The following is a 114,983-nucleotide window of genomic DNA, read 5'->3' on the forward strand; positions in this document are numbered from 1 at the left end:
GCGGTCGAAACAGAAGGCTTTTTATCACAGGAAAAGAAATCAGCCCTCGACAACTTAACCAGCAGAAAAAGATTTTTTTGAAAAAATCCCTAAGCCCCGGGGTCACAATTTCTTCAAAAATCTGACTTTCGGCCATTCACTCAAAAATGGTGCCAACCGGTTTCAAATGCTCCTCTGAGAGGTTTGGCGGTCGAAACAGAAGGCTTTTTATCACAGGAAAAGAAATCAGCCCTTGACAACTTAACCGGCAGAAAAAGATTTTTTTTAAAAAATCCCTAAGCCCCGGGGTCACAATTTCTTCAAAAATCTGACTTTCGCCCATTCACTCAAAAAGGGTGCCAAACGGTTGCAAATGCTCCCCTGAGAGGTTTGGCGGTCGAAACAGAAGGCTTTTTATCACAGGAAAAGAAATAAGCCCTTGACAACTTAAACGGCAGAGAAAGATTTTTTTAAAAAAATCCCTAAGCCCCGGGGTCACAATTTCTTAAAAAATCTGACTTTCGGCCATTCACTCAAAAATGGTGCCAACGGTTGGAAATGCTCCCCTGAGAGGTTTGGCGGTCGAAACAGAAGGCTTTTTATCACAGGAAAAGAAATCAGCCCTCGACAACTTAACCGGTATAAATTATTTTTTTTTTGAAAAAATCCCTAAGCCCCGGGGCCACAATTTCATAATAAATCTGACTTTCGGCCATTCACTCAAAAATGGTGCCAAACGGTTGCAAATGCTCCCCTGATAGGTTTGGCGGTCGAAACAGAAGGCTTTTTATCACAGGAAAAGAAATCAGCCCTCGACAAGTTAACCGGCAGAAAACGATTTTTTCGAAAAAATCCCTAAGCCCCCAGGGTCACAATTTCATCAAAAATCTGACTTTCGGCCATTGACTCAAAAATGGTGCCAAACGGTTGCAAATGCTCCCCCGAGAGGTTTGGCGGTCGAAACAGAAGGCTTTTTATCACAGGAAAAGAAATCAGCCCTCGACAACTTAACCGGCAGAAAAAGATTTTTTTTGAAAAAATCCCTAAGCCCCGGGTTCACAATTTCATCAGAAATCTGACTTTCGGCCATTCACTCAAAAATGGTGCCAAACGGTTTCAAATGCTCCCCTGAGAGGTTTGGCGGTCGAAACAGAAGGCTTTTTATCACAGGAAAAGAAAGCAGCCCTCGACAACTTAACCGGCAGAAAAAGATTTTTTTGAAAAAACCCCTAAGCCCCGGGGTCACAATTTCATCAAAAATCTGACTTTCGGCCATTCACTCAAAAATCGTGCCAAACGGTTGCAAATGATCCCCTGAGAAGTTTGGCGGTCGAAACAGAAGGCTTTTTATCACAGGAAAAGAAATCAGCCCTCGACAACTTAACCGGCAGAAAAAGGTTTTTTTAAAAAACCCCTAAGCCCCGGGGCCACAATTTCATAAAAAATCTGACTTTCGGCCATTCAATCAAAGATGGTGCCAAACGGTTGCAAATGCTCCCCTGAGAGGTTTGGCGGTCGAAATAGAAGGCTTTTTATCACAGGAAAAGAAATCAGCCCTCGACAACTTAAAACTTTTGAAAAAATCCGTAAGCCCCGGGGTCACAATTTCATCAAAAACCTGACTTTCGGCCATTCACTCAAAAATGGTGCCAAACGGTTGCAAATGCTCCCCTGAGAGGTTTGGCGGTCGAAACAGAAGGCTTTTTATCACAGGAAAAGAAATAAGCCCTTGACAACTTAACCGGCAGAGAAAGATTTTTTTAAAAAAATCCCTAAGCCCCGGGGTCACAATTTCTTAAAAAATCTGACTTTCAGCCATTCACTCAAAAATGGTGCCAACGGTTGGAAATGCTCCCCTGAGAGGTTTGGCGGTCGAAACAGAAGGCTTTTTATCACAGGAAAAGAAATCAGCCCTCGACAACTTAACCGGTATAAATTATTGTTTTTTGAAAAAATCCCTAAGCCCCGGGGCCACAATTTCATCAGAAATCTGACTTTCGGCCATTCACTCAAAAATGGTGCCAAACGGTTGCAAATGCTCCCCTGATAGGTTTGGCGGTCGAAACAGAAGGCTTTTTATCACAGGAAAAGAAATCAGCCCTCGACAAGTTAACCGGCAGAAAACGATTTTTTTGAAAAAATCCCTAAGCCCCCAGGGTCACAATTTCATCAAAAATCTGACTTTCGGCCATTGACTCAAAAATGGTGCCAAACGGTTTCAAATGCTCCCCCGAGAGGTTTGGCGGTCGAAACAGAAGGCTTTTTATCACAGGAAAAGAAATCAGCCCTCGACAACTTAACCGGAAGAAAAAGATTTTTTTTGAAAAAATCCCTAAGCCCCGTGGTCACAATTTCATCAGAAATCTGACTTTCGGCCATTCACTGAAAAATGGTGCCAAACGGTTGCAAATGCTCCCCTGAGAGGTTTGGCGGTCGAAACAGAAGGCTTTTTATCACAGGAAAAGAAATCAGCCCTCGACAACTTAACCGGCAGAAAAATATTTTTTTGAAAAAATCCCTAAGCCCCGGGGTCACAATTTCATCAAAAATCTGGCTTTCGCCCATTCACTCAAAAAGGGTGCCAAACGGTTGCAAATGCTCCCCTGAGAGGTTTGGCGGTCGAAACAGAAGGCTTTTTATCACAGGAAAAGAAATCAGCCCTCGACAACTTAACCAGCAGAAAAAGATTTTTTTGAAAAAATCCCTAAGCCCCGGGGTCACAATTTCTTCAAAAATCTGACTTTCGGCCATTCACTCAAAAATGGTGCCAACCGGTTTCAAATGCTCCTCTGAGAGGTTTGGCGGTCGAAACAGAAGGCTTTTTATCACAGGAAAAGAAATCAGCCCTTGACAACTTAACCGGCAGAAAAAGATTTTTTTAAAAAAATCCCTAAGCCCCGGGGTCACAATTTCTTCAAAAATCTGACTTTCGGCCATTCACTCAAAAATGGTGCCAACGGTTGGAAATGCTCCCCTGAGAGGTTTGGCGGTCGAAACAGAAGGCTTTTTATCACAGGAAAAGAAATCAGCCCTCGACAACTTAACCGGTATAAATTATTATTTTTTTGAAAAAATCCCTAAGCCCCGGGGCCACAATTTCATAATAAATCTGACTTTCGGCCATTCACTCAAAAATGGTGCCAAACGGTTGCAAATGCTCCCCTGATAGGTTTGGCGGTCGAAACAGAAGGCTTTTTATCACAGGAAAAGAAATCAGCCCTCGACAAGTTAACCGGCAGAAAACGATTTTTTCGAAAAAATCCCTAAGCCCCCAGGGTCACAATTTCATCAAAAATCTGACTTTCGGCCATTGACTCAAAAATGGTGCCAAACGGTTGCAAATGCTCCCCCGAGAGGTTTGGCGGTCGAAACAGAAGGCTTTTTATCACAGGAAAAGAAATCAGCCCTCGACAAGTTAACCGGCAGAAAACGATTTTTTCGAAAAAATCCCTAAGCCCCCAGGGTCACAATTTCATCAAAAATCTGACTTTCGGCCATTCACTCAAAAATGGTGCCAAACGGTTGCAAATGCTCCCCTGAGAGGTTTGGCGGTCGAAACAGAAGGCTTTTTATCACAGGAAAAGAAATCAGCCCTTGACAACTTAACCGGCAGAGAAAGATTTTTTTAAAAAAAACCCTAAGCCCCGGGGTCACAAATTCATCAAAAATCTGACTTTCGGCCATTCACTCAAAAATGGTGCCAAACGGTTTCAAATGCTCCCCTGAGAGGTTTGGCGGTCGAAACAGAAGGCTTTTTATCTCAGGAAAAGAAATCAGCCCTCGAAAACCTAACAGGCAGAAAAAGATTTTTTTGAAAAAATCCCTAAGCCCCGGGGTCACAATTTCTTCAAAAATCTGACTTTCGGCCATTCACTCAAAAATGGTGCCAAACGGTTGCAAATGCTCCCCTGAGAGGTTTGGCGTTCGAAACAGAAGGCTTTTTATCACAGGAAAAGAAATCAGCCCTCACAACTTAACCGGCAAAAAAGATTTTTTTGAAAAAATCCCTAAGCCCCGGGGTCACAATTTCATCAAAAATCTGACTTTCGGTCATTCACTCAAAAATGGTGCCAAACGGTTGCAAATGCTCCCCTGAGAGGTTTGGCGGTCAAAACAGAAGGCTTTTTATCACAGGAAAAGAAATCAGCCCTCAACAACTTAACCGGCAGAAAAAGATTTTTTTGAAAAAATCCCTAAGCCCCGGGGTCACAATTTCATCAGAAATCTGACTTTCGGTCATTCACTCAAAAATGGTGCCAAACGGTTGCAAATGCTCCCCTGAGAGGTTTGGCGTTCGAAACAGAAGGCTTTTTATCACAGGAAAAGAAATCAGCCCTCGAAAACTTAACTGGCAGAAAAAGATTTTTTTGAAAAAATCCCTAAGCCCCGGGGTCACAATTTCTTCAAAAATATGACTTTTGGCCATTCACTCAAAAATGGTGCCAAACGGTTGCAAATGCTCCCCTGAGAGGTTTGGCGTTCGAAACAGAAGGCTTTTTATCACAGCAAAAGAAATCATCCCTCACAACTTAACCGGCAGAAAAAGATTTTTTTGAAAAAATCCCTAAGCCCCGGGGTCACAATTTCATCAGAAATCTGACTTTCGGCCATTCACTCAAAAATGGTGCCAAACGGTTGCAAATGCTCCCCTGAGAGGTTTGGCGGTCGAAAGAGAAGGCTTTTTATCACAGGAAAAGAAATCAGCCCTCGACAACTTAACCGGCAGAAAAAGATTTTTTTGAAAATATCCCTAAGCCCCGGGGTCACAATTTGATCAAAAATCTGACTTTCGACCATTCACTCAAAAATGGTGCCTACTGAAGAAAGTAGGAAAAACCACTGAGCCGGTAAGATATAATCTAAGTCAAATCCCTTATTTTGACTACTGGCTCCTCACACAGCTTCTGACTCACTACAGTGTGTTGCCCATCGCTCAGTTCTGACTAAAGGATTTTATGCAGCCACTGCTGGCGGGGACATTTTGGGACCCAAAATATCCAACCCCACTAAATTCTGGTGTACTTTTTAACATAATAGTGTAAACAGGGATCAACATACAAACACTGAGAAGCCATTGCCCCTGCCCCACTACTTTATATGGAAACAACTGGAAAAAACTCTGTGATTGATGCTAGCAACATGGCGCCTTTTTGTACAACCAACACTTCTGAGGTCATTCTTACTACTGCTTTACTACTGCTTTACTACTGTTTTACTACTGCTTTACTACCGTTTTACTACGACTTTACTACTCCTTTACTACCATTTTACTACGACTGTACTACTACTTTACTACCACTTTACTACGACTTTACTACTACTTTACTACGACTTTACTACGACTTTACTACGACTTTACTACCACTTTACTACTACTTTACTACTACTTTGCTACCATTTTACTACTAACTAACTACTGCTTTACTACCATTTTACTATCATTTTACTACTACTATTTTTCTACAATTTTACTACAACTTTACTGCTACTTTAAAACTATTTTACTACTATTCCACCACTTTACTATTGACCATTTTACTACCGCTTTACTACTACTTTACTACTATCCTACTGCTGTTTCACTACTGCCTTACTACCATTTTGCTACTATTTTACTACTGCGTTACTACTACTTTACTGCTATTTTATTACTATTCCACCACTTTACTATTGTTTTACCATTACTTAACTGCTTCTTCACTTCTGGTTTACTATTGCTTTACTACCACTTTACTTCCACTTTACTACTGCTACTTTACTACTTATACTACTTTACTATTTATACCCCTATTTATACAGTAGACCTTCCTGAACAATGGCATGCCTGTCTATAGTAACAAATAGTATTGTGACTATTTTATTAATAGTATATACTGTCCTTCATCCGTAGACAACTTAAAAATGCAAGGTAGAAAACACACAATACACAATAAAAACAATAACAAGAACAAACCAATAAGCCTCCTCCCTCAACCTCTCCTTTGGCTTGTCCTTCACTCATGACTTCTCTCTTGTTCCTTGATCTTAACTTCCCCACTTTTGCAAACCTTCCAGTTGTCCCTAATTTTCCCGGGACAGTCCCAGATTTATTGCAGCTGTCCTGGTTTCTGATGTTATCCTGCTTTTCCTTAGGACGTCCCTATGTTCATGGGAGAAATGTTGGATGGTATGGAGTTATACATAGAACAGAATGATAGAATGATCTCGATACGAATCCAAGGCAGACCTTTTAACATCACAGTAATCCAAGTTTATGCACCAACTACTGGTGCTGAAGAAACTGAAATTGACCAATTCTATGAAGACTAACGGGAGGCGGGTGGCGCTGTGGGTAAAAGCCTCAGCACCTAGGACTTGCCGATCGAAAGGTCGGCGGTTCGAATCCCTGCGGCGGGGTGCGCTCCTGTTGTTCGGTCCCAGCGCCTGCCAACCTAGCAGTTCGAAAGCACCTTCGGGTGCAAGTAGATAAATAGGGACCGCTTACTAGCGGGAAGGTAAACGGCGTTTCCGTGTGCAGCTCTGGCTCGCCAGATGCAGCTTTGTCACTCTGGCCACGTGACCCGGAAGTGTCTCCGGACAGCGCTGGCGCCCGGCCTCTAGAGTGAGATGGGCGCACAACCCTAGAGTCTGTCAAGACTGGCCCGTACGGGCAGGGGTACCTTTACCTTTTTATGAAGACTAACAACACCTTATAGAAGTAACACCAAAGAAGGATGTTCTTCTCATTATAGGGGATTGGAATGCTAAAGTAGGGAGGCAAGAGATAAAAGGAACAACTGGCAAATTTGGCCTTGGAGATCAAAACGAAGCAGGGCAAAGGCTAATAGAGTTCTGTCAAGAGAACAAGCTGGTCATCACAAACACGCTTTTCCAACAACACAAGAGACGACTCTACACATGGACATCACCAGATGGGCAGCATCGAAATCAGATTGATTATATTCTCTGCAGCCAAAGATGGAGAAGCTCTATACAGTCAGCAAAAACAAGACCTGGAACTGACTGTGGCTCAGATCATCAGCTTCTTATAGCAAAATTCAAGCTTAAACTGAAGAAAGTAGGGAAAACCACTGGGCCGGTAAGATATAATCTAAGTCAAATCCCTTATGAATACACAGTGGAAGTGACGAACAGGTTTAAGGATTTAGATTTGGTGGACAGAGCGCCTGACGAACTATGGATGGAGGCTCGTAACATTGTACAGGAGGCAACAACGAAAACCATCCCAATGAAAAGGAAATGCAAGAAAGCAAAGTGGCTGTCCAACGAGGCCTTACAAATAGCGGAGGAGAGAAGGCAAGCAAAATGCGAGGGAGATAGTGAAAGATACAGGAAATTGAATGCAGATTTCCAAAGAATAGCAAGGAGAGACAAGAAGGCCTTCTTAAACGAGCAATGCAAACAATAGAGGAAAACAACAGAATGGGAAGAACCAGAGATCAGTTCAAGAAAATTGGAGATATGAAAGGAACATTTCGTACAAAGATTACCATAATAAAGGACAAAAGTGGTAAGGACCTAACAGAAGCAGAAGACATCAAGAAGAGGTGGCAAGAATACACAGAGGAATTATACCAGAAAGATATGGATGTCTGGTACACCCCAGGTAGTGTGGTTGCTGACCTTGAGCCAGACACCCTGGAAAGTGAAGTCAAATGGGCCTTAGAAAGCACTGCAAATAACAAGGCCAGTGGAAGTGATGGTATTCCAGCTGAACTATTTAAAATTTTAAAAGATGATGCTGTTAAGGTGCTACACTCAATATGCCAGCAAATTTGGAAAACTCAGCAGTGGCCAGAAGATTGGAGAAGATCAGTCTACATCCCAATCCCAAAGAAGGGCAGTGCCAAAGAATGCTCCAACTACCGCACAATTGCACTCATCTCACACGCTAGCAAGGTTATGCTTAAAATTCTACAAGGAAGGCTCAAGCAGTATGTGGATCGAGAACTCCCAGAAGTGCAAGCTGCATTTCGAAGGGGCAGAGGAACCAGAGACCAAATTGCAAACATGCGCTAGATTATGGAGAAAGCTAGAGAGTTCCAGAAAAACATCCACTTCTGATTCATTGACTATGCAAAAGCCTTTGACTGTGTCGACCACAGCAAACTATGGCAAGTTCTTAAAGAAATGGGAGTGCCTGATCACCTCATCTGTCTCCTGAGAAATCTCTATGTGGGACAAGAAGCTACAGTTAGAACTGGATATGGAACAACTGATTGGTTCAAAATTGGAAAAGGAGTACGACAAGGCTGTATTTTGTCTCCCTGCTTATTTAATTTATATGCAGAATGCATCATGCGAAAGGCTGGGCTGGATGAATCCCAAGCTGGAATTAAGGTTGCCGGAAGAAATATCAACAACCTCAGATATGCAGATGACACAACCTTGATGGCAGAAAGTGAGGAGGAATTAAAGAACCTTTTAATGAGGGTGAAAGAGGAGAGCGCAAAATATGGTCTGAAGCTCAACATCAAAAAAAAGAAGATCATGGCCACTGGTCCCATCACCTCCTGGCAAATAGAAGGGGAAGAAATGGAGGCAGTGAGAGATTTTACTTTCTTGGGCTCCATGATCACTGCAGATGGTGACAGCAGCCACGAAATCAAAAGACGCCTGCTTCTTGGGAGAAGGGCAATGACAGGCCTAGACAGCATCTTGAGAAGTAGAGACGTCACCTTGCCAACAAAGGTCCGCATAGTTAAAGCCATGGTTTTCCCAGTAGTGATGTATGGAAGTGAGAGCCGGACCATAAAGAAGGCTGATCGCCGAAGAATTGATGCTTTTGAATTATGGTGCTGGAGGAGACTCTTGAGAGTCCCATGGACTGCAAGAAGATCAAACGTATCCATTCTTAAGGAAATCAGCCCTGAGTGCTCACTGGAAGGACAGATCCTGAAGCTGAGGCTCCTGTACTTTGGCCACCTCATGAGAAGAGAAGACTCCCTGGAGAAGACACTGATGCTGGGAAAGATGGAGGGCACAAGGAGAAGGGGGCGACAGAGGACGAGATGGTTGGATAGTGTGAGTTTGACCAGCATGAGTTTGACCAAACTGCGGGAGGTAGTGGAGGACAGAGGTGCCTGGCGAGCTCTGGTCCATGGGGTCAAGAAGAGTCGGACACGACTAAACGACTAAACAACAACAACATAGGGAAGTTTTTTAATGTTTACTGTTTTATTACCTTTTAATATGTTTTGGAAGCCGCCCAGAGTGGCTAGAGCAAGCCACGCAGATGGATGCGGTATAAATACAGTGGTACCTCGGGTTACAGATGCTTCAGGTTACAGACTCCGCTAACATAGAAATAGTGCTTCAGGTTAAGAAATTTGCTTCAGGATGAGAACAGAAATCGTGATTCGGCGGCACGGCGACAGCAGGAGGCCCCATTAGCTAAAGTGGTGCTTCAGGTTAAGAACAGTTTCAGTTTAAGAACGGACCTCCGGAATGAATTAAGTAATTAACCTGAGGTACCACTGTAGTAGAATTGTGGTTACAGAACAGGGCACCCCTATTTTCATCGGAGAAATGTTGGAGGGTATGCTTTTGTCCTCACCTCAGTTTTGACTATGGGCTCCTCACACAGCTCCTGACTCACAACAGTGTGTTGCCCATCGCTCAGTTCTGACTAAAGGATTTTATGCAGCCACTGCTGGCGGGGACATTTAGGGACCCAAAATATCCAACCCCACTAAATTCTGGTGTACTTTTTAACATAATAGTGTAAACAGGGATCAACATACAAACACTGAGAAGCCATTCCCCCCGCCCCACTACTTTATATGGAAACAACTGGATAAACCTCTGTGATTGAGGCTACCAACATGGCGCCTTTTTGTACAACCAACACTTCTGAGGTCATTCTTACTACTGCTTTACTACAGTTTTACTACTACTTTACTACTACTTTACTACTACTTTACTACTACTTTACTACTGCTTTACTACTACTTTACTACTGCTTTACTACCGCTTTACTACTACTTTACTACCATTTTACTACTACTTTACTACCATTTTACTACTACTTTACTGCCATTTTACTACTGCTTTACTACTACTTCACTACTGTTTTACTATCATTTTACTACTACTTTACTACAATTTTAGTACTACTTTACTACTACTTTAAAGCTATTTTACTACTATTCCACCACTCAAAAATGGTGCCAAACGGATGCAAATGCTCCCCTGAGAGGTTTGCTGGTCAAAACAGAAGGCTTTTTATCACAGGAAAAGAAATCAGCCCTCGACAACTTGACTTGCAGAATGTTGTTGTTCTTTGAAAAAATCCCTAAGCCCCGGGGTCACAATTTCATCAAAAATCTGACTTTCGGCCATTCACTCAAAAATGGTGCCAAACGGTTGCAAATGCTCCCCTGAGAGGTTTGGCGTTCGAAAAAGAAGGCTTTTTATCACAGGAAAAGAAATCTGCCCTCGACAACTTAACCGGCTGATTTTTTTTAAAAAAAAAAATCCCTAAGGCCCGGGGTCACAATTTCATCAAAAATCTGACTTTCGGCCATTCACTCAAAAATGGTGCCAAACGGTTTCAAATGCTCCCCTGAGAGGTTTGGCGGTCGAAACAGAAGGCTTTTTATCACAGGAAAAGAAATCAGCCCTCGACAACTTAACCGGCAGAAAAAGATTTTTTTGAAAAAATCCCAAACCCCCGGGTCACAATTTCATCAAAAATATAACTTTTGGCCATTCACTCAAAAATGGTGCCAAACGGTTGCAAATGCCCCCCTGAGAGGTTTGGCGGTCGAAACAGAAGGCTTTTTATCACAGCAAAAGAAATCAGCCCTCGACAACCTAACCGGCAGAAAAAGATTTTTTTGAAAAAATCCCTAAGCCCTGGGGTCACAATTTCATCAAAAATCTGACTTTCGGCCATTCACTCAAAAATCGTGCCAAACGGTTGCAAATGCTCCCCTGAGAGGTTTGGCGGTCGAAACAGAAGGCTTTTTATCACAGGAAAAGAACTCAGCCCTCGACAACTTAACCGGCAGAAAAAGGTTTTTTTGAAAAAATCCCTAAGCCCAGGGGTCACAATTTCATCAAAAATCTGACTTTCGGCCATTCACTCAAAAATGGTGCCAAACGGTTTCAAATGCTCCCCTGAGAGGTTTGGCGGTCGAAATAGAAGGCTTTTTATCACAGGAAAAGAAATCAGCCCTCGACAACTTAACCGGCAGAAAAAGATTTTTTTTGAAAAAATCCCTAAGCCCCGGGTTCACAATTTCATCAGAAATCTGACTTTCGGCCATTCACTCAAAAATGGTGCCAAACGGTTTCAAATGCTCCCCTGAGAGGTTTGGCGGTCGAAACAGAAGGCTTTTTATCACAGGAAAAGAAAGCAGCCCTCGACAACTTAACCGGCAGAAAAAGATTTTTTTGAAAAAACCCCTAAGCCCCGGGGTCACAATTTCATCAAAAATCTGACTTTCGGCCATTCACTCAAAAATCGTGCCAAACGGTTGCAAATGATCCCCTGAGAAGTTTGGCGGTCGAAACAGAAGGCTTTTTATCACAGGAAAAGAAATCAGCCCTCGACAACTTAACCGGCAGAAAAAGGTTTTTTTAAAAAACCCCTAAGCCCCGGGGCCACAATTTCATAAAAAATCTGACTTTCGGCCATTCACTCAAAAATGGTGCCAAACGGTTTCAAATGCTCCCCTGATAGGTTTGGCGGTCGAAACAGAAGGCTTTTTATCACAGGAAAAGAAATCAGCCCTCACAACTTAACCGGGAGAAAAAGATTTTTTTAAAAAAAATCCCTAAGGCCAGGGGTCACAATTTCTTCAATAATCTGACTTTTGGCCATTCACTCAAAAATGGTGCCAAACGGTTGCAAATGCTCCCCTCAGAGGTTTGGCGGTCGAAACAGAAGGCTTTTTATCACAGGAAAAGAAATCAGCCCTTGACAACTTAACCGGCAGAAAAAGATTTTTTTGAAAAAATCCCTAAGCCCCCGGGGTCACAATTTCATCAAAAATTTGACTTTTGGCCATTCACTCAAAAATGGTGCCAAACGGTTGCAAATGCTCCCCTGAGAGGTTTGGCGATCGAAACAGAAGGCTTTTTATCACAGGAAAAGAAATCAGCCCTCGACAACTTAAAACTTTTGAAAAAATCCCTAAGCCCCGGGGTCACAATTTCATCAAAAACCTGACTTTCGGCCATTCACTCAAAAATGTTGCCAAACGGTTTCAAATGCTCCCCTGAGAGGTTTGGCGGTCGAAACAGAAGGCTTTTTATCACAGGAAAAGAAATCAGCCCTTGACAACTTAACCGGCAGAAAAATATTTTTTAAAAAAAATCCCTAAGCCATTACCTCATAAAGGGATGTGGGTGGCGCTGTGGTCTAAAGCACTGAGCCTCTTGGGCTTGCTGATCAGAAAGTCGGCGGTTTGAATCCCCACAACAGGGTGAGCTCCTGTTGTTCAGTCCCAGCTCCTGCCAAACTAGCAGTTCGAAAGCACGCCAGTGCAAGTAGATACATAGGTACTGCTGCGGCGGGAAGGTAAACGGTGTTTCCGTGCGCTCTGGCTTACGTCACAGTGTCCCGTTGCACCAGAAGCGGTTTAGTCATGCTAGCTACATGACTCGGAAAGCTGCCTGTGGACAAACACTGGCTCCCTCAACCTGAAAGCGAGATAACCACTGCAACCCAATGCAGTGGTACCTCAGGTTAAGTACTTCATTAATTCCGGAGGTCCGTACTTAACTTGAAACTGTTATTAACCTGAAGCACCACTTTAGCTAATGGGGCCTCCTGCTGCTGCCGTGCCGCCAGAGCACAATTTCTGTTCTCATCCTGAAGCAAAGTTCTTAACCTGAAGCACTATTTCTGGGTTAGCGGAGTCTGTAACCTGAAGTGTGTGTAACCTGAGGTACCACTGTAGTCTCCTTTGACTGGACTTAACCGTCCAGGAGTCCTTTACCTCAAAAAGAAGCTGGCCTGGCTATTCCAGTAATTGAATTCTTGCCGGATCCAGAAATTAGCAGGGGACTCAGTACAGTGGTACCTCGGGTTAAGAACGTAATTCATTCTGGAGGTCCGTTCTTAACCTGAAACTGTTCTTAACCTGAAGCACCACTTTAGCTAATGGGGCCTCCCACTGCCGCCGCGCCGCTGATGCGCGATTTCTGTTCTCATCCTGAAGCAAAGTTCTTAACCCGAGATACTATTTCTGGGTTAGCGGAGTCTGTAACCGGAAGCGTCTGTAACCCGAGGTACCACTGTACAGCCTAAATGCCCCCCCACCTCGCCCACCAAACTCACAATATTTCACCCCACATTTTGTCAGGGCCCATGTATCTTGCTGCTTGGAGGAAAGCAATGTTCACCTCACAGCTAGTGCTTCTATTGTTCTGAGGATGTTGCGTTGAACAACATGGCTTGTCTCACAGACAGCTATTGAATGGCATCCAAGTCCTTACTAATCATGACTGACACAAGTCTCATGTGAGCAGGAGAGGAGGGAGGCCAAGTGGCAAACTTGAGTCCAGCTAGTGAAGAGACACGTGTGTCTTCCTCTCCTGATGCAACAAGTTCCCTTCCATGCCGATTTCCCAGAACCAGGAGAGGCATGAAGAGGGCGGTGGAGAAGTAGCTTCACACAGGTGTAGTCTCAGATTGCTTGGGGATAAACCCTGGAGAGTAGGGGACTTAAGGCAGCTGTGGGGAGGCCTTCACTCTCAGCAATTGCTTCATGGGGGCAAGACCTACAAGGGATGAGTGGTAGTGCTCATTGGGCCTGACACTCCTGTGCAGATCCTGTTTTTGCTAATAAAGACTTAACTCCAACTTGCTGGTGTGATTTAGTGCTGGCTAGCTCCTGTCAGCTGGTTTGCATAAGCCAGCTCAGGGATTCCTTGTGTGGCACAGCTTTGAAGCCTGTATTTTCCCTTCCTATCCCAAGTATCAGCTAGATGTTGACATTCAGGGCCTTCTTGGCAGTGGTGCCCTCCCTGTGGGGAGGCCCTCCCACCAGATGTCAAAGAGAACAACAACTACTAGACTTTTAGAAGATATCTGAAGGCAGCCCTGTTTAGGGAAGCTTTTAATGTTTGATGTATTATAGTATTTTCATATATTTTTTTGGAAGCCGCCCAGAGTGGCTGGGGAAGCCCAGCCAGATGGGCGGGGTATAAATAAATAAATAAACAAATAGATTAATAATAATAATAATAATAATAATAATAATAATAATAATAATAATAATAATGGGTTTAGGGTATGTCTTCCACCCCCTCCCCAATTTATTACAATACCATCCTATATTATAATTCCCTTGGTTTTGATATCTAAGTTGTAACTACATCCCTTAAATCTGCAATTAATGGGCTAACATTGCGGGTGATACCCAGCAAAATAGTTATTTGGGTTTCTTGTAGTGCCATGGAATTACCTTCCCTCTCCTTTCCTGCTCCCTCACCCTAAATCTGTTATTCGTTCTCTCCAGCCTTCCAGAGCAGATTTTTGTGTGTGGGGACACTATGGGAAGAGTGGAGGGAGGTGAAATTCTGATTCACGAATGGAACTAAGAGTACTTTGTTGGATACTGTCCTGGATCTGCATTCAGTTTAACCTGCAACACGGAAAATATGTTGCCTTGGCAACAGAAGGGATACTGTTGGGTGCTTAAAATAAATTGCCCATGCATGCAGGGCTAACCCAAGGCATTTTGGTATCTGAGGAATAATATCCACAAGAAGTCCCTCCCCAGTTAAAATAGATGACCATTTGCCATCTTCTAATGCACCTGTTGGGACGCGGGTGGCGCTGTGGGTAAAAGCCTCAGTGCCTAGGGTTTGCCGATCGAAAGGTCGGCGGTTCGAATCCCCGCAGTGGGGTGCGCTCCCGTCGCTCGGTCCCAGCGCCTGCCAACCTAGCAGTTCGAAAGCACCCCCGGGTGACCGCTTACTGGTGGGAAGGTAAACGGCGTTTCCGTGTGCTGCGCTGGCTCGCCAGATGCAGCTTGTCACGCTGGCCACGTGACCCGGAAGTGTCTCCGGACAGCGCTGGCCCCCGGCCTCTTGAGTGAGATGGGCGCACAACCCTAGAGTCTGTCAAGACTGGACCGTACGGGCAGGGGTACCTTTACCTTTTACCTTTAATGCACCTGTTAGCTTGGGAACCTAATAGTAAGGTCAGCCCTTGTATATAAGTATACACCGAGTATACACAAAAGTATACACCAAGAAGTGCTTCAGACATAATAGTTAGTGTTATGTGAACAGATGTAGATGGACCCTTATGCTCACAAACTCCTATTCCTTTCCATGGAACAATCCTTTCTTTCCATTTGAGGCAAATTATTCTTCAACATTCAGATGAACTTGGCGCTGTGGGTTAAACCACAGAGCCTAGGACTTGCTGATCAGAAGGTCGGCGGTTCGAATCCCCACGGCGGGGTGAGCTCCCATTGCTCGGTCCCAACTCCTGCCAACCTAGCAGTTCGAAAGCACGTCAAAGTGCAAGTAGATAAATAGGTACCGCTCCAGCGGGAAGGTAAACGGCGTTTCCGTGCGCTGCTCTGGTTCGCCAGAAGCGGCTTAGTCATGCTGGCCACATGACCCGGAAGCTGTACGCCGGCTCCCTCAGCCAATAAAGAGATGAGCGCCGCAACCCCAGAGTCGGCCACAACTGGACCTAATGGTCAGGGGTCCCTTTACCTTTAATTATCAGTCCCGGTTTCAGGTTTGAACAAAGGAAGAAGCAAAATGCTGCCTCCAAGGGCAACAGGAAGTGCACAAGTCCAAGGCTCAAGTACATTAATGCGAAACCACAGGTTTGGAGTTATCTCCTCAAGAAAACAATCAAACTGCTCTTAAGTCTTGGGTCTCATACACTTCCTGTTGCCCTTGGAGGCAGCAACTCACTTCTTCCTAGCAAGAGTGAATTGATTTGTGGTTGGAATAGTCTGGTCTAGCAATTTTGGTAATATATTCTTGTTATTGACATCTAGCTTGGGCTGAACTTTATTAAATGTATATACCACCCTCCAGCCATATTAAATTTCTATGCCACCCTTCATTTATAGGTCAAAACCAGCACTTTGAATGGGGAAACTAATTGGCAGCCAGTGTGGCCAAGCCAGGATTGACATTATAGGCTCAAACCATCTTGCCCTGGTGAGCAATCTGGCCGCTGAATTCTGCACCAGCTGAAGTTTCTGAGCCATTTTCAGAGGCAGCCCCACATGTAACATGTTGCAGCAATCTCACCTAGAGGTTTTGTTGTTGTTGTTTAGTCGTGTCCGACTCTTCGTGACCCCATGGACCAGAGCACGCCAGGCACTTCTGTCTTCCACTGCCTCCCGCAGTTTAGTCAAACTCATGCTGGTAGCTTCGAGAACACTATCCAACCATCTCGTCCTCTGTCGTCCCCTTCCCCTTTCCCAACTTCAGGGTCTTTTCCAGGGAGTCTTCTCTTCTCATGAGGTGGCCAAAGTATTGGAGCCTCAGCTTCACAATCTGTCCTTCCAGTGAGCACTCAGGGCTGATTTCCTTGAGAATGGAGAGATTTGATCTTCATGCAGTCCATGGGACTCTCCAGAGTCTCCTCCAGCACCATAATTCAAAAGCATCAATTCTTCGGCGATCAGCCTTCTTTATGGTCCAACTTTCACTTCCATACATCACTACTGGGAAAACCATAGCTTTTACTATACGGACCTTTGTTGGCAAGGTGATGTCTCTGCTTTTTAAGATGCTGTCTAGGTTTGTCATTGCTTTTCTCCCAAGAAGCAGGCGTCTTTTAATTTCGTGGCTGCTAGAGGTTACTAGAGCGTAAGACAATAGGGGTGCAGCTGGGCCACCAACTGAAGCTGATGGAAGGCATTCCTTACCACCGAGGCCACCTGAACCTCAAACAACAGCAATGGATCCAGGATCCCCAAGCTGTGTACAGCCTCCTCCAGAGGGATGTGTAACGCCATCAAGAGCAGGCCACTTCCCACTCATCCAGTCTAGGGAACCACCCGCTAACCATGAATTGGACTTCACTTTATTGGCTCTCGTGGGACACGGGTGGCGCTGTGGGTAAAAGCCTCAGCGCCTAGGGCTTGCCGATCAAAAGGTCGGCGGTTCGAATCCTAGCAGTTCGAAAGCACCCCCGGGTGCAAGTAGATAAATAGGGACCGCTTACCAGCGGGAAGGTAAACGGCGTTTCCGTGTGCTGCGCTGGCTCACCAGATGCAGCTTTGTCACGCTGGCCACGTGACCCGGAAGTGTCTTCAGACAGCGCTGGCCCCCGGCCTCTTGATTGAGATGGGCGCACAACCCTAGAGTCTGTCAAGACTGGCCCGTACGGGCAGGGGTACCTTTACCTTTACTTATTGGCTCTCATCCAGTCCATTATTGAGGCAAGGCAGCCGTCCAGCACATCTACTGCCACACCTGAATATATAAAGTAGAGCTGTGTGTCATCAGCATATTGCTGACAACACATTCCAAAACTCCGGATGACTTCAGCCTTTCACCCAAGTGTCAGGCAACCTCTTGGCCATTGTCTTCCTCAGCATCACAATTTGGGCAGCACTTAATTGACTTTTTCTAGCTCTGCATTTTATTTTCTCTGGTCACTTGCTGTGCTAGTGAACTAGGTAAAGGTAAAGAGATCCCTGACCATTAGGTCCAGTCGTGGCCGACTCTGGGGTTGCGGCGCTCATCTCGCTTTACTGGCCGAGGGAGCCGGCGTACAGCTTCCGGGTCATGTGGCCAGCAGGACTAAGTTGCTTCTGGCGAACCAGAGCAGCGCACGGAAACGCTGCTTACCTTCCCGCCGGAGCGGTACCTATTTATCTACTTGCACTTTGACGTGCTTTCGAACTGCTAGGTTGGCAGGAGCAGGGACCGAGCAACGGGAGCTCACCCCGTCGCGGAGATTCAAACCGCAACCTTCTGATCAGCAAGCCCTAGGGTCTGTGGTTTAACCCACAGCGCCACCCGCGTCCCTGTGCCAGTGAACTAGGGGACCTTATTTCCCCCCACCCATGAAGTAAGGGATTTATTGAATCCATATTGACTTGATGTTGTGCAGATATGTTGACAGAGAAGGAAGCGAACCCTTTGGAGAAAGAGAATTGCCTCTAATCCTTTGCTCGTTGTTTGGAAAGCATTACCACTTTCAGTTTTCTTGACTGTCTCATTATCTTGGCCCAGGTGACTGTTCCAACTTCGCTAACATTTAGGGTGCATATTTGCCGAGTCTCCTCCCGTCATCTCGCAGATTGAATTAATTGGTTTTGAAATCAATTTCAGTATTTTCTCTCTTTAAATATTGTGTGTGGCAAATATTGTGTGTACAGAATATATCAGTTAGGTCCTCTGTATCTTTAAGAAGACTGTATGGGATTGAAATTTTGCTCCATTACCTCCTCTTCTTTATGGATATCCTAATGGTGGTACCTTAGGTTACATACATTTCAAGTTACATACGCTTCAGGTTACAGACTCCGCTAACCCAGAAATAATACCTCGGGTTAAGAACTTTGCTTCAGGATGAGAACAGAAATTGTGCTCCGGCGGCAACAGCAGGAGGCCCCATCAGCTAAAGTGGTGCTTCAGATTAAGAACAGTTTCTGGTTAAGAACGGACCTCCAAAACGATTTAAGTTCTTAACCCAAGGTACCACTGTATTTGATCCAGAGAGAAGAAGTTTGAAAAGTGCACTACAATTATAGGAAAAGCTAAACATCTTTTTCACCCATCTATTAGAAGCATAATGCCCTGGTGAGTAACCATTTCTACTACATTCCAGTCTAATTAACAAATCTGCCCCCGTTATCCACAGTTGCTTACCTCATCCAAGAATGGAAGATGCTATAAAATACAATAGGCCGAGACATTTTTGGGTATAGAAAGACAGAATGCTTTACTTACCCTCCTGTCAAATATACATGTAAGTAATTATGGCAATATTCACATTATCTGCCCATTTCCATTTCTCATTATCAGGCCCAAACTTCAAATTCTGAAATATGACGTATTTCTGTCAATTAAATCTGAATGGCTCCATAAACAAATGAGGAATCTGAGCCAATTACTTTCCTCGAAATCCACACAGGGGAGTGCATATGACTATTTAAAACTTGATTGATCATAATAGGCCTATTAATTTCAATAACGTTTTGGGAAAAACCCAAGGGGTCCTGAACAAGCTATAAAACTCTGACCTATTTTTAAAAAGCTTTTTATACATTTATTGTATATACAAAAAAGATGTTTTATTATATAGTACTACTACATGATGTTTTTAAATAGCACACAACTATACCTTCACTATCATTGCCTGCTTACATTACAGAAACATATTGCATTTGCCATGGGAAAACCTAGTGCCCAAGTCTCTAGATTTCTTTAGGAGAGCTCTTTTTTGTGCTTCATCAAAGCGATGGACCTGGAGATCTTGGTCACGGTCAAATGGTCGCCTCTCCTGCGGCTTCTTCTCCTCGGAAGCTTTGCTCTTCAGCTTTTTCTGATGCAAATCCATAAGAGATTCAGATCTCTGAGAGTCCTTGATAAGAAGAAGAAAAAACAACTCAGCTGGAAACTATTACAATAATTATCCAGGCTGAAGAAAAGTAGAGATAAAAATGGAGACCTTTTAACAAAGGGCTGCAATCCTACACTCGCTCACCTAGGAGGATGTCCCTGTGAACTGAGGCTTACTTCTGAGTAGACATGTATAGGACACCACTGCACTTATAAATTTTTAAAAGTAGAACCAAAGGAAATAAGTACCAAGAATCCAAATGAACGTCAGGTTAATCCTTCCTTTGCCATTTCTCCATTCCAATTTCAAGAAGTTTAAAGAAGTTATATTTCTACAAGCGGTTTGATAAGGATTTCTAACAAACCTCTAAGGGCCACACAAGGATAAAAGATCATTGAGGGTCCTTCTCTACCTATTTATAAATGGCATTTCTATGCCACCTCATAATCAAAGTTGCATTAGATATATTCCCATTGAAAGAAACATCACTAAAGAGAAAAAGGAAGAGGGGAAACGTGAAATGATACATACATTGTATGAAGACAACTGCTCAACCAGTCTTTTGTCTTTCTCGGACAGGAGAACTTCTGCATCATCCTTACTGATGGACTTTTTCGCATCTGGCGCTTCCTGACAAATAAACAACTGGTTAGCAGGCACCAAAGGCTATCTATACTTAAATCGATCTGTCTGGAGCACAAATCTGCTTCTTAATGCAAGGAAATTACCAGCCGTGCTTTTCAGGCATGTTCACTGTATAAGTGCAGAGCACCCAATCTAGATTAACAGGTTGGAATACTTCTCCCATTTGAAACTCTCAGAATGCTGCAAGCCCCAGCTCTCTCGTTTCAGAATAAGGGAGCGCCAAGGTTCCATTTTCTATTCATACTTCAGGAGGCAAGAAGCCTTGCTCATCAGAGGGCCGCTGGCATTTTCCTTATCTCTGATGTTGCTTTTTCTGTTACGCTTGTTTACCCCACACCCTTTCACGTAATGCTATACTGGAGTGTCATCTAGAGTGCAAATGCTCACACTGCAATTCTCCCTAGTCCATCAATCCTCCCCGCTCCTTCTGCAATCCTGGAAAGGCTGCTGCGTTTCTGGCTCACCACCGGGCTTATTTAGCCCAGACAAATGACTCTTGTTCAGCCTCTGTCCCTCCACCTTTCCTCCATTCCGCTCTCTCCAGCCTCTGTAGCTTAAAGAACAGCTATGAGTGTGGCAATGTCAAGACAGCCGGATGCTAGTGTTCCGTGCCACTTCCAGACCAACTTTGTTTACATCTGGTCAGGCTGTCGAAGAAGCAGAGTGGACACACCACATTGGACTCCCCACACAGCACTGAGAACAGAGCACAGGACTCTCGGGGGCCTGTTCTGTGAGAGCAGCCATGTTACAGTTCCATCTCGTAGCAAATGTGACCCAAGCCGAGGACTTATTTCACAACAGCTACCGTGGTACCGTGGGTAAGGCAAGCGGGGCAAAACATGTTGTTGTTTAGTCGTTTAGTCGTGTCTGACTCTTCGTGACCCCCTGGACCAGAGCACACCAGGCACTTCTGTCTTCCACTGCCTCCCGCAGTTTGGTCAAACTCATGCTGGTAACTTCGAGAACACTGTCCAACCATCTCGTCCTCTGTCATCCCTTTCTCCTTGTGCCCTCCATCTTTCCCAACATCTCCATTTCTTCCCCTTCTACTTGCCAGGAGGTGATGGGACCAGTGGTCATGATCTTCGTTTTTTGATGTTGAGCTTCAAACCACATTTTGTGCTCTCCTCTTTCACCCTCAATAAAAGGTTCCTTAATTCCTCCTCACTTTCTGCCATCAAGGTTGTGTCGTCTGCATATCTGAGGTTGTTGATATTTCTTCCAGCAATCTTAATTCCGGCTAGGGATTCATCCAGCTCAGCCTTTCGCAGGGGCAAAACTGGATGTGTCTAAAAGCAAGACAAAATCCTTCTACTGCAACCCAGCTGCTTTCCCTGTCCCTCAAAAGTCCCTTGCTTGGCTTTCCCCCTGTACTGAAGCTGCAACGCTAATAGCAGCTGCCACCTCGGCAATGCTGGCAAGACCAGCATCCTAGGCCCTGAGCCTAATTAAATGTTCTGCTTTACGAAGCAGAATGGTTCCGAAGCAATATGCACATGCAGCTCCTCCAACTGCGCAGCTGTCTCTTTGTGACTAAAGATGCCCTCGCACAAGCAAAGAGTCCCATGTGTACACCAGAGTGGTGTGTATATAGGAGGGCATGTGGGCAAACGAAGGCTTACCTGGGCTTTCTTTTCTCTGTCGGCTGGGGTATCAGTCCAAATGGATCTATCTCCCGATTTGTCATCAGCTCTTCTTTTGAATGTCCGTGGACCGAGTCCAAAGCTTTTGAGTTCTGGTGGTAGATCCGTCATCCAAGATTCCCTTTTAGCTTGTTTGGGTCCATCCTTTAAACAGTAGACCAACAAAATTAGAAGCACGCCTAAAGGTGACAAGGCTTAAAAATAAAACAATCAGGAATGAAACTCACATCTTTACCGAGAAGTTTATCTTTCATTCTCTGAGCTCGACATTCAATCTCTCTAGTTGTGCTGGATTCTACTGGTCCTTTGGCAGGCATTGGGCCAATCAAGTCTTCCTCCTCTTCGCTGCTATCCGTAGTCTTTATTACAACATGAAATACAAACAAATTCCATCAACCCTGTATTTCTCAAAATAAACATACTTATTTTGTATCTTGTTCGTCTACTTAATACATTCCTTACATCTCTCACTTAACATGGTTTTCCCCTAAGGCCAATGTAACTCTCTTTACCAGAAACCAAGATGTGGCAAAATGATGAATTAGTCTAAGTGGCTCAATTTGCGTATTTGTTTAAAAACCAAATGTATGGATTTTAGCCAAATCTTCGTTATTATTATTGTGATGAAAAGTGTTGCACAAGTGAAAGGAATAAAGAACATACCAGTAGACAAAGCTGTTTACAAGGTATGAGGGAATTTTAGGCAGCTGCTGTGGAAAACACAATATCTGCTTTGAATTGTGGAGAAGACACAGTTTCCTTTCTGCAATCGTAAGGAACAGAAACTTTATCTTTAAACATTTGAAGCCATGCGTCTCCTGACTCCCCAGTCATCCCTGGGTCTACAGCAGGGGTGCCCAAACCTTTTTCAAAGAGGGTGTGATTTGAAGAAATGAACATGTGTGAGGGCCGACGGAGGTTGTTGAGCTTTTTTTTACAATTTTACACCAAAGTTGTGGAGCATTTTTTAGGGTTGAAGTTGCTGAGCTTTTACAATGGTTTTTCCACAGGTACCATTAGTTACACAGTGCATTCTGCAAGGACAGGTTAAAGACACATTTCCTTGTTGCTACCCTCCAGGGTCACAGAGCACTACTCAGCAGAAACACCAATCCTATTGGACCAGGGTGTTTGAATCTTGCTGTTTATTTTCTTAAACAGTTTTATATTTTCACTGGGAAGCTGAACATTCTCACTGCCTACTCATAGACTAGAAGTATCACCTTATTTTTCGCTCTATAAGAAGCGCACCAGACCATAAGACGCACCTAGTTTTTGGAGGAGGAAAACAAGAAAAAAAATATATTCTGAATCCCAGAAGCCAGAACAAGAGGGATAGCTGCGCAGCGAAAGCAGCCATCCCTCTTGCTGTTCTGGCTTCTGGGATAGCTGGGTAGCCTGCATTTGCTCCATAACACACACACACATTTCCCCTTTTTAGGAGGGAAAAAGTGAGTCTTATAGAGCAAAAAAGACGGTATATTGTAGTGGAAAGGCGAAGATTAGCCAGTTTTAGAGCCACAGTGCTCTGGTTTATTTTGTTGTATTTTGCCTGCTTTCCCCGTAACTTTTATTTCTAATATGGTTTCATAATTTGACCACAGGTGTGTGCGCGCGCACTTGCCAACCTCGGGATTCCAGAATTTCCATGTGCCTAGACAGTTCTTGGAGTTCTTGCTACTCAAAGTTTAGGTTCTGAATGGTAAGAGATTGACATGTTCTTCTGAGATCTGGGAGGGATTTGGGGAGCGAAGGCTGCCTTTGCACTCTGGGTAACACAGGGTGTGTTCCTGAGCTTCACCCTTTACTTGGGTGGGAAGGAAAAGCCCACATCAGTCATGAGCCAGGGGGGAGCAGTGCTCTATTGCAGTGTTCCCCAACCTTGGGCCTCCAGCTGTTTTTGGACTACAATTCCCATCATCCTTGACCACTGGTCTTGCTAGCGAGGGATGATGGGAGTTGTAGTCCAAAAACAGCTGGAGGCCCAAGGTTGGGGAACACTGCTCTATTGCAGTCTGTGCTGCAAAGTAAGTAAGGGAAAGGAATAACATCCATTTTCTTCTTTATAAGGCCATGATATAATCTGAATGGAACTCGAGACAACTATCTTTCTTACCATATATTTTCATCTGCCAGATATTTTCGTTTCCAGGAAATTTTACATTTAAGAGAATGAAGAACCTGTGGCATCTTAAAGCTTGTGAAACTTCTATTTGACCTGCTCCTTTGTGTTTCAAATTTTGTGTATACAACTTTACTCAACAACCAAGGCATTTGCAAATCAAAGTGTTACAGAGTTAACATATATGTAACCTTGTCAGCCCCTTCATGGATCACTGCCTTGCCGTGGCGAAGGGGCTTGAAGAACTCAAAGAAGCTATGAACTATGCCGAGCAGGGCACACAAGATGAACAGGTCATAGTGGAGAGTTTTGACCAAACGTGATCCACCTGGAGGAGGAACCGGCAAGCCACTCCAGTATCCTTGCCAAGAAAACTCCATGGACAAAGACAACAGGCATATAAAAGTTATGACGCTGGAAGATGAGCCCCTCAGGTCGGAAGGCGTCCAACATGCTACTGGGGAAGAGCGGAGGGCAAGTACAAGTAGATCCAGAGCTGATGAAGCGGCTGGGCCAAAGCCGAAAGGACGCTCAGTTGCGGATATGCCTGGAAGCGAAAGGAAAGTCCAATGCTGTAAAGAAAAATATTGCATAGGAACCTGGAATGTAAGAACCATGAACCTGGGTAAGTTGGAGGTGGTCAAAAATGAGATGGCAAGAATAAATATTGACATCCTGGGCATCAGTGAACTAAAATGGACGGGAATGGGCGAATTCAGTTCGGATGACCATCACATCTACTACTGTGGGCAAGAAACCCGTAAAAGAAATGGAGTGGCCCTCATAGTCAACAAAAGAGTGGCGAAAGCTGTACTGGGATGCAATCTCAAAAATGATAGAATGATCTCGATACGAATCCAAGGCAGACCTTTTAACATCACAGTAATCCAAGTTTATGCCCCAACTGCTGGTGCTGAAGAAACTGAAATTGACCAGTTCTATGAAGACTTACAACACCTTATAGAAGTGACACCAAAGAAGGATGTTCTTCTCATTATAGGGGACTGGAATGCTAAAGTAGGGAATCAAGAGATAAAAGGAACAACTGGCAAGTTTGGCCTTGGAGATCAAAACGAAGCAGGGCAAAGGCTAATAGAGTTCTGTCAAGAGAACAAGCTGGTCATCACAAACACGCTTTTCCAACAACACAAGAGACGACTCTACACATGGACATCACCAGATGGGCAGCATCGAAATCAGATTGATTATATTCTCTGCAGCCAAAGATGGAGAAGCTCTATACAGTCAGCAAAAACAAGACCTGGAGCTGACTGTGGCTCAGATCATCAGCTTCTTATAGCAAAATTCAAGCTTAAACTGAAGAAAGTAGGAAAAACCACTGGGCCGGTAAGATACAATCTAAGTCAAATCCCTTATGAATACACAGTGGAAGTGACGAACAGGTTTAAGGATTTAGATTTGGTGGACAGAGTGCCTGAAGAACTATGGATGGAGGCTCGTAACATTGTACAGGAGGCAGCAACGAAAACCATCCCAATGAAAAGGAAATGCAAGAAAGCAAAGTGGCTGTCCAACGAGGCCTTACAAATAGCGGAGGAGAGAAGGCAAGCAAAATGTGAGGGAGATAGTGAAAGATACAGGAAATTGAATGCAGATTTCCAAAGAACAGCAAGGAGAGACAAGAAGGCCTTCTTAAATGAGCAATGCAAACAAATAGAGGAAAACAACAGAATGGGAAGAACCAGAGATCTGTTCAAGAAAATTGGAGATATGAAAGGAACATTTCGTACAAAGATTACCATAATAAAAGACAAAAGTGGTAAGGACCTAACAGAAGCAGAAGACATCAAGAAGAGGTGGCAAGAATACACAGAGGAACTATACCAGAAAGAAATGGATGCCTCGTACACCCCAGGTAGTATGGTTGCTGACCTTGAGCCAGACATCCTGGAAAGTGAAGTCAAATGGGCCTTAGAAAGCACTGCAAATAACAAGGCCAGTGGAAGTGATGGTATTCCAGCTGAACTATTTAAAATTTTAAAAGATGATGCTGTTAAGGTGCTACACTCAATATGCCAGCAAATTTGGAAAACTCAGCAGTGGCCAGAAGATTGGAGAAGATCAGTCTACATCCCAATCCCAAAGAAGGGCAGTGCCAAAGAATGCTCCAACTACCGCACAATTGCACTCATTTCACACGCTAGCAAGGTTATGCTTAAAATTCTACAAGGAAGGCTCAAGCAGTATGTGGATCGAGAACTCCCAGAAGTGCAAGCTGGATTTAGAAGAGGCAGAGGAACCAGAGACCAAATTGCAAACATGCGCTGGATTATGGAGAAAGCTAGAGAGTTCCAGAAAGACATCTACTTCTGCTTCATTGACTATGCAAAAGCCTTTGACTGTGTCGACCACAGCAAACTATGGCAAGTTCTTAAAGAAATGGGAGTGCCTGATCACCTCATCTGTCTCCTGAGAAATCTCTATGTGGGACAAGAAGCTACAGTTAGAACTGGATATGGAACAACTGATTGGTTCAAAATTGGGAAAGGAGTACGACAAGGCTGTATTTTGTCTCCCTGCTTATTTAATTTATATGCAGAATACATCATGCGAAAGGCTGGGCTGGATGAATCCCAAGATGGAATTAAGATTGCCGGAAGAAATATCAACAACCTCAGATATGCAGATGACACAACCTTGATGGCAGAAAGTGAGGAGGAATTAAAGAACCTTTTAATGAGGGTGAAAGAGGAGAGCGCAAAATATGGTCTGAAGCTCAATATCAAAAAAACGAAGATCATGGCCACTGGTCCCATCACCTCCTGGCAAATAGAAGGGGAAGAAATGGAGGCAGTGAGAGATTTTACTTTCTTGGGCTCCATGATCACTGCAGATGGTGACAGCAGCCACGAAATTAAAAGACGCCTGCTTCTTGGGAGAAGGGCAATGACAGGCCTAGACAGCATCTTGAGAAGTAGAGATGTCACCTTGCCAACAAAGGTCCGTATAGTTAAAGCCATGGTCTTCCCAGTAGTGATGTATGGAAGTGAGAGCTGGACCATAAAGAAGGCTGATCGCCGAAGAATTGATGCTTTTGAATTATGGTGCTGGAGAAGACTCTTGAGAGTCCCATGGACGGCAAGAAGATCAAATGCATCCATTCTTAAGGAAATCAGACCTGAGTGCTCACTGGAAGGACAGATCGTGAAGCTGAGGCTCCAGTACTTTGGCCACCTCATGAGAAGAGAAGACTCCCTGGAGAAGACACTGATGCTGGGAAAGATGGAGGGCACAAGGAGAAGGGGGCGACAGAGGACGAGATGGTTGGATAGTGTTTTCGAGGTTACCAGCATGAGTTTGACCAAACTGCGGGAGGTAGTGGAGGACAGAGGTGCCTGGCGTGCTCTGGTCCATGGGGTCACGAAGAGTCGGACACGACTAAACGACTAAACAACAACAACAACAAACCTTGTCAGATGAATAAATGTGGGTTAGGTTTTGAGTGTGTACGTATAGGCGTGTGTGTGTGTGTGTGTGTCTGTGTGTGCATTGTTCCAAACATGCTCCACAAATAAAAAGCAGGATCTGTTGTTTCAGGATTATTGTTTCTACACACCTGGGTTGCATAATATATGTTTTCTTCAGCAGCTTCTGATGGTTTCTTAAAGCCAGGTGGTAAGGCAGGACCTATAACAGGCCTCATGAAGAGGAAAAAAATCATTTTACATTTCAATTTAAAGTCAGAGAAATAATGAAAGTTGCTACAATGTACAAAAGTACACTTAATAATGGCCCTAAAAACATTTTCTCTTCTGATTTTGGAGTTATTAACAAGGAGCTTGTGGTGGCAAGTGCTACTCACTCAGAGCCTTTACTATTCCAAATTCCTCCCATCCATTTGATACAACTGTTCTCTGCAATTCTGAAAGCAATCTATAAACATTTGAAAGGCTATAATGACGAGAGTAACTTGAGAGTAATTTGTACCCTGTTGTTCCAGAGAGCAGGACTCAAACCAATGGGTTCAAATAGCTAAAGGGGGGGGGGAGATTTCAAGTAAACCATAGGAAAAACCCAATAGCACAAGATATTCAACAATGGAACAAACTACTTTCGAAGGTGGTGGTCCCTTCTTTGCAGAAAGTTTGAAAGAGGAGGCTGGACGGCCACCTTTCAGGGAGGGTGTAGCCATGAAATTTCTGCATCACCAAGTTGGATGAGATTACCTTTGAAGACCTTTCCAATGGCAAGTCTGTTTCCGGACAAGCCATTTCCTGGAGTAACCAACCTCAAGTCTGTTTTCAACACTTTAGTTGCTGATTGGGGTGTTGTTGTTTTTTTACATACAGTGGTGCCTCACAAGACGAAATTAATCCGTTCCACGAGTCTCTTCGTCTTGCGGTTTTTTCGTCTTGCGAAGCATGGCTATTAACGGCTTAGCGGCTTTAAGAAAAAGGAAACAAACTCGCAAGACGTTTCGTCTTGCGAAGCAAGCCCATAGGGAAATTCGTCTTGCGGATCGACTCAAAAAACGGAAAACCCTTTCGTCTAGCGAGTTTTTCATCTTGCGAGGCATTCGTCTTGCGGGGCACCACTGTACAGAAATACAGAGGTCATAAAGCGTTCTGCTAACTCTTTCAGACACTGTGGATTCTTGGGGGGATATTTACCTTTCTGGGGATTCATCTGGTTTTTTAAAGCCAGGAGGAAGAGCAGGTCCAAAGAATCCATCATCGTCATCTTCCTGATAGCGTCTGTGTTTTCTGCAAATAGAATGAAAGCACTTAATTACTAAAATGTGAACAGCAATTACCTACACTTTGAAAAGAAAAGCCTGCATTTTCTTTCAAGAACTGCATCTCATATCCTGTATGTGTCGTCTAGGTCCATGGTAACAGCATTGGAAAGCTATTAGTTCAGAGCAACTTTGATAATATAAATGGCTCGCCTATATAGTAAGCCATATTCCCAACTGAGCAGCAGAGTCAACTATTATATACATCAGTGTAAAGGTATGTGGTCTAAACCACTGAGCCTCTTGGGCTTGTTGATCAGAAGGTCGGCGGTTTGAATCTGTGCAACAGGGTGAGCTCCTGTTGCTCGGTCCCAGCTCCTGCCAACCTAGTAGTTTGAAAGCACACTAGTGCAAGTAGATAAATAGGTACAGCTACGACGGAAAGGTAAACAGTGTTTCCATGTGCTCTGGTTTATGTCAGTGTCCCATTGAGCCAGAAGCAGTTTAGTCATGTTGGCCACATGACTCGGAAAGCTATCTGTGGACAAACGCTGGCTCCCTCAGCTTTAAAGAGAGATGAGCGCCGCACCCCATAGTCGCCTTTGACTGGACTTAATTGTCCAGGGGTCCTTTACCTTTTACATCAGTGTGCATGAATTCAACAAACTTTGGCAGTCCAGCATAAATGCAAAGACAAATTGCCAGCCACCTCCCTAGCTGAGGGGAGTCTGGAAATGACTGGGAAAGCAACAAGATGCCTCTCTGAGACTCTCTTTAACCTTCTCTAGAGGTGGGGGTTCTTACCAGATTTAAAAATTCATTTGCCAATGGTGAGCATATCCATGATGTCCTGCATATCCATATTAATTTTAAAACTTATATGCTTCAATCAGTATATACATTTTTCTGTGCCTTAACAAAACTTTTTTCAATTTTAATACTACCGTATTTTTCGCTCTATAAGACGTACTTTCCCCCTCCAAAAATTAAGGGGAAATGTGTGTGCGTCCTATGGAGTGAATGTAGGCTCCTTGGCTTCAGCGATAGCAACGCGAAGCCTCCAAAGTGCAGAGGGAGCGCTCCCTCCGCAGGCTTCGCGTTGCTTTCGCTGAAGCCTGGAGAGCGAGAGGGGTCGGTGCGCACCGACCCCTCTCGCTCTCCAGGCTTCAGGGATAGCCGCCTGAAGCCTTTGGAGCGCTGTGGGAACTCGTGCTGTGCTCCGAAGGCTTCAGGTTCCTTTTGCTGAAGCCAGGACGGCAAGACTCTCCTGGCTTCAGCGAAAGGAACCCAAAGCCTTTGGAGCGCAGTGCGAGTTCCCGCTGCGCTCCGAAGGCTTCAGGCGGCTTTGGAGCGCAGCGGGAACTCGCGCTGTGCTCTAAAGGCTTCGGGTTTCTTTTGCTCAAGCCGGGAGAGCAAGACTCTCCTGGCTTCAGGAGAGAGGGAGAGATGCGCAGCGCCGCTTCAGCGAAACGGGCTCTGTTTCTCCTGCTGCTTCGCTGAAGGGGCACTGAGCAGAGAGGGGGATAATTTTTCCCCCTTGTTCTCCCCCTCTAAAACAAGTGCGTCCTATGGTCGGGTGCGTCTTATAGAGCGAAAAATACAGTAAATAAAATCATTTATGTAACAGACCATCATGGCTGCGAGACCTGCTCTATGCTTTGCAAGCCTTTTTCCACCTGGCCTGGGAGGACAGGACAGGGCAGGGCAGGGCCCTGACTGACTCCAACTACAAAAGCTGAGGCTGCTGAAAAGACCAGACCACCTTGGCTGTCAGTGCAGACCCTGGTCATCAAGCCTGAGCTCCTACAGCCGCTGCTCACCATGAACCACCATTGGCAGGATTGGTCCTCAACAGTATCAGATATGTTTATGATTTTTTATTAATAATATTATTAAATTGCTAATTATGCTGTTTTAAATTTGCATTTCATACTTGACTTCCTTTAGTATTTTTTAAAAAAATGTTTAAGATAACTTTTTTCTGTTACTTTGCTGTGTTAAATGTGCATTCTGTAGTTGACCTTCTTTGTAATGTTTTATTTTGAAACCTTTAAGATGATATTTTAGTTTCCTGTTAATTATGTTGCTTTGAATATATATATTTGACTTTCTTCAGTAATGTTTTATTCTGAATTGTTTTACTTTATGATTTATTGTAGCCTTAATGCCTTAGATAGGGATGCGGGTGGCGCTGTGGGTAAAAGCCTCAGCGCCTAGGGCTTGCCGATCGAAAGGTTGGCGGTTCGAATCCCCGCGGCGGGGTGCGCTCCTGTTGCTCGGTCCCAGCGCCTGCCAACCTAGCAGTTCGAAAGCACCTCTGAGTGCAAGTAGATAAATAGGGACAGCTTACTAGCGGGAAAGTAAACGGCGTTTCCGTATGCGGCTCTGGCTCGCCAGATGCAGCTTGTCACGCTGGCCACGTGACCCGGAAGTGTCTCCGGACAGCGCTGGCCCTTGGCCTCCTGAGTGAGATGGGTGCACAACCCTAGAGTCTGGCAAGACTGGCCCGTACGGGCAGGGGTACCTTTACCTTTAATGCCTTAGATTGTGACCAGCCCCCAAAGGTTCTCTTATTTAACTATCATACCATGAAGAAGCTGTAGGAAATCTAACTTTTTTTGAGAAGAACAGTTTTAAACAAAACAAGTAAATCCTCCATAGCGTTTGCCTGCCAAAGGTTCAGAAGTTGAAAAAAGAAGTCGCGACATACTGTTACCACCTAATACAGAGCTTTCCAAACTGTGTGTTGCGACACATTTGTGTGTCAGCTGCAATGTGTAGGTGTGTTACACGAACGCTCCCCGCGCTCCTCCTGGGACTGGAAAGGGGCTGGTTTAATCGCCGGTTTGCTAGTAAAACTGAATTACTGTGTTGTGAAATGATGCATGTTTGAAAAGCGTGTCACAAACATGAAAAAGTTTGGAAAGCTCTGATCTAATGCCGTGATTGCATGATGGTTGTATGTCTGTCCAATGATTGCGACATGTTAAATGATTGTGTTAATGTTCACTCGAGCCCCAAAATGCTGGGAAATTACAGCTCTTAATGGCCCTGGTTCAATACAAGGCAATTTCCTATGTTCACACTAATGCACTAACCTGGGCGTTGGACTTGAATCTTTGTCATCTTCAGAATCCCATACTGTTCCTCCAGGTGCGTTAGGAGAAGTGCATTTTTTGTCACAACCATGTATTTCGGAACTACTATAGTAGTCTGGTGGCAACGCTGGCCCTACAACTAAACAGTTAACAGTTTCTCATTTACATTTAGACTAAACTATCCAAATAATATATTTTACAGCTAACAATTGTTTTGAAATACATCACTGATACAAAACTGAATGTCTAGGCAGAATCTAGATAACCATCTCAAATATTGTGGTGATTAAATTTCATAACACAGTTGAACAGGATAAGCATTTTCAATTACAGTGGTGCCTCGCAAGACGAAAATAATCCGTTCCGCGAGTCTCTTCGTCTTGCAGTTTTTCCGTCTTGCGAAGCAAGCCCATTAGCGGCTTAGCGCTATTAGCGGGCTTAGCGGATCAGCTGATAAGCGGCTTAGCGGATCAGCTGTTAAGCGGCTTAGCGGATCAGCTGTTAAGCGGCTTAGCGGATCAGCTGATAAGCGGCTTAGCGATCAGCTGTTAAGCGGCTTAGCGGATCGGCTGATAAGCGGCTTAGCGATCAGCTGTTAAGCGGCTTAGCGGATCAGCTGTTAAGCGGCTTAGCGGATCGGCTGATAAGCGGCTTAGTGGATCAGCTGTTAAGCGGCTTAGCGATCAGCTGTTAAGAGGCTTAGCAATCAGCTGTTAAGCGGCTTAGCGGATCAGCTGATAAGCGGCTTAGCAGATCAGCTGTTGAGCGGCTTAGCGGATCAGCTGATAAGTGGCTTAGCGGCTTGGGGAAAGGGGGGGGGGGAACCCATGCAGGAACTCGCAAGACATTTTCGTCTTGCGAAGCAAGCCCATAGGAAATTCGTTTTGCGAAGCACCTCCAAAACGGAAAACCCTTTCGTCTAGCGGGTTTTCTGTCTAGCGAGGCATTCGTCTTGCGGGGCACCACTGTAAATAATGGCTCAACAGCAGATCAGGTTGTGCTGCTCATGAGGCAACAGTTAGACGGGGGTATATTTATTCAAAAGTCCTCATTTCTTTTTTTTTTTTTATTTAAAAGAGAACTATAGTGCTTATAAGTCAAAATCAAAAATTGGGAGCAACTACATAAAGCAACGTGCTCACAAAAGACTTGAGGTAACCAGGAAACGACTGAAAACACTTAATTGCTCTGCAGTTGGGAAAGGAAACATACCTGATAAATTATTAGTCCTACAATTAAGAAACACATAAATAGCATAGCTACACAGTTAAAGGTGTAACAGAAAATAGTAACAGCTGCCAATATCTTTTGTGATTCCTACAACTTTTACACTTCTGACAGTCCAGCAAAAAATAAGATCAAAGGAAATCCTCATTTAACTATGGAGAACATGGAAAACCTTCAAAACCCAACAAGCATTATTAACTGAAAAAGTGTAAGACTCCGGCTATTAATGTTTTATTATAGTAAACAATTAAGCATCAAGTAATAATTTGCTAAGCAATGCAAAAATGCATCTTCTTCAAAACCTGGGCTTACAGATTGAAAATAAGAACAGCTAAAAAAAATTGGGGGTAGGGCAACAACTATTAACAAATCATTAAGCATTGATAGAATTATTATAGTAGTTTTGCACTTAGTAACTGCATTCGTGATTCTTGGGTTCTTTTAACCTGTAAGCTGCCTTGAACCCTGTCAGGAAAAAAGGCGGTGTTTATATCTATATATACTCACATACACACACACATATGTATATATACACACATACAATAATATATATATTCTATATATTTATATTCCACAACATATATATTCTATATACTTATATATACATTACACACACACACACACACACACACACACACACACACATATATATATATACACACACAATAATATTTATATATTCTTATATATACAAGATACAATAATATACAGTATTCTTATCCAGGTGGTTTGAGACGCCTCGTCCAAGCTAGCCTTCCCCGCGTCTCAAACCTCGCAAGAGCCGAAATCCCCTCCTGCCCGGGACCCCGACCCCTTCCTCACCCGGCCCGAAGTCCTCGCAGGGCTCCGCTCGGTCGGGTTCCGCCGGCAGCGAGGGCCCCGCGGCTCCTCGCGACGCCATGGCAGCACCCGGAAGTGCCTCTTGTTTAGCCGGGCCTCCCTCGCTGCTCCCTTCCGCCCGGGCTTCTCCGCCCCTCAGGGCCTTCCGCAGCCCACTTCCGGCGCTCGCGGACAGAGTGGGCGGGTCTTCCTCCTCCTCCTTCGCCGGCTATTGGCCGCGGTCGCGAGGTGACGTAGTTTCCGGTGCGCCGCGCAGTTTCCTCCATGCTGCGCGCCGTTGGAGTTGCTGAGGCGATGGATGCGTCCGTGTGGCGGGTGCCGCCGCCGCCGCCGCCGCCTTTTCCTGACTGGGCCTCGCAAGGCCACTGGCTTCCTTCCCCTCCTCCTCCTCCTCCAGGGCCGTGGCCTCCTCCTTGGTCCCAGCCGCCAGGTGCGTCGCCCTTCGGCCGGCCTCGCACGTGCGGAACTCGCCGCCTCGGGACGGCCTTGCTCCGCTCGGGGCCTTCTTGCGCCTGGCTTCGGGGAGGTGGGCCTTGCTAGTGGCGGCGCCCGAGGCCTCAAGGCTTCCCCGCCCGCCTCGTGGAAACTCCGCAGCCTAGCTCTGGATCAGCCAGGATTGCGGAGCGACGGAGCCCGAGTACAGTAGTACCTCGGGTTACATACGCTTCAGGTTACAGACTCCGCTAACCCAGAAATAGTGCTTCAGGTTAAGAACTTTGCTTCAGGATGAGAACAGAAATTGTGCCACGGCGGCGCGGCGGAAGCAGGAGGCCCCATTAGCTAAAGTGGTGCTTCAGGTTAAGAACAGTTTCAGGTTAAGTACGGACCTCCGGAATGAATTAAGTACTTAACCTGAGGTACCACTGTATTTTGTTGTTGTTTAGTCGTTTATTCGTGTCCGACTCTTCGTGACCCCATGGACCAGAGCACACCAGGCTTTGCTGTCTTCCACTGCCTCCCACAGTTTGGTCAAACTCATGTTCGTAGCTTTGAGAACACTGTCCCACCATCTCGTCCTCTTTCGTCCCCTTCTCCTTGCGCCCTCCATCTTTCCCAACATCAGGGTCTTTTCCAGGGAGTCTTCTCTTCTCATGAGGTGGCCAAAGTACTGGAGCCTCAGCTTCAGGATCTGTCCTTCCAGTGAGCACTCAGGGCTGATTTCCTTCAGAATGGAGAGGTTTGATCTTCTTGCAGTCCATGGGACTCTCAAGAGTCTCCTCCAGCACCATAATTCAAAAGCATCAATTCTTCGGCGATCAGCCTTCTTGATGGTCCAGCTCTCACTTCCATACATCACTACTGGGAAAACCATGACTTTTAACCATGACTTTTAACTATACGGACCTTTGTTGGCAAGGTGATTTCTCTGCTTTTTAAGATGCTGTCTAGCTTTGTCATTGCTTTCCTACCAAGAAGTAGGCGTCTTTTAATTTCATGACTGCTGTCACCATCTGCGGTGATCATGGAGACCAAGAAAGCAAAATCTCTCACTGCCTCCATTTCTTCCCCTTCTGTTTGCCAGGAGGTGATGGGACCAGTGGCCATGATCTTCGTTTTTTTGATGTTGAGCTTCAGACCATATTTTGCGCTCTCCTCTTTCACCCTCATTAAAAGGTTCTTTAATACCTCCTCACTTTCTGCCATCAAGCCCGAGTATAGAGCCGTAATATTCATCAGATTCATTTCGTCCTTGGCAAATAGGAGATGGGTGGGTTGGTGTGTGTCCTTCCCCCAGGGCCAGAATTAGGTTTGATGAGGCCCTAAGCTACTGGAGGTAACAGGGTTTTTTATATGTACAGCTGTGCTTTATCAACAACAAATTGTCTCTGGTTTTTTTGTTGAATTTATGGACCTAATAGGTATCTAACGCCATTTGCACATGTTGCCATGCCGCCAGTCCATGCAGAATGTAGGCACCCTGTATATAGAAATGAGCAAACTAGTGATATTTTAGGGAGCAGGCTAGCAGGCGGGGCCCATTACTTACATCATAGGAGCCTACACAACACAAAACACTGTTGCTGTATGTAGGTTTTATTTTATTTGTTTTTTATCTTATATTTTGGAAATGTACATCCATTTTTTCCCTTTAAATTTTTTTGTGCCCCCAAGAGAGTGGGGCCCTAAGCTATAGATTGTTTAGCTTATATGTAAAAAGGCACTGCCCTCCCCGCCACTTCTTCCTTCATCACCCCCCGCCCCTAATTTCAGAAGTGAAGAACTGAAAGAGTGTGTTTAAGCAAAGAGAGTGAGAGAGAAAGGCTGGCAGGCATGGCTGGTGTGGGAAGGGAATCGAGGAGGAGTTGGGGGTGTTGCTTTGCTGATGTTGTTTTTTGACACCTATATTTTCAAGTTTTCTTGGTTCCATTTGTGGGTATTCCATTCTTGTTTATGTAATGAGCATTGGAAGGCTGCTTTGGAAACGTCTGGGACCTCCTCTCTCCCATCCCCCCCCCATTATTTAGGAGGAACTGCTCCTAGAATTATATTTCTACTGCCCCTCCCTCCCTCTTCTCACAGCCCCTCTTCCAAATAATCTACTTTTCCATCTCCATTCCAATGCAGAATAAAACCATTTCATTGAAACATTTAAATTAGCATCCACGTATAAAAAGCACAGTAAAGCCAAGCGCACTGGACAGGAGTTAGGAATTAAAACAGCAATTTAAAATCCACAGGGCTGCTTTTCATTTTCTAATCTGATTGTACAGTTGACAACTATTTTGCGGGGGTTCAGTTCCTGGCCCCCACATGTTGGCGGAGCGCATATAAGTGCAACCCACTCTGTTATGCAGTTTTCATTATATTTTTGGTTACCTGTGCGCACATGCATGATCACATGTCTTTTGAATGCTTATTAATCAGTCATTGCCTGTTTAAATTCTTCATACCTCATGTTCCAGTTAAATGAAACTCACCACATTGTTATACCACATTGTTTCTGCCAGTGATGACCCCATGTTTCCTTTGGGGTGCCAGATGCTGGTGTGGGAAGTAATCATGGGGCCTGGTTTCAGATCCATGTGATCAGACTTTTCATATATTAGCACTGGAGCATAAAGCGCAAGCATGCCAAATTAGCTTGCTAGTTTTATCACTTGGTCATAGCAGAAGAATAAAGGTAAAGGGACCCCTGACCATTAGGTCCAGTCGTGGCCGATTCTGGGGTTGCGGCGCTCATCTCGCTTTATAGGCCGAGGGAGCCGGCGTACAGCTTCCGGGTCATGTGGCCAGCATGACTAAGCTGCTTCTGGTGAACCAGAGCAGCACACGGAAACACTGTTTTCCTTCCCGCTGGAGCGGTACCTATTTATCTACTTGCACCTGGGGGTGCTTTCGAACTGCTAGGTTGGCAGGAGCAGGGACCGAGCAACGGGAGCTCACCCTGTTGCGGGGATTCAAACCGCCGACCTTCTGATCGGCAAGTCCTAGCTCTGTGGTTTAACCCACAGCGCCACCCGCGTCCCTTGAGCAGAAGAGTAACATTCAGGAAATGGCCTGGGATAGAAGAGTTCCCTAGGAAGAGGGATTGTTCACTCTGAGAACCGTAGCTCTCTGAGGGGCATGGGGAGTCTCCTAACAACTCTCAGGCCCTTTAAGAAACTATCGTCTCCAAGATTCTTTGGGGGAAGCCATGATTGTTTTTAAAGTGGTAGGATCCTGCTCTAAATGGGTAATGCAGATGGGATCCTAGTCTTGCAGTTTTAACTATTTAGTTGTGTTTATATGTAATTTTGCTTCATATACAAATTGCAGTGTCCTAATGGCTGATGCAAGTAAATATCAGTAACTATTTTGATTTTTAATTAAAGGCAGAAATTTCCATTTTGATAGAGAATGGCAAATGGAGCAAGCTGGAATGCCACGTGCTGGATCCTGTCAGGGCAGGAATGGCAGACAGAAGGTATTTAATTGTAAATTAGAGTTGATAAATTCTGATGTCAACCTTTAGACATATTTATTATTTCATATATTTATTATTTATTAAGTTTATATAGCACTCTTCATCCGAAGATCACAGGGCAGCTTAGAGCAGTGTTTCCCAACCTTGGGCCTCCAGCTGTTTTTGGACTACAATTCCCATCATCCCTTGCCACTGGTCTTGCTAGTCAGGGATGATGGGAGTTGTAGTTCAAAAACAGCTGGAGGCCCAAGGTTGGGAAACACTGGCTTAGAGCATAAAAATACAAAATGAAAACCCAAATTACTTAATATAATAACAAAAGTAAACAAGAAAAACAATAAACCCTGCTCCCACAAACACATTTCAAAGGCTGTAGATTGCTTAATCAGCCAGAGGCCTGATCAGAGAGGATATGTAATGATGGCACAAGGTGAGCCTCCCTGGGAGGAGCATTCCATAAATGGGGAGCTACCGCAGAAAAGGCCTGTTCTTGTGTTGCCACCCTCTGGACCTCTTGTGGAGGGGCCACATGAAGAAGGGCTTCAGATGATGATTGTGTGGTGCAGGTCACTTCGTATGAGGAGAGGAGGTCCTGAGCCATATGAGACTTTGTAGGTAAAAACCAACACTTTGAACGAGGCCCAGAAACTTAATAGGCAGCCTGTGTAGTTGGGCCACGATTGGTTTTAACATGTTTGGACCACCTAGGCCTAGTGAGCAACCTGACCGCTAAATTCTGCACCACCTGAAGTTTCCAGACCGTCTTCAGAGGCAGCCCTTCGTTTGACGTGTCGTTGTATTCTAACCTAGAGGTTACCAGAGCATAGAAAACAGAAGTTAGATGTATTCAGACATGACAATAAATCATGGCTTATTAGAGGAACGAACTAGTTGCATCAGACCTTGGGCTCTTCCATCCCTTCTCTTCCTTTGGCATAACAATAAGGAGATTGCAATAAAAAATGGAAGTGAAAACTAAATTATAAAACAAATTATAGAAGTATAAAACAGCACAAAGTTACAACCATAAACAAATGTGAAAACAATTAAAAACTTCCATATATAAAAAGCAATCCTAATTCTGTTTTTAAAAATCACATTGATCAATAGATAAAATAGTTCCATTATAAATGCAGAACAGAAAATTCAAATGGAAAATGTAAGCTGAGCTTTTTAAAAATTTAAATAATATCAAACAGCTCCACAATAAACATCCACTGCATGATTGCGTATGTCCTGCTGCAAAACCTAGTGGTATATGTGGCAAACTTGCTTGCCACATAAAACACAAGTCAGTACTATTCAGTCCACAGCTAACCTGAAATTTGAATCTGGGACATTTAATGCTCCATTCTTTCAGTCACGTCACCGTCATTCTTTTAGCTATAAAAGTTAAAATGCTGTGAAACACAATACTTCATCCCAATTGTAAGCATTGTTCTGCAGTGGTTCCAGTCCTACTTGGACGATCATTTCCAGAGGGTAATGTTTGGGTCATGTTGTTCAGCCCATGGGCCTTTCAATGTGGGGTTCCTTGTGGTTCAGTCTTATCCCCCACAATGCTTAACATCTACATGAAAACATTGAGTGGGGGTCATCCAGAGTTTTGGAGCATGTTGTCAGCAAAACGTTGAAGACACACAGCTCTAGTTCCTCTAATGATAAGCCATGATTTATTGTCATGTCTGAATGTAGTGTCTGTGAGATTAAATGCAGTTTTTAGGTAGGCTCTGCAAATTGACTGACTAGCAATTGGATCTGGCAGATTTAGCACCTGCATCTGATACAATATTTTGCATAAGTGGAATGGCTCCTGACAATTACTGTGTTGGTCAGGATAAATATAATTGTAAGTGATTATAGTTAATGTTTCCCTGCTCTGTTTGCAGAATAGGAAGCGAAAAGAACCCGTTTATACTCATTATTGTGATACATGTGATCGTGGCTTTAAAAACAAGGAGAAATATGAAGAACATGTCTCTCAGCACAGGCAGGTATGTTTTAATCGTTGGGTAGATATTTATCTCTTTTGGTTGGCAATTAATTAATAGCATGATTTCTTGAGTTCATTAGTTACCTAGCTTAGCGCTTCTTCAGTTATGCTGTCATGGGATCATGGAATGCTGAATGGATTGTCTCATGCAGCTAGGATTGTCTCTCATCCAACTGCATGCAATGTCAAAATTTCCTAGGTGTAAATCATTCAAGTTGTATAGGGCTGGGAATACCCCTCTCTGTAACCGTGGAAAGTGAAGACAATGCTAAACTAGTCAGTGGCCTGGCTCAATATAAAGCTGCTGTCTGTGTTCCTGAAAGGGTTTAAAGGTGGAAGGAACTTTCAGGTTTCTCTGAAATATACTAAAATTATTCTAATACTCAGTTGCTAGTTATATGGTTGCAAGGTATCATTTGAAAATCTAGAGGGAACACTAGGGTTCTGTTTAACGAAAATAGTCAGAACTCAGAATAAATGTCTTCCTCTGTGTTGCATAGCCTTAATCAGGTCTAGGGTAAAGCAGCTGTGTTCCTTTCAGGGGCAATAAAGGCCTTTGGTGAAATAAGAAGCAATAGGCCAGTCACATCACCAGCTAAGGAAGCAGATAAGGTAAAGGCAGAGGAAGAAAAATAAAAGTGAGAAGAGAACAAAAAGCAGGAGGCATGCTAATTAGGCATGCAAACACAACCCAGTTCTAAAAGTGGTTGCTACTTTTCTTTCTTTCAGTGTACAGAAGATGGCTGCACTTTTAGTGCACATGAAAAATTGGTCCAGATTCACTGGAAAAATGTAGGTATTTCCCTAGTTCAGCTTGAAATCTGATTTTAAATGAATTGTAGAATTGTTGAACTGCAAGGAAAAGGAAACTATTCTTTTCCGCTTTGAACTATAAAATCAATGCTGCTTTGTTAAATTAGACTGTTTTGGTGAGGAGGAGGCCCTTTATGCCAATTGCAATGATCCGCCCATCTACAATTTTCACTCTGTTTAGCCCTTGGATCAGCTGGTTGGTCTTGTTTGTTCTTAGTAATGCTGTTTTTCAGGGGTTGTGCTGAATTTGGGTTTGAATTTGGGTTTATTTTCGTCACTGTTCGTCCCCTTTTTTCTGTTTAGTCTTTCACTAAAAACATAGTTTTTAAAAGACTATAAACACCCGTAATTCACAATGTTTCCCCCCCCCTTCCTCTTCCGCAGATGCATTCTCCTGGTGCCAAACAAATCAAGTTAGATACTCCGGATGAAATTGCTAAATGGAGGGAGGATAGAAGAAAGTGAGTAGATGTTTAATTTGTGTTGCTCCAGATGAGACTGAAAATGATTCCCCTCCAAAAAAAATCTTACAACTTTCTCTTATTCCTCCCTTTCACCTTCTTTGTCATGGCTGCTGCTGAGCACTGCTCTGTTCTTCCATCTTAGTTTAGAACGTATTATTGACTCCATCTATTTGATAGTGAGCTATAACATTTAGTATGTGGAGAAAGCTCTGCAAGGCATAACAGAGCTGTGTTCCTTCCTCTCTTGGCTTGGTTGTGCAGGCACCTTTCGAGGTTAGGAATGGGAGGCCTGTGCCCACTCCTGTACTGCTGTCTACCTTTCCCAAATTTCTTGACTTCCTCAAGGGGCTCTCTTATAACCCATGTGAATCCCTCCACACACATTTGCTATGTTTACAGTAGGACTGACTCAGGCTCTCTATATATTTTATTTCATAGCACAGATCCTGGTATGCCCCATGGAGGACCTTAAGGTCCATATGTAGCAACACCCTAGAGGTCCCGGCCCCTAAGGAAGTTAGATTAGCCTCAACCAGAGCCAGGGCCTTCTCAACACTGGCCCCGGCCTGGTGGAACACTCTGTCTCATGAGACCAGGGCCCTGGGGGATCTGATTTCTTTCCGCAGGGCCTGTAAGACAGAGTTGTTCCGCCTTGCCTTTGGCTTAGAATCAGTTTGATTCCCTCCCCCTCTTTCTTTTTCCTTTCTCCTCCTATGAAGAGATTGCACCCTAATGTTTTAATGTTGTAGTTTAATCTTTTAAATTGTATTTTAATCAACTTGTTTTTATTATTGGTTGTTAGCCGCCCTGAGCCCGGTCTTGGCTGGGGAGGGCAGGGTATAAATAAAAATTTATTATTATTATTATTATTATTATTATTATTATTATTATTATTATTATCCCAAAGTGATGTAGAATAATAAATTAAAAATTGTAGGAGCAAGGCTGGGAGTAAGCTGTTTGTTACATCTATTTATTTGATCAGAGGATAATTTCCCAAAGGAAATAAAATATTTAAATATTAACTAATTAATTGAGGGAGGAACTGCATGGGCGTGCATGGGGGGGGGGGGACAGCTCCCACCTGAAAGCGAATGGTTATTGAAATGCCTGGTTGTCGCAGAGAGAGACAAATAAAGTGACTTGAAGGTGAGGCAGTAGCCAAATGTGATCAGTATTAAAAGTAGTGCTTTTTTTTAGTGTTCTTGGGAATCTGAATGTATCAAGGGCATCGATGGAGATCCTACCTGGTGAACCCACAGTGAGAGCTATTCCATTTCTGCCACGCAAAAACTTGCTAGTAATGTGGCTTGCGTGCTCGTTTTTTGTGGAAACTCTTCGGGTATTAAAACAACGCCATCTTCATTGCCAAGTTCCCCACAATTCACACATCATGAATAGTTTTCAGGAGTTTTGAGAACTCTATAGTCTCTTAACTAAGAGGCAACCAATCTGTGCAGCTCAGATAACCAGAAAAATGTAGGGAGCACCAACTGAATTGGCTGTTATAACTTCCGGTAGCAAAGGCTGCAAGAAATGTGTGAATGGGTCACTTGGGGATCAAAGGGAGCAACCTCTTCCATTTACTCATTATTGCAATCAGATTTCTATGGAGATACACTACAGTGAAAAATAGTTTGGGGGAAACTCTTGGGTTCAGAAACCCAACAAGCCAGATGATAAGCTATGCAGAAGCAACCTATCCATACTATATCAGTTTAGGGTCAGAAAATTTGTGCTGAAATCAGCACACGGGTGGCACATACCCTGTTGCAAAGGTACTACATAATGATGAAATGCCACAAAAATGCTAAAGGGAAACTTTTTTTATGGTGTCCTGGTGTGCATTAATTCTGGCTGGATTTGCGTGGAATTATTTCAGAAGCGAGGGATTGTACCAGAATATTGCTGTCCGTTGTGGATCCTAAACAAATTCCTCCAGAGGAAAATTAGCTTCAAGGATGCTAGCAATAGCCTGTGGCTAAGCACAGGAAAGCAAGGTTGGGCTACTCCACACAGGACTGTGAAATATAGTGTGCCATAGGCATATAACTAGGAGGCTAACAACAGAAGATAGTGTCAAAAATATTTGGTATTCCTGTATATCTTTCATATGTTACAGGTCTCTGCAGGCAGAGCAGGTGCTGTGATTCTCCAGCAGTTTGACTTTCCCTTTTTAGCCAGCGGGGTATAAATACTGTATTTTTCGCCCTATAGGATGCACATTTTCCCCTCCAAAAATGAAGGGGAAATGTGTGTGTGTCCTATGGGGCGAATGCAGGCTTTCGCTGAAGCCTGGAGAGCGAGAGGGGTCGGTGCGCACCGACCCCTCTCGCTCTCCAGGCTTCAGGAAGCTCTGCGCAACCCTCGGGAGACCGGCTCCGAGGGTTGCGCAGAGCTGCCTGCAGTCCCGGGCTCAGCGCAGCTCTGCACGGCCATCGGGAGCGGGGCGCGAAGTCCCGCCCGGCTCCCGATGGCTGCGCAGAGCTGCCTGCAGTCCCGGGCTCAGCGCACTTCTCCCCATCGCCAGCCCCACAAGCTCGGGGGACAGCGGGGAGGCGGAGTGCGCCTTCCCGCTGTTCCCCGACCTGGTTCTTCCAGCCCAGCACCTGGGGGGGAAATAATTTTTTCCCCTTTATTTCCCCCCCCCCCCAAAAAAAAACTAGGTGCGTCCTATGGGCTGGTGCATCCTATGGGGCGCAAAATACGGTAATAAAATTATTTTTATTATTATTACTTTGAGGCGCACTCCTTTGTCTTTTGAGATAGATGGGTACTGACAACCAAATTAAGGTGTGCAAGTGAATGGACCGGCAGTTATACCTAGAAATATTTGCTATATCGCATGTGATGAATGTGGTTTCCTACAAAGGGTTGAAAACAAGGAATGTCATTGTTATTTATTGTAAAAAGAATTGCAGTAAAATTATATGTAAAATAACTACAGAACAACTTATGATGCAGGTGCTACAAAACCACGCTTTGGCCACAGGCAGGGAGACAACCCCGCCCCAGGCCCTACAACGGTTGAAAACAGCAGCTAGCCAGCCCCAGCTTTCTCCAGGCAGGAGAATGGGGTGCCTGTGGCAGTAATAGCATATCTGTTGTGTGCTGGGCTATTACGGATGTCAGGGCCTGGAGGAGTCACACTCCCATTCTTCTGTTCCCTAGTTGATGGCCTAGGCTAGGAACACACCAGCCTTTAGCCATGGAAGGCAAGTGATTTGCCTGCCAGCCCACAGTGTTGGAAGCACTGGATCTTCCCAGCCCCCAATTCTTGCTAGGAATGTTTCGATTAAGGCTTGCGAAACCAGTGCCATAGATGTATTAATAAGACTTCATATGTACGCTGCTCTAGAAATTTTCCTACTTTGGCAAATATTGAAAAGAAGAAAGCATTGGAGGTGGAAAAGGAGCAAAGAGGAGGAGTACTGAAAACACTTCAGTTTGGGTAAGAGTGTGTGTGTGTGTGTGTGTGTGTGTGTGTGTTGTTGGTACCATCAAAGATGGACTCTTTCTCTTTCCTTATCATTTATTAAAGATTAATTCATTTTCTCTAATATGTTCAGAACAGGGTAGATGAGATTTCCAGAAAGTCTGCACCCAGGAATTAGTCCAGTCCCAGCCTGGTACATATCTAATTATATTGAGCACTTTCAATCCATTCTCTGGTCTAGATGTGTGCAGTGACCAAGCTTGCCTAAGTGTGGGATTGGCCATCGCCACCGGCATTTGTGCAATTGCTAAGTTTATACCAGCAGACCTCTAAAATTAGGCTTCTATTGGTTTTATCACAAGGCATAGCAGCTTATCTTTCCTTCCCTCCTCGTTCCTCGGCAGTTGTTAGTGGCAGCTCCCACATGCATGTCACTCCATCCTTCTCACATGGTTCTTCTGCAAATACAACCTTCACGTTTCAGGCACTTGCTTAGCCCTTCTGACACACATTTCAATTTTCATTCTACAACCTCTCTGACAGTATGGTAAAGGTAAAGGTGACCCCTGACCATTAGGTCCAGTCGTGGCTGACTCTGGGGTTGCGGCGCTCCTCTCGCTTTATTGGCCGAGGGAGCCGGCGTACAGCTTCCGGGTCATGTGGCCAGCATGACTAAGCTGCTTCTGGCGAACCAGAGCAGCGCATGGAAACGCCGTTTACCTTCCCGCCGGAGCGGTACCTATTTATCTACTTGCACTTTGACATGCTTTTGAACTGCTAGGTTGGCAAGAGCAGGGACCGAGCAACGGGAGCTCACCCCGTCGCGGGGATTCGAACCGCCGACCTCCTGATCGGCAAGTCCTAAGCTCTGTGGTTTAACCCACAGCGCCACTCACGTCCCCAGTATGGTAGCCATCTTCAAATACCTGAAGGGCCGTCCCATGGAAGATGGAGCAAGCTTGTTTTCTGCTGCTCTAGAGCATGGGTAGGCAAACTAAGGTCCGGGGGCCAGATCCGGCCCAATCGCCTTCTAAATCTGGCCCAAGGACGGGCCAGGAATCAGCGTTTTTTTACATGAGTAGAATGTACACTTTTATTTAAAATGCATCTCTGGGTTATTTGTGGGGCATAGGAATTCGTTCATTTTTTCTTTTTCAAAATATAGTCCGCCCGTCCGCCCCCGCAAGGTCTGAGGGACAGTGGACCGGCCCACAGCTGAAAAAGGTTGCTGACCCCCTGCTCTAGAGAGTGGGAACTGAACCAATAGATCCAAATTGCAAGAAAGAGATCCACGGATGAAGGGTGGTGCACAAATTAAATAAATAAGAAAAGGAGATTTCGCCTAAATTTTAGGAAGAATCGTCTGACAGTAAGAGCTGTTTGACAGTGGAATGGATTTTCTCAGAAGCTGTTGGGCTTTCCTTCCTTGGAGGTTTTTTTACACAGGATGGATAGTCGTCTGTGAGGGATTCTTTAGTTGTGATTCCTGCTGTATGAGCTTTGAGATCCTTTCCAACTCTGCAATTCCATAACAGCAAGGCACTTGGTCCAGATTGTAAACAAGACGGGGGAAAGCTACCCTGATTCTCTCGATACCCAACACAGTGTTTCCCAAACTTTTGATACCTAGGTAATGCTGAGGCATAAATGAACGATTTGGGAATCAGCCGCGTATAAGAATATATGCGGGGAGCAGCATCTGTGTCATGGCTGAGACAGGAAATGACCTGGAACAAACATTTATGCATTTTTCTCTTCCAGCAAGATGAAAGGAATGTGGAAACCTCCTCAAGCTGTGGCTTCTCGACAACGAGGAAAAGAAAGAAGGCAGACAAATGGCTGCTGGAACAAATCTAATCATCCCTTGAAGGCTCCCGCTGCAGCTGTGACCGATCCAAATAACCGTGGGACCGAGAAGGAATTTGGAAAAGAGCTTTCTGGAGAAGCAGATACCTCCATGAGAGATGTAGATCCCCTTAGCATTCTGGCCAGAAACGATCCTGGTGAGGCCTTCCCCTGAGTTTGGTTTCTTCACGTACAGTGGTGCCTCGCAAGACGAAAAGAATCCGTTCTGCGAGTCTCTTCGTCTTGCGGTTTTTTCGTCTTGCGAAGCAAGCCCATTAGCGGCTTAGCGCTATTAGCGGCTTAGCGGGCTTAGCGGATCAGCGGCTTAGCGATCAGCTGTTTAGCGGCTTAGCAGATCAGCTGATAAGCGGCTTAGCGGATCAGCTGATAAGCGGCTTAGCGGCTTGGGGAAAGGGGGAGGGGGAGGAAAAAAACCCTGCAGGAACTCGCAAGACATTTTCGTCTTGCGAAGCAAGCCCATAGGAAATTCGTTTTGCGAAGCACCTCCAAAACGGAAAACCCTTTCGTCTAGCGGGTTTTCCGTCTTGCGAGGCATTCGTCTTGCGGGGCACCACTGTAATTAAATGTTCAACAGAAAGCAGTAAGAGAACTGCCCTTAGACAAATGTAGGCGAGAGGGTTGTGGAGGTAGAAGTGACTCCACGCCCCCCCCCCAAAAAAAAACCCCCTGCCAAGTGAATAACTTGTTTTTGTTGAGGGACTTCGCTAAGCAGAAGTCAAGCCCAGTTTCCCTCAGCCAGCATAAGGCCCCTGCTGCTCTCCTCAGGGTTGGAATTGGTCAAATTAGTGAGTTGGCCCTGGTGCTACTGATGATCATGGAGAGATAAATAAGGTTTATTTACATACCCCCCTTTTTGCAATAACTATATTCAGTGGGTTTACCCAATCCACTGGTTCCCCAAAACTGCTCCGAGCAGGATTCTGGAGCAGTTGCCACCACTTGTGAAGTTTTAGGGTTGATATTTGCCTCCTTCAACTTGCCAGATACCTGGCCACTAGCCAGGAGGATCATGAAGAGGTTTTTAGTAAGTTCTGTTTTATCTGCTCCTCTAAAGCACACAGGAAGAAGAGGGGGCCATGCAGGCCCATAAAGGAGGCTAGACTGGTTCATCTCTGACTCTGGATGCAGAAAAGGCCTAACTTTGGCAGAGACCACTAGAGGGTGGCTTCATGGGCCGGATTGGGGCCTCAGATTTGCATCTGGTTGCTCATTGCAAACCACTTTTCTTGTTGGCTTTTCTGTCTCTAGTACTGAGCTTAAAGCTGAAGTATTTGGGGCCATAGCCCATTCTGATAAGTCTTCCTTCAGGTAAATACTCCAAGTTCTCTAGAGCAGTGTTCCCCAACCTTGGGCCTCCAGCTGTTTTTGGACTACAATTCCCATCATCCTTGACCACTGGTCTTGCTAGCGAGGGATGATGGGAGTTGTAGTCCAAAAACAGCTGGAGGCCCAAGGTTGGGGAACACTGCTCTAGAGGATTCCACTTCCAGAGAGCTTCTCATCTGTTTACACAGATACCACCCACAGGGGTAAAAGGAATCTCTTTTGGTGCTGTGTAATTGTTCAAATATTTTTGTCTCACAATTGAAGAAGAGTATTTCACCATTTAGGTACTCTTTATCAGAGTGTGATTTATTGCTGGGGGAAACTAGGTATATATGAGGTGCTGACAGCACCCAAGTTTGCTCATCCCCAGCACTACTGAAAACTTCTGCAGCCAAAACTATGCAGAGCATTACAGTCGCTCATCTGCTTGCATTGAATAAATGTCTTTAATTTGCATGTTTAATTTAGAATTGGCTGTATCAAGTTTTTCAGAACCCTTTATTGTTGTAGTGCGGATGGGTACACATCTGTGAATAGGGCAGAAAGTTTCTGTGGTGGGTGTGAGGGAGTAGCTATACGGGGCACAGAGGGTCAGTTCGGTGAAGCCTGGTGCTGGTTGTAGGCCCTGCTGACAGATAATGATGCGGTTTTTCTGCCTCCTTCCAGATTCAGATAAAGAGGGGTGCACTGAAAAAAATGCAGGTTTGGCGATGACTGTTGTTCCAAAGCAGGTGACCTCGGCTCTGAGCTCACTAGTAGCCAAATATGGCAGCATGTCAGAAAGTGAGAGTGAACAAGAAGGTAAGCTGTTTAATTTAAGATAAGCTGAACTATGTATATACAGTTAGCAGTAAAGGTGCAGTTATGGAATATGTGGCTCGTTAGTGATGCCCTGCTATTTATAGGGCTGGTAGGTGACTAAATGAACAGCGGCTATTGCATTAAGGCTCTAAATCAGGGTTTCCCAAACTTGGGTCTCCAGCTGATTTTGGACCACAACTCCCATCATCCCTAGCTAGCAGGGCCAGTGGTCGAGGATTATGGGGCTTGTATTCCAAAAGCAGCTGGAGAGCCAAGTTTAGGAAACCCTTTTCTAAATCATAATTGTGTTTTGGTTTAAGACATACTATTTGTGCACAGTGCCCTTAACATTCAATATCATTTCTTAAGTAATTTCAGTTTGAATCTGTCTTGTGCAGTAATCAGTTGCCTGACCCAATCAGTGTTTTCATCACTATTTACTTTACCGCTTGTTTTTAAAAAATAGAACCAATCAAGACCGCAGCAGAAGTATTTCATGAAAACAAGACATCTCTCAGAAGTGTCCCTCCATCTTCAAGCGTCTCCCAGAGCTTTAAAGACACAGGCCATAAAGAAGCTTCTAATTATGTAGACACAGCATCGGGGAGGCCGGATTCACATGCAGTACATTCCAGGAGTATGAACAGACAGAGGAAATCATTTTCTGAATTACCACGCCGTCATCCAACTCTGCTGGAAATGGTAAACTGCCCTTCCAGTATTTTCTACTTAGTAAATAGAATATTGTGTGTTTGTGATTGTAGGCTGGTGCTGTAAGAGGTTAGGTAGCTTGGTCAGGTCCTGCAGGCTTAGTCAAGGCAAAATAAAGTGCGGCTTGATCACCTGCTATGTTTGTTCCAAAACAGTGACAAAGAAATGAATGAAGATCTTCTCTTCTGCTGGCAGTGCCAAAGAAGCTTCCCAATATCTTCTATCCAGCATATCCTAAATCCATCTAAACTTAATATGTGAGAAAAATGGGCTTGCCATTAAATGAGAAGTGCAGTTAGGCTATCTCAAGAGATGGAATAAGACAACTGAATTAATACTGGAGGAAGAAGCAGACAGGTCACTGGGTTAGTCTATTGCATCAAAAACAAAGAGTCCTGTAACCCTTTAAAGACAAATAAATAAAAAACATCAGTTTGTTATAATGTTTCCGGAAATACTGCTTTAAGCATAGATTTGTAGGGTCCTTGGATGTGAGGACATGGGTACATAGTGTATTACTTCCTATTGTGTTCTCTGTCAGTTGCAGCCATGTATCCATGGTGAGTTCCGTACTAATTCTGGCCACACAGTTTATCCCCTTCAGTTAAGCGTTAACTGACCCAAACTATCTCCACTTGACAGTGAGAAAACAAAGGTCTGAGTTGGTAACTGTCAGATGCAATAGTAGTTGGTGAATGTTCTTTCATTGTGAAATTATCTTTTTTTAATTTAAGATTTTATTGACTTACACAAAAAAAAGGGCAATTAGGGGATATATATTAAAGAATATCTGTTTTGTCACATTATAGCACTCAATTACTATTAACAGTTGAATGAGATCAATATTTTTTTTTCTCTAAATCAGTTATGAGGTCCACATTTCATTCATTGGTACCGGCAAAGAACTTTGCAAATCATTTGCAGTAACATCAGAGATAAATTCCTGGTGTAGGAATGTTCTGGGTTATGTGTTATTTTTTCAGTGCTCCAGATTCCAGGTATTCTTGTACCTAAAAGGAAATTGTAAATCATAATTGCAGCATCTTTTGAATGGCAGTCTCAATAATCCTAGCCATCTCCTAATATACCTCAGTCCAAAATTTTTGAACAAATGGACACTCCCGCCATAAATGGATGTACGTCACCCTGGCACCAAATCTGTGCCAGCAATTGAATGCCAACCCTGAAGTCATGTGAGATAATTGTACCAGTGTTGCCTGTGTAATATCTTCACATAGGTAAACACCAGTTTGTATGGTTTAGATAGAAGACCGTAAGTTTTTCCATTAATTTCACTCGTGTCAATACCTATATCACGCTCCCATAGAGTTTTAAGGCCTGCAAGAACTCAATTATATCATTGTGGTATTACCTGAATTCTGGTTTCTGTATTTCAGGAAGGTTCAGCAGTTGGCTTCAATATTAAAAAGTTATATACTAGTTAAGCACGCTAAACCAAAAAAGAAAACACTGAAGCTGAAAGCATCTCTCTCCTTTTCGGTACACTCTGTGTCCAATGCTTGAGCACCGCACCTCTTTTTCTGTGAGGAGGGTTGCCTTCTCACTGTTTTTTCAGCTCAGTGTTTTTCTTTGGTTTCTTCTCAGTGTTTTTATTGGTTTGTACAGGGTGGGGTGTATTCTGAGCATTGGCAGTTTTTATTCTATGTATTTATTGCGTCTATATTTCACGTTTTCCTCCAAGAAGCTCAAAGGGTGCACATGGTTATCCAATTCCCTGATTTATTCTCACACCATCCTGCGAGGTAGATTAGGCTAAGAGATGGTGACTGACCCAGGGGCACCCAGTGAGCTTCATGGCTGGGTGGGGATTAGAACTCTGGTCTGCCAGGTCATAATCCAGCACTCTAACCACTACATCGGGGTAGGCAACCTAAGGCCCAGGGGCCAGATGCGGCCCAAAGGCCTTTTCAGTCCGGCCCGCGGACGGTCTGGGAATCAGCGTGTTTTTACATGAGTAGAATGTGTCCTTTTATTTACAATGCATCTCTGGGTTATTTGTGGGGCCTGCCTGGTGTTTTTACATAATTCGAACATGTGCTTTTATTTAAAATGCATCTCTGGGTTATTTGTGGGGCATAGGAATTTGTTCATTATTTTTTTTCAAAATATAGTCCGGCCCACCACATGTTCTGAGGGACGGTGGACTGGCCCACAGCTGAAAAAGGTTTCTGACCCCTGGACTACACCAGACCTCATTATTACATGGTGCCCATCACATTTCCTTAGCTTTCATGTGTACCTCTGAGTGGGATGCAGGTGGCGCTGTGGTCTAAACCACTGAGCTCCTTGGCCTTGCCGGTCAGAAGGTCGGAGGTTCGAATCCCCACAATTGGGTGAGCTCCCGTTGCTCTGTCCTAGCAGTTCAAAAGCATACCAGTTCAAGTAGATAAATAGGTAACGCTGTGGTGGGAAGGTAAACAGCGTTTAGTCCTGCTGGCCACATGACCCGGAAAGTTGTCTGTGGACAAATGCCAGCTCCCTTGGCCTGAAAGCGAGATGAACGCCACAACCCCATAGGTTTGGGGGGGCCCTCACATATCCTAAAATAGAAAGATGCCTTCTATGCCTGAGATGGTTCGGTTGGTAGAGCATAAGACTCTTAAGCTCAAGGTCATGGGTTCAAGCACATTGCGAAAAGATTCCTGCATTGCAGGGGGTTTGACTAGATGACCCCTGTGGTCCCTTCCAGCTCCGCAATTATATCCATTTTTATAAGTTTACTTTGTGTTGCTTTGGGCTAAAGAAAACCAGCTATAGGGCCTGTTTCAGTGTCTGGAAACTGCCTAAAGTGGGTGCAGAAGTGAGAATATTTGCCACGTTAGTCATTCCCCAGTTTCCGTTTCGGCCTTTCAGTGGCTGCATAGCAAATAAATATTTTCAATAAATACATGTCCCTCATCATGGGGTGACTTCCTTAGAAGGATGCTATCTTACTGGGATGGTTCTTGAGCTCCAAAAGTCATGCCATGGTTCTCCTTTCACGGGCATTAGTTTTATAATATTTTCGCCAGCAGGCAGATTATTTCTCTAGTTCATCACAGTTTCATAGTTGAGTCTCAAGTCCCACAATAAATTGGGGGGGGGGGCATCCGATCAGAGTGATTAACCCATAGTTCCAATTTTTATAAAAATGTCTGAGGTATATATTTCTGCCTGGTTTTTAGCAGAGACAAAAACCAAATATATATTGGAAACCCATTTGCTGATTACTCCATAATTGTATCGCTGTGTAAGCAGTTCTGTTTGCATAAAATGTTTGTAGGAATATGCCTCATTCTGTCTTTCTCCTTCTAGCTATTAGCAAAGGACATACGGCATGAAAGGAATGTGATTCTGCAGTGCATTCGCTATATTCTCCAAAATGATATCTTTGGACTCTACTCACAGACTCATTCAAGAGCATGCATGGAGACTGGGCAGACTTCTCAAGATACGAAAGGCAGGCAAACTGAATCTAACAGCTCTCATAGTTTTGACAAGAAATTAGCAGAGCAGAATGAATTACTTGTAGGTCAAAGTAAGGAGGCATCTGTATCCTGCACAGCACAATCATATGCTGTTGATGAGGAGATTTGGGAAACCACAGAAATACACTGTAAAGAAAACGAACTTGATAGCTCTGCATAACAAGACCTATTTTAGGATTCTTTCTGAAAGTCAGCAAATTATATAGGAGCTCAAAATATTTTGACAGAACTAAATGTAAACCCTACATCGACATCCATCCTGTTACTATTTTGATCTTGTAGATTTTTTCCCCTTGAGGGTTTTATTTTTATGCCTGAGGAGTTTAAATGGACATTAACCACATTAAATCAATATTCATGTGATTTCTATTATAGACATGACAGCAACATTCATTGTTGTTGCCCTATGGTCTCAGGCACTTTTCTCCTTCCCCAAAGTGTAACAGCCGTGGAGACAGATTGTGGGAAGGGAAGGCGGGAAGAGGGTTTGGCTTTCCTCCCCTCTGTGCTCTTTCGATGTTAATATTAGACATGCCCCCATCTCATCCTCCCATTTTATACATGAATGTGATACTCATGAAATGTGGCTGCCACTATTGTGCCCAATGTGGCCCCTAGAGTATCTTAATTTCTGAAGTATCAGAAAGATGGAACATTAAAAATTAGCCTTGCAAATATTTATCCAATCTTAACACTAGTTTTGTTGTCTTGAGCAGCAGGCTGAAGGAGACGTTATCTCCCTACCTGCCTCTGACCAATTTGGATTGTTTTATTTTTATTACGGTTGTCCCCAGCAATGTGGTACAATTTGAAAAAGCTTTATATTTTTAATTATTAGTGGAGCAATATGCACCAAGTTGCTTGGATTAAAAGTATGTTTTTTACAAAAAATATGTACTGTATTCCTTCCCACGCTCCCACTTTTGTCCTACAAATGTAATACATTAACTCTTAATAAACGGTTGGTGCAGAAATTGATCACTTGGTATTGAAAAAGCAGACACTTTATTTTGGATTTTAAATAATACATTGAAATTGTGTGCAATTGCAGTGACTCACTGTCTATTTGTCCTAGTTTGATTTGGAAATTTGGTTTTCAGTCCGGTTAAGGCAGTCCATGATACAGTAGAGGGGTTGGGTTGGCATAGTGAAAAACGCTGGATTTTTTTTGACATGTGAATTAATGTGGAAGAAAGGTGTACTCTCAAAAAGAAGTGGAAGTCATTCTCCACTGCACTGCAAAATTAGTCTAAAAGTAGCAGGAATAAACTTAGAAATTGTGCACATTTCCACTGCATTTCTTTAAAATCTTTATCCAGATGGTTCATTGTCAGCAGTGCTACAGGAACCAAGAGGATCAAAAATTAAGAAGACTAGCAGGCCAAAGGTCTGCTGAAATAAAATGACTAGCCCACAAACATGCATTTCTCATCCATACACACTCATGGGTGCCAAAAAGATTTTCTGGCCCCAGCACACTGTTTATGAATTTGACCTCCTGACACACACAGAAAAGATCTGTATAAAAGTTACATATGTTTTGTGTCATATGCATATTTGTGTCCAGGTGGGAATGGAGGGTGCAAAAATAAATCAGGGACGACACATGTAATAAAATGTCTGCAGACAATGTGAACCAGTGAAGTTTTTTGCATAATTGAATTTACATACTAGAAAAGGCTTAACCTGTTGAATTTCTACCATATAGCTGTTAAAGGGACAAGAACCCAGTTTTTCCCCAAAACCAACACTAAGCCAAAGCCTAGGCTAATGTCCTGTGTATCCACTTACCTGGGAGTAAGCCCTATTAAATACAAAGAAATGTATGAGTTGACATGTATACCATGGTACTAAACAGTACAATGAATTTTAAACGAGTTGCTGTAGGTCCTGCACAGATTTGCTTAAGCCTCTTGGAAAGTTTTCACAATTTGCATTTAGCATCCACCCACATTTATTGTGGAATAGTGTTTGAAGAAAATAACTGATCTCAAATGAACCCACCACAAGAAAACTGCATCCTGGTTGCTGGGGGAAAGGGGACATCTACAGAGAAGATTAGGTCTGCAACAGGAAATGTGCATTAAAGGAGAAAGGGAAACACCAGCTCTTTAGGACCCCAGGGCTTCCAGTGGTTTGGAATTCAAGAACTCACATCTGTCACAGTTACGACTTCATTCAATGGCTGGTGGGAGCAGCCAGGCTGGTTCATTTCACAGAAATCACTTGGAAGGCTACCTGCACATTTTGCTTCATAATGTTCTTCCTAGAAGAGCTCAAGACTTTAAAGGATTTTTTAACGAAATCTCAAGTCTGGGACCCTGCCTGGTGATAGAGTTCTTCCTATTATGTTTCACATCATGGTTGGAGTCACAGTGCTGTACTCATTGATTTCCAGCTATATAAAGGATAATAAGGCTAGGTGCAAAATTGTTCCCACACCCACCTATTGTGCCAGGGTCAAGCTTGTTTCAGCCAAGCAGAATTCGCAATTAAGATGCAATCCGAAAATCTGCTTTGGTTAAACCAGGAAGTTTTCTTCTTGTGGCCATGTCAGAGGGGATGGAAAGCACACTAGTCCAAGAACCTGGCTCATCCATCGTTTAAAGCATTATATCCTCACTAGGGTTGGCCTAACCCGAAGTCATGAGTTTCCACACCCAGAGTTTCTTGACAAACCATGTGAGTTTATGGCCACTGGTCCCATCACCACCTGGCAAATAGAAGGGGAAGAAATGGAGGCAGCGAGAGATTTTACTTTCTTGGGCTCCATGATCACTGCAGATGGTGAGAGCAGCCACGAAATTAAAAGACGCCTGCTTCTTGGGAGAAAAGCAATGACCAACCTAGACAGCATCTTAAAAAGCAGAGACATCACCTTGCCAACAAAGGTCCGTATAGTTAAAGCCATGGTTTTCCCAGTAGTGATGTATGGAAGTGAGAGCTGGACCATAAAGAAGGCTGATTGCCGAAGAATTGATGCTTTTGAATGATGGTGCTGGAGGAGACTCTTGAGAGTCCCATGGACTGCAAGAAGATCAAACCTATCCATTCTGAAGGAAATCAGCCCTGAGTGCTCACTGGAAGGACAGATCCTGAAGCTGAGGCTCCAGTACTTTGGCCACCTCATGAGAAGAGAAGACTCCCTGGAAAAGACCCTGATGCTGGGAAAGATGGAGGGCACAAGGAGAAGGGGACGACAGAGGACGAGATGGCTGGACAGTGTTCTCGAATCTACCAGCCTGAGTTTGGCCAAACTGCGGGAGGCAGTGGAAGACAGGAGTGCCTGCCATGCTCTGGTCCAGGGGGTCACGAAGAGTCGGACACGACTAAACGACAACAACAAGGGTTGGCCTACCCTGAAGTCATGAGTTTCCACACCCAGAGTTTCTTGACAAACCATGTGAGTTTATGTTAGCACGTGAGTTTATGTTGGTGCAGAGAAAATGGAGAATCTCTGAAGCTGGAATGGCCAGGCATGCAGTTAATAGGTCTTTTTTCACAGCTGCTGAGTACAGTCACTGATCCTGCCAGTTTCCCCCTCACCTTTGATGGCATTTGGTGAGCTTTGTATGCTAGGCTGCTACAGGGTGGTCTCTTGGTCTAATTGCACTCGCTAAGCTCTTGTGTTCATGGACACTTAAAAACATAGCAGGAGTAATTATCATCAAAGCAGCAAAAACTCAGATTATGAGCCAAAGCCAACAAATCTTTGATTTCCTCAAACTCAGCCTTTTAAGTAGGGTAAGTGTGTAAAAAAAACAGATTAGCTGCGAATGTTTCTGTACTGAGACACTTTGGCTTCTCTGCAAGATCTCTGTTACATTTGTCTGCTTCGCTGCTTTTCTGTGGAATGAGAGGACAAATCTGTGGGTTCAGGAAAATAGGTATAAAATATAGAAAGATTTCCTGAATGCCAAGATCCAAGTTTGGGGCAAGTACTCTTGGATGAGAAAACCCCGGCAGGGGTTTTAAATCACAAAACATGCAGCAAATTTAAGTGTGGAAATGTAGGGTGTTAGACCTTTAAGGCATGGCCTTGTGAGATATGACCACCCTTTTCCCCCCAGCATGGGAAAAGGACACCAATTTGGTATGTTGGCAGGTGCCATTTTACAAACACTTCAGAAATCAGGTTCATATGCTCTTCCATACGTCCGTCAGATGTATAACTTGGCTTAATCAGGTAGGTAGCCGTGTTGGCCTGTTGCAGTCAAAATAAATATAAAAACTAAAAAAAAATTGTGTGCACATGCACACAAAAGCTTAAACCCAGAACAAACTTAGTTGGTCTCTAAGGTGCTACTGGAAATTTTTTTTTTAAATTATTTATTTTGGCTTAGTCAGAAAGTGGCAAAAATTCCCAGATTATTAGTACATGCTACTTCTTCCTGTTTGGGTTTAATGTGGCATAGTATGCAAAAACCAACCGGGGGAATTTTTATTTCAAGCATGGAAATATGCAGAAGAACAGAACTTCACTTGCAGAAGGTATAGAGGTAAGGCAGATTTTAAAGGTGCAGGCGCTGTACTGGGGTGGAGATTCTGTCAGTCTCCTGGGAGTGTTTTCAGGCTGTGTTCCGTCTGGCGAAGCGCTTGGCATATTCGGCCCGAATGAACGTGCAGACTGAATGTGGTGCTTTATAATTACTAGGGCACTTCTGCTCGTTTTCTATGGGGAGAGGGTCACCCCCACCAAGAACTGCGAGTCAGGCACTCCGGGAAGGGGCGTGGGGGCGTTTTCCGAGTCCACGCGCCGCCCGAAAGCCCGCCTTGGTCTTGACACGCGTCTGAACCTCCCCGTTCCGACGGTCAGCCAGACCCAAGGGGCGAAGCAGCCGCCGCTCCGAACCGCCTGGCGAGAAGGGCGCCCCTCGTGAGGGAAAACGCGCCGGTCGCCAAGCGGGGAGGAGGGGCGGCAGGCGGCCGCCTGAGGAGAAAACTGCGGAGCGCCAAGCCGACGCCCCCGCCATCTTGTCGGGCCGAGCTGGCGGCCTCCGTCTTGCGGGTCGGCCGCCAGAGCCGTAACTCCCCGGCTCTTCTCCCTCACTCCCTCCCGCCCTGCCGGCGAGCCCTTTATGTCTGCGCGCTGCCTGCGGTTGCGCCTGCGCCGCCGCCAGCGCCATCTTTCTCCCCCCCCCCTCCATCTCCCCTCCCTTGGACAGAGCCAGAGAGGGAAGCCGGAGGAGGAGGAGGAGGCGGAGGAGGGAGGAGAGCGAGCGCGCGGCGGCGGCGGCGGCGTCTCGCCCGCGAAGCTTCCCGGCTCCTTCCGCGGAGGGAGAGGCGTCGGAGGAGCGCGAGAGGGGCGGCTGCTGCTGCTGCCCGGGCTGCGTCAGCTTCCCCGCCCCCCCGCCTCGCCATCCTGGATGGGGAAGCGCCCGGCGCCCGAGACGGCCCCGCCGGGACTGCGCGCACGAGCCTCGCCGGCTGCTGCCGCTGCTTCGTCGTCGGCGAACCCTGCTCCGTTTCCCCGGGAGGATTGGCGAGGCCGGGAGCCGCGGGGGCTTTCTGATCTAGTCGGGGGCGGCGAAGGGGCCGGGGCCTGAGTGTCCCATTGCCCGGCTGGAGAAGCCGGCAGGCAGCGCCTCTTGTGTGTGTGTCTGCCTGCCTCTCTCCCTTTCTGTCTGGGCTCAGCTGCCAGGTGCGCCTGCTCCGCCTGCGCGCTCCCTTCCCCTCCTCGCTCTCCGTCCGGGGCTCCTTAAAATAGTGCTCGTTCAATGCACCAGCCTGACTCAGCGGCAGACACCAGCGTCGGGAAGATGGCGCACCCGGCGATGCTTCCTCGGAGGGGCAGCAGCAGCGGCGGCGGAGCAGGAGGAGGAGGAGGCAGCAGCAGCAGCGTCGCGGTGCCGGCCTTGTGTCCGGCAGGCATCGGCGTCGGAGGCAGCAGCAGCAGCGGCGGCTTGGAAGATTACCCGCCGCCCTTGCTGGTTCAGCCGCCGCCGCCGCCTCCCTCCTCCTCCGCAGCGCCTTCGTCTTCTTCTCCCGGGCTGCCTCCTCCGCAGAGCCTGACCCTCCTCTCGACGCCGCAGCCCCTCGGCCAGGCAGGGGCCCAGATGAAGAAGAAAAGCGGCTTCCAGATCACCAGCGTCACCCCCGCCCAGATCTCGGCCAGCCTCAGCTCCAACAACAGCATCGCCGAGGACACCGAGAGCTACGACGACCTGGACGAGTCGCACACCGAGGACTTGTCCTCTTCCGAGATCCTGGACGTCTCCTTGTCCAGGGCCACGGACTTGGGGGAGCCGGAGCGGAGCTCCTCGGAAGAGACTCTGAACAACTTCCAGGAGGCCGAGAGCCCCGGCGCTGTCTCCCCCAACCAGCCTCGCCTTCTGCAGCAGCAGCAGCAGCACCCCTCTTTGCCACATCCCTCCCAGCATCAGAGTGTGGCCATCAATGGCAGCATGCACCCTTCTCAGGGACATCATTATCACCACCACCACCATGGACATCACCATGCGCCACACTCCGGGATGGTCGGCCCAGCGGCTCCCGGAGGACCGCCGTTCAGCCCTTCGTTTAGAAAACTGTCTACCGCTGCAAGCTCTGATAGCGTTGTGGCAGCTGCCGTGCCGGTTTCTGCTGCATCATCTGCTGGTATGCCTGTGGCCGCTCTTGTGTCTCATTTCCACGCTGCTGGTACACCTGGGGTCACTTCAGCCGGCGGAGCTCCGACCAGCACTTTAAGCAGCGAGACTAGTGGTAGCTCCAGTGGGGTGAGCAGCATGCCTGGTCCCGTTAATGTGAATCTAAGTAACTTCACAAGTACTGGTAGCATAACTAGTGGCAGTGTTAATGTGGCGGTCTCGAGTGGGCTTGGCAATGGCACGAGTACTTCCTCTAGCGCTGGGAATTCCAGTGCAGGAGGAGTTGCTGCTGCTGCAGCAGGAACATATAGTCAACTACAGCCTGCAGCCAGCACCTCGAGGTTTAGAGTTGTGAAACTGGATTCTAGTTCAGAACCTTTCAAGAAGGGTAGATGGACATGCACAGAGTTCTACGACAAAGAGAACCTCGTGCCAGTTGCCGAAGGAGTAGCTGTAAATAAAGCGTTAGACACTCTCAAACAAAATTCACTTGACGTGACTTCTGAAAGGGAGAGCACCAGTGGGAGCTCAGTTAGTAGCAACGTAAGCACACTGAGTCACTATACTGAAAGTGTGGGAAGTGGGGAGATGGGAGCACCAGCGGTGGCACAACCGCCGCCATTTCAAGCAGCAGGTTCTCAGCAGTTGGATTTTGGCGGCACCGGCCCTCAACCTGCTCCAGCACCCAGCATACCCCAGAGTGTTTCTCAGTCACAGCTTGCACAGCCACAGCTTCATCCTCAAGATGTAAATTATCCTCCTCAAAAGCAAGGGGTCCAGCCTCCTGCATCAGCTGTCCCTCCTCCAGTAAATATAGTAGGTGGCCATCAACAGCCTGCCATGGCACAGCAGCTGCCATACACCCAATCGACGCAGCCTGTGCCACCTGTTCCGGTTGTGCCACAACTGCACCAATTGCCGTATGGGCAAGGACAGGCACAGCATCCACCACAACAGCAGCAGCAGCAGCAGGTACCTCTGCAGATGGCCCCAGGGCATGTTAAACCAGTGAATCAGAATTCTGTCACAGGGCCTATGCCAGATTACGTACAACAGCAGCAGATGCTTCAGACTCCAGCTTCTATGCAGCCAGCACCTACAATGGTAGGAACGGCTATGCCTGCGCCTGTTGCTCAGGCACCAAGTATGCAGCCTTCCGTACAAGCACACCTGGCAGTAGCATCCTCTCAGCCTGCTGCACATGCTCAGACAGCAATGCTGACCTCCGGAGCTGGTGCTCAAACAGTGAATGTTGGACAACAAGGAAGTGTGCCTCCCATGGTGCAGCAGCCAGCAGTTGCAAATCCAATTGCTCCTTCGGTGGTGGCACAGAGCGCTCCTCCTCCATCTTCCCATGTGGTGCCCCCTGTTCCATCAGCCGTCGTTCATCCCGGGTTGCAAGGTAGCACATCAAGCCTTCCTCAGCCCTTGGTTATTGTTCCACAGAGTACTTTGTTACCAGTGCAAGCGGCAGAATCCCTTGTTCCAGGAATGGCTGGTCAACAATTGCCTGCTGTTAGTCCTGTACCTTCTGCCAGCGCTGCTTCTGTCCCAGGCCAGTCTGCTGCAAACGTGTTGCCCACACCTATGAGTTTGCCTCCTTCAAAGAACATAGCACAATCGTCATCAGGTGCGCAAAATGGGAACTTGGTCCAAAATGTGTCTACTAGCATCAATTTGCCCGCAGTCCAAAATGTGCCACAACAGGTACCACCGCTGAACTCTGCCCAGTTTTCTGCCCAGTCTCTTGTTCAGTCAATTACAACCCGAAGTGAAGATTCCAAGCGCTCTACAGAACCCACCTTGGTTGGCCTGCCCCAAACCACCAGTGGAGAAAGTGGCGCTGGAGCATCATCAGCCATGTCAGATGGAGGCAGCAGCATGGCCACCTCTCTTTTCCCCCTGAAGGCACTTCCGCTGACGGTGCAACTTGTTGATGGTGAGGATGAGAGGTAAGATCACGCCAAGTAAAAATGTTGTGATTGCTTATTGTAAACTGCACTGACCTTATTGACCCATTCCCAACCAGATACGGGCTTTGTAAAGAGCTTTAGTAACGGATGTTAGCACAAACTGCGTTTGTTCATTCTGGTGCTTTGGTTAGTTACCTTGTGCTATGAATCCTTAGCAGTAGTGCCAAAAGGACGAACATGGGAGACTTGAGGCAGGGAAAGTAACTTCAGGCTAGGAAGTCTCCCAGAATCGTAGTTCATCGTCATTGTCACTTTGTGGGAGTTAGGGTCTCTTTATTGTCTCTTTAGGCTACTTCATCTGGAAAGTGCATTGATTTCAAGAACACAAGGGAAATATAATCATTAGCATAAACAGCAAGATTTGGATCCAAGCTAAGGCTACTGCAATCTCTTAACTTACATTTAGATAAGCCTGAATTCATTCAAAGAAGCTGTCGAAGCATTTAATTTCCAAATGCTTCCACTTACAAGTTTTCTTATTTTTTTGGTTCAGAATCGCTTCCGGTTTCTCCTGTGTATGGAACGAGATATTGCAGGTGTTCATCACAACCCAGACACTTCCAGTGATTGGGGGGGGCAGGGGACAGAAGGGGTTGGGGGATGAACTGAGAGGAAAGTTACTTCATGAATTATGTCCTAATACTTGAAGGTATTCTTTTCCATTATGCTCCCTGCTTCTGTTTTTGTAACTTCAATATATATATTTTAAGGTGGTGCTCATTGCTTTTCTTTTACAGAGAAACCAGTTGCTACATAAGGTTTGAAACGTTTTGAAAGTGATGTTGTGCTTGACATACAAATGGTGCGGTGCTGGTGTCACTCTCTGTTGGAGCAATCTTGCTATTGCATTACATGTTTCATTAATCATTTGGCTTCAATAGATGATTCTAGACTTCTTCTTTACAGCCGTCATGGTGGTAGTTAAAAACTACCAGTGATGAAAAGCTGTCAGTACAACCAGGTTCATGGTATTGGCAAAGGGTTTTTCAGGTGGTAGGTCGTGAGTCCCCAACCTTTCTGGGCCCAGGGGCACATTTGGAAGTCTAAGAAGCTGTCTTGAGCACCACATAGTGAAAGCTGGTGATGCTCCAAAACAGGTAAAACACACAGCCAAAGAAAAGGCAAAACACCTCCTTCAAACAGACTTAAGCTGACAAAACGCGCAGTTTCAAAAATAAAACATCTAGTGTAAAAGATCTACCAGTTGCTGCACTGTCTCCCAAGTTCGCTAGACAATAGTGCGCTGGGAGGGTGGGTGGGTGGGATCTCTTTTGCTTCTCTAAAGTGTTTCAGAGGGGGTCATGCAAGGCCTCCAGCTGCCCCCCAACCTCGTCCTCTCCAGTGTTGAATGTATTTTGGATCAGAGGAAGGTGTGGGGAAAGAGGGTGAAGTAACTGGAGGCCTGCGCTGTGCCCGGTGCAGCCCAGGGGGCATGGAGGGATGCGCCACTGAGGAATCCAGGAATATGATGTCTCTTGTAAATTCAAATCTTCTGCCCTTTCAGGTGTGTTCTCAAAGTACTCAGTTGGAACCAAACAGGTCCATAGGCTCTGTAGAGCTTTCAGCGCATCTCATCTCTCTGTATGGCATCTGGTTCTGAGCTTGCTGTGTCAGAGATATAAAAATATGGCTGGGTTGATCCATTATTTCTTACAGTTTTACCTAGTCCTCTTTTAAGGAGTTCAGAGCAAACTTGTATGTACACATCCTTACCCCAGTGTTCGAAATTCCCTGGTCGCTAGTCGCTTTCTGCGGCTCAGGCTCGCCCCCTTGTCACCAATTTTAGATTACCTGTTGTGAGGTTTGTGACCGAAATCTCCTCTGCAGGCAGCATCCCTGACTGAAGTGTTGCCTTTCAGCCTGCTCCCTGGGAAGTTTTTGATAACCTTTCCATTGTACGATTTGCAAAAGTAAGCAAACAAGCTGTGAAAAAGCTCTCTAATGGGCCAAGGAGATTGGCTGATTTTCACCCCTCCCCTTAGAACAGCTAACTTTGCAGGTAGAAACTCAAAACAGTCTTTCAGTGTTAGGCATGTTGTGGTTTGCAAGTTTTACTTGTGGGGCTTCTGATTTCCTGCGCTGGCTGGTTATTTAAGGGTTTCAAATGGTGATCTTGCTTCTCAAACGTGAAATGGGTCTAGCAGTAAAGATATGCCTCTTTTCTTGCTTTGCCTTTCATTTCTTCTCATAATAATATTTTTTCTGGCTTGAATAATGGTTTGCCCCCTTTATTTAGATTCTGCTGCATCATTCCCCCCTCCCCTAGGAATACAGGATGAGCATGGAGGTGGGGAGAGAAGACTGGAAATTATGACAAAAAGAGAGTTTTTGCAGTAGGGGGTGCCCTCCCTGTGTACCTGCCCATTCCGAAGTTTGTATCTGATGGTGTATTTGGTATGGAGGGAGGAGTGTAAGTAGAATAACTATTCTTATGTCTTGAAATAGATAAGAAAACCATTCTAGACTAGAGCCAGGGCTTTTTCGGTTGTGGCTCCGATCTGGTGGAACGCTCTGTCACAAGAGACTAGGGCCCTGTGGGACTTGACATCTTTCCGCAGGGCCTGCAAGACAGAGCTGTTCCACCAGGCCTTTGGCCAGGGCACAGCCTGACTCCCTCCTTTGGCAATCTTCACAGAACTTTAGCCTAATGGTTGCCATCAATTTGAGTTGAATTAATTTTAATGAAATGATTTTAGAATGTTGTATTATTTTATTGTTGTTAGCTGCCCTGAGCCCGGCTTTGGCTGGGGAGGGCGGGATATAAATAAAATTTATTATTATTATTATTCTGGTCTAGTTCTTGGTTCTGGTCTTGCCCATTTGTGACAGCGAGTGAGATTTACCGGAAGCGTGTTTGCTTTTTGAAACCAAGTCCTCAACGTGAGACTGAACATCTTTCTAGCCTTTCCTGGAGATGAGTTAGCAAAGTCTGCTGATGACACCAGGTTGTGCGGGGTAGTTGTTTTTAACTAAAAGAGGCTGTGAGGTGCTCCAAAAGGATATCTCCAAACTGGATGAATGAGCATTAAAATGATAAACTAGGCTGTGTTAAAGTAGCTCAGTCTTTGATTACCACCCATTTTCCTATCTTGGACTTTAACTCCCTCCTTGCATCATTTATTCTCCTATCGCCAGTTTGGGCACTGCTTTCTTCTTGGGTGGAGATAAAGGCAAAGTAGGCACTGACCAGTTCCACTTTTCTGTCACTCAACAGCATTTCTTCATCTTCTTAATGCAGAGAGCCTACTACTAGTTTGTCATAGAATCATAGAATCATAGAGTTGGAAGAGACCACAAGGGCCATCGAGTCCAACCCCCTGCCAAGCAGGAAACACCATCAGAGCACTCCTGACATATGGTTGTCAAGCCTCTGCTTAAAGACCTCCAAAGAAGGAGACTCCACCACACTCCTTGGCAGCAAATTCCACTGTCCAACAGCTCTTACTGTCAGGAAGTTCTTCCTAATGTTTAGGTGGAATCTTCTTTCTTGTAGTTTGGATCCATTGCTCCGTGTCCGCTTCTCTGGAGCTGCAGAAAACAACCTTTCTCCCTCCTCTATATGACATCCTTTTATATATTTGAACATGGCTATCATATCACCCCTTAACCTCCTCTTCTCCAGGCTAAACATGCCCAGCTCCCTTAGCCGTTCCTCATAAGGCATCGTTTCCAGGCCTTTGACCATTTTGGTTGCCCTCCTCTTGACACGTTCCAGTTTGTCAGTGTCCTTCTTGAACTGTGGTGCCCAGAACTGGACACAGTACTCCAGGTGAGGTCTGACCAGAGCAGAATACAGTGGCACTATTACTTCCCTTGATCTAGATGCTACATTCCTATTGATGCAGCCCAGAATTGCATTGCCTTTTTTAGCTGCCGCATCACACTGTTGGCTCATGTCAAGTTTGTGGTCAACCAAGACTCCTAGATCCTTTTCACATGTACTGCTAAGCCAGGTGTCCCCCATCTTGTATTTGTGCCTCTCATTTTTTTTGCCCAAGTGCAATACTTTACATTTCTCCCTGTTAAAGCTCATCTTGTTTGTTTTGGCCCAGTTCTCTAATCTGTCAAGGTCGTTTTGAAGTGTGATCCTGTCCTCTGGGGTGTTAGCCACCCCTCCCAGTTTGGTGTCATCTGCAAATTTGATCAGGATGCCCTTGAGTCCATCATCCAAGTCGTTGATAAAGATGTTGAATAAGACTGGGCCCAAGACAGAACCCTGTGGCACCCCACTAGTCACTCTTCTCCAGGATGAAGAGGAACCATTGATGAGCACCCTTTGGGTTCGGTCAGCCAGCCAGTTTTTGTCCTTCCTCTTGCTTTGAGCATAGCCCCCCCCCCTTTTTATTATTTTAAACATCTTTTGCAAGCCTGAGCTCATTTTTGAGATTTAGCCTGCCTGACCTTCTCCCTGCAGATGTTGGCCACTCATTTACCCTCTTCTTTCGCGATTTGCCCCTTCCATTTCTTATACAAGCCCCTTTTAAATCTCAGCTCATTCGTAGTAAGCTCCTTATATGCAGCCGCACTGGTTTCTTTTGATGACTCCCACTTTTCTTTCTGGTTGGAATTGTTTGAAATTGTCCCTTCAGTATCTCACCTTTAAAAAAACTCCCATCCATCTTGGACTCCCTTCTCTTTTGAGTATTTCTGACCATGGGGTTTCACCCAGTGGTTTCTTATATTTTTTGAAATCAGCTTTCTTGAAGTCCATAGTGTGCATTCCAGCTTCCCCCTTCCTCTGTACAGTGGTGCCTCGCAAGACGAAATTAATTCATTTCACGAGTTTTGTCGTCTTGCGATTTTTTTCGTCTTGCGAAGCACGGTGTCGGGAAAGTTTTGGAAAAGCTTCAAAAATCACCAAAGTCTTCAAAAACCTCAAAAAAGGCTACCACACCGCGTTCTATGAGTTGCTCCTCGAAGTCAAGTCGCAACTGTATTAACGGTGTTAAGAAAAAGGAAACAAACTTGCAAGACGTTTCCGTCTTGCCAAGCAAGCCCATAGGGAAAATCGTCTTGCGAAGCAGCTCAAAAAACAAAAAACCCTTTCGTCTAGCGAGTTTTTTGTCTTGCGAGGCATTCGCCTTGCGAGGTACCACTGTATAATGAATCCCAAGAGAACATGGCCAAAATGTTTTGTGTATATTGCTGAGAGTTATGAATTTTCACATGTTTGTTGATTGTTGTTGTTGTATATTTCTAGCTTGGTTTCCCCCTGGCGCTCAAGGTTGTGAACATTGCCTTTACCTTTCTCCTTTTCTGCTCACAATACCCCTGCGAGGTAGTTCAGCTACCAAAGATATGAATGGAATATTTTTTGCTTGCTATTTAGTTGGCAAACTTTTCGCTTGTTTCTTCGATTTGGTATTTTGCTATAAACAGCAAGGCTATGAGATGTTGCAGTGAGAGCAAGGAGGCTGCTTCTCCAATGTAAATTGGGGGTGTAAAGAGCTCCCCAAGGATCAGCACTGGGACTTGTGCTTTTTAACTTGTTCACAAATGATCTAGAGTTAGGAGTGAGTAGTGAAGTGGCCAGGTTTGGTGGTTATACTAAATCGTTCTGGGTTGAAGAGCTCTGAAAGGACCTCCCCAAACTGAGTGAATGGGTGGTAAAATGGCAACGGCAATTTAATGAAAACAAGTGAAAAGTGATGCATATTGGGGGTAATGTCACATTATATGCTCATGGGGTCTGAACTGGCAGTGACTGACCAGAAGTGAGGCCTTGGGGTTGTAGTGGATAGCTCAATGAAGCTGAATGAAGATGTTGACCCAGTGTGCAAAAGCTGTGAAAAAGGCAAATTTCATGCTCAGGATTGTTAGTAAAGGAATTGACAATAAAATGCAAATACAGTGATACCTTGGTTTAAGAACAGCTTAGTTTATGAACAACTTGGATTAAGAACGCTGCAAACCTGGAAGTAGTGTTTTGGTTTGTGAACTTTGCCTTGGAAGCAGAACATGTTTCGCTTCCTGCTGAGTGGGTTCCGTTTGTAAATTGAGTCCCACGCTGCTATGAGAAAGCACGCCTCGGTTTAAGAATGCTTTGGTTTAAGAACGGACTTCTGGAATGGATTAAGTTTGTAAACCAAGGTACCCCTGTACCGTAATGCCATCTTTCAAATCTATGGTGCCATTGCCTTTGGAATACTGTATATAGTTCTCACCTCAAAAAGGAGCTGGAAAAGGTTCAGAAAACAACATCCTGAATGATCAAGGCTCTCTGAGGAAAGGTTGTGGCATTTGGGACTTTTTAGTCCAGGGAAAAGACAAGTAAGAGGCGCCATGGTAGAAGTACTTAAATTATGCATGGCATGGAGAAGGTGGCTAGAAAAAATGTTGTTCTTCCTCTCTTGTAACTCTAGAACTCACTGACATTCAGTGAAGGTTCATGTTGGGATATCCAGGATAGATAAAAAGAAAGGATATCTTTACACCGTGCACAGTTAAACTATGGAGGTAGTGGTGAACCACAACTTGGGTGTCTTTTAAAGAGCATTGGGTAAATCATGGAGGATAAGGCTAGCTATGTTCTTCCTCCACGGTTGGAGAATGTTGCTTCCGAAAACCAGTCGCTGGTGGCGCAAGTGCTTTCAGTCCTCCATCTGCAAAAGACTTGACTTGCCTTAACAGGGTTTATGCAAGGGTTATAACAAGTATGTGTCGCACTCTGAGCATTTTGAAGTGCTTTATCAACTAAGGAGGAGGAGGAATTGCAGCAGTGAGACTCCTCTGTGCCAGGTACTGAAACGAGCTATTTGAATACGCAGCTATATTAAAACTAAAAAATGGTCTGTTGGAGTGAAGTGAAGCAGACAGATGGAAGGAACCTCATTAAACCACCTATGGAATTTGCTGCCACAAATTTTAGATTATTATTTTTTTTACAGCTACTTATACCCTGCCTTTCTGGAAACCATTCCAGTGCATTTTACCATTAAAAAAAAATCAATAAAATATAACAATTTATTTAAATGATATATAGGAATTCCCAGAGACCAGTTGGTGGTAGATGACCCTGCTGAGAAGGGGACAATCCTAGCTAGCTAGAGCAGGCTGTGTGGTGCTGCTTGCCTTCCTGCTTTTCTCTCCTGGCATCAAGATGTGTCTGCAGTTAGGGTGGCTTGAAAGGGATTTTAAAAAGTCCATTAAGTGTAGCTCTATCAACAGCTGTTGGTTATACAGGTATCTCTCCTCTTACATGGGGGTTATGTTCCTGATCATTGCACATATCAACAAAATCATGTAAAGCCAGAATGCCCCCTGGAAATGTGTAAAAAGAACCAGAAAACCATTACAAAAATCACTGTGCTTAATGGTGAGAGACAAATGCGGCTCCAAATCTTCTGCGTAGTCTTCTTTCTTCATTCCCTTGCTGGATGCTGCTGCAGATGATATAAGGAGGGTGTGGGGTTGACTGGTAGCCAGAAGAATGCTTGGCTGTGGTTCAGATCCAGAGGTGGGTTTCCTCGGCACATCTGGTGCTCCTGGTTTCTTTGTGAGGAACATTATGATTGACAGCTGCTGCTGTTGTCTCTTGAACTCATCAAACATTTCCTTGTATGTTCTCAAGAGTGTCTGTAATCCCATGGATGATTGTGAAGCTTCGTTCCATGGAGGGGTCAAACTCTGCAATCAAATCATTTGTGTGCTTTATGACTCCATCTCTTCCACTTCTTCCTGGATGAGGTCAGCAAAGCCATCACCACCCATTTGCCTGGCCGTCTGCACAATGTCCTCTACCTCTGTGGCAATGCTTGGAAATCCCTTGAAATTGGGCATACATTCCTCCCACAAGTTCTGCCGGTATGCATCCACTGTTTTAGCCTTGGTTGCTTCCACTGCTTGTTTGATGTAGGTGATGCGACGTGCAATGTTAAAAGAATTCCAGTATGCGGTGAGGTCAAGATCCAGATCAGCATCCATCACTGTGATCACTGTCTGCTTCCCAGAGCCACCTGGCTGGCCACGCTGCGAAAAGGGATGCTGCACTGCGTTAGGGCTGCTTTTCTGTTTTTGTGAAATGACGGCTACCAATGCCAAGTATTGATAAAACAAGAGCCATTGTGATTTTGATGTCGTCGGTGTTATAGTCTGGTGTGGGGATTTCTTTACAGCCCGAGGGCCACTTTTTATCGTTGGTAACTTTCCAGGGATTGCAACGCAGTGGTGGATATACAGTGGTGCCTGGCAAGACGAAATCAATTCGTTCCGCGAGTTTTGTCGTCTTGCGATTTTTTTCGTCTTGCGAAGCACGGTGTCGGGAAAGTTTAGGAAAAGCTTCAAAAATCACCAAAGTCTTCAAAAACCTCAAAAAAGGCTACCACACCGCGTTCTATGAGTTGCTCCTCGAAGTCAAGTCGCAACTGTATTAACGGTGTTAAGAAAAAGGAAACAAACTTGCAAGACGTTTCCGTCTTGCGAAGCAAGCCCATAGGGAAAATCGTCTTGCGAAGCAGCTCAAAAAACCCTTTCGTCTAGCGAGTTTTTTGTCTTGCAAGGCATTCGTCTTGCGAGGTACCACTGTATCCAAAGTGGACAGAACAAGAGATGTGACTTAAATCTTTACAGAGGAGACTACATACATTCCAGTTATGGAAATATCAAGGGTTTATATCCGGATAGGCATCCTTTTAAGATGACTGCAAAGCATTTGAGTGGAGCAGTTTGAAGAAGCAGGGCCTATTCACACCAGTAATTTAAATCATGCTACACTCCAGATGACTGTCTACAATGAAGATATACCAGGTTTACTGGAAGATCTTTCCTGAGTGGTGCGAATCTCAATGGACTTAAGTTTCTGCAATCTTGCTTAGAGCAGGGTCTGAAGCCTAACACAAGCAGCAGCTATTTCATCAATTTTGGCCAACTGCGACTGCAGCCTTCTGTCTGCTCATCTGCTGCGGAAAAGGTCCCTGTGTGAAGCAAGGTTGCGGCCCACACCGGTTGTTCACCACTTCCGTACATGGGACCTGCATAAAATCCTGATTGCTGTTCAAAAGCCACTGATTGAGTCGCTGCACAAAACATCCTTAAGGCTCATATCTCCCGAAGTCCATTTTATAGTGTCTGTAACCACAGCCAACCTAGCAGTTCGAAAGCACGTCAAGTGCAAGTAGATAAATAGGTACCACTCCGGCGGGAAGGTAAACGGCATTTCCGTTTGCTGCGCTGGTTCGCCAGAAGCGTCTTAGTCATGCTGGCCACATGACCTGGAAGCTGTACGCTGGCTCCCTTGGCCAGTAAAGCAAGATGAGCGCCTCAACCCCAGAGTCGGCCATGACTGGACCTAATGGTCAGGGGTCCTTTTACCTTTACCTTAACCACAGCCAGGCTAGTTTCTGATTTCAGTGCTTTCCGTGGCACGCAATCTATGCATTTTTTTACTCCGACTGAGTGGTCATAAGGACTGGTCCTTCCATGTTAATTGTCACATATAATTGCAGTCAGGGTCCTGCCCTGGTTGGGATTAGCTGTTGTCCAGCCCAAGTCAAACTCCCACTTCATGAGATTGTACGGTTGGCACCTACCTGAAATGTAGATCTGTGCGAGTTGTGAGTTGGCCTGTTGGGGACGTATTCTGTTAACCAGCTGCGACAAAGTATTAAGTGTTGACTGCGATCCCTACCTCATTTATGCAATTTTAAGTCCCACCTCAAGGCAAATTTTTAATGCTACAGTTTCACTTTGGGAAGGCGAGTTTTGTTTTCTTCTCCCTATTGTTTCTTTATTCATAATTGTCTGAGTTTTAGTGCCTGATTTCTGCTTGATGAGTGTGTAGACAGAGGAATGCTGGGATCACTGCCTCCTTCCCATGGTCTCTTCCCTGCCTTCACTCTACCATTGGGTCTTTCTTTTTCGAAAACTTTTTTTTATTAGTTTTCACAATATTATAAACAAACGGACAAACACATAAGACAAACAAACATAAATCATAGACTTATTGAAAATTACAGTTATTAACTTTAAGTGACTTCCTCGCTTCCCCTTGGTTGAATTTCATTGCATGTCCTTTTAACGGTTTTCCAATTCCCAATTCTTATAAAATTTAACTTAGACATTAACATCCTTAAATCTTTACCTTATGGAATTAAACATATTAATTCATCACTTAACATAAATAAAATCCTAAGCCAATTAAGTATCTGCAAGCTGTTTTCAGTTAATTTGACTTAACAAATTTAGCTAGATAATCATTAAATTTAATCCACTCTTCCTGATACTCCTCCTCCTTCTGGTCGCGGAATCTTCTGGTTAGGTTGGCTAGCTCCGAAAAATCCATCATCTTCATCTGCCATTCTTCTATCGTTGGTGATTCTTGGGTTTTCCACTTTTTAGCTAACAAAATACGGGCAGCAGTTGTGGCATACAAAAATAATTTAACATCTTTCTTTCTACCATTGGGTCTTGAGGCCCATCCCAGCAGGCTCACTCACACTACACAGATCTGCATTTCAGGAAGGTGTTAACCATACTTTTCTTGCTATTGTTCCCCAAATTTCTGTTGACATTTTGGTGATCATAATGCTAGAATCTTTACTGTTTCTGCTTTGCCATTTGGAAAATATTCCTTAAAATTAACCACAAAATGGGAATTGGGTTATTATCAGTTTATTTAAAGTAAACTAAAGGAATCTTGGGGGGGGGGGGGATCTGCTGGCAAAGTAGTAACAATTACCGTATTTTTCGCTCTATAAGACGCACCAGACCACAAGACGCACCTAGTTTTTGGAGGAGGAAAACAAAAAAAAAATATTCTGAATCTCAGAAGCCAGAACAGCAAGAGGGATCGCTGCGCAGTGAAAGCAGCAATCCCTCTTGCTGTTCTGGCTTCTGTGATAGCTGCGCAGCCTGCATTCGCTCCATAAGACACACACACATTTCCCCTTACTTTTTAGGAGGGAAAAAGTGAGTCTTATAGAGCAAAAGATACAGTACTTTGTAAATATCAACAGCCTTGAAATTGTCGCATATAACAAAATGCGTGGACTATGTAAGCAAACTGGATCTCTTTATTCGTAGAAAGGCATCAATAATAGATTTGTAGCTCAAACATCCTGTTTGTGTTCATGAGAAAGGAGTTACTGCTACATGTTAAAGTTTACAAGCAGCAAGTATGACTTTCTTTAAAATAAAAACAGATCAGTCTTAAACCGGGTCACGTGGCCAGCGTGACAAAGCTGCATCTGGCGAGCCAGAGCCGCACACGGAAACGCCGTTTACCTTCCCGCTAGTAAGCGGTCCCTATTTATCTACTTGCACTTTTGAGCATGCTTTTGAACTGCTAGGTTGGCACGCGCTGGGACCGAACAACAGGAGCGCACCCCGCCGCAGGTATTCGAACTGCCGACCTTTCCATCAGCAAGCCCTAGGCGCTGAGGCTTTTACCCACAGCGCCACCCGCATCCCATTATATAAAATAGGTTGATATAAAATAATCCATTTCTCCCATTTGCCTGCATTCTTATTGCATTGAGGCTGATTTCCTTGGCTGGTGCCACTTCTTTTTAACCTTGTTTTCAACCACAGTGTGCGCTGCTTCGGTTATATAGATCTTAATGTATTCTGTAAATATAGCATGTTTGAGTTTTACATCTACTTGACTTTTATCTTTTGTTTCTGGGATACTGTGAGAGCCAAAACCACGACATACACATAAAAATGGATTTATGTTTCTACTGCATTTTTCTTTTGTAGTTGTTTCTTCTAATTTGCTAAACTCTCTTAACTTCTGACTGGAGAAATGAGTGGAGAAATGAAACTTCTTCAGAAGCAACAGACAACACTTTCCCCTGACTTTAGAGACTGCCATGAAGGATGCATTCCATAACTTGAATGCAAAGCGGAACACAGCCGTACATCCTTACAGGTGTGTGTGTATCAAACTGTGCTTAAGTTTGAGAACAAACACTGGCTTCATGTTGTTAACAGAAAGCAAACTATAACCGTGTCGATTATTTAATCTGGAACTTAATGGCAGGCAAGTGTCTGGAAAAAACCCAGTGGGAATATTGCGATACTTCAACAGTATAGTAGATATTTGAAAAAAATGAACAGAGAAGTTCATGGATTATGGTGCACCTTCTCCTTTGCAGATGGCTAATAATAATAATAATAATAATAATAATAATAATTTATTATTTATACGCAGCCCATCTGGCTGGGTTTCCCCAGCCACTCTGGGCGGCTTCTATCTAGAGATTAAAAATACTGTATTTTTCCGTCTATAAGACGCCTCCATGTATAAGACCCCCTTATTTTTAGCGACTCAATTTTAAGAAAATGAGGGGAGATGGCCCAAAGTTGTTGAGCTTCTACCCCCCCCCCCCCACACAATGCAGCTGTGGGCAGGAAACACTCCGTGTATTGGACGACCCCTGTTTTTTGAAATAATTTTTGAGTCAAAAAACTTCGTCTAATACATGGAAAATTATGGCATATTAAAACATCACTCATTAAAAACTTCCCTAAACAGGGCTGCCTTCAGATGTCTTTTAGACTTTGAAGTGCAGGGCCAGTATATTGGTACCTCTCAGGTGGGTGCCATTGCCATTCTAAAAGAAAGAGGTGAGTTCATGGTGAGTTCCGGCAGCACCTTTTCCCAGAAAAACAGCACCGGTGACATCAAACCTGGTGAACTTGTTAGTAAAAGAAAAACGTACTTCGTATGTAACACTGGCACTGCTAGAATTGAAAGAGGGAGTGGATATTGATAACTCTTGCCTTTCGGAGTGTGAGGAGTGCTCTCATTCCCTCTGCGCATTCCCTCCCACCAGTGTGGCTTATGGGGTGGGGAATAATCAATGGCAAAACTAATATTTAACTTTATTTCATGTAAGAAGAAATGGTAGTGGCGACTGCCCCTTTTAGTAGCCATGAAATGTACCTTGTAACAATTGACTGACTTTTCCAATACATAGAAATAGCTTTTTGGTTGGGGAACTATTTTGAGTGTCGTAATACTCCCACTCCTGTTCATTGTAAGCTCATAGAAAACATGAAGAAAGAAAAATCCTAGTTTGCTTCCCCCCCCCCCATTTTTTTTCTTTTTTCTTTTTGTTATTTGTATTTTGGGATTTTCAAACTGAGGATTTTGTGTTTTAGTACACATATTCTGAAGAGAAATATTGCTTTCTGATAAAAACTACAGATTTCTGCCTGCTTATTTTTATTTATTTTAAAAAAAATCAGGTAACTGAAACTGGTAAAATTAGAAACTCAGCAACTGTAACCGTACTGGAAATTTTAGTTCAAAAGAAACTGCAACATCTAGAATAATCATGATGGATATTTAATAATGAATGTAACCTTTTGTACTGTGATCCAAGTAAATTTGTGAAATGCTTTGGTCAAGGGAAGGCTAGGAGAAGCCACAATTGTCTCTTCAAATAGGCCAGTGATCTCTGTTCATTACAGGCTTTATTCATCGTACAAGGTAAAGTTATGTTGTGTCTGCTGGTTCAAGGAAAATATATAGGTATAAAAGGAGAATTCCTGGATGCTAAGATGCAAGTTTAAAATATGCAGCAAAGCAAAGCATGGAAAATAGGCTGTTAGACCTTTAAAATATGTCTTTCCAAGTGAGTTCCAAATAGTCCCCTCTTCCCTCAGCATAGGAAAAACCAACATGTTAATAAGTTAAAAATGGATTACCAACACTCTCCAAAGGTAAGGTTCACGTGCTTTTCAATACATCAGGGAGAAAAGTTGCATAGATTGTAAAACTTGGTTTAGGAAGTGGTAAAGTTCTGAGATTATTGGTATAGGAACACAATAATGACTTGTGAGGGCCATGTTGCTCCAGTTTAGCTTAGCTCCAGCTTAATCACATGCCGAGTTCATCCGGTAGACTGAAGGGGAACAAAGGCTTGATGACCTAGTCCCTCCCAAGGTGAGCTGAACTTGGCAGGACAGCTTACTCTATGGTCTTAACCCCTTCTGGCATCAATTAGACTTAAGCATGTTGGTTATATGAAGCTGGTTATCCCACAGTAACGTCTGACGTGCATGAACAAATAACTAGCTCTACAAAACTAAAGTTGACAGACTTTCCTGTTTAATATCCTAGCATATAACCCTTCCACTTAAGGGACCCTTGATACTGCTTTTTCCAAAGGATACATGGGAAGTAACTGACCTTGTACAGCTAACTTTAATTGCAGATGATAGTGAATTGTGTGCTTGCTGAGTCTTCTAGACAATGAGCACCACATATCTGTTTTCCTTTTGAGTTCTGTGATTGTCCCCCTCCCCCAATTTTACTTCATGATTTTGAATTTTAGATCAGGCATTGGTGGCAGGCATATCTGAACCGGTTGTTTAATTTTGATTAGTGTCGCTGGTGGGAATTTATTATTATTATTATTATTATTATTATTATTATTATTATTATTATTATTAGGGTTCTAAAACAGGTAACAGCAACCCACTCGCCCCCCAAAAGTATGCAGAGCAGGAAAAAACAAAAAATCAGAAGTCAGGGTACAGAGGCAGTTCCTACATAAGTATTCAGCAATTACATCCAGAGGACATTCAAAAGGGGTTATCTGTTTCCCGCACAGTAGCAGTAAATGGCTGGTGGGAAATTTTATTTTGTGAGAGGCTGCATATATACGATTTACTTTATATAAATTTACTTTCCACTGTATACTAAGTCTTAAGCAATGCTTTTTCATTGTGTGTTTTTTCTAAAATAAAGAGATGTGCTCCTGTTTCTGAAAGGCTTTCGATGAATGGTGGTATATGTGTGGATTGGAAGGACGTCTTAAAAGACTGATCAGAAAACTGACTAAAGGAACATGGAGATTGTGAAGGATCTTTTCGGCTAGCCTTCCTTTTATTTCCTGAGCGCCCTAACAGTGTATGATGGGAAGTCTTCTATTCTCACACTTACTACTTAGGCCTCCTTACCCTCTTAGTTGCACAGGGACCTCCATGAGTAGCTGCCATTGCGCTGCTTATGTGTCATTTGGAAATAGTAGCAAGGTGTTTCAGCCACTTGAGTCAGTTTTCCTGCAGGCTGGGTATGGGGCTATGGTGGGGAGGCACTTTGAGAAATTTGGCCCTGGCGTCACTTGCCTATCGCTTCCTGGGAGCTGGTATGGCCCTGGTAACAAGAATCTTGTGGCTCCTTAAGGTTTTAAGAGTGACTATTGCAGAAGGATCTTTTCTGGATCAGACATGCATCAGAGGAAGTGGCTTTTGGTCTAGAAAACGTCTTGCTGCAACAAATCGGTTAGTCTTTAAGGCACCACCAGGCTCTTTGTGTGTTTCTGTAGCAGATTTATCATGGCAAGCTTTCTAGACTTTGCCAAAGACAAGGTGCGCAGGCATAAAATGCTAGTGAGCTACTTTTTCTCTGGTTTAAATACTCAAAATAATTTGCATATGAAGCAGAGATCCAGAGAAATCAATATATTTTTTATAATTAACAGACTCTCGAGCCAAAATCAAATGGGGTCATTAAGTAAATAGTTGATTTATTAGATCTATATCTTGGCCTTCCTGAAAAGATCTCATGGTGACATACGTGGGGTTGTCCCACTTTATTTTTGCAGTAGACCTTGGTTAGACTGAGAAAAGAGCTTTTCCTAGGTCACACAGTGGGTTTTATGGTGAACAAGTATTTAACCCAGATGCAACATTTTTGCCACGTTACAACATGCTGGCTCTCAAGTTTGTGGGAATGTTTCATGTGTTTTCTTGATCTGGACTAGGCCTTTTGTCCTTTCTGTTTCTGATTTCTTTCCCCTCATTCTGTTTTTTTTTTTGTAACCTTGTTTTTGTGTGATCTAAAATGAATGCTAATATTTCAACAGATACAGAGTGACTGAGTCTTAACATTGCTCACTAGTATGCCCATGAAGAGGCATGGCCAAAGTTAATTATGTCTAGAGCAAAATCTGGGCGGTCTGGCTGAGCCAAGCAGGTAGGTAAAGATGCTTTGTTTGTGAAACAAAATAATGTAAGCCAACACATACAGTGGTGCCCCGCAAGACGAATGCCTCGCAAGACGAAAAACTTGCTAGATGAAAGAGTTTTCTGTTTTTTGAGTCGTTCCGCAAGACGAATTTCCCTATGGGCTTGCTTCGCAAGAAGAAACGTCTTGTGAGTTCTTGCGAGTTTGTTTCCTTTTTCTTAAAGCCGCTAAGCCGTTAATAGCCCCTAAGCCGCTAATAGCCGCTAAGCCGCTAATAGCCGTGCTTCGCAAGACGAAAAAACCGCAAGACGAAGAGATTCGCGGAACGGATTAATTTCGTCTTGCGTGGTGCCTCGCAAGACGAAATTAATTCGTTCCGCGAGTTTTGTCGTCTTGCGATTTTTTTCGTCTTGCGAAGCACGGTGTCGGGAAAGTTTTGGAAAAGCTTCAAAAATCACTAAAGTCTTCAAAAACCTCAAAAAAGGCTACCACACCGCGTTCTATGAGTTGCTCCTCGAAGTCAAGTCGCAACTGTATTAACAGTGTTAAGAAAAAGGAAACAAACTTGCAAGACGTTTCCGTCTTGCGAAGCAAGCCCATAGGGAAAATCGTCTTGCGAAGCAGCTCAAAAAACAAAAAACCCTTTCGTCTTGTGAGTTTTTTGTCTTGCGAGGCATTCGTCTTGTGAGGCACCACTGTATTGCAAAAACCACAGAATCGTTCTAGAGGTGATTTTCTGAGGACAGAGTAGCCCTTTACGTATTGTTGCAGCTATATTTGTGATTTATATTTCCCCCACTCCCCAAACACCCCTCTTCTATAGGAGTGCAATGTGGCTTTGCCAGTTTAGTAGGCCTTTAGCAAGAAGAATCCACGATTATGGATGCCATAAAGATGTGCCTTTTAAAACACAGGCAAACTATTCAGTTGTATGCTTAGCAGTAGTTCTAGAACTTGTGGCTCCTCTTTTTACAGGCATTTCAATTTGGGATTTCACGAAAGTATACTACTGTACATAAGCATGGAAATAAAATTTAGCCTCCAGTAGATCAAAGAGTATATCATATTCAGGGAATGTGATTAGATCACTAATCCGCTTTGAGACTACAGCTAGAGATCAGAAATTGAAGAATATCAATAGGAGAGGTTCTTTTGTGTGAAATAAAATTTCAGTAACATGGAATTGTGGTCATCCTCTGAACGATGACAGTATAAATATTTGAAGCCTTCTCTGCAAGAGATGATCACTGTTTTCAAGAACAACAGCATTTCTGAAACTTCCTATCAGTTGCAGAGATTCCCAGTTTTGTGAGCTTTTATCTCCCAGATTTATCTCTGATGTGACGTTTCAGTTTGTAACTTTACATTACTAGTACGTCCATTGGAATAACACAACATTTTCTTGTTTCAAATAGTGTACCCAGTCATAGCTTAGCTTGTTCAGTCTGTTCTGGTGGTAAATAAATACGTCAAGGGAATATTGTGATCTCCAATGTAAAATCTGCTGTTCAAATGTTAAGTTACTGTTAGAGAGCTAGGCTTGTCCAAAACAAATTGTTATATGAAGTATCATGGTGCCATTTTCTATACAGCCCCTGTTTAGAGCAAGGATATGTGCATTCTTGAACAGGTGCATATTAATTAAGACACTATTCTCTCTTCAGTGGACATGTACCATCTGGCTAGAATTAATTATTTTTTGGGAGCATTTCTGATTGCGTGTAAAGAAAGCAGCATTTCACCATCGCTTACTTTATTTGAGTTCTCTGTAGAAGATAAACATCTGAAGAAGTTACGGAGACCATGGGATGAAATGAGTCAATAGCGAATCCAGTTTGAAAGAATACTGATAGAATGAATGAGCAGGTTTCCTTAAATGTTTTGCTCTTCCTGGAACTAGGGGGGAAATGCCACCAGAAATAAATAAGTAAAGGCAGAACTGAAGTCCTGGAGGGCTTGGACCTTTGTATGGAAGAACAGCGAGGATGGCAAACAGCTGAAGAATTAAAGAAATCTGTCTGTCCTGGATCCCATTTTTAGTCTCCAAAGCGAATGGCATCATGGTTTTTATCGTTGTCCAAAATAATATTAAATATTGGACAAAGCATGTAATGTTTTAAGCAGTGTTTCATGCTTGCCACTGTTTGGAAGTGGAAGATTATTTTATTACTCCAAGCAACATTTTGAAAATACTTAACGAGCTCTCACTTGTGCAAGGTGACTAGAGGTTATTACTACCAGAGTAATTGGATTACTGCTAATAAATATTTAAAGCCAGATAAAACATGCTTTTTGGTTGGCCTGTAGAGCTGTGTGGTTTTATTTGCAATTTGGCGCAGTTAAACTTGGAAGGTGGTGCTTGTCTTTGTATAAGGGGTTGAAGAAGAATAAATTTGAAGAACTTAAAATTTACTTGACTAACTTTTTGCAAGGAACTTTTATTATTAGTTCATCTAAAAGATTATATGACTAGGGGTTGTATCCAGTGCTGCCGTTCTGCTTGTGCAACAGACTTCTACTTGTGCAACAGAAATCCCCCTCTCCTTTCCCCATGCAACCTCAAAATATGGAACAGTTTTTGGGAGCTTGCAGGGTGAAGAAGGGCTAGTTCAGTTGTGTGAGCAGTATATCGCTTATACAGTGTGAAATACAACCCTTAGTTTATAAATGAAGGGGGGGACACACACAGATTCTGAGATTTGTTTTTTTGTTGTATGAACAGGCTGCAGGAGCCTGTAATACGGTTTACTTGTAATACGAAAAATTTGTTTCCATGTGTTAATATTCATGGGGTGGACATAGCTGAATCATAGTTTACATGCATTATAGTCCAGGTTTGAAGCTCATTGACTCCATTAAATGATCTTGCTCAGCAGGATTCAATAACGATTTCGCTGGATATTTTATTTTATTTTTATTTATTCACAGCTTGATTGTAAAAACCTCAAAGTGGTTTACAAAAGATATAACAGTAAAATAAATAAAAAATTTACAACCCTACTTTAAAACATATGAAAGATAAAATACTAAAACAGATTAAAATGACCTTAACTGTTTTCAGCCTTTGGACAGGCTTGTCTAAACAGGAATTTTTTAGCAGGCTCTGGATTAGCTTCTACTAGTCATTTCCTTGGCTATCTAAGCCCATGCCTGATTGGCAGTAGCTTTCCAAGGCCTCATATTGGGCACGCCTTAAGCAGTTGCTGCCTGTGTACCTAAGCATCAATGTGTAATGCTCAGATAGTGCTAGATTAGGGGAAACTGTAGGATCTGAAAGGTTTTTACACTCCTGTCATTGCTGCCCTTGAACGTGGTCGTGCGAAGTATTTCTAACTGGTAGATGCTTTTCTGAAACCATAGTTTTGTTTCCTAAAATCTCAAAGGTATTGTTAGCTTGCTTTCACTCATTTCAAATACTTGCGTGCTGTTTTGTAGCATTTTGAATTCTGTTTAACAAGCCTCTGTTTCCTTAGCTATTCCAGCCTTATATCAGGCTTTCTAGCTTAGGGCGACTTCTCTGGCGATTCTGTTCCAGGCGTAGTTTTGGAAAGCATGTTACTCTGGTCTACGTAGTAATTACGTTTGAGAATGTTGTTTTTCACTGTTTGATTTATGAACTGCAGGTTGGAATCTGTGAAGGGAGGGTTGGGTGCTAATTGTGTGCCTGAATAGTGAAACGCTTAGATGCTGGTATGTGCCAGTACCAAGATGCCTCTCAAGGGCTCTGCAGATACAGCTCCCAGTCATCCACCATGATACAACTAACCTTTGTAGAGGCCTTCAGAAGCTTCTCACCTGAACTGAATTCAGAGGTGAAGCAGTCATGGACATTGCAGTTTCATAATGCTTCATGTCTCTGTATTGCTCAGCTGCAAGAGCATTTAGGGCTTAGCATGAGGAAGATTTGACAAAAGCTACTTGAGGTTGTGGCAAACTACAGTCGTACCTTGGATCTTGAATGCCTTGGCTCCCAAACGATCGAAACTCGGGAGTGTTCCGGTTTTCAAACGTTCTTTTGGAAGCTGAATGTCCAATGGTGCTTCCAATTGGATGCAGGAGCTTCATGCAGCCAATCAGAAGCCACACTTTGGTTTCCAAACGTTTTGGAAGTCAAATGGACAGATTCCATTCGACTTCCAAGGTACGACTGTACAAGAAAAATCTATCTTCATACTGCTTCAAGAAGAATGTGGATATCCAGTGTAAATCTTCACTTGAAGCAAAGCTTTAATGTGGCAAATATGGCCAAAACTTCTGAATTATGGTTAGGGATTGAGATGGACTATGCCTGTGCTTTGTGTTCTGTGAAGACCAGATCCGGTAGTGCAGTGTTGTGGCTTTCTGTGGCTTGTTGCCACTGAGAATATAGTAGTTACGGTCTCAAACGGCAGGTAAGTTTGAAAATGTAATAGTAATATGTGCTCAAGGCTGAATCAAGCTGGAAGAAACTCAACATTACAAATTTCATGATTTGTATGCAAGTTGTTATGCAGAGAGATGTGTGTCTTACTTAGAACAAGTGCAAATATGTTGTAGTTTTTCTAGTCTATTAGTTGTCTTGGTTCTTGTTTTTATTTTCTACATGCCTTTCTCCCTTTATCTTTTCTCAGTCCCTTATAGTTTTGCAGTACCTCCCATATTTTTAGTTCCTTTATGATACCTTTTTGTGTTACCACTGTGGATTGATTGATTTACAAATTATCGTGTGTGTGTGTGTGTGTGTGTGTGTGTAAAATATAAATATCCCCCTCCCCTTTTTTTCTTTGTACAAAGATGAGGGGCCATAATTCAGTGGGAGGGCATATGCAAAAAAAAAATTCTCCACATCTCTGAAATGAATGGCATGGGTAGTACTCCCAACGGTATGTGTAAGGTTATTGATAGTAAGTGAATTACTGGAAATCATTTGAAAAAGCCTGATGCAGCTGTGGGACTGATAGCAATTACCTAAACAATACAAAGCTTGATCCCCCTGCTACTTATGAATGAAAACACACACACACAAAAACCAGTGCTTGATTTGCATTCAGTGTATACCCTAATTTTCAAGTTTCACATTTGTGCCCAAATGGTTCGTGTACAACAAACCCAAGTGGTACCTTGGGTTAAGTACTTAATTTATTCCGTAGGTCCATTCTTAACCTGAAACTGTTCCCAACCTGAAGCACCACTTTAGCTAATGGGGCCTCCGGCTTCTGCTGCGCCGCTGGAACACAATTTCTTTTCTCTTCCTGAAGCAAAGTTCTTAACCCGAGGTACTATTTCTGGGTTAGCGGAGTCTGTAACCTGAAGCATATGTAACCTGAAGCGTATGTGACCCGAGGTACCACTGTAAACACACACATTCTACTCCTGTAAAAACACCAGGCAGGCCCCACAAATAACCCAGAGATGCATTTTAAATAAACACATTCTACTCATGTAAAAGGGACGCGGGTGGCGCTGTGGGTAAAAGCCTCAGCGCCTAGGGCTTGCCGATCGAAAGGTCGGCGGTTCGAATCCCCGCGGCGGGGTGCGCTCCCGTTGCTCAGTCCCAGCGCCTGCCAACCTAGCAGTTCGAAAGCACCCCCGGGTGCAAGTAGATAAATAGGGACCGCTTACTGGCGGGAAGGTAAACGGTGTTTCCGTGTGCTGCGCTGGCTCGCCAGATGCAGCTTTGTCACGCTGGCCACGTGACCCGGAAGTGTCTCCGGACAGCGCTGGCCCCCGGCCTCTTAAGCGAGATGAGCGCACAACCCTGGAGTCTGTCAAGACTGGCCGGTACGGGCAGGGGTACCTTTACCTTTACCTTTTACTCATGTAAAAACACGCTGGTTCCTGGACCGTCTGCAGGCCAGATTGAGAAGGCGATCGGGCCGCATCTGGGCCCCGGGCCTTAGGTTGCCTACCCCTGCCCTAGAGGCTTCCCCCGTCTTTTGCCCTCCCAGGACAGCCTGCTCTGCTCTGCCAGAACGTCTTCCCTGATAGCTCAACTGTGTCAGGCAGTTGTACTTTCTCTTCCAGTGGGGAACCAGCTGACCCTTGTTGCAGGCGTAACTGTGTGCTTCCTCAGGTAGGAAAACAAACAAACATGGGTGTTGCAGCTCTGGCTGTCCATGTCTCTTGCACCTATGTACTCCTGACACAGTATTCCAGCTCTCCCCTGCTAAACACCCTTGCAAACACCTCTGTTTGCTATCTCCCAGCAATGTAGGAACTGGGGGCTGCTACTTCCACCCCTAACCAGATCACCGACTTACTTCCTCTCAGCAGTAGTCCGTCCCCCTCAGAACATGACGCACACGAAAGTACACAAGCAACCCTCCAAACAGCTTAGATAAGCAACCAGTTTTACTCCCAAAGGCACAGGCTCAGTTTGTTCTGTCTCTTCGACCAATCCCTCTCAATTGCCCCAGTTTACTGGCCCTGTTTGCCAGCTCCCAGAGACTGAGAGCAGCTACACAGAACTGGTGTTTTATTCCTCCCGGTGGTTTTGGAAGTGCAGGAGTCCTCCCATTTAGTAACTGAATCGGCTACAGTTTTGCTCTGTAAGTCCTCCAAGCATTGATAGGATCACCTCATTAAACCGCGGGTGACTTGGCAAAATGAATTGGGAGGAAAACTGAAAGCAGAGCTCCCCATCAGAATAAGTTGGCTCATCACTAATTGACAAGTTTAGGCAGTTCTGCTTCGTTCTGATTATTTTGACAACTCCAGCAAATCTCACTGGGCAGGTTGCATGTGCTCGCAAGCTGCAGATCCCATTCTTTGCGGTCCTTTCCCACATTTTTGTGGGAACGTAAAAGGGCTGCTCAAGTCGCTACTACTAGGTTGCTCTTCTGCCCTTGGATTTATAGAAACATAATGCAGTTGGCACCAATATTTTTTTCAAGTCAGAGTGAAGAATAGCACGACAGATCCAAGGCACAAAAAGAGGTATTTCATTTAGTGTAGAAAACTGCTTATTGGATGCATGATAGTAGGATGATTTGGGGGGGGGGGGAGTTCTCATTTGTTCCAATGAAGTCCCTGATCTGGATCAGTACCATGTCAGTGAGCAACTTGTCGAAGCCCCTCACTGACTTCCTATAAAGGTCTGTGACAGGTCGGCAAACTAAGGCCCACAGGCCGGATCAGGCCCAATTGCCTTCAACATCTGGCCCGCAGACTGTCCGTGGATTGGGGTGCTGATTCTGTTCGTTCGGGCTGTGCCATTCCTGCCCCCCGCGCCATTCCATTACCCCCCTCCTTCATCCCATCTCCCCGCCCTGCCTAGAGGAGGAAGGGAGCTGGGTGAGCGCCATTTTACGCAGCCCCTCTCCGGAGCCAGCCCTTTCGCGCCACTCATCTTCCCTCCGCCACTGCCCCTGCCCTGGTGCTCCTGTGGGCCAGAGAGCGGAGCGGATGAGCTCGCTCTGCCAACCACGAGAAGCGGCGGCGGTGACAGTGGTAGCAGCCCCAGGGAAGGTAAGCGCAGCGGCTGGGGGTGAGGGGTGGGGAGGAGGACTACTTGCCCCCCTCTCCGCCTCTTCCAGCTCCCCCCTCCCCCCGTGCCGCTTCTCTGACCCGCCACAAGGTCTGAGGGACAGTAGACTGGTCCACAGCTGAAAAAAATTGCTGACCCCTGGTCTGTGATCTGGGTTGTCGGAATCATTATTGTTGTTGATGTTGCTGCTGCTGTTGTTATTGTTTTGTTTTTGTTACAGTGGTGCCTCGCAAGACGAAATTAATCCGTTCCGTGAGTCTCTTCGTCTTGCGGTTTTTTCGTCTTGCGAAGCACGGCTATTAGCGGCTTAGCAGCTATTAACGGCTTAGCGGCTTTAAGAAAAAGGAAACAAACTCGCAAGAACTCGCAAGACGTTTCGTCTTGCGAAGCAAGCCCATAGGGAAATTCGTCTTGCGGAATGACTCAAAAAACGGAAAACCCTTTCGTCTAGCGAGTTTTTCGTCTTGCGAGGCATTCGTCTTGCGGGGCGCCACTGTACTATTATTTCTTCTATACCATCTTCATTCAAGGATCACAGGGTGATTTACAACAATAACAACAACAATAATAATTTATTATTTATACCCCGCCCATCTGGCTGGGTCCCCCCATCCACTCTGGGCGGCTTCCAACAAAACACTAAAATACAATAACCTATTAAACATTAAAAGCTTCCCTAAAGAGGGCTGCCTTTAGATGTCTTCTAAAAGTTTGGCAGTTATTTTTCTCTTTGACATCTGGTGGGAGGGCGTTCCACAGGGCGGGTGCCACTACCGAAAAGGTCCTCTGCCTGGTTCCTTGTATCTTGGCTTCTCGCAGCGAGGGAACCGCCAAAAGGCCCTCGGAGCTGGACTTCAGTGTCTGGGCAGAACGATGGAGGTGGAGACACTCCTTCAGGTGTACTGGACCGAGGCCGTTTAGGGCTTAAAGCTCAGTACCAACACTTTGAATTGTGCTTGGAAACGTACTGGGAGCCAGTGTAGGTCTTTCAAGATAATAAAACCACAAAAAATCCTTAACACAGTAACAAACAAAAGCAGTTAACACACACACACACCCCTACAATTTAAGAGGCCATAAATTGTTTTATTAGCCAAAGAACTGAAAAAAGAAGAATGCTTTTGACGGGCACCGAAATATACGTAACCAAGGTGCCAGGCGAATCTCCCTGGAGAGAGAGCATCTTACAAATGGGGAGCCACTGCAGCAAAGGCCCCGCTCTCGTGTTGCTTCCCTCTGGACCTGTGCAGGAGACATGCAAAGAAGGGGCTCAGAGGGTGATCTCGGGGTCCAGGCTGGTTCATATGAGGAGCGGTGGTCTTTGAGGTATTGTGGTCCTGAGCCATTTAGGACTTTAGAGGTTGAAACTGTCACTTTGAATTGGGCCTGGAAACATAATTGGCAGCCAGGGCAGTCGGGCCAAATCTCAAATTGCCTTGCGCAACTTGGCCGCTGAATTCTGTACCAGCTGAACTTTCCGAAACATTTTCAGAGGCAGCCCCATGTATAACGCGTTGCAGTAATCTAACCTAGAGGTTACCAAAGCATGGATGACGGAAGTTAGGCTATCCCTGCTATTTGGTGTGAATGGTGGCATATCTAGTTTGTCTCCCGAGTATTCTTTACTCGGAATTCCTGTAATAGTTTCACTCTTTGGTGGCAGAGAGATTTGTGTATGTTGCTAAAAGATGAGACTGAGCTCTGTCCCCCTATTTACCTGGGAGTTACCCCTAATGAATTGAGTAAGGCTTACTTCTGAGTAGATATGGTTAGGAGTGCACTGTTACAACGTAGGGAAACGAAACAAATAAAATGGGAAGGGAGAACTGAGTGCATACTTTATGGAGTGAGCAGAAAGTGCTAATATCAAAGCGTTTCAGAGAGGTCTGTGTTGGTTCAGAGAATAAAGGATGTATGGACACCACAGGATGCATTCTCTGATATCCCTGTGGCCATCTGTTTTCAGTTTTTAGCAGGATGTGAAAAAATACTGGACCTCTTCTCTGGCACAGATTACCCGCAGTTTATTTCGCTCTGCATTCAGTCTTCCTGAATTCTCCCAAGGATGTTCAGCAAAAAAAAACTATTTATTTCTGTGTTTTTGCTAACGGCAGATTCAATTCGTCCACCAAAATTGTAGGTAGGTTGATCTCTGCTTTGGTGGATTAATTTTATTCTAGCAGAGAGAAACCCAAACGCTAGCCTCATTAATGGTTGACCTAGCAAGACGTTGGTTCCATCTCTGCAGACGGAACAAAAAATTTGCTTGCATCACTTTTTATATTAATGATGCGCTTGGCAGAAATGGATCATTTGTTGCCATATTGGTTGCAGCTCTTAACAACTGAAGAGGAAGGGAATTCGTATTGGATGACAATAAAATCTTACAGTCAGTTTAGTGGGGTTGAGGGGGAAAGAGAGGTGGGGAGAAACATGAGAAAGAGAAAATTAGGAGGAAAAGTGGAGAGGGGAGGGAAACTTTCATTCTTTGCATAGTATATGAGTGGAGCTTTTTTGTCAACATCACATGGACAGGTGTCTTATTTTTGCTGGCGGAGCGAGAGGTCAGAGGGCACAACTTGTAGGAAGGACTCTACCATTTAAAAACAGAGACACTGATTGTAATTTTGTTACTCATGGAAAATCTTTCAATAAAAACATATGTTTTTAAAAATAAAAGGGCCGAAGCCTGTTAGAAGTGCATCTGTTTCCCCCTGTTCAAAACAAAACACCAACGACAATCACCCAGAGGAGGCAAAAACTATTTCAGAAAGATTTTCTAGAAACCACCACATCAGTGGCTTTGACGTAGAATGTCAGTAATGTCAGATGGCGCATAATTGCAGTGCTGTGCTTTTTCTACCACTGTGAAATTACGAACCTTGTATTGTTAACAACCACGCCTTCACTTTAAAAAAAAATATTTTTTAAAAAATAAGTCATAATAATAAACTTTTTAAAAAATAGAAGGTTGTAAAATAACTTCGTGCACAATGTTATAAAATTATCATAATTAGCATTAGTTATACATTACTGTCACGTTGGCTTATTAAATGTTTTCAATCCATACCTCACTGGTGCATTAAATTTCAAATTAGTATATCCTGTCCATAAGAATTTTTGTGGTGATGATGGGATTAAAATGTTTTGATTTTCATCAGTAAAAGTTATAAAAAAAAAAGGAAGCCAAACTGTGTCAAAGGTATCTTTTTTGGAAATGCCTTTATAATTGCCTATCGATGATGTGTGATGCGTTCTGATAGAGATATTGTTGACTCAAGCCTCAATTTGTGTATTGGAAACTTCCTTCCATTGTTGGGCAATAACTAGCCTAGCTGCTGAGAACAAGAAGAAAATTCTTTAGATTAGAGAGTAGAGTTTGGAGTCAGGTCTAAGGATCTTGTTTTTGTTTTTATTGTGTTTTTTATGTTTTTATATTGTGATTTTATCTTGTGAACCACCCTGAGACCTGTGGGTAGCAGACGATACACAAAATTTAATCATCATCATGGCCATCCAGAAAGTTATATTTTCCTGTTGCCTCATCAAACCTGTGCTGTCAGAATTTGTACCTCTCAAACACAGGGCTTTTCCAGGTTTCACCCAAGATTGCTGGTTAAGCACAACTCAGCTGGAAGCTTAAAGCAGCCCATTTTATACTCCAGTAAGTGTTGTTGTTGTTGTCGTTTAGTCGTGTCCAACTCTTCGTGACCCCCTGGACCAGAGCACGCCAGGTCCTCCTGTCTTCCACTGCCTCCCGCAGTTTGGTCAAACTCATGCTGGTAGCTTCGAGAACACTGTCCAACCATCTCGTCCTCTTCTCCTTGTGCCCTCCATCTTTCCCAACATCAGGGTCTTTTCCAGGGATGCTCCTAAGTGCAATGTTTCAATTGTCGCCACCTGTCAGACTTGAGAGACAATAGAGTGCGTTTCTGGGGGTGGTGTCAAACAGCTGACTTAGAGACTCTGCTTGGATTTGTTTAGGGTTGACTCTCTAGCCTTTTCTTCTGCAAGATATTCTGCAAGGATCAGACTTTTCCTTCTCCTCGATGGGCTACCCCGTTTGATTAGGCCCCAGCAGCCCCTCACTTCCCTCTACAGCAGGCAGAGCCAAACTTGGCCCCCCAGCTGTTTTGGGACTACAATTCCCATCATCCCTGACCACTGGTCCTGTTAGCTAGGGATGATCGGAGTTGTAGTCCCAAAACAGCTGGTGCCCTGAACGTATTCCGATATCGCCTGGTCTACTAAAATCACAACAGAGCTACAGAAATATAGGCTTTCTGAAAATACCTTCAAATGAGACATATCTACCCTACAACATTCTGCATCAAAGTAGCAATAAGTTTTGCACCAGATCAGTGCGTTTCCGAGCACAATTCAAAGTGTTGGTGCTGACCTTGAAAGCCCTAAACGGCCTCGGTCCAGTATACCTGAAGGAGCGTCTCCACCCCCATCGTTCAGCCCAGACACTGAGATCCAGCTCCGAGGGCCTTCTGGCAGTTCCCTCACTGCGAGAGGCCAAGTTACAGGGAACCAGACAGAGGGCCTTCTTGGTAGTGGCGCCCACCCTGTGGAACGCCCTCCCTTCAGATGTGAAGGAAATAAGCAGCTATCCTATCTTTAAAAGACATCTGAAGGCAGCCCTGTTTAGGGAAGTTTTTAATATTTGATGCTGTATTGTTTTTAACATTTGATTGGGAGCCGCCCAGAGTGGCTGGGGAGACTCAGCCAGATGGGCGGGGTATAAATAATAATAATAATAATAATAATAATAATAATAATAATAATAATAATAATTAGTGCCAAGCTAGAGTCAGAGTGGCAGTTGTGTTCAGTTTGCTCTGCAATCCGCAAGATTGTCTGCTTAGTTCCCGCCGCTCTGTGTTGTTTGCAGAATCTAGTTACAAATGAATGCTTTGGATTCAGTCAAGGCCAGTGATTGTTCTGGTCGATCTGAAAAGCCTGACTAGTAGAAGGAGGAGTTTAGTTAGCAAAGCCAAAAGAAATGTAATAATTAGTGGTAGCTCTCTGTCTGGCCCACTAAGCACATCTCCTTTGCCGCTAATTCCCAGCTGAAGTGCTCTCTCTTTTGTGTTGGTAGGGGACTTGTAGCATTCCTAAAAAAGTAAATAATAATAATAATAATAATAATAATAATTTTTATTTATACCCCGCCCTCCCCAGCCAAGGCCGGGCTTAGGGCAGCTAACAAGCAATAATAAAAACAACTTAAATGAATACAACTTAAAAACAAGATTAAAATACAACAATTAAAATATTAAAATGCAGCCTCATCACAGGAGGAGAAAGGGAAAAGAAAAAAGAAAGGGGGGAGGGAATCAAATTGGCTCCAAGCCAAAGGCCAGGCGGAACAACTCTGTCCTACAGGCCCTGCGGAAAGAATTCAGATCCCGCAGGGCCCTGGTCTCATGAGGCAGAGCGTTCCACCAGGCCGGGGCCAGTGTTGAAAAGGCCCTGGCTCTGGTTGAGGCTAATCTAACTTCCTTAGGGCCCAGGACCACTAGGGTGTTGCTATTTATGGACCTTGAGGCTCTCCGTGGGTCATACCGGGAGAGGCGGTCCCGTAGCTACGAGGGTCCTAGGCCGTGAAATCTGTTTTCATTGATGAATTACTGAGTATTGAGTCCATAACTTCGAGGGACCTTACCTGCTTTTTAAACAGATGCCTCTGGTGTGTCTAGTTCCCCCCACCTTTTCGACTGCACACGATCACCTCTCCAACTGCACATGTTGCGTCCAACGGCTTGACTAAAAAAAGACTCTGCATAATTGTTCTTGCAAGATGCAGATGTGAGATATATGAGTTGCATGAGCTGATTTGGTGCACATGCATTCCACTGTGAGCAAGATGGAGGCATCCTGTCTTCAGGTTTTGCACCTGGGAGAGCAAAAAGCAGGTGTGCGGCTAAGGGATGCCCGCTTCTCCAATATCTAGAGCAGCTTGAAGTCATTCTGAAAGTAGCACTAGCCTGGAACCCCGTAGCACACAGCAGTGAAATGGCAGCAAGAATATGCTCTGTCTTCTGAAGTTTATTTGTCGGCCTGGTTTAGAAACTCTCCACAGTTCCTTGTGCAATTGTCATGCATTGCAGCAGAACCTGCTTAATAGAAATACAGTGGTACCTCGCAAGACGAATGCCTCGCAAGACGGAAAACTCGCAAGACGAAAGGGTTTTTGGTTTTTTGAGTTGCTTCGCAAGACGAATCTCCCTATGGGCTTGCTTCGCAAGACGGAAACGTCTTGCAAGTTTGTTTCCTTTTTCTTAAAACTGTTAATACAGTTGCGACTTGACTTCGAGGAGCAACTCATAGAACGCGGTGTGGTAGCCTTTTTTGAGGTTTTTGAAGACTTTGGTGATTTTTGAAGCTTTTCCAAAACTTTTCCGAAACTGTGCTTCGAAAGACGAAAAAATCGCAAGACGAAAAAACTCGCGGAACGAATTAATTTCGTCTTGCGAGGCACCACTGTATTGTGTACTTTTAAATTAACAAATTAAAAAGTACCGATCCTCAGTATTTTAGACAGGACACCAGTTATTCCACTGTCTGCAGAGTAGTGAAATCTCTGAAGATCTGAGGATTAGTCCTCTCTGGGTTCGCTTAATTCTAATTAGGGGTGCTTCTTTAATGCTATTACTGTCAGCGGGGTCATTTATGAAAAACAAAATGAGAGCTAGGTTGGAGATCACTGAGTGGTTTGGATTGGGTGATATATTCTCTGTGTACAAAGGAGGAATACAGGAGGTCTACAATAGGATGGAAAGGAGTGGTTGCCAAAATAGAAAGTGAAAGTTTGCTTTAATTGAAAAGACTGAGAGATACTGAAAAAGTAGGACTCCAAATCAGGTTTTTCCCCCTCTCCCCCCCCCCCCCCCCCGTTTGATTTGTGTGTGTAATCTATCAATTAGTGCCACCTATAGGTCAATTTAAAGTTTGTCACTAGTTTTGAAGTGTATGATCTAAAGGGGAGAAAAATGAGCAATAGTTTCAGAGGAAACCCACAACCTTGGTCTTGACAATGAAGCTGACATTATCTTGCACCTCATGAAAACCCTCCTGGGTGAAGAAGGGCTCACACGTGAAAGGAACGTTAATTACATCGCACAACAAAACTCAAAACTGAGATGAAGTTCAGAGGTATCATTTAAAATAAAAGGGATGACGTGTCTTACCTGGTTAGCAATAAAATATGGCTCAAGGTTTGGGGTGCTCATGCCTCCTTCCACCGTGTGGAAAGATAGGAGTATGGCATTTATTCTGGGTCTTTTGCAGAAACAAAATTGATGAATTTGTTTTTTCTGCCACTCTCATATCTCATATATTCAGTGAGATCCAAATTTGGAGTGATTGGAATAGATAAAAAGCGGTTTTGGTAGGATCACCATTTTTACCATTGCTAATCTGTCTGGGAGGGTAAAATGGGTTTTCTCTTTTTCTTTCTTTTTTTTTCAAATTTTGAAGAATTGTCTGCCATACAGGGGGATAGGTTTGTGAACAGAGTCCGTTAAGGTTTTCTTGTTCTGTTTATTCCCCAGTATATAAGCTGTGAATGCATTTTGGATTGATAATGTTGCATAGGGGTTAAGCTTTTGAACTATTGCTGCTTACGTGTTCAAAGGGTCAGGTGTCCTTACCATTAAATCGTCAGCAAATAGTCCAGTCTTATAGTTTTGTTTTCCAATTCCCTTGATGTCCAGCATTGTTCTGAGGAATATAACTAGGATGAACAAAAAGGGAGATAATGGACAGCTTTGCTTTGTCCCCTGTCAAATCCTCTCTGGGGATGAATTTATATTGTTTGTTCTTACTGTGGCCCAAACTTCGGAGTATGTTTGTTTCAAAATGTGTATGCATCTTGGGGCAAATTGCATTTTAGATAGGACATCCAGCAAAAAGTCCCCTTCCAGGCAGTCAGAGGCCTTGAGGAAATCCTAAGCTCTTGACTACTATCTGTTTACTCCGTTCAATTTTGTTTAAATGTTTTCTAATTGGTTCAGTGATGTTTCAACAGGGGACAAAACCAGCTTTGTTAGTTTGTGTGAAAACACCTTAATTTTGTTGACAAGCACTGGCGTAATTGGTTTACCATCCTGATTAATCAGAGAGATTGGCTGAAAAATTTCTACCTTCTGGTGATCTTTGGGAACAGCTTACAATCTTAGAGTGGTCTTTATATAGGCAGACCATGTATGATAAAAAATGTTTCCTTGATTTTTTTTTCATCAAAAAACAACAACCCAGAAATGATAGCATAGGTAAACTTTCTTTAAAAAAAAATATTTGGGGATTGCAAGGTATATAATTAAGAACAAAAGGAGGCAAATTCTGAGAAGTAATTTGTATGTGTCTTGTGGGTTTTTTGGTCTTTACCTTTTAAAAAGTTCCTCCAGGTGGCGCCCTCGTACATTAAAGTTGAAGTCGCCCCCCAGTATAGCTTCTCCCTCAGCAAATTCATTGTATTTTCGTTACACCTTTTGAATAAAGCCAAGTTGCTTCAGTTATTTTTTTAATTGCCATTCATTGTCCCTTTAATTAAAAAAAAAATCTGTATCATTATTGTCTTTCAATATCTAGTGGATTTTAAAGTTTATTCCTTTTGTCAAAAATGATTGCCTTTGAACCTGGTGCTGTCAATTGATGTTGAAACCAACTAGCACTGAGGACTTTGCTTTCTATAGCTGGTTTGTGTATCTCTTGTAAAAAGGCAATTTGTGGTTTCATTGCACACACACACACACACACACACACACATTCTGGGTGTTTCTTTTTTATCAGATCACTATTCCTTCTTATGTTTAATGTTACAGCCTTTAGTGAACCCATTTCTAAAACTTAAAGCATTCTGTTTTGGGTTACTAACAGTTAGTGAATTATAATATATAATAAACACTATAAACACAGACCCATTTTCCAACTGATATATTTGGTCTGGTGGTTGTTTTCATATACGTTGGAAGCTACCCAGAGTGGGTGGGGAAACCCAGTCAGATGGGCAGGGTACAAAGATTATTAATATTATTATTATTAGGCAGACCTCTGTCCCTGCCAACCGTAGCAGGGGAAAATCAGTCAGCTACATACACAGTGTTGAAAATTTCCCTTCTCTGGGTTATTTGCTGTTTCTTCCAAATCCCAATGCAAGGACGTCCAGGAGAGAGAGGAAAACGCAGCGTGGCATCAACTTGCAAACTGCAGAACAAGCCTATATGATGTTCTTACCAATTCCCCCACAGATCTGCAGTACTCCATGGAGAAAATGACCGTTAACCGCAATGACTAGTTAGTTGGGTTATCAAAAGTTAAGTTTAAAAAACAACAATGCCAACAGAAAGCTGCATTGAAAGAACTGTCTTAGAATGTGAATGCTATTGCATTAGTTTCACTGAGCTGATACGATACTCTCTGTCCGGAAGAGAGTATAATTGACATTGCTTATTATTATTACCGTTAAGCTTCTTAATGTCGTACGCTCCTTCCCAACCAAAGCCCCTGAAAGAGCTTTACGGCAGTGTCTGCTAATGACCAGACAGTAAAAGTTGGTGAGGAAGGGTTTTTCTAATTAATCCTGTCCTTGTGGTTGTCCTTGAGCTAAATGGGAGTTCTGAGAAACAATGGGGGAGATTCATCTTTCTCTCTTCCAGTAATGCGGGATTGAGAGTTCAGCTGTCTGTCGCCTCCCCGTTCCAGCTTTCTGTGTTTCAGAAAAGAGAATTGAGCAAGTAGATTGTTTTGAAACGAGGGCAGGAGAGCTTTTGTTGGCCCTACTAAAACACGGCGATGAGAGATCAGTCCAACTGTAAACCCTTTTCTGTGAAATAGCGCAAGCAGGAACAATCAGCGTGTGTCTTTGATGCTGAGAAGTGTGATTCATCAGAACTGGAGTTCAGGAAAATTGCTGGATGTAACTGCTGAGGTGGAATGCTGATCAGGAAGATTTTTAATCTCTCTTGATGCTTTATGTAAGAGGGTAACACGTGATCTCAAGCTCTGGGATGGCATTACTTTTCCTTCTTCTCTGCTGGCCGTAACCGGCAAATTTTGAATAGAAGCATCTAGCAGGCATTTTTTAAAAAGATTTCCTTTTAAAATAAGGCGCTGCCAGATTCAATTTGTATGATAACTCTAATCCTAAATGCATTCATGCTTACATGTTTATTTTGCTGTCTGGATGTACAGCCACTTAACCAATGGACACAAAACAGAGATTGATGTAACTGTCAGTTCTCCAGGGACAAGTCCTCCACTGAATAGGCATGAAAGTGTTTTTGGACTTGGAGCAGCACCTTAAGAGGTAACGGTAAAATTATGTTTGTTGAATTATAAGCTCTTGTTATGGTTTTCTAAAAAGCAAGCCCTGTCTGGAAGCCCGGTTGCTTTCTCTGTATAAAACAATCCAGTGGTTTCTCGAACTTTTTTTTCCTCGGCCACACTTTCAGAATAAAAATTTGCTTGCACCACGCCGAATATTTTTATTGCTAAGAAATAAATTGGAAAACAAAAAGAGACAACTCCTAGCAGCGCTTGGTTTTGAAAGGATATCTATCCATATTCTGTAAATTAAAATATATATATATTTTGATACTATGATCCACTGAAATGTTTAAATGTTTCTTTGATTGTCCTGGAATCTTTGTATCGCACCGTCCACCTTCCCCTTTGAGAACAACTGTGATAAGGGCTGCTTAGCTCACAATTGCAATTATTATTATTTTTAACAGAACGATAGATGTCTTGACTTAGCTAAAGAAATTCTGTGTTGTTTATAGCTGTGTATTATCATTAAAACCAGTACTTTTAATCTCTTCTGAATCGTGCCGAATCTAATAGACTCCACTTCCAAAGCCCAGCCCTACTTGCGAATGGGCTTGTGCTGGTCACTTTCCCCGTTTCTGAATTTTATCTTATCAGTAGGCATAAGGGGATCATTCTTAACTTTTTGCACTGCGAACCCCTTTGATGATGAGAGCTATGGACCCCCTCCCCAGAAGAATGCACCTAGAATCACAGAATTGTAGAGTTGGAAGGGAACCCAAAGGTCATGTAGTTGAACCTCCTGAAAAGCAGGAATCTCAACTAAAGCATTCATGGCAGGTGGCATACATACAATATTTTGTGGACAAATTATTTTATTGCACTGGCATAAGGGGACAACAGACTACCCTCAGTTTTAGGCACGGTGCACCTGCAGTTTCTATCTTTGCAGCTTTCAGTGTTCCCCATCTTAGATTCGTGCAGCTGGTTCTCCCTGCCTAAGTGCAGAACCTTACATTTATCCTTGTTGAAATTCATTTTGTTAGTTTGTGCCCAGTTCTCCAGACTGTTATGGTCATCTTGAATCCTGATTCAGACTTCTGTGACATTAGCTACCGTCCCAAGTCTGCAGATTTGATGAGCATCCCCTCAATTACCGTATTTTTTGCTCTATAAGACTCACTTTTTCCCTCCTAAAAAGTAAGGGGAAATGTGTGTGCGTCTTATGGAGTGAATGCAGTCTGCGCAGCTATCCCAGAAGCCAGAACAGCAAGAGGGATTGCTGCTTTCACTGCGCAGCGATCCCTCTTGCTGTTCTGGCTTCTGAGATTCAGAATATTATTTTTTTTTTGTTTTCATGCTCCAAAAACTAGGTGCGTCTTGTGGTCTGGTGCGTCTTATAGAGCGAAAAATACGGTACTTCAAGTCATTTATAAAGACGTTGAGCAACAACAGGCCCAGAGCAGAACCTGTGGCTCCCCACTTGCCACTTTTCCCAGCATAATAAGGAACCATTAGTGAGCACTCTTTGGGTTCGGTCAGTCAACCAGCAACAAATCCACCTAACAGTTACCTTGTCTAGCTCATATTTTACCAGCTTCCTCATAAAAATGTAATGGGGGATTTAGCAAAAGCCTTGTTGAAATCAAAATATGTCCATGGCATTCCCCTAATCCACCAAGCTTGTAACTCTGGCATGACTTGTTGAGAAACTCAAGATGGGTCTTAGTAATCACACCATCCTTTTCTAAGTGCTCACCAGACTGGCTATTTAATTATTTGTTCTAGGACCTTTACTGGTATCAAGCTGACCAGTCAGTAGTTACTTGGGTTTTCTCCCTCCCCCTTTTGAAGATGGGGACAATATTTGCCCACCTCCACTCTGGAGGGACCTCACCTGTTCTCTAAGAATTATAAAAGATTATAGACAGGCTCTGAGATTACATCTGCAAACTCCTTTAGTACCCTTGGATGCAGCTCATCAGGCCCTGGAGATAAGAATTAATTTAAAGTAGCTAGGAGTTCCCTTGCATGGGATGGGGTGGTGCTGTGGGTTAAACCACAGAGCCTAGGGCTTGCTGATTGGAAGGTTGGCAGTTCGAATCCCCGCAACGGGGCGAGCTCCCGTTACTTGGTCCCTGCTCCTGCCAATATAGCAGTTCGAAAGCACGTCAAAGTGTAAGTAGATAAATAGGTACCTCTCCGGCGGGAAGGTAAACGGCGTTTCCGTGCGCTGCTCTGGTTCGCCAGAAGCTAATCATGCTGGCCACATGACCCGGAAGCTGTACGCCGGCTCCCTCGGCCAATAAAGCGAGATGAGTGCCACAACCCCAGAGTCGCCCGTAACTGGACCTAATGGTCAGGGGTCCCTTTATCTTTACTAGGAGTTCCCTTGCCACCTCTTTTCCTATCTTGGGCTACAACTCCGTCCTTGCCTCGGTTATTCTGTTATCACCAGGTTGAGCACTGCTTTCCTTTTAGGTGAAGACAGAGGTAAAGTTGGTGTTGAGCAGTTCCACCGTCTCTCTTGTCATCCAACAGCATTTCTCTGTCTTCCCGCAGAGGACCTACTACTTCCATGTTCCTCCCTTTTGGTTTGAGCATAACCTGGTGGAAGCCCTTTATTATTTTTAACCTCTCTTGGAAACAAGATCTCATTCTGAGCTGTAGCCCGCAACTGTTGGCTGCTCTTACTTTGTGATTTCCCCTTTCTTCCATTTCGTATCCATGCCCTTCTTAAATCTCGGCTCACCTGTCAGTAGGGAGCCACCTACCACCAACAGACGTCTCTTCCTTCTTTGGGGAGTGGCAGGAATCATTCTGTACCCTACCCCTTCCACAGCCACTTGGGTGTGTTCTGAGGTCAACAATGGCTGCCCTTGCTCCTCTGGCCCAGAAGCAGTGTCCAAGGTCAACTTTGCAGTTCCAGTCTCGCAACATGACTCCTGACAGTCCTGCTTCTGTGTGTCATATTCCTCCAGAGATTTCTCTCCTGCATTGGGCAACCTTCCTCCTCCCTAGAGGCACCCCACCCCCATCTCACTGTTTCAGGACAGTCCACTCTGCTCTCTCCAGAAATTCCTCATTTTGCCTGATGGTTCAAAGTGTCGATAGGTGGGCCTCAAGTTGGTGGACCACCTCTTCCTGCAAGGCAACCAGCTGGCACTTGATGTAGGTGTAATTTCTCACATTCTCAGGCACAGGAAGGCAAGCATGGCACAGGTGTTGACGCAGCTCCCTTCCTGCCCATGTTTCTTGGTCCTGTGTACACCATGGGGCAACACTTCCTGCCTTTCACACTAATCGCCCGTACAAACTGTCAGTTTGCATTTCTTAGTGCAGAAAGTATTGATCTGATGTGTAGAGATCTTTCCTATTCCAATTACAGCGGTACCTCGGGTTACAGACGCTTCAGGTTACAGACTCCGCTAACCCAGAAATAGTACCTCGGGTTAAGAACTTTGCTTCAGGATGAGAACAGAACTTGGGCGGCAGCAGCAGGAGGCCCCATTAGCTAAAGTGGTACCTGAGGTTAAGAATAGTTTCAGGTTAAGAATGGACTTCCAGAACGAATTAAGTTCTTAAACCGAGGTACCACTGTAGTTCAAGAAGGTCCTGGATGCTTCTCTGTGTGAAAGAAACAAGCAGAAGATTCATGATGTTCCAGTTATTCCTTCAGAGAAGCCGAGTACAGCTGGCTTAAACTGTTAAACTCTTATCTCTTTCTGTCAAGGGCATGCTGACTATGAAAGTAAGGCCAGAGGGAGTCTGGGTTTCACTTTCTCTATCTCTTTTCCTTCTGGTGTGGTGTTCTGCACATAGTATGCTTAGCATTAAGGTTTAGACCAGGCTTCCTCAACCTCGGCCCTCCAGATGTTTTTGGCCTACAACTCCCATGGTCCCTAGCTAGCAGGACCAGTGGTCTGGTTTGAACTTACAGTGGATGCTTGGGTTGTGAATGTGATCCGTGCGGAAGGCAACGTTCACAACCTGCAGTGTTCGCAACCCGCAGCGCCGCATCTGCGCACGCACGGGTTGCGCTTCTGCACATGTGCGATTTAGTGGCTCTGTGCATGTGCGAGCGCCAAAACCCAGAAGTAACCCGTTCCTGTACTTCCAGGTTTCGGCGCATCTGTAACCCAAAGCGTCTGTAACCCGAGGTATGACTGTATTATAAATTATTGTAAGTTTAAGTTAAGTCTGCTGCAACTGGATTTCTTATGGACAGTGCCAATCCTGAATATATTGGGTTTGTGACCATTTGCCTTCAGTAGCAGTAAAGCTCTGCTGGATGAAATACAATTGTCTCTGGTCTATCTTTCGAGAATCCTGCAGTGTGTTTTAAGTTTTCACTCTGCTAACTATACACTGGAATATACTCTGGATCAATGCTGAGTAAAATTTCAATGACAAATTGCCCTTACAAACATCCCCTTTTTACAAATCCTGGTCATGAGCTCCTAGACACAAGCTCCCAGAGACTGCAAGCAACTGCGCAGATAGAAGTGCTCATCTTTTTAAGGATGTGGTGGTCAGCCAGTTCTAGATGATGTTACTTTCAGAAGAATAATTCACAGTTTAGTAGTGCTCATGGATGTGGCCAAACTAAGCTGGCATGAGGTCACAGTTTAGAAAGGTGTGCAGGTCCAACAGCTTCTGGGCAGAGAGAGCCTGGCTCTCCACACCCTAATAGCATTCAGGTTTGAGTTCTGTTTTGTACATGGGGCTACCATTTGATAAGTGCACTTAGTCCAAAGTGCTGCTTCTAGGGAGCAGACACTGGAACATTTCTTACTACTACTGTTGTTGTTTAGTCGTGTCCAACTCTTCGTGACCCCATGGACCAGAGCACGCCAGGCACTCCTGTCTTCCACTGCCTCCTGCAGTTTGGTCAAACTCATGCTGGTAGCTTATAGAACAGTATCCAGCCATCTCGTCCTCTGTCGTCCCCTTCTCCTTGTGCCCTCCATCTTTCCCAACATCAGGGTCTTTTCCAGGGAGTCTTCCCTTCTCCTGAGGTGGCCAAAGTATTGGAGCCTCAGCTTCACGATCTGTCCTTCCAGTGAGCATTCAGGGCTGATTTCCTTCAGAATGGAGAGGTTTGAGCTTCTTGCAGCCCATGGGACTCTCAAGAGTCTCCTCCAGCACCATAATTCAAAAGCATCAGTTCTTCGGCAATCAGCCTTTTTTATGGTCCAGCTCTCACTTCCATACATCTTACTACTATTACTGCCGCCAATAATAATAATTTTATTATTTATACCCCACCAATCTGGCTGGGTTTCCCCAGCCACTCTGGGCAGCTTCCAGCAATGCTGCAACACTGAGTTAGCATGAGACTCTTAATATCTGAGTCACGGGTTCAAGCTCCACGTTGTGCAAAAGATGCCTGCATTGCAGGAAGTTGCACCCGATGACCCTTGTAGTCTACAATTCTCCTGGCTGGTGGTCCAATCCCAAACATACCTCATTGGGTTTTTTTGTATCTTTTTAAAGCCCTGTACAGTTTTGGGCGCCTTTTGGATAAATTTGGGAGTTCTATCTTCCTTAGTCCTTTGTACATGATGTAGAGATCCCTTTATTTCTGAGATCCTGCGAGAGGCTGTAGCCAGATTGGGAATCGGGCACCATCTGGTGGTCAATAGTCAACATTTCAAGCTTAAATAAACAAAGAGGAAACTTCCATCTTGGCTCCTCCCCGCACACCTTGAGCCAATTTTTTTTATCTTTGCCTCACAGAAAGCAGTTGTTTTTCCCCGAGACTCCTGGCTTCTCCTCTTCAACTTTCAGGCCTGTGGTTCTCCTTGTTTTCATATTTCGCCTCCTTTTGTCTGTGTTGCATCCGTTTATAACCATTTAGAAAAACGTCTGTCTCTCACGTCTTTTCCCCTCAGCCTTTTCCCATTCTGGGCCTTTGTTCCTCTATGTCGTCCCCCCACCCCCAGTGCATAGTTTAGAGCCCCTTCTTGTCCCCCCTCTGCCTGTGTTTTTCCTTTATTCTTCCTCTTTGTTCCGTTTGAGCTCCCCCCACAAACACTTCCTTAATGCTATATTTGCCTCTCAAATGCTGCATCTTTTCCTGCCTGCTCTGCAGCATTAAATTACGTTTTAACATACAGAAAGCTCTTATATAAAGTCTTACTTCCACCCTTAAGCAGCAGCTAACAGCAGCCAAACTTCCAAGCCTTGCAAACCAGGGCTTGGCCCTTTGCAAGTTCCTCGGCGATAAAAACAATGGTTTCCACCTGCCATTTTGAACTTGGGGAGAGGGGAGTCTCCCTCCCATTAAGCAAAATTCTTAATGATAGGTCTGAAGGCCAGTTCAGGTGTCCCTCTGACTTCTCCCATGCCATGTATTGACCTCTTCACTATAGGGGATGATTTACAAATGTGCATGCACACATAAAAAGTAAGAACCCTATTCAATGTGTCAGTTGTGCCCTCTATGGTTTAGGTCCAGAATATCTGAAGGACTGCCAGAACGCACCTGTTGAAATGTTCTGGGGATCCTCCGTTCCACGTATTGTATGTGCTGTAATGTGTGGGACAGGGTCTTCTCAGAGGTGGCACCTAAGTCCCTGGTCTTCTGATTGTTAAAACAGTTTTATTTAAACATGCCTTTGATGCTGTCTGATCATAGAACTATAGAGTTTGATGGGACCATGAGGGTCATCTAGTCAATGCAGGGGTCTTTTTGATCCTCAGACTTGTTTTATGATTTTCTTGTTTTTGTAAGTTACCGTATTTTTCACACCATAGGACGCACCGGACAATAGGACGCACCTTGTTTTAGAGGGGGGAGAACAAGGGGAAAAAATTCTTCCGCTCTCTGCCCAGCGCCCCTTCAGTGAAGCGGCAGGAGGCGCTGCGCAGAGAGTGGGAGAATTTCCCCCCTCTTGTTTTCCCGCTCTAAAACAAGGTGCGTTTAAGGTGCGTTCAGGCGGCTACCTTGGAAGCCTGGAGAGCGAGAGGGGTCGGTGCGCACCGACCCCTCTCCCTCTCCAGGCTTCAGGTTCCTTTCGACCTGCTCTTTGGGGCTGGCGGGGGGAAGCCCACCACCAGTCCCAAAGAGCAGGTCAGGGAGCAGCGGAAAGGCGCAGCAGAGGGGCTCCTGCCATAGGCGCGCGTCACCTCTCCAGCCGGGAGAGGGTCGCGGGGGGCTGCTTTAGCCCCACGCGCGCTCTCCCGGCTGGAGAGGTGACGCGCGCCTATGGAGGCTCCTGCCATAGGCGCGCGTCACCTCTCCAGCCGGGAGAGGGTCGCAGGGCTATGGCGTCTTTGCTCCATAGGATGCACACACATTTCCCCTTCATTTTTGAAGGGGAAAAAGTGCGTCCTGTAGAGCGAAAAATACGGTAGTTGTTTGTCTGTGAACTGCTTGGGGGCAGGGGGCAAGAACACACACACACACACACACACACACACACACACACACACACACACGACATTTATATATACTTATAACCACAGCTTCTTCATGGAAGGGATGTAGATCAAACAGATTTATGGCCTGGTTTCAATTGTTTTATCCATGCAATTTTAAAGAGATTTCAGACATCTCCTTGGTAAGGATTTTAGTGTTATATATTCCTAGCGTTACAGACAGGGCTCCTTCGGCAGGAAGGGAATCCAGTAAATAAGTATAAAGGTTAGGACTTCTGTTTACTACTATTATGTAGTTTGCTCATAATGACTCACTGCTTTGATAACATCAACGCCTAGTGTCGAATATAATCCATTTGAAGCATTCCAAGCACTGCACATACATTATGGTAATATTTTCAACTCCCTGTCGTATTGTCCCCAAGCGTTCAAGGGTCCTCTGAGGGCCCTTAGTAATTTTCTGGCTGAAGTGAAAATTGATCAGAGGTGTTTGTGGCTGCTGTGCTAGTCCTTCACTGTTGCTGTGCTTAACATGTATGTTTTCAGTGAGGCTGCAAGTATCTGTAGTACTTTCCTCACAGCCCTTAGGTTAAGTGGCAAAGCTTCAAGGCGCAAGTTCTGAGACGCAAGGATTCAAATTGGCTTTGGTAAGCGATGGAAAAATCCCTTCAGGCTAAAAGGGTTCCCCACCCCTGGGTTATTGTAATCGTGCTCATATTTAAATTGTGAATCAATGACAATCTACAGGGGTCCATGCTTGCGTCACTTGCCAACCGCATCTATCCCTTGCCAAATCTTCCACCGCACCTGACAGCCCCTCCCTTTACACCTCACCTATCATTTCACAGCTTGCTCAATCTTCTCCTCTCCCTCTCCTCCCAGCTCACCCCACCCACCCACCCAGCCATTGCCTGAAACCAAACTGCTCTCTGAACCCTCCTTTAAATGCTTGCCTGGGCCACCTGCCCCTAAGCTGTGAATCTTATTCCCAATCCATAGAAAGATTGCTGTTGAAGTAAATGCTCTCGTCATAGCCTTTTTGTTTTGCCCTTTCCTCCTTTTCGGCCGAATCTCTTTAAGGCAGAGATGGGGAAATCATGTGCCCTTCAGTTGCTATCATCCCTGACTACTGGCCATGCTGCCTGGGGCTGATCAGACTTAAGAGTCCAATGTCTAGAAGGCTACAAAAGGCCTTTGTACCAATATATATATATATATATATGGATGCAATACATGTGTACTGTGGTGTACACGGTTTAATCTCCAACATACAAAGAGAAAATTTGCAGGAGGAGGAAGGAGACTTAAACCTTTGAAGACAAACTTGATGAAAACATTTGGCATGTTCTTGTGTATGGGAAATCAAGAATATATTTCTAAAATCTTCATGGGCAGAGCAAACGAGAGCTGCAGACACTAAGAACATGGTGATAAGAGAGTTGCACACATCTAAGTATGGTGTGGGTATTCTGAATAGCTTGGCTCATAACAGCTTTACTCTTCTAGCAGTTGCTAGAAGTCTTCAAGCCTGCACACTTCTTTTAACTTTTTTTTGCTACAGGTACTTTCTCCAGAAGCTGTTGGACTTCAACGCCCATCAGGTGTAGCCAGCACAGAAAGATGGGGGTTGTATTCCATCTAGAGAAGGGAGAAGGTGGCTGAGGGTTGGCAAAGCAATTGGCTGCTCCTGCTGGGAGTGGATCATATGATTGGAACCGATAGGAGAATAATCCTGGGTGCACACTGGATCCAGTGTTTTGCCTCATTAGGATGATCCAGTGTGTATAAAGATTTGTTGGGGTCTTAGGGAGACGCCCCGATAATCAAATTACGCTTTCGGTTTTGCGATTAACGCCGCTGTACCTAAGACAGCATCTCGCCGGTCTGTCCTATGGAAATTTATGCATGTTAGTCATAAGTGCTCCTACGACCCAGAGATGAAAAGAGGCAAAATAAACAAATGCACAAACAAATACCATAAAAGGAGCAGCAACCACTTTCCATGCAAAAGAAGGCCCTGGCAGACTTGGCTAGCGAGACCCTTCAAAGTAATATTAGTCATTTCCCCTCCACCTTCGCCTTTTATGTGTCATTAGGTGGCGCTATGGGAGGGGCTGCCCAAGCAACGCAATAACAGGCCTCTGGAGCAATGTGAGAGAGATGTGTTTTTTTTAGCAAAATCGCCCCCCAAAGCGGCGCTATAGGCCCGGGGAGCGCCTCGTCCCGCGGGACCCCCAAGGCAGGCGGGTCTGGAGCGCGCCCTGGGAGGATCGGAGGCTCCTCTCCGCGCGCCCCTCGCCTTTTCCCCTCGGACGTTTCCGCGCACCGCCTTGGCTCCTGCCCAAACTGGCTTCTGACGGTTCCAGCGAGGCTGTTGTGGCAAGTCGGGCGGGGGGGCGGGCGGGGGCGGGGCCCAAAGCGTCCAGCCCGCCAATGGGCGCCGGCTCCTTTTGCATGGATTATGCAATGAGCCCGGAGCCCCCGCCAGGTTTTCCATCGGCGGAGCAAGCAGGGAAGCGCTGCTTACACGGAGGAGGAGGACGAGAAGGCGCTTGCTTTTGCGCAGCTGCATCTCCCCTTCGCCCTTTCTCCCACTGCCCAGACCTTGCACCCCCCCGTTTCCCCCCCGGGTTGCCCGGCCGAGGATTATTATTATTATTATTTTTGCCCCCCACCCCTCCCTTTTCCTGCCATTGCATGACTGCCCAATGGTGTAGGGCGCAGGTGGCGATGGATCTAGGCGTCTACCAGCTCAGGCACTTCTCCATTTCTTTCTTATCATCGCTGCTGGGCACCGACAGCTCTGCCCTGAGGCTCGACAGTAGGTAAATGCGCGCCGCCAGACCCGGGTCTCGGTGTCTTCTTGTGCACTAGCCGCGATTTGGGGCGGGGGGTGTCGCAGATCGCTTCCCACCCCCCCCACCCCCCTCCACCCCGGATCGCGGGCGTGTTTTTCTTTTATTTTCGCCGCGGTGCCGGCGGCTCCTTTTGTCCCGCGGGCGAGAGATCTGGCATGACACCTCCGGCTTTGCACCGCTGCAGCTCACCGCATTATGTAATCCCGAGGCCATCTTCCTGGTTTAGCGGGAGAAGGGGGTGGCGGGGCGGAGAGGGGGGGGGGCGTTGTTGGAAACGTCGGTCTGGCCGTGCGCGCGATGCCGCCGCCGCCGCTGCTTTTCGGCCGCCGCTAACGCGCTCCTCTCTCGCTTGTGTCTTGCAGCTCCTCCGGTGCCAGCGTCGTAGCGATCGACAACAAAATCGAGCAAGCCATGGTAGGTGCCCGTCCGAGGAATGTGGCGGCGGCGGGGGGGGGGGGCGGGAGAGACGGGGAAGAAGGGGAGGGGAGCAGATCGGGAGGCTGCAGCCGCTTGCTGGCTGCTTTCCTGCATCCGAGGCGCACTTAACATCGGGGGGCAGCTGGCCGCGCCTGCAGCCGGGGAGCGCGCCCCGTTTCCTCGCCTCTCCATGGCGCTGGGGCATCGTGCTTAAATGCTGGGGGGATGGAGGGGCACGGACAGGTAGGTGGGCTAGGAAACGCCGTCATTGTTCAGGGATCGAGGCCTTTCTGCCTCCCCCCCCCCTTTTGGAGAGGGGCAGCCAAAACCCCCAAGCGGGCGAATGGGGCTGGCTCTCTGCGCAAAAAGCCCCTGGTTTGATGCTTAAATAAATACATCTAGCGCACACTTTATGCTTAAATAAATACATCTAGCGCACACTCAGGTACCTTTTCCTTCCGAGGCATCCAGCCCCCAGCTCCCCCCCCCCCCCGCGCCCGCCTTTGGGCTTTGTTGCTGGAGAACTGTTCTCACGGGATCCTCACCTTCTCCCGTCTCCCTTTCCTCCTCCTCCTCCTCCTCCTCTGTTGCTAGGCAAACTGAACTATAACTCGTGGCTATAAATAACCCGGGGCCTGGGATTGGCCCAGGCTCCCAATCGGGGCGGGCTCCTCGGGTGGGCCTGACGTCAGCGAGGGGGGGCTGGTGGGGAGGGGAATGCGGCAATCAACCCTGCCCTTTAAGAAGCAGCCAGCTGCAGCCGGTGCTCCGAGGAGGCGGGGCTTTGGGGATGCAGGCAGAGAGGGAAGAGAGCAGCGCAGGCAGGCAGGCAGGCAAGGACTGCTGCAGAGGTGATGGAGAGCTCCTGCGGCTGCAGAGAGCCACTGCAAGAATGCAAGAGCAGCTGCCGCTGCAGGACTGGAGAGAGGGGGGGTCTGTCTCAAAATCAGAGCCATCAAGGGGGGGGGGGAGGAGGCAAGTAAGACGGGCAGGCAAGCTCAGGGATGCCAACAGTATTTTTTCTGGGCTCTCTGCATGCACAGATTTGCCTAAAACGTGCAAAGGTATTGGGTCACGTGTAAATTGATCTCTTGCTTTCGCTGGTGGTAAGGAGGGCCCCCAAAATGAATCGTGTGCGGCACATCCAGGTAGCAAGACATCTGATAGACAGGAATGTCAACTGGTGAAGACTTCCCCGTAATTGTATTTCCATACTAGGGAACTGCTGAACCTTTTGAATTTTTGCTGCTGCACAGCAATTATTATTTATTGAATTTATATGCCCTAAACCCAGGGGTCTCAGGATAAAATCAAGATATAAAACCACAAAATACATGATAAAAATAAAAACAACAACCCAATAGCCCCCCCCCCAAAAAAAACGCATTTTAAAAGGGCATAGGATGTTGCTATTGGCAGCAAAAGAGCCCTGCTGCTCTTCATTGCCAATCTTAAAAGAAGCAAAGAACTCAGATCTAATGACCTATAAACCACATTTGTTACTGTGGGTCTTGATCTACAATACTGCCAATTGATCTACAGTATTGATCTCGGGCTGCTAGCGCTACATTCCATGGCTGGGATGTTTCAGATGGAGGGCAAATCTAAGCGATTTAAACCAAATTCAGATTGAAATCGTTAAAAGCAAGCAGCACATAAATAACCACAACCATTTGTTAGGATTATGTGTGTCATAATAACGACAACACTGAAATACAGCCCAGTTTAAGCAGCCACACACTTATTTTTCCATGAGCAAAAAGGATCTGAGCTTTTGATATAAATATACCCAAGAATTCCTCTATTTTGTCCCATAGGTGGAAAAGCAATCCCCTTCAGCTTCTGTGGCTGTTAAAAAAATAAACATAACAACCAACTGCTTTTCCTAAAAACAAAATCCAAGAAGCTGACTAAAACACAAGAAGATTTCGCTGTACTATACTATACTATACTATACTAGGTTCCCCCACTCATTTAATCCCCACAGCAACCCTATATACCTCACTTGATACCTCTTAACCATAGTATCTTTTTAAATCATAGTATTCCCCCCTCCCAAATTCGGATTATATAAAAGCAATGGGGGTTGGGCGTAGGGGGGAATATAACAACTTTTTTGCATGAAATAAAATCTGAGTTAGAAAGAGCACGGCCTCCTCCTGTCTTCTGCTTATGTGTGGATGCTGAAAGGCGAGAGCAGGTTCACATCTCAAAAAACAATTGCTTTTCATGGTGCCTGCACATTTTGCTTTGCAAATTTAATTCTGCGAGGGCTAGAGGCCTCCTGTTTGCTATTTTGCTAAAATTCAGAGCCTGAGCCCGTTGCTGAATCTGTGTCTGGTACAGCAGTATTTTTTACAGTGGTGCCTCGCAAGACGAAATTAATTCGTTCCGCGAGTTTTGTCGTCTTGCGATTTTTTCCGTCTTGCGGAGCACGGTGTCGGGAAAGTTTTGGAAAAGCTTCAAAAATCACCAAAGTCTTCAAAAACCTCAAAAAAGGCTACCACACTGCGTGCTATGAGTTGCTCCTCGAAGTCAAGTCGCAACTGTATTAACGGTTTTAAGAAAAAGGAAGCAAACTTGCAAGACGTTTCTGTCTTGCGAAGCAAGCCCATAGGGAAAATCATCTTGCGAAGCAGCTCAAAAAACCAAAAACCCTTTCGTCTTGCGGGTTTTCCGTCTTGCGAGGCATTCGTCTTGCGAGGTACCACTGTATTATTATTATTATTATTATTATTATTATTATTATTATTATTATTAAACATTTGTATACCGCCCGTTTCCTGAAGATCACAGGGCCCTTCACATCATAGAAATACAAAATGAGAACGCAAAGAATATAACAAAAACAAAAACAAACCAATAACTTCCCTCCCACCAGCACATTTAAAACACATTACTCCTGTAAAAATAACTGATCAGCTTGCTAACATTTTTCTCAACAGTAGTGCAATCAGACACAGTCTGAGACATTGATTCTTTTGTATCCCTTGTATCTTGTTATGGAATAACAAGAAATATTAGATGTATCTAATGGTGGCAGCACCATTTCCTGGTCCTTTTCCAGAAATGTGAAGTTTTGAATTAAGTGTTTTAGATATATTTACCTGCTACAGAGCCTAGGACTTGCCAATCAGAAGGTCGGCGGTTCGAATCCCCTCAATGACAGGGTGAGCTCCCGTTGCTTGGTCCCTGCTCCTGCCCACTTAGCAGTTCGAAAGCACGTCAAAGTGCAAGTAGATAAATAGATACCGCTCTGGCGGGAAGGCAAACAACATTTCTGTGTGCTGCTCTGGTTTGCCAGAAGCGGCTTAGTCCTGCTGGCCACATGACCCGGAAGCTGTACGCCGGTTCCCTCAGCCAATAAAGCGCTATGAGCACTGCAAGCCCAGAGTCAGTCACGATTGGACCTAATGGTCAGGGGTCCCTTTACCTTTACCTTTTACCTGCTACTTAGATATTTCTAAGATATATTCAGCTGCTCCTTACCTTGCTTGTGCAAACAAACTGCCATGCTAGTGAGCTCCTTTCCTTCACAAAGTAGACAGCTGCATGCAACCCATCCAGGGTCGCACATAGATACCTGAACAAACACAATGGGGGAAAACACCTAGCAAGGATTTCCTTTTGTGGAGTGGGGCTCCCCCCCACCACCACCACACGTGCCCCACTAAATTTGTTCTGAGGGTTCCTCCAACCTCCAAGAGCAGATTTGGGAAGGTGTGCATTAGGAGGAGAGGGGAAGTCCCGTTACGGAAGTGGCAATCCTTACATTGATGGGATGTGATAGTTGAATAGGTAAAGGTAAAGGTACCCCCTGCCCGTACGGGCCAGTCTTGACAGACTCTAGGGTTGTGCGCTCATCTCACTTAAGAGGCCGGGAGCCAGCGCTGTCTGGAGACACTTCCGGGTCACGTGGCCAGCGTGACAAAGCTGCTCCAGCGAACCGGCACCAGCGCAGCACACGGAAACGCTGTTTACCTTCCCGCTATAAAGCGGTACCTATTTATCTACTTGCACTTAAAGGTGCTTTCGAACTGCTAGGTGGGCAGGAGCTGAGACCGAACGACGGGAGCTCACCCCGCCGCGGGGATTCGAACCGCCGACCATGCGATCGGCAAGTCCTAGGCGCTGAGGTTTTAGTTGAATACCACCCTATATTGGGAACTTCATGGTTCCCACTCGGCACTCCTTGAGATAACAGGACCCTAAGCGATAGCAGAACTCTGAGAGCAGGAGGAACGGTGACTTCATTCCTCCTGTGACAGCTGACTCTGTCCTACAGGGGCTCAGTTCTGGTTTATGATTTTCACTTCTGCTAAAACATAACCATCAGTACGTTTACAGGCTCTGAATTATTATTTTTTGAACTGAGTCTGCACTAAAACCTTCCATACATGAGCATTCCATGGAAGATTCAACAAATGGAATGTGGAGGAAACTGTTGAGTGGTGTTCTGGCATGCATATGAGAATTGCTTGCCGTTCCGTTTTGCCTTGATGTGCTTTCCCTTCCTGGAGTCACAGAACTGTTGAGTTGGAAGGGAACCCCAGGGGTGATCTAGTCCAACCCCCTGCAGTACATAACAACAACAACAACAACAACAATAATAATAATTTATTATTTATACCCTGCCCAGCTGGCTGGGTTTCCCCAGCCACTCTGGGCGGCTTCCAACAGAATATTAAAAGTCAATAACCTATTAAACATTAAAAGCTTCCCTAAACAGGGCTGTCTTCAGATGTCTTCTAAAAGTTTGTTATTTATTGTTCTCTTTGACATCTGGCGTTCCACAGGGCGGGTGCCACCACTGAGAAGGCCCTCTGCCTGGTTCCCTGTAACTTGGCTTCTCGCAGGGAGGGAACCGCCAGAAGGCGCTCCTTGGCGCTGGACCTCAGTGTCTGGGCTGGATGACAGGGGTGGAGACGCTCCTTCAGGTATACAGGACCGAGGCCGTTTAGGGCTTTAAAGGTCAGCACCAACACTTTGAATTGTGCTCGGAAACGTACTGGGAGCCAATGTAGGTCTCGGGGGTCGTTCCCAGTCACCAGTCTGGCTGCCGCATTCTGGATTAGTTGTAGTTTCCGGGTCACCTTCAAAGGTAGCCCCACATAGAGCGCATTGCAGTAGTCCAAGCGAGAGATAACTAGAGCATGCACCACTTTCTTACCACTGGAATCCTACCCTCTGTAGCAGCAGAAAACAAGCGTGCTCCATCTTCCATGTGGCCGCCCTTCTGATATTGGAAGATGGCTCTCATATCACCTCTCAGTCTCCTCCAGTCCTGACGTTTTCTTTTACCCCCTCCAGGATCTCGTCAAGAGCCACTTGATGTACGCTGTAAGAGAGGAAGTGGAGGTTCTCAAAGAGCAGATCAAAGAGCTGATTGAGAAGAACAACCAACTGGAGCAGGAAAACAACCTCCTGAAGACGCTGGCCAGTCCAGAGCAGCTGGCCCAGTTCCAAGCACAGTTGCAGACGAGTCCTTCGCCTGCGCCCTCCCAGCCGCAAGGGACAACTCCGCAGCCTTCCCAGCCAACATCACAAGGATCAGGACCATCAGCATAGTCTGCAGTGCCTCCTTCAGAAGGTTTCTGGACTCTGCCATGGCAGGACTGCCAGGAATCCAGCGTTGCCTATTCCATCCTGCATGCTGTTCCCCAGTCATGAGGACTCTTCTGTGCCCCCGCATCCATAGCCACAGAATGTTTTCTTTTCCTGTATTTAGCTGTCCATCGGGAATGAGAGAGCCGAGCTTTCTTTTTATATATATATTTTCAAGTTGAGTGGGGGAGCGTCTCGTAAACGTTCAGGGAATTAGCACAAATGCACTGGGGACGTCAGTGGCTTGCACGGGTGGTTGGCTGGCTGCTAAGACACATGGAGCTGTGTGCCTAAAGTCTTTCCCCTTAAGACTTTCCATGTGGCGCTGCAGTGAATGCGAGTGCTGTTAATCGTGGAGATATGAAGAAAAACCGCTGGGGTAATGGGGTGAAGACCCATTCACCAGCGTGCAACGAAGAAGCCAAAGTAAGGACTGATTTAAAAAAAAGGACTGCGGGAGACGAGTATATTTTGGCTTTCGACGCCTGCAACCTTAAAATGCAGATAATGCACTCATTGTTTTCTGTAGCCAAGGATGGGTGCAAAAAGTTGTATTTCCAGGAGGAGAGCAGGTAGGTGGCACATCATTGTGACATAGGATCATAAAAATGAAGGCTTATTTGCTTCATGTATATTTGTGTATTTAGTGTAATTACTTTGTAAAATAGGAACTGTAACTACTCATTAAGTTGTACAGTGTGAATTTCAAGAATGAACTGAACAGGTTTGGATAGGGTTTTTTTAATTTTATTTTTGATGCTGCGTGAATAAGATTTGCACCTATTCAGCTCTTCAGAAACTGGCTGATGCTGTTTATGTAAGTTTGGAACATTTCCTCGGAGCCGAATACCTTGAAGTCAAACTCTGTTCACTACAATTCAGTTTCATTCAGAGGGAATCAAGTCACAAAATCGAAAACAGTTTCTCACTCAGTCTTTTTTGCATATGATCTGTATAGTACTATGCATATGTTCCTGTGCATGTTCTTGAGAGGGAAAAGGAAAATTGTAAAATGTCAGTATATTTAACTGTTGCACTTCTGAACTTCCAATAAAGCATAAAACATTGATTTAGAAGCTGTGTATCAGGGAGAATTGTTTCCACGTCTGCCTCCAGGTGAAATCCTACAGCTTTTGGTTTTGATATTTTGAAATATGTACAGTGGGGGTTAATTTATTTCAAGAGTGAAGGTTTTTAATATTTTCCTTTTATAAACCACAAGGGTGTTGGTGGGGGCCAGGATGTTACTAATCCTGCCCTCTACGTCAGGGTGTAAAGGCAGCTCATTCCGACACAGAATGTGACTCTCTTCTGCTGTGTCTCTTAAGCTGAAGGCTCCTTGACTGGCTGGTGAATGATCAACAGCCACCCCACCAAGTTTAAGCAACAGGAGCCGTTCCTTAGCAACCAAGTAGCTGCATTGCCTTGTGACTAATGACATGTTTGTCCATAGTAGCATGGAAAGTGAAGTTGTGGCTGCAGTTTCCTGAACAGATCATTTAGAGACGGACTGGATTTCAACTCACTGAAATAACATTGCTTAGCACTGATGTCTTCAAAGGTGTAAATCCTATAAGGTAGATCAGTATTATTCTTGCCCCGTATTTCAGCTGGTGCTAAAGAGTTGCATGCTAAAAGTCACCCAGGGTGTAATAATAATAATAATAATATTAATAAATTTTATTTATATCCCGCCCTCCCCAGCCGAAGCCGGGCTCAGGGCGGCTAACAACAATCAAATAATTCCACATTCTAAAAACATTTCATTATAAAAATTAATTAAAATCAAATTGAGGGCAACCGTTAAGCAAAATTCTGTGCAGATTGCCAGAGGAGGGAGTCAGGCTGCGCCCTGACCAAAGGCCTGGTGGAACAGCTCTGTCTTGCAGGCCCTGTGGAAAGATGTCAGGTCCCACAGGGCCCTAGTCTCTTGTGACAGAGCGTTCCACCAGATTGGAGCCGCAGCCGAAAAAAGCCCTGGCTCTAGTTGAGGCCAGTTGAGTAGGTGAGCTGAGTTTAAAACTGGACACTAATTTGTAGCTCAAAATCCATAAACATTTGCTCTCGGACACTTAACGCTCAGCCTTAGTTCCTTAGATTATGTGTCTATCATAATCTCATTAGATTATGCATCTAATGAGATCTATGACACAACATCCTCTCTTAGATAACAAGAAAAGCAGTAATAGTTATTTTTTTAAACAAATTAAAAAACCAGAACAACCCTCAATAGGATTGTAGGCATCAAATTGTTTCAGCTGTTTAGAACAGAATAAACAAAATACCTGCATAATTACCGTCTTTTTTGCTCTATAAGACTCACTTTTTCCCTCCTAAAAAGTAAGGGGAAATGTGTGTGCGTCTTATGGAGCGAATGCAGGCTGCGCAGCTATCCCAGAAGCCAGAACAGCAAGAGGGATTGCTGCTTTCACTGCGCAGTGATCCCTCATGCTGTTCTGGCTTCTGAGATTCAGAATATTTTTTTTTCTTGTTTTCCTCCTCCAAAAACTAGGTGCATCTTGTGGTCTGGTGCGTCTTAATAGTGCGAAAAATACGGTAACTGATGGACTTCATTACTGCAAGATGTGACAATGGATGCAACAAAAGACTTGTCACGTCTTGTGAACGAAAGCAACAAAATTCATGCAGGATTGGTCTGTCACTGGCTACAATAACCGAATGGTAACTATACATACAGAAGCAACGTCTCTGATGCTGAAACAAAGAGATGAACAAGGCTGCTACTTTTACTTGCTCATGAGCTCTCAGAGACATCTTGATGGGCCACTGTTGGAAAGAGGTTGCAGAACTAGACTAGGTTAGCTCGACTCTTGAATAGCGCAGGGAATAATTGTGTGCGACAGGAACCTTAACACTATAAGCTTTAAAGAAACCGTATCAAACTGAACTCGCCTTAGCAGATCTTTATAATTAATAGAGGATATATTCTTACTTTTATTTAATTATACAAATGTGGCTGGTTTTATACGGTCTAACCTGGATGGTGTTGGTAAAAAAACAAGTACAGATATTTGCTGGCAGCAGTTAGAAGGTGACTCAGTTGAAAAAGATAAAAGCTAGTTCTTCCCACCACTAAATAAATAGGTGGATCGTTTTAAGCCTTTAAATAACAGAACAATTTGATATCCATTATATGCAATGTTTTTTTGTTTCTGAAGGGAAGGAAGAGATATACGCAAAGGTTGTAAACTCATAAACTGTGTGAACAAAGGAGGGTGAGGTTTTGACTGGTTAAGTGGATTAAAGGTAGACCAGTTTCAAAAATAGTAGCAGCAGTCTGGCCGAAGGACCTACAGACAATAAGATTATTTCCTGGCTCATTAGCTGCCGAGAGATTCAAGAGAGAGTGCACTGGCCTAAAACATCAATTTATGGCTGTCATACTTAAGCGCTGCCACTCTCTCATTTTTACGCTCTTAAGTGCACAAGCAACAGAACCACAAGTCAAATTTGAAAACATCGTCTGCTGTAGCCCTTATTTCCATGCAAATGCATTTATGTCCAAGGTCTTTGTGATGTTATTTATAATGGTGATTTAAAAAACATTGGTTGATTTGGAAATGGAAAATCAGGATATCAAGTCCTTCCTAGTTTCACCAGATATATTTCCACATTCAGCACTAGACAAACCAGATTCAGAGGATTCACATCCATACATCAAAACACATCATCTGGAAGCTGAATAAATGAAGACTTCACATTGCAATATTTACATTTTAGTGTATTTTTGGTCTCTGTGGAAGTCGCCCAGAGTGGCTGGGGAAACCCAGCCAGATGGGCAGGGTACAAATAATAAATTATTATTATATTATTATTTACTTTTTTCCATATCAGGCTGCATAATAACCAGAAAAGTGCCTCCCTCTATTTTCAGACTTGAGAGGCCTGATAGGAACGGACATAGAGAGAAACAAACTTCAAT

General features: G+C 44.7%; 3 protein-coding genes and 1 long non-coding RNA gene across 12 annotated transcripts; 2 read left to right on the plus strand and 2 right to left on the minus strand.

Moving 5' to 3' along the window:
- Positions 1–18,838: 18,838 nt before the first annotated feature.
- Positions 18,839–33,900, minus strand: GPALPP1 (GPALPP motifs containing 1). Of its 2 annotated transcripts, XM_028728814.2 has the most exons (8): positions 33,743–33,899; positions 31,694–31,832; positions 28,531–28,623; positions 27,477–27,558; positions 22,005–22,136; positions 21,757–21,921; positions 20,018–20,116; positions 18,839–19,507 (listed from the first exon to the last, which is right to left on the minus strand). In XM_028728814.2, exons 1-8 carry the CDS (start codon positions 33,819–33,821, stop codon positions 19,292–19,294), a joined length of 1,005 nt encoding a protein of 334 aa, XP_028584647.2. In that variant the 5' UTR covers positions 33,822–33,899; the 3' UTR covers positions 18,839–19,291. The 2 variants fall into 2 exon arrangements, with proteins under 2 accessions (XP_028584647.2, XP_077786855.1); XM_077930729.1 differs by lacking the exons at positions 18,839–19,507; positions 20,018–20,116 and adding an exon at positions 21,176–21,423 and having other exon boundaries at positions 33,743–33,900.
- On the minus strand, positions 23,882–27,469 carry LOC144328071 (uncharacterized). The gene is made up of 2 exons (XR_013393318.1): positions 27,329–27,469; positions 23,882–24,090 (listed from the first exon to the last, which is right to left on the minus strand). It is a non-coding gene; the product is annotated as an uncharacterized LOC144328071 (long non-coding RNA).
- Positions 33,901–34,003: 103 nt separating the features above from the next.
- NUFIP1 (nuclear FMR1 interacting protein 1) lies at positions 34,004–53,540 on the plus strand. Its single transcript, XM_028728813.2, has 10 exons — positions 34,004–34,190; positions 37,573–37,664; positions 39,554–39,658; positions 40,387–40,449; positions 40,855–40,931; positions 44,293–44,385; positions 46,132–46,373; positions 48,229–48,363; positions 48,830–49,065; positions 52,390–53,540. The coding sequence occupies exons 1-10, from the start codon at positions 34,025–34,027 to the stop codon at positions 52,720–52,722; spliced, it is 1,542 nt and encodes a 513-aa protein (XP_028584646.2). The 5' UTR covers positions 34,004–34,024; the 3' UTR covers positions 52,723–53,540.
- Positions 53,541–57,642: 4,102 nt separating this feature from the next.
- TSC22D1 (TSC22 domain family member 1) lies at positions 57,643–112,116 on the plus strand. 8 transcript variants are annotated; one of them, XR_013393319.1, is made up of 4 exons: positions 57,643–61,101; positions 72,817–72,988; positions 76,938–77,047; positions 78,939–79,322. XR_013393319.1 is itself a non-coding variant. In XM_077930730.1 (4 exons), exons 2-4 carry the CDS (start codon positions 72,930–72,932, stop codon positions 111,002–111,004), a joined length of 369 nt encoding a protein of 122 aa, XP_077786856.1. In that variant the 5' UTR covers positions 60,965–61,101; positions 72,817–72,929; the 3' UTR covers positions 111,005–112,116. The 8 variants fall into 8 exon arrangements, 7 of the variants coding, with proteins under 7 accessions (XP_028584641.2, XP_028584639.2, XP_077786856.1 ...); XM_077930730.1 differs by lacking the exons at positions 76,938–77,047; positions 78,939–79,322 and adding exons at positions 105,382–105,433; positions 110,747–112,116 and having other exon boundaries at positions 60,965–61,101; XM_028728806.2 differs by lacking the exons at positions 72,817–72,988; positions 76,938–77,047; positions 78,939–79,322 and adding exons at positions 105,382–105,433; positions 110,747–112,116 and having other exon boundaries at positions 60,874–61,101.
- The last annotated feature ends 2,867 nt before the right edge of the window (positions 112,117–114,983 follow it).

This window comes from Podarcis muralis, chromosome 6 (genome assembly GCF_964188315.1).
Source record: "Podarcis muralis chromosome 6, rPodMur119.hap1.1, whole genome shotgun sequence".
In the NCBI taxonomy this organism is placed as follows: domain Eukaryota; kingdom Metazoa; phylum Chordata; class Lepidosauria; order Squamata; family Lacertidae; genus Podarcis; species Podarcis muralis.

Bases quoted from the DNA above. Each gene is read 5' to 3' on its own strand.
- TSC22D1 (XM_028728808.2), top strand. From the start codon at position 58,280: ATGCACCAGCCTGACTCAGCGGCAGACACCAGCGTCGGGAAGATGGCG. The intron at 61,102-63,358 runs GTAAGATCACGC...CCCTTTATTTAG, and splicing joins GTTGATGGTGAGGATGAGAG to ATTCTGCTGCATCATTCCCC.
- GPALPP1 (XM_028728814.2), bottom strand. From the start codon at position 33,821: ATGGCGTCGCGAGGAGCCGCGGGGCCCTCGCTGCCGGCGGAACCCGAC. The intron at 27,559-28,530 runs GTAAATATCCCC...CCTCTTCATGAG, and splicing joins CCAGATGAATCCCCAGAAAG to GCCTGTTATAGGTCCTGCCT. The intron at 19,508-20,017 runs GTATGTATCATT...CTTCTTATCAAG, and splicing joins AGCAGTTGTCTTCATACAAT to GACTCTCAGAGATCTGAATC.
- NUFIP1 (XM_028728813.2), top strand. From the start codon at position 34,025: ATGCTGCGCGCCGTTGGAGTTGCTGAGGCGATGGATGCGTCCGTGTGG. The intron at 39,659-40,386 runs GTATGTTTTAAT...TCTTTCTTTCAG, and splicing joins ATGTCTCTCAGCACAGGCAG to TGTACAGAAGATGGCTGCAC. The intron at 40,450-40,854 runs GTAGGTATTTCC...CCTCTTCCGCAG, and splicing joins TCCAGATTCACTGGAAAAAT to ATGCATTCTCCTGGTGCCAA.